Raw genomic sequence first — 144,179 nt, 5'->3', positions numbered from 1 at the left:
TATGGTTAGCATGGTCCTCTCTCTCCTGTAGAGTGTAAGCTCTTATGGTCAGCGGGGTCCTCTCTCTCCTGTAGAGTGTAAGCTCTTATGGTCAGTGGAGTCCTCTCTCTCCTGTAGAGTATAAGCTCTTATGGTCAGCATGGTCCTTTCTCTCTCCTGTAGATTGTAAGCTCTTATGGTCAGCGGGATCCTCTCTCTCCTCTGTAGAGTGTAAGCTCTTATGGTCAGCGGGGTCCTCTCTCTCCTGTAGAGTGTAAGCTCTTATGGTCAGCGGAGTCCTCTCTTTCCTGTAGAGTGTAAGCTCTTATGGTCAACGGGGTCCTATCACTCCTGTAGAGTGTAAGCTCTTATGGTCAGCTGGGTCCTCTCTCCTCTGTAGAGTGTAAGCTCTTATGGTCAGCGGGGTCCTCTCTCTCCTGTAGAGTGTAAGCTCTTATGGTCAGCGGGGTCCTCTCTCTCTCCTGTAGAGTATAAGCTCTTATGGTCAGCGGGGTCCTCTCTCTCCTGTAGAGTGTAAGCTCTTATGGTCAGCGGGGTCCTCTCTTTCCTGTAGAGTGTAAGCTCTTATGGTCAATGGGGTCCTATCACTCCTGTAGAGTGTAAGCTCTTATGGTTAGCGTGGTCCACTCTCTCTCCCTCTCCTGTAGAGTGTAAGCTCCTATCGTCAGCTTGGTTCTTTCTCTCTCCCCCACCTGTATTTTCCAAGCAATTAGAAGCTTTCCAGCAATGAGATTCACACAAATTTATTTGGTGAGAAATTAATTTGCAGTAGAATTCAGCGAACCCAGCAAATTTGAATTTTAATGATCCACTCATATCTAGAAAGAACCTGTCACGATCCATTTTTGGATTCGTGGCAGCTCTTGTTCCACTATGATTTAAATGTAGCTTTTTTCCTTTCAGGCCAGCAGGGGATAATGTCAATTTCCCTTGCTGGAAGTGTTGCAATTGCAGAGTTGCTAGGTCAGCTGATGCGGTTGGTGACCACTCCCACCAACCTTTAAATAGTCCCCTGATGCATCAGCTGACTGTCGGTGATATAGCTATCTATGTTGAACAAGCCTGGAGTGAGGACCTCTCTGGTTGCAGTGGTGAATCTGCTGGTTTCTTGAAGTTCCTTGTCCTGGTGCCTTTCTTCTGCTGTGCTTTGCAGCAGAGAAAGTTGTTAAGCTAAGTGTGGTGTTTTTACCTTGTCCGTCTCGTGTTTGTCACTGTCCCCTGTGTTTGTACCATCTGCAGTGGTGAGGCTAGCACCCTTGCCGGCCTGTGCACTAGCCAGGGCAGTGTGAGGTGAAAGCGAGGGACGAAGTACGTGACGGCGGCGGGGGAAGGACTCACTTAGGGCATTAGGGAAGTGCAGGAACAGGCTCAGGTTGGAAGAGGAGGTGTCCATCCCTCATTCTCTATTGGCAGGGCCTTCCACTCCCCATTTCCATCCCGTTGAGTGTTGCGCCGTTCACTGACCGACCCACCGTTGGGTCATTACATTTCGTGACAGAACCCATTTCTATATAACTGAAGACCCAGCCAGATATTTATAATAATAATAATAATAATAATAAATTCATTTCTATAGCGCTGACATATTCTGCAGCACTTTACATTTTAGAGGGGACTTGCATAGACAATAAAAGACATTACAGTATAACAATAATCAAATCCACAGATACTAAGAGGAATGAGAGCCCTGCTCACAACCTTACAATCTATGATGAAATAGGGTATACAAGAAAGGTGGAAGATAACAATTGTTTTCATTGTTCTGACCAGCCATGATGTAAGAAATCGGGTGTTCATGTAATGCTGCATAAACTGGTTATCAGCCACAATATGTAAAAGTACAGACACAGAGGGCTATTAAATGCATAAAGCATGTGAGAACATGATAGGAGGAACCTGGTTATGGTGAAAATTTTTAATGGGCAACGCAGTGATAGTTAAATAAATGTGTTGAGGCGGTAGGCCAGTCTGAAGAAGTGCGTTTTTAGGGCACGCTTAAAACTGTTGGCATTGGGGGTTAATCGAATTATCCTGGGTAGTGCATTCCAAAGAATTGGCGCAGCATGTGAGAAGTCTTGGACATGGGAGTGGGAGGTTCTGATTATTGAGGATGTTAACTTTAGGTCATTAGCAGAACGGAGGGCATGGATAGGGTGGTAGACTGAGACGAGGGGTGAGAGTGATAAGTTTATATTGAATTCTGGAGTGGATAGGTAACCAGTGCAATGACTGGCACAACGTAGAGGCATCGGTGTATTGATGGTGGTTGATGGTGGTTGATGGTGGTTGATGAGGAATATGATCCTGGCTGCAGCATTCAGGACATATTGGAGTGGGGAGAGTTTGGTAAGAGGGAGGCCGATTAGTAGAGAATTACAATAGTCCAGACGAGAATGAGTAAGAGCAACAGTAAGAGTTTTTGCAGAGTCGAAAGTAAGAAAAGTTCGAATTCTAGAAATGTTTTTGAGGTGCAGATAACAAGAGCGAGCCAGCTCTGTATCAAGTATGACCCCAAGACTGCAGGAATGTTGCTGGCATATTGATAGAACCTCATCTGTTAGACATTTATGTTGTATCCTATTGTCTATGTGAATACTTCTTTAAGTTTCTAATATTAGATTTGTTGAATATCTCCACAAGCTCCAACCTTTCTACTGGTAGTATACCAATATATCCACAGCTTGCCCATGTTGTGCGGCCTATGTAACCTTTACCATCAGAGGTCCCATAATTAGCGCCATTTTACAAATAGCTAATGAAGATGATTAATATATGATCAGAATATGAATGATCACTTCTGAAGTCTCTTATACAGACATGAAGCCTGATGGATGGTTCCAACTAACGTTCTGAGGAAAGTTAGAGAGATATTTTAATGAGCCGCTCCGGTGATTACTCTTCCAATGTAAACAGTGCGAACAGACAAATTGTTTTTAGTATAGAGAAATAAATAGAAGCAGAAGATTATAAATGGAACACATTTATCAAAATGGAGCTTTACACAGGGAGTCCCACTGGGATCAGCTTTAGGACTGCGGCTGTTTAATTTATGCATAAATGACATTGAAAGGTGTCGAAAAGCACATTTAAATAGCAACAAATGTGCAAATCCTTTGTATTTCAGCACCAGCACCACTTAGAACAATGGCCCCGATTCAGCATTTGCAGATTTCTTAAAGTTACTTTTCCTTTTTGTTTAGTGGATTTTTGTTGCCAGTTTTCGCTCCATATTTCCAAGTGGCGCACGTGCTGCACAAAGTTCGAGCAAAAAAAAAATCTTGTTTTTTACATTTTGCAAAATGTTAAAAAAAAAATTGGGGCAAAAATAATGTGGCGTACATAAAATCACTCCAGTGGAGTACTGGACTACATTTGGGCCAAATTTTAGGAAGTTTTTAAAAAGTTGCATTTGATGAATCAGCCTAAGGACCTTTTCACATGTCAGCTTAAAAAACAAGAGCGTGAAACAGTCTGTTTTTACTATCTGTGCATTTTCTCTTGGCTAACCGTGTGTACATGTTGTCATGATATGTACTTTTGCCCTGTCCTGTATTTGAATAATATGCCATTTGATGTATGTAACTGTTCTCTGGTTTCTGTTAGCTGTAATTTATGTATTTTCTTGTGCTGGGAGTTCATCTGTAACAATATGTCTTCTTCCCCCAATACTTGCAGCCCTAAGCTATAATGTAATTAAGCTTTGTCAATATCACTAGTGAAGGAATAGCCATTCTTCCTCACAGCAGGTGGCTAGTCAAATCTACATACTAGATAGACTAAGCGGAGCCGACCAGTCTAGAATCTTCTGGTGGACCCAACCATTGAATAGAAGGTGTGACCCCTACCCACCTTCATGGGCGGATCCCAGGAGCTCAGACAATCCATTCTTATTTTTGAGATGAGATGTGAGTTGATCCTTAAAGGAGAAGGAGTGGGGATTCTTAGCTGAGGCAAGACCCCACGTCCATCTGTGACTGCGGAAGCGAACGGGGCAAGACTTGAGCTGAGGACATATCTCGTCATTTGTGAGATTGTTTTGGGATCCCTTGGACTCGTGTGGACTATTGCTTTGTTAGCTGGCACAAGGATTATCGGGAGGTGCCCCCGAATCTGTTCTGTTGGACTCGTGGAAGGACTATTGTTTTGTTTATCGGGTGCGGGATTACTGGAAAGCACCTCCAGATCTATTTCTTTACTTGGACTTATTGTGGACTTCTCGTGGACTTGAAGGACATTATGGATATTTGATGTTGTATGCTCCCTGCTTTATTAAATCTCGTTGGATCGTCACTCGGCCTGTTGTCCCTTCCTGCTCTGCCGTACACCCCGTCACACATGTGTCCCATTCATCTGCGGTACGTGTGCCATCCGTGTGACACATACTGGGACAGAATAGAATGCAAGATAGACATGACTGATTTTTATGTATTAAAGATGTGCAAAGATAATAGATAGATAGATAATAGATAGATGTCCGTCACTGATGAGCAGTAACGTTACTGATGTCACCGCTTTTTCGAGTCACTGAGTCTCATGCAGCGCAGGGTGGCCAGAAAGTGACTGTTTGCAAAGCCTCTAGAGCATCAGAATGAGGCTCCATAGACTTTGTACCGAGGAGTGACTGGACTTTGTTGGATTCGCTGGACTACATCAGGCCTGTGTGGTAACTTTTTTAAAATAAATGATAAACAAGGGAGTGTCTATGTTTTATTTCTCTGTGTTTTGTGTGTATGTTATTTTCAGGTTTTCATTCCCTGGACTACGTCGAAGGCGCTTGACTACGTCAGACCTGATTGGGATTTTTTTTTTATAAAGTGATGAACCAGGGAAAGTGTTGGAGAGTGCTTATTTAAATAAAGTATTTGTTTGAGTGTGTGAGGACACAGCATTGTATTTTAATTGACTAGACGTCTATTTTTAGCAAGCCAGAAAGAATAGACTGTTATCTATATGTTGACTTTTGCAGATTCTCACTGCCCTAACAGTAAAGAATCCTCTTCTATGTTGGTGGAAAAACCTTCTCTCCTCCAGACGCAAAGAATGCCCCCTTGTGCCCGTCATCTTCCTTGGTATAAACAGATCCTCAGCGAGATATTTGTATTGTCCCCTTATATACTTATACATGGTTATTAGATCGCCCCTCAGTCGTCTTTTTTCTAGACTAAATAATCCTAATTTCGCTAATCTATCTGGGTATTGTAGTTCTCCCATCCCCTTTATTAATTTTGTTGCCCTCCTTTGTACTCTCTCTAGTTCCATTATATCCTTCCTGAGCACCGGTGCCCAAAACTGGACACAGTACTCCATGTGCGGTCTAACTAGGGATTTGTACAGAGGCAGTATAATGCTCTCATCATGTGTATCCAGACCTCTTTTAATGCACCCCATGATCCTGTTTGCCTTGGCAGCACTGCCTGGCACTGGCTGCTCCAGGTAAGTTTATCATTAACTAGGATCCCCAAGTCCTTCTCCCTGTCAGATTTACCCAGTGGTTTCCCGTTCAGTGTGTAATGGTGATATTGATTCCTTCTTCCCATGTGTATAACCTTACATTTATCATTGTTAAACCTCATCTGCCACCTTTCAGCCCAAGTTTCCAACTTATCCAGATCCATCTGTAGCAGAATACTATCTTCTCTTGTATTAACTGCTTTACATAGTTTTGTATCATCTGCAAATATCAATATTTTACTGTGTAAACCTTCTACCAGATCATTAATGAATATGTTGAAGAGAACAGGTCCCAATACCGACCCCTGCGGTACCCCACTGGTCACAGCGACCCAGTTAGAGACTATACCATTTATAACCACCCTCTGCTTTCTATCACTAAGCCAGTTACTAACCCATTTACACACATTTTCCCCCAGACCAAGCATTCTCATTTTGTGTACCAACCTCTTGTGCGGCACGGTTTCAAACGCTTTGGAAAAATTGAGATATACCACGTCCAATGACTCACCGTGGTCCAGCCTATAGCTTACCTCTTCATAAAAACTGATTAGATTGGTTTGACAGGAGCGATTTCTCATAAACCCATGCTGATATGGCGTTAAACAGTTATTCTCATTGAGATAATCCAGAATAACATCCCTCAGAAACCCTTCAAATATTTTACCAACAGTAGAGGTTAGACTTACTGGCCTATAATTTCCAGGTTCACTTTTAGAGCTTTTTTTGAATATTGGCACCACATTTACTATGCGCCAGTCCTGCGGAACAGACCCCGTCGCTATAGAGTCCCTAAAAATAAGAAATAATGGCTTATCTATTACATTACTTAGTTCTCTTAGTACTCGTGGGTGTATGCCATCCGGACCCGGAGATTTATCTATTTTAATCTTATTTAGCTGGTTTCGCACCTCTTCTTGGGTTAGATTGGTGACCCTTAATATAGGGTTTTCATTGTTTCTTGGGATTTCACCTAGCATTTCATTTTCCACCGTGAATACCATGGAGAAGAAGGTGTTTAATATGTTAGCTTTTTCCTCATCATCTACAACCATTCTTTCCTCACTATTTTTTAAGGGGCCTACATTTTCAGTTTTTATTCTTTTACTATTGATATAGTTGAAGAACAGTTTGGGATTAGTTTTACTCTCCTTAGCAATGTGCTTCTCTGTTTCCTTTTTGGCAGCTTTAATTAGTTTTTTAGATAAAGTATTTTTCTCCCTATAGTTTTTTAGAGCTTCAATGGTGCCTATGTGGTTCTATGTTGTCTTAGTAGCATTAGGCCCATGTTAAAAGAAGAACGGGCGTTTGGTCGGACGATACCTGGTTCATGCAGTTTCAGATAGCGGACCAGGGTGCCTGCAGACCCCCATGTCTCGACAGGGTGTTATTCTGTTTTTTCTTGGGTTAATAATGTGGTGTCTTCATTACTAGCACCAGGGCTTGATGTCTGGTGTGTTTTTGGCACTTTTCAGCTGACATTAGCCCCAAGCCACATTACCTTGATTGCCAATGCACTAGACAAAGCACCGGAATTGGCACATCTAATGTGATGCTCCACTTTTGGTGTGGTTGTGGGCTGGTATTTTTAGGCTGGGAAGTTTCCAATAATCATGGACCTTCCCAGCCTGAATATATCAGCTCTCAGCTGTCTGCTTTACCTTTGCTGTTTACCAAAAATTGGGGGGACCCCAAGTTGTTTTTTTCCTTTATTTGATATTTATTAGGTTAATACATGTACAGTAATCACAAGCAAGGCACTAATTATATATGTGATGGGTAACTATTTATATAAGGTCTATCTATTTATCTACAGTATAATATTTCTATTTATATATCTATCTATTTGTCTGTTATCTTTGCACATCTTTAACACATAAAAATATATAATTTCTATTTTGCATTCTATACTGGTACGTGTCACACGAATGACACGCGGATGTTACATGGATGTCATCCATGTGCTTTATGTATCTACACCGGCCCATTGACTCATATTGGCCTTTTTCTTCCATCTGCCGGAAAAAATGGACATGTCTACATATTTGTCACAGGGACACAAGATTCGTGTGAAAACACGAACATGTGGGCAACCCCATAGGTTAAAATGGGTACAGGTCGATATGTGTCTCCGGTAGATGTAAAAACAGATGCTACACGTACCAGAGACAAGTACATGTTAAGGGGGCCTAAGGGTTTGTGAACATGGCCAGATTTTCGGTTCTAGTACGTTCTGATAGAACATCAGATCACACTTGGACCAATTTTATTTTATGGTGCTGTTCTCATGTCTGATTTTTTCGTCTGACAAAGCCGGCCTGGGAAAAAAATAACTGCATGCACGAGTTTGATCGGATCGCACTCAGCCATGCAAGTTAATGAGTCCGTGGAAATCATTGGACTGTACTTGGATGAGATCTCCTATGTACAGTCCGATTTTCATGGACTGATAGAATGGAGGAACATGGAGATGTGATTTGCATAATCGTCCCCATTCTCTCGTATGAAAAAATCTACGTCCGTCTGCACCTAGACTGAAGATTCTGGAAAAGCCACATTGACGTAAAAATCAGAAAACTAAACCACAAAAGACAACGTAAAAAAAAAGGATCAAATAATTTGAAAAATTTGCCTCAAATAAAAAATTCACTAATTATCACGTATTCATGCCCAAAAAAAAGGTGGAAATGCAATGATGAATGTGGCGCAAAATGTATACCGCTAATACACTCCTCTCTTAGGACTACAATGTTTGTTAAAGACCAGGGGCATGAAAAATGTTGTTCTTCTCCCAATCCTTCCAACTTTGCAATTTTTGCTAATGAGAGAGGGGCAGGTGTCCCGAAAACTAAAAACCCATTCATTAGCTGTCAAATAGTGTGGTCTCCAACTTATAGCTAAAACTCCCTGTGCAGCATACAGAAAAAGCCAACTGCAGATCTGTTTCCTTGTGAAAGAGATTAGAAAAGTCTGAGCGGAGGAGGAAGTGGGTTCAGCGGCTAGGAGGAATCCAAGGTAGCTCAGAAAGGAACGTGGACACCGCTTCTCGTTCCATGCTCGGTGTGTTGGAAGATGCCAGCAATGAGGGACTTGCTGCAGCACCTTCAAGCTGGCCATACTTTGCTTTTTTCCATTAAGAGAAAAGTCACTCATATCCTAAAGAGAATAAAACACCCTTTAACAGTTGAGCCATGTGGTCTTGAGAGATCACTGGGCGTCCCTTACTCAAACAAAAAAAAGTTTTGTATTGTGTCGCTCCATTGTAGAGCTTTTTTTTTTACACGTCTTGATTTTGGAGCGCAGTATGTGAAATCTCTGCTTTAGTGCAACACAGTGTTTTCTGGGGGCGCATGCTTTCACCCCTCCCTCCCAGGCACTGCCTTGAGTTGCTAACTTTATTTTTTACTTTTTTCTGGACTGCTTTTCAATAAATCCAGGATAGGCAACTTTTTTACAGACACATTAGGTGACCATAACAGATCAGTAAGCTTATAAGTGTCTGCAGACTATAAATCTTATATAAAGACATTAGCTGCATTCACTGTGGACTGGGAAAGAGTGATAAATTTAGTCATAATATTCTGTACAAGCTTTTCCAGCTTCAAGAAAATCACAAACACATTATATTTTTTTCATGGACAGAGGAAAAATAGAGCTCTATTTTTACGGACTATCCAGAAATTTTCTTGACTGGTAGACATCTGAGACTGGTAGACTGCTAGATCAGCTACCAAAGCTGTGATTGGCAGCATTTGGAAGGGGGGGATGCACACCCCTATAGAAGACTGTGAAGAAATGTTGCAGTACAAGCAGAGATTTCACATACTGCGGTCCAAAAGCAACAAACGGGAATATCTCTGCAATGGAGCGATGCAGCGCAAAACAGAAAACAGCAGCAGAATCAGGGGAACTCATGGAATTTTACAAGGTGTTTAACTTAATTTTTTTAAGCAAGTGACAAGTCCTCTTTAAAGAATGTGCTGTTCAAGTTTGTTGTGACATTTTGTTCAGGCAATGGTTCCAGATCTACTGAGTATCTGCCATATTTATACATATACAAGTATCTTTATATCTTCACATCTTTATTTGAGACCCAGTAGAGAAAGAGCTAACTTTTAACATATGTACAGCGTTAATGACCTACCACAGTTTAACGGAACTAAATGGAGCTAATCTGTTATTAGATGACTGGCAAAAGAAACTGGAAGTGGCAGCTGAAGTGGAAGAGCCACTTCTTTTTTTTTGTAAGAATGTATTCCTAAATGAAGGAACCTTGAAGATATGCTGAGATCCTTTGCTGGTTTTAAATAACAGATGTGACCTGTGTGGGCCGGCTGGTGCATTCTCTTAGTTGGGACTCACTATGCTGCTGACAACTCCTTTCAATTTTTTCCTTCAATGGGATCCATTGGGTCCTTGATGCTATGCACTTACATATATTCTCTGTGGGAATGCTGCCATCAGAAAGGGGATGAGAAGAAACCGGATGACATTGAAACATTAAGGGAAGTAGGAGGCCAGGGCTTTACACGATACAGTTGTTGCACTCCGAGACTTGATCATCCTAAGGCTCAGGAGCTTTCTAGTTTTTAACAATGATTTATCCAAGGATCCTAATTATTCAGCAGACTAAAGAGGCTATGACACTTACTGTAGTATTTAAAATATAGCAAAGTCTGGTACTGCAGTTCAGCCTCAGTCACTTAAAGAGAGCCTTTCAATAGCTCAAAAAAATTGAGTTATATTACTTGTAAAGATCCCCAATCTCCCCTCCACTGCATATTCTTGTTTGAATATGTCTGGAACACCATATGTGAAATCTTTTCTTCCTGTGCAACTATTTGTTTCTTCAGAGTCTTCTCTGGGGGCGTGAGCTCTCACCCCTCCCTCCTAAATGCTGCCAATCACAGCTCGGCAGTGTGTGAGACTGATAGATTGCTAGATCAGCTGCCGAGTTGTGATTGACTGTGTATGGGAGGGAGGGGTGAAAGTGCACGCCCCCAGAGAAGACTCTGATGAAACTCAAAGTTGGGCTTAAAGCAGAGATTAAACATACTGCACTCCAGAAGAAACTAATGTGAATAGCTTTGCCATGAAGCGATGTAGAGCGAAGCGGAAAAGTGCTGCAGAATCAGGGGAGGGCAGGGATTTTTACAAGATATTTAACTCACTTTTTGGGCAAGTGACAAATCCTCTTTAAATAATGTTGAGATACAGCTACTTGTAGATGCACATGCAATGGCATAACAATTTTGGATGTGAGGGTTGTAGTCGAACCTGGTCCCTGGAGCCTGTAGGAGCATAAAAAGTCCGAGAAAGACAATATTTTTTAAGAACCACGATAATATTGGAGATTTTGCGTTGGGGCCAACAAGTTTCAAGTTTTACCCCTGTGCACATGGATTGCACAATAATTGTTCATGCACCAAAAATGGCTTTCCATTATTTCCCTACTCTTGAGATTTCAATCTATTACATGAGACCCTTTCACTATTTCAAGACCCCATATATAAAGTACTAGTCTGTCAGGTTTAGAGGTTTAGTGTATAGATACCACCTGAGGACTGGTAATATTAGAAATACATTGCACTCGCTTCAAATCAATCCATTATTTGCTAACATTCATCTCTTTCTTAACCTAAGAAACATTATTCTGCGCGAGCGCTTGGAAGCGAGTATGTTATATTTTTGGAACATTGCTTTGCATTGCTGACATTATAAAAACCGCTGAATGGAAGAATAATACATTCATAACCGTCCCATTGATAAAGATTGGAAAACGTGTTCCAGGTTTGTTTGTTTGTTAAAAAGTCGATGGAGTAAGCTGGAATAATACAGAAAGAGTTTTTCATCTTTTTTATTCCAAAGGGCAAAGATTCTCCGTGTTTGTAAGTGCTTAGCAATTGTGTTTGGAAAGCAGGTGCCTGCGCTAGATAGTATGCTGTATAAGTGGCTCAATACAGGGAATGAATTCCAGATAAATGCAGCCAGTGAATAAACTATTCGACTGAGTCCTGAAGCAAGCGCAGGCATTAACCTTCATTTTTATCATGGCTGTTTAATAATCATAAGTGTTTACTTTAAGTCTGATTTTAAGACCTCGTATGTATAGGGTACTCCTGGCCCCTTCTCTATTCTGATCATTATTTCAAAGACAATCACCCAAGACACCAAAATCCTCATCATGAGATCCCATAAAATAACTAAAGTGAGAGACGATCTCTATTCTAACACAACTTAAAGAGGACATGTCACTTGCCGTAAACCTGTATTTTTTTACTTGGTGTAAATGTCGCTGTTCTCCAGAATCAGACTTTGTTTTTATTTTGTTCCTGCGCCTCTCCTTTCCAAGATTATGACCCCATGTTCTCTGCAAGTAAATTTATATTTTTAACCAACTGGGTGTGGCCATCAGTTTTTCCCTAAGTGCCTCATTGATGACCACGCCCACTTGGGTAAAGAGATTAGATTTATATACAGGGAAGAGGAGGCCATGTCTCAGGAATGGAGAGGAAAACTACATAATTATACTGAGCAACAAGTCTACTTTATAGACCTCCTTAAAGGGAACCTGTCATGTAAAAATTCTAGCAAACTGCAGATATGGAGTTAATCTGCAGGTTAATGGTGTCCTGAAACCATGTGACCACCGCACTGAAAGCCCCATTGCCAGGAGGAAATTAACTTCTTTTCTTCCAGCAGCCTCTGGCTTTAAGTCATAGGGGTGATGCCTTATATGGCTTCAGTCACCACTCAGTACATAGTGAGTGAGCTATAACCACGCCCCAGTACTGACTGACAGCCGACTCAACATTAGAGCTGGCTGTCAGTCAGTACCGGGGTAATTTTGGGAAAGGGTTGTCTGGATAAGTCTGCCTATTTGAGCCATAATACCTCTACTTATTTTACTTGCATGGGGAAAATTAAGCTTTGGTTAAAGTGGCACTACAGGAAACTGAAAATGCGGTTCTTTCCCAAAGCAGAGAAATCCAAAGTGATAGTTTGCCAGGTCCCAGACGGGAGTTGTCATGTTCAGTCACAGAACTTGGGCAACAAAATACCAAACAGGCAGATGCTGTGGCCATGTGCAAGAGGCTCTATTATAGGAAGGCTTACTACTAACATTTCACAATTTCAATTTATCAAAAATAAAATCTACAAAATCACATTGTATAAATTATATACATTGATTTGAATTTTGCAGTGAGAAATAAGTATTTGATCCTCTACCAACCATTAAGAATTCTGGCTCCTACAGACCAGTTAGACCTTCCTAATCAACTCGTTACCTGCATTAAAGACAGCTGTCTTACATAGTCACCTTTATAAGACTCCTGTCCACAGACTCAATTAGTCAGTCAGACTCTAACCTCTACAACATGGGCAAGAACAAAGAGCTTGTTAATGATCTCAAGGCAGCTGGGACCACATTCACCAAGAAAACCATTGGTTACACATTATGCCACAAAGGTTTAAAATCCTGCAGTACCCATCAGGTCCCCCTGCTCAAGAAGGCACATGTGCAGGCCCACCTGAAGTTTCCCAATGAACACCTGGATTATTCTGTGAGTGATTGGGAGAAGGTGCTGTGGTCAGTTGTGACAAAAATTGAGGTCTTTGGCATTAACTCAACTCGCTGTGTTTGGAGGAAGAGAAATGCTGCCTATGACCCAAAGAATACCGTCCCCACTGTCAAGCATGGAGGTGGAAACATTATGTTTTGGGGGTGTTTCTCTGCTAAGGGCACAGGACTACTTCATCACATCAATGGGAGAATGGATGGAGCCATGTACCGTCAAATCCTGAGTGACAACCTCCTTCCCTCCACCAGGACAGTAAAAGTGGGTCGTGGCTGGGTCTTCCAGCAAGACAATGACCCAAAACATACAGCCAAGGCAACAAAGGAGTGGCTGAAAAAGAAGCACATTGAGGTCATGGAGTGGTCTAGCCTGTCTCCAGACCTTAATCCCATAGAAAACTTATGGAGGGAGTTAAAGCTCCGAGTTGCCAAGTGACAGCCTCAAAATCTTAATGATTTAGAGATGATCTGCAAAGAGGAGTGGACCAAAATTCCTCCTGACATGTGAGCAAACCTCATCATCAACTACGAAAAAATTCTGACTGTTAAGCTTGCCAACAAGGGTTTTGCCATCAAGTATTAAGTCTTGTTTGCCAGAGGGATCAAATACTTACTTCTCACTGCAAAATGCAAATAAATTTCCATAATTTATACAATGGGATTATCTGGATTTTATTTTTGATATTCTATTTCTCAATGTTAAAATTAACCCACCCTAAAAATTACAAACTGTTCATGTCTTTGCCAGTGGGCAAACTTACAAAATCAGCAAGGGATCAAATACTTATTTCCCCCACTACACACATGCATGTACAATGTGGTCAAATATCTACACTATATATTCTCAAAGGCAGCTTGCCCCTGCTAGACAACTATTGGGGTGACTGGTGAGAACTAAAGGATCGGGCCGCTTGAAATCCAATATGCAAGACTTTTCTACTGATGGCTGATTTCCAGAAGAGCTGGCCATCACATACACATTAGACAGTTGTCTGTCGGAATTACTAACCAACATTCATCTTTTGCATGTGAGAATCTTTAGGGTAGGTCCACATTGGACTGCACTCTGCTCAGTTGGATCCTGTGGTAAAGCAGAAATGCTAAGGTCTGCTACTCTCCATCCTGCAGGACACATCACCGTCCCGGTGCAAATGGTGCTATAACGTCACTGCATTGCATCACCCTGTGTGCAGTGAAGAAGAGAACTTGTTTAATTGGATTAGGTAAGTATAAACTTCATTTTATTTCCCAGTTGGTGGCATAAAGTTGGTATTATTACTTCTCGAGAGGGTTATCCAGTGGCATCATTGCTTCTTCTCTACAATTGGGGCTGTAAGGGGGTGGCAGGTCCCCTCAGTTGCGCCCTCTCCTCTTTCCGTGTGACCCCCGTGCACTTTATATAAATATGTTATGTGGTAATTATTGTAATATAGGAGGTACACGGACATAGTACCTATGGGTTAATGTCCATGTGTTCTTAATGGGCTATGTTTGCAATGTTTGTATGTGTATTAACATGTTATGTCTAGTGTTGAGCATTCCGATACCGCAAGCATTTTAAAATGCGCGCTTGTCCTGCCTCCCGTGACGTCACGGCTTGTGATTGGTCGCGTCGCCCATGTGACCGCGACGCGACCAATCACAACGCCGGAACGTAATTTTAAAATCCTGAAGGACCTGAATTACGTCACGGCTTGCTGTGCCACATGGGCGGCACGCGACCAATCACAAGCCGGGACTTCACGTAAGGAAGGAAACGCGCAAATTTTAAGCAAACAAAGCTGCCGGTTCCCACGGAGAGGTGAGTATAGCAATATTTTTTATTTTAATTCTTTCTTTTACACATTAATATGGTTCCCAGGGCCTGAAGGAGAGTTTCCTCTCCTTCAGACCCTGGGAACCATCAGGGATACCGTCCGATACATGAGTCCCATTGACTTGTATTGGTATCGGGTATCGGTATCGGATTGGATCCGATACTTTGCCGGTATCGGCCGATACTTTCCGATACCGATACTTTCAAGTATCGGACGGTATCGCTCAACACTAGTTATGTCTTGTTATTCCTGTAATGTGGGGAGTTTCCTAAGTCTATGCTTATGTGTTAGAGTTAGGGAAAGAGCTAATTAATTTGGTGGGCTGAGCCAGCAGCAGAGAGGGAACAGGAAGCTGCTGTCCACAGTCAGAAGCTCAGGTACTTTAGCCCAGAGCAGACGTGCTGAAGAGACGGGGCACTGCCAGACTCCCGGATGGGAGAGATCTGTTGCCCCAGGGTCAAAAGGAGTTAAGGACTCAAGGATTCAAGGACTTAGGGACTGCAACACAGGTCTCCAGGACTTTGGAAGGGCCCCCTGCTGAAGGGGCTTTAAGCATCCAGATCCCAGCGAATGGACTTCTGTGAACTTCGGCTACTGCGGCCATTGTGGGTATGGCCGTAGAAAGTGTCAGAGAGAGCAGGAAGCCAGTGTTGAACTTGTCTTTTTCTTTCCTTTTCATCATCATTTAATAAAAAGTTATTCGCTGTTGGACTACAGCTGTGTTCGTGGACCTTTACTGCCTGGATTGCTGTGACCCAAAGGAAAGTAAGGCAACCTGTGGGAAGAAGCTGTGTCAGTCCTATCTATTTTGTGTACAAGGGGCCAGGGTGCTCACTGACCGTTTGCTCAGTGGACTCTGTCTGAGAACTGTACCTTTAAATAACTCTGCCATAACTACCCCCCCACCGGTCTGGGTGTGCATAAATGAGTGCATCATTTATGTTAGAGAGGCACTCAAGGAGTATTATTTCTGGATTAGATGGCACCCAATAGAGATGAGCGGATCTTTTGAAATGCAAATTTGATGACTTCATAGAATTTTCCCCAAAATTTTGATTCTTCTGTGAATTTGCGTGAATCTCAATATTGGAAAACATGTAATTGATCAGGAAATACACATGGGGAGAGGAGAGAGAAACATAGAGCACCCCAGTGGCCATAAGAGCTAACACTCTTCAGGAGAGAGAGAGAGGACTCCACTGATCATAAGAGCTTACACTCTACATGAGAGAGGACCCCACTGACCATAAGAGATTACACTCTACAGGAGAGAGAGGACCCCACTGATCATAAGAGCTTACACTCCACAGGAGAGAGGACCCCACTGACCATAAGAGATTACACTCTACAGGAGAGAGAGGACCCCACTGATCATAAGAGCTTACACTCTACAGGAGAGAGGACCCCGCTGACCATAAGAGCTTACACTCTACAGGAGAGAGGACCCCACTGACCATAAGAGCTTACACTCTACAGGAGAGAGAGAGGACCCTGCTGACCATAAGAGCTTACACTCTACATGAGAAAGAGAGGACCCTGCTGACCATAAGAGCTTACACTCTACAGGAGAGAGAGAGGACCCCACTGACCATAAGAGCTTACACTCTACAGGAGAGAGAAAGGACCCCGCTGACCATAAGAGGTAACACTCTACAGGAGAGAGAGGACCCCGCTGACCATAAGAGCTTACACTCTACAGGAGTGGACCCCGCTGACCATAAGAGCTTACACTCTACAGGAGAGAGAGAGGACCCCGCTGACCATAAGAGGTAACACTCTACAGGAGAGGACCCCGCTGACCATAAGAGCTTACACTCTACAGGAGAGAGAGAGGACCCCGCTGACCATAAGAGCTTACACTCTACAGGAGAGAGAGAGTACCCCGCTGACCATAAGAGCTTACACTCTACAGGAGAGAGAGAGGATCCCGCTGACCATAAGATCTTACACTCTACAGGAGAGAGAGGACCCCGCTGACCATAAGAGCTTACACTCTACAGGATAGAGGACCCCACTGACCATAAGAGATTACACTCTACAGGAGAGAGAGGACCCCACTGATCATAAGAGCTTACACTCTACAGGAGAGAGGACCCCGCTGACCATAAGAGCTTACACTCTACAGGAGAGAGGACCCCACTGACCATAAGAGCTTACACTCTACATGAGAAAGAGAGGACTGTTGTGAAATTGGATTTTGGGCTCCCCCGGTGGCCACTGGTGGAATTGAACTTGTGTGCATCATCCCCTCTGTTCACCTGTTCCCATCAGGATGTGGGAGTCGCTATTTAACCTTGCTCCTCTGTCACTTCCATGCCGGTCAACATTGTAATCAGAAGCCTTTCTGTGCATGTTCCTGCTACCAGACAACTTCCAGCTAAGTCGGACTTTTGTCCTTGTTTGTTTTTTGCATTTTGTTCCAGTTCACAGCTGCAGTTTCGTTTCTGTGTCTGGAAAGCTCTTGTGATCTGAAATTGCCACTCTGATGTTATGAGTTAATACTAGAGTCTTAAAGTAATTTCAGGATGGTGTATTTATAGGGTTTTCAGCTGACCATGAAAGTACCCTTTCTGTCTTCCTGCTATCTAGTAAGCGGACCTCGATTTTGCTAAACCTATTTTCATACTACGTTTGTCATTTTCATCTTAAATCACCGCCAATATATGTGGGGGCCTCTGTCTGCCTTTCGGGGAAATTTCTCTAGAGGTGAGCCAGGACTATATTTTCCTCTGCCAGGATTAGTTAGTCCTCCGGCCGGCGCTGGGCGTCTAGGGATAAAACGCAGGCTACGCTACCCGGCTACTGTTAGTTGTGCGGCAGGTTTAGTTCATGGTCAGTTTAAGTTTCCATCCTTCCAAGAGCTAGTTCCTATGTATGCTGGGCTATGTTCTCTTGCCATTGAGAACCATAACAGTTTGACCGGCCCACAAAGGGTTAAATTAATTGGCAGAGAAAGGAGAGAAAAAAGAAGTCTGCTGAAAAATTTTTTTTTTTTTTTTCCTTCAGTTCTGAGTGTGCTTTCAATTGAATCACTTGCAAGTCTGCCTATATTGCAGCCTTCCTCTCTCTCTCTCCTTCTAATCCTGGAATGGCTCTGTGTTCACCTGTTTAAAATGGATATTCAGAGTTTAGCTGCAGGTTTGAATAATCTCACCACGAAAGTTCAAAATTTACAAGATTTTGTTGTTCATGTTCCTATATCTGAACCTAGAATTCCTTTGCCTGAATTTTTCTCGGGGAATAGATCTTGCTTTCAAAATTTCAAAAATAATTGCAAGTTGTTTTTGTCCCTGAAATCTCGCTCTGCTGGAGATCCTGCTCAGCAGGTCAGGATTGTGATTTCCTTGCTCCGGGGCGACCCTCAAGAATGGGCTTTTGCATTGGCTCCAGGGGATCCTGCGTTGCTCAATGTGGATGCGTTTTTTCTGGCCTTGGGGTTGCTTTATGAGGAACCTCATTTAGAGCTTCAGGCGGAAAAAGCCTTGATGTCCCTATCTCAGGGGCAAGATGAAGTTGAAATATACTGCCAAAAATTCCGTAAATGGTCTGTGCTTACTCAGTGGAATGAGTGCGCCCTGGCGGCGAATTTCAGAGAGGGTCTCTCTGATGCCGTTAAGGATGTTATGGTGGGGTTCCCTGTGCCTGCGGGTCTGAATGAGTCCATGACAATGGCTATCCAGATCGATAGACGTCTGCGGGAGCGCAAACCTGTGCACCATTTGGCGGTGTCTACTGAGAAGACGCCAGAGAATATGCAATGTGATAGAATTCTGTCCAGAAGCGAACGGCAGAATTTTAGACGAAAAAATGGGTTGTGCTTTTATTGTGGTGATTCAACTCTTACCTTTGGTTTCCATTTCGTCATCTATTCCCTCTGAGATTCCTGAATTCTTGTCTGACTATCGTGACGTTTTTGAAGAACCTAAGCTTGGTTCATTACCTCCGCACCGGGAGTGCGATTGTGCCATAGATTTGATTCCGGGTAGTAAATACCCTAAGGGTCGTTTATTTAATCTGTCTGTGCCTGAACATGCTGCTATGCGAGAATATATAAAGGAGTCCTTGGAAAAGGGACATATTCGTCCTTCGTCATCTCCCTTAGGAGCCGGTTTTTTCTTTGTGTCTAAGAAAGATGGCTCTTTGAGGCCGTGTATTGATTATCGGCTTTTGAATAAAATCACGGTTAAATATCAATATCCGTTGCCACTGCTGACTGATTTGTTTGCTCGCATAAAGGGGGCCAAGTGGTTCACTAAGATAGATCTCCGTGGGGCGTATAATTTGGTGCGAATTAAGCAGGGGGATGAGTGGAAAACCGCATTTAATACGCCCGAGGGCCACTTTGAGTATTTGGTGATGCCTTTTGGCCTTTCAAATGCCCCTTCAGTCTTTCAGTCCTTTATGCATGACATTTTCCGTGATTATTTGGATAAATTTATGATCGTGTATCTGGATGATATTCTGATTTTTTCGGATGACTGGGACTCTCATGTCCAGCAGGTCAGGAGGGTTTTTCAGGTTTTGCGGTCTAATTCCTTGTGTGTGAAGGGTTCTAAGTGCGTTTTTGGGGTTCAAAAGATTTCCTTCTTGGGATACATTTTTTCCCCCTCTTCCATCGAGATGGATCCTGTCAAGGTTCGGGCTATTTGTGATTGGACGCAACCCTCTTCTCTTAAGAGTCTTCAGAAATTTTTGGGCTTTGCTAACTTTTATCGTCGATTTATTGCTGGTTTTTCTGATGTTGTTAAACCATTGACTGATTTGACTAAGAAGGGTGCTGATGTTGCTGATTGGTCCCCTGCTGCTGTGGAGGCCTTTCGGGAGCTTAAGCGCCGCTTTTCTTCCGCCCCTGTGTTGCGTCAGCCTGATGTTGCTCTTCCTTTTCAGGTTGAGGTCGACGCTTCTGAAATCGGAGCTGGGGCGGTTTTGTCGCAAAGAAGTTCCGACTGCTCCGTGATGAAACCTTGTGCTTTTTTTTCTCGTAAATTTTCGCCCGCCGAGCGGAATTATGATATTGGGAATCGGGAGCTTTTGGCCATGAAGTGGGCTTTTGAGGAGTGGCGTCATTGGCTTGAGGGGGCTAGACATCAGGTGGTGGTATTGACCGACCACAAAAATTTAATTTATCTTGAGTCCGCCAGACGCCTGAATCCTAGACAGGCGCGCTGGTCGTTGTTTTTCTCTCGGTTTAATTTTGTGGTGTCATACCTACCGGGTTCTAAGAATGTTAAGGCGGATGCCCTTTCTAGGAGTTTTGAGCCTGACTCCCCTGGTAATTCTGAACCTACAGGTATCCTTAAGGATGGAGTGATATTGTCTGCCGTTTCTCCAGACCTGCGGCGGGCCTTGCAGGATTTTCAGGCGGATAGACCTGATCGTTGCCCACCTGGTAGACTGTTTGTTCCTGATGATTGGACCAGTAAAGTCATTTCTGAGGTTCATTCTTCTGCGTTGGCAGGTCATCCTGGAATCTTTGGTACCAGGGATTTGGTGGCAAGGTCCTTCTGGTGGCCTTCCCTGTCACGAGATGTACGAGGCTTTGTGCAGTCTTGTGACGTTTGTGCTCGGGCCAAGCCTTGTTGTTCTCGGGCTAGTGGATTGTTGTTGCCCTTGCCTATCCCGAAGAGGCCTTGGACGCACATCTCGATGGATTTTATTTCGGATCTTCCTGTTTCTCAGAAGATGTCTGTCATCTGGGTGGTGTGTGACCGTTTCTCTAAGATGGTCCATTTGGTTCCCCTGCCTAAGTTGCCTTCTTCTTCCGAGTTGGTTCCTCGGTTTTTTCAAAATGTGGTTCGTTTGCATGGTATTCCGGAGAATATCGTTTCTGACAGAGGAACCCAATTCGTGTCTAGATTTTGGCGGGCATTCTGTGCTAGGATGGGCATAGATTTGTCTTTCTCGTCTGCTTTCCATCCTCAGACTAATGGCCAGACCGAGCGGACGCTACGCTACCCGGCTACTGTTAGTTGTGCGGCAGGTTTAGTTCATGGTCAGTTTAAGTTTCCATCCTTCCAAGAGCTAGTTCCTATGTATGCTGGGCTATGTTCTCTTGCCATTGAGAACCATAACAGAGGACCCTGCTGACCATAAGAGCTTACACTCTACAGGAGAGAGAGAGGACCCCACTGACCATAAGAGCTTACACTCTACAGGAGAGAGAAAGGACCCCGCTGACCATAAGAGGTAACACTCTACAGGAGAGAGAGGACCCCGCTGACCATAAGAGCTTACACTCTACAGGAGAGCACCCCGCTGACCATAAGAGCTTACACTCTACAGGAGAGAGAGAGGACCCCGCTGACCATAAGAGGTAACACTCTACAGGAGAGGACCCCGCTGACCATAAGAGCTTACACTCTACAGGAGAGAGAGAGGACCCCGCTGACCATAAGAGCTTACACTCTACAGGAGAGAGAGAGGATCCCGCTGACCATAAGATCTTACACTCTACAGGAGAGAGAGGACCCCGCTGACAATAAGAGCTTACACTCTACAGGAGAGAGAGAGGATCCCGCTGACCATAAGATCTTACACTCTACAGGAGAGAGAGGACCCCGCTGACCATAAGAGCTTACACTCCAGAGGACAGAGAGGACCCCACTGACCATAAGAGGTTACACTCTACAGGACAGAGAGGACCCCACTGACCATAAGAGCTTACACTCTACAGGAGAGAGGACCCCGCTGACCATAAGAGCTTACACTCTACAGGAGAGAGAGGACCCCGCTGACCATAAGAGCTTACACTCTACAGGAGAGAGAGAGGATCCCGCTGACCATAAGATCTTACACTCTACAGGAGAGAGAGGACCCCGCTGACCATAAGAGCTTACACTCCAGAGGACAGAGAGGACCCCACTGACCATAAGAGGTTACACTCTACAGGACAGAGAGGACCCCACTGACCATAAGAGCTTACACTCTACAGGAGAGAGAGAGGACCCCACTGACCATAAGAGCTTACACTCTACAGGAGAGAGAGGACCCCGCTGACCATAAGAGCTTACACTCTACAGGAGAGAGGACCCCGCTGACCATAAGAGCTTACACTCTACAGGAGAGAGAGGACCCCGCTGACCATAAGAGGTAACAATCTACAGGAGAGAGAGAACCCCACTGACCATAAAAGCTTACACTGTACTGGAGAGAGAGGACCCCGCTGACCATAAGATCTTACACTCTACAGGAGAGAGAGGACCCCACTGACCATAAGAGCTTACACTCTACAGGAGAGAGAGGACCCCAATGACCATAAGAGCTTACACTCTACAGGAGAGAGAGGACCCCACTGACCATAAGAGCTTACACTCTACAGGAGAGAGAGAGAGGACCCCGCTGACCATAAGATCTTACACTCTACAGGAGAGAGAGGACCGCACTGACCATAAGATCTTACACTCTACAGGATAGAGAGGACCCCACTGACCATAAGAGCTTACACTCTACATGAGAGAGAGAGGATCCCGCTGACCATAAGATCTTACACTCTACAGGAGAGAGAGGACCGCACTGACCATAAGATCTTACACTCTACAGGATAGAGAGAGGATCCCGCTGACCATAAGAGCTTACACTCTACAGGAGAGAGGACCCCGCTGACCATAAGAGCTTACACTCTACAGGAGAGAGAGGACCCCGCTGACCATAAGAGCTTACACTCTACAGGAGAGAGAGAGGATCCCGCTGACCATAAGATCTTACACTCTACAGGAGAGAGAGGACCCCGCTGACCATAAGAGCTTACACTCCAGAGGACAGAGAGGACCCCACTGACCATAAGAGGTTACACTCTACAGGACAGAGAGGACCCCACTGACCATAAGAGCTTACACTCTACAGGAGAGAGAGAGGACCCCACTGACCATAAGAGCTTACACTCTACAGGAGAGAGAGGACCCCGCTGACCATAAGAGCTTACACTCTACAGGAGAGAGGACCCCGCTGACCATAAGAGCTTACACTCTACAGGAGAGAGAGGACCCCGCTGACCATAAGAGGTAACAATCTACAGGAGAGAGAGGACCCCACTGACCATAAAAGCTTACACTGTACTGGAGAGAGAGGACCCCGCTGACCATAAGATCTTACACTCTACAGGAGAGAGAGGACCCCACTGACCATAAGAGCTTACACTCTACAGGAGAGAGAGGACCCCAATGACCATAAGAGCTTACACTCTACAGGAGAGAGAGGACCCCACTGACCATAAGAGCTTACACTCTACAGGAGAGAGAGAGAGGACCCCGCTGACCATAAGATCTTACACTCTACAGGAGAGAGAGGACCGCACTGACCATAAGATCTTACACTCTACAGGATAGAGAGGACCCCACTGACCATAAGAGCTTACACTCTACATGAGAGAGAGAGGATCCCGCTGACCATAAGATCTTACACTCTACAGGACAGAGAGGACCCCACTGACCATAAGAGCTTACACTCTACAGGAGAGAGAGGACCCCACTGACCATAAGAGCTTACACTCTACATGAGAGAGAGGACCCCACTGACCATAAGAGCTTACACTCTACATGAGAGAGAGAGGATCCCGCTGACCATAAGATCTTACACTCTACAGGACAGAGAGGACCCCACTGACCATAAGAGCTTACACTCTACATGAGAGAGAGAGGATCCCGCTGACCATAAGATCTTACACTCTACAGGACAGAGAGGACCCCACTGACCATAAGAGCTTACACTCTACAGGACAGAGAGGACCCCACTGACCATAAGAGCTTACACTTTACAGGAGAGAGAGGACCCCACTGACCATAAGAGCTTACACTTTACAGGAGAGAGAGGACCCCACTGACCATAAGAGCTTACACTTTACAGGAGAGAGAGGACCCCACTGACCATAAGAGCTTACACTTTACAGGAGAGAGAGACTAATCCAGTGACTCTGGAATGGAAAATGACTCTGCCATACAATCTGTGCTCCACTGGGAACCACTGATCTTTAATGGCCCAGGTACTGACCACCACTGTACAAGGTGTGATAATCCGCTAGATGCGATTACTGCAGGACATTATGGGGAGGTCACGCAGCAATACAAAAAGACATTAGCCGCTGTCTGATGCTTTAGCAGTGTGGTAAAGGGAGGTGGGAATGTTTTTTTTTGCGAACTACAAAATCAAATCTCAACATGTCAGAAAATTCAACTGAAACTTAATCCTTTGAGAATCGATCCGCTCATCTCTTGCGTGCTATTCTTCCCTTGATCTTAAGCATTTACAGCCCATTTTGAAGAACACCCTGCACCCATATAAGTATTGAAATGCATGAGCGTGGTCTTACGGATAGCACGAGGAGTACCGTACTTCTCATGCCCAACATAGGACCTCACAGCATCCAGACGTGCCCCATACCATTTCCTATATCTAGTGAACAGCATTGCACTTTGGAAAGTTTCAGAGCCGAGATTTATTTGGAAATAAAAGGGAAAGAGTTCCATCTTGTGGCTGCAAGCACGGAGCAAAACCCAGGAGACGCTGCTTTTATGATTCACATTGTCACCAAAGGCTCTCTAAGAAAATATTTCTGAGTTTTATTACAGTTCATCTATGGAGCTATTTGCTTTTTATGAAACTATCCAGAAAAAAAGTCCCAAATCTAGTTAGGCCTTACAAGGACACCTCAGTAAAGATGAGATTGAAGCCGGAAAAAAAATAAGACAGAAAAAAAAACTGTCTCCAGGGAACGGCTGTACAATGAAATTTTTATTTCACACACCACAACATGGCTTTTTCATCTCAGTTCTTGCAATTCCTCTAGATGTAATATATCAGTCGTGTGATTACTCGGATCTAGGCCCAAGCAGGTTAGAAAATATTTCTTATTGATCATCTGGTAAAAATTTCCTGACATCACAAATCTTTACTGACACGTTATTTACGTAGCTATTCTGTATCAGCGATATCATATAAAGAAAGGTCAAGGGTTGGAAGAGGAAATTTAAAGCCACTTGAATTTTGCACTTAAAGCTTTTGGGATCAAAATTCATTATTTTTATTTTGTCTGAGGTTTTTTTATGCCTCATACACACATTTTTTTTCTCAAAATCATTTTTTATAAAAAACAAACAAAAAAAAAACAAACCTAAGATTATACCATGGGCATTTTGCTATGAATTTGGATTTGATCCATATTTTATACTGATCCCAAACATCACTCTGCAGAGTTACAGTATCAGGTTCAATATAAAAACATTTATTATTATTATTATGACTGGTAATAATAATAATAGCAATGAAAATAACATCGACAATAATAATACAATAATACATTTCTTATTTCCTTATCAAATTTTATGTAGATGTCGCTTTTTTTGCAACACCAAAAAGGAATATTCATAGTCATGAAGCTCTGGAAGTCGCAGAATGAATAGACATGTTACTGATCTGCAAATGATGAAAAAATGGAAACAAAATTTGCAAAACACTTCAGTCTATTCAGTCTGGAGTATAAGTGTCACATGTAGAAATCTCTGCACTTACAGAGTCAGCTGCTATCAATAAGGTTATTAAGTAAAGAGGTTGTCCACTACTTTAGCATTGATGACCTATCCTTGGGATAGGTCATCAATGTCTGATCGGTTGGGGTCAGACACCCGGCACATCTGCCGATCAGCTGTTCTCGGTGTTGGCGGTGGCAGCCAATAATCACTTTCCGAGCTGGCCATCCTCTGACAGTGGCTGCCAGCTCTGCAAGTGAGCATTTCCGGCCAGCGGAAGCCAACACCTCTAACAGCTGTTCGGTGGGGGGTTCTGGGTTTTGGAGCACTACCGATCAGACTTAGATGTCCTATATTAAGGATAGGCCATCAGTGCTAAAGTAGTGGACAACCTCTGTAATGGTCGTTTGAGGAATGTTCTGCGTTGTTGAATGCAATTGAGCAAATCATCAAGATCTGCTGCTGGCAGCTCCTTTTGCATTGACGTCCGAGATGGGAGACAAGTCCGGAGATAGTGCAGGCCATGGTAGCATGTTTAGGCCACAAAGGTTGTTCACAGTAGCAGCAGCAAAATGAGGCATGGCCTTGTTGAAAAGAAAAACTCCTGGAAGTCAAATATGGAAGCAGTCACTGATCCTCAAATGTTTGCTGCAAAGAAACAATCTCCAAACAGAATGAAGCAAGTGTGAGTAGGTGCAAACTACTGTAACTGCAGTGTAAACAAAACCAAAGATTGCAGCAGCCACTGTCCGCACCAAGATATATGCAAAACTATGTGCACCAAGATATATGCAAATATATATATATATATTGAATGTCCGAAATGTAAACTGCATTACTGCCATATAGGGATCAGCTGATCCCACGACCTTGCAGCATTGAGCCGGACTCCCAGCACCAGGAGGATCCGCAGTTACACCACCTTACCGGCACTTAGTAAGTACACCAGTACAACTATTGCAAGCCATTTATCTGCCTATTGTCGCGCTCTAGCACAACCCTCAGTGAAACTGCAGCCCCCACACACCAGCGCAGGTGATATACTATTGTTTTCCTTTTTCCTAGCTTACAGGGTACGCACAGACCCTGTCTCCATCACCAGCAGCTATTTTCTTCCCCCCCGCCCTTCCCCCTCACTCTTCACTCTCCGAGCGCCAGTGTATTGTTTTTTCTTTATCCACTTTTATGAATTACCTATGAATTGTTTTTTAAACACAGTTTTAAGAATTGTTTCCATGCACCTCAGGACAAATAAGAGTTTCTATATACCGTAATTACAATGTATGTTTCATGGATTTTGTGGTTAATTTTGATATTTATTATGTTGATTGATTGTAATTATGAATTTGAAGCACTGTATATATAACTTGTAAATAGTTTTTTTCTAGACTCACCACATATAGTTCGATTTCTCCAAGGTTCAAGATACCACAGCAATTCTCAATAATATGGCTAAAATGGAGTGGCTTGCAGAATACAATTTTCTCACCTGTGACCTCATGCATACAACATATATTGGACATAAAAGCATTAGAATATCATCTAAATAAATAAATACAGTGACTTACAAAAGTATTCACCCCTAGTGATGGGCGAACCGGGTCCGGCGGGTTCTTCCAAACATCTATGAAAAGTTTGGTTTGGGTACCAGAATGGTACCTAAACTCAGACCCCTTTCAGATAAATGGGGGGCCTGAACATCCATTGTTTGCCATGCTGTTATCTGCATGACGTGCGGTAAACATGGGCTCTGATCAGCGGCAAGATCATTACCACCGGTCAGAGAGCTGCGGTTCCCACGCTGTCAGATGACAGCCTGACCCAGCAGCTGTGACCCTTGGTAAAAAGATTACCACCGGTCACAAGCGGCTAATGAGAGAGTACAACTCTCATAAGCATACGCCTGCTGTCACTTATAACAGTGAGAGCAGGCAGGGGCTGATGGGAGTAATCATCAGCCGGCGCCTGTGCTATAAATGAGTAAATAAATGTAAAAATAACATGGGACCTCTTCTATTTTTGATAATTAGACGCCTCTCCATTACTAAACTCTGGGCTTGATGTCAGCGGACATAAAACAACTGACATCAACCCCACAAGTATTACACCACTTGCCACCACACGAAGGCAAGTGGAAAGAGCCTGGCAAAGCACCAAAATTGGCACATCCAATAAATATGCCTTTTCTGGGGTGGCTGCGGGCTGCTATTTTTAGTCTGGGAGGACAATATCCATGCCCCCTTACAAAGTCTGTGAATACCACCCCCAGGTTTCTTCTTTAGCTTGACTGGTTGTCAAAAATGGGGGAAACCCCAAGCCATTTTTTAAAATGATTTAATAAATAATTTAACTAAATGGTGTGGGACCCCTCTATTCTTGATAACCAGCCAAGATAAAGCTGACGGTTGAGGGCTGTAGCCCGGAGCTGTCAGTTTTGCATGTGCTGATTATCAAAAACAGAAGAGGCCACAAGTTATTGTTTTTTATTTATTTATAGCACAGGCGCCGGCTGATGAACACTCCCATCAGCTGCCGCCTGCTCTCTCTGTTATCAGCGACAGCAGGCGTACACTGATGAGAGTAGTGCTCTGTCATCAGCCAATGCCTGTGATCAGTGGTAACCTTTTTACTACCGGTCGCAGCTGCTGGCTCAAACTGTCATCTGACAGCGTGGGAACTGCAGCGCTCTGACCAGAGGTAACTAACTTACCCAATCAGAGCCGACTGTGGTTCTCACGCTATCACACAGATTACAGCTTGAGAAATAGCTGATGTTTGGGGTGCCGACCCCAAACAGTAACATGGACTTAATGAAGAAGTCCGTGTTTGGGGTCCGTGCACGGACACTAGTTGTTCATTACAGACCACGGACTTTACTGTTTGAGTTTGCCCATCTCTATTCACCTCCTTTGACATTTTTCGTGTTTTGCTACTTCACAACCTGGAATTTACATTTTGTTTTAGGGTTTACATCAGTTCATGCAAATAACATGCTGTCAACTGTGAACATTTTTTTATTTTTATTGTGAAGCAAACTAGTATGACAAAATAGCTGAAAACTTAAGTGTGCATAACTGTTCATCCCCCAAATTTTGTTGAGCCTCCTTTTGCAGTGATTACAGCTGCAAGTTGCTTTGGATAAGTCTCTAAGAGCTTTCCATATCAAGGCAAAACTGGTCCAGCTCCTTCAAGTTAGATGGTTTCCTCTGGTGAACAGCAATCTTCAAGTCTGACCACAGATTCTTGATTGAATTAAGGTCTGGGGTTGGACTAGGCCACTCCAAAAAATTTACACGTTTCCCACTCCAGTGTTGCTTTAGAAAAATGCTTTAGGTCATTGTCTTGTTGGAAGGTGATCCTCTGTCCCAGTCTTAAATCACTGACAGAATAAAAACAGGTTTTGCTCAAGATTATCCCTGCATTTTGAACCATCCATCTTCCCTGTCCCTGCTTTCGAAAAACTGCAGTTCTTGGGGTGGTGTTCTTGGGATGATGAACTGTGTTGGTTTGGCACCAGAAATAGCATTTACCTTGGTGGCCTAAAAGTTCATTTTTGGTCTCACCTGACCACAGCACCTTCCTCTATACATTTGGGGAGCATCCCACATGTTTTTTTACAAACTCAAAACAAGCCTTACAATTTTTGTGTATAAGTATAGGCTTTTTTTCAGCCCACTCTTATGCACTGCTGAAAAAATAAAAGGAACACTTAAAGGGAATCTGTCACCCCAAAATTCGCCTATAACCTAAGGCCACCAGCATCAGGGGCTTATCTACAGCATTCTGTAATGCTGTAGATAAGCCCCGGTGTAACCTGAAAGATAAGGAAAACAAGTTAGATTATACTCACCCAGGGGCGGTCCCGCTGCGGTACGTTGCGATGGGTGTCGCAGTCCGGGTCCAGCGCCTCCCATCTTCATACGATGACGTCCTCTTCTTTGCTTCCTGTCGCGGCTTCTGCGCAGGTGTACTTTATCTGCCCTGTTGACGGCAGAGCAAAGTCCCGCGCTGCCGGGACTCTCTGACCTTTCCCGGTGCCTGTAGTGCAGCTCATCCAGGATGGCACATCATTGTGAGCTGTGGCAAGAAGGTTTTCTGTGTCTGTTAGCGTAGAGTCCAGAGGCTGGAGGCGCTACCGGGAGACAGGCCAGTATATCAGGAGACGTGGAGGGGGTCATAGGAGGGCAACAACCCAGCAGCACCGCTACCTCAGCCTTTGTGCAAGGAGGAACAGGAGGAGAACTACCAGAGCCCTGCAAAATGACCTCAAGCAGGCCACAAATGTGCAGGTATCTGCAGAAACCTACTCCATGAGGATGGTCTGAGTGCCCGACACCCACAGATTAGGGTTGTGCTCACAGCCCAACACTGTGCAGGATGCTTGGCATTTGCCACAGAACACCAGGATTGGCAAATTCGCTACTGGCGCCCTGTGCTCTTCACAGATGAAAGCAGGTTCACACTGAGCACATGTGGCAGACGTGACAGAGTCTGGAGATGCTATGGAGAGCGATCTACTGCCTGCAACATCCTTCAGCATGAGCGGTTTGTGTTGTGATTTTGCTTTTTGCTCCCTCTAGTGGTCATTAGTGATTTGACTCTGGAGCTTCTGTCTTTTCCTATATCCTCACCTGGGCCGTTAGTTCAGGGGCGTTGCTATATAAGCTCCCTGGACCTTCAGTTCAATGCCTGGCATCGTTGAAATCAGAGCTAATCTGTTGTGCTCTTGTCCTATGATCCTGGTTCCTGTATTTCAAGCTAAGTCTGCTTCCTTGCTTTTTGCTTTTGTTTTGTTTGGTATTTTTGTCCAGCTTGTTCCAATCTGTATCCTGACCTTTGCTGGAAGCTCTAGGGGGCTGGTGTTCTCCCCCCGGACCGTTAGACGGTTCGGGGGTTCTTGAATCTCCAGCGTGGATTTTTATAGGGTTTTTGTTGACCAGATAAGTTATCTTGCTATATTCTGCTATTAGTAAGCTGGCCTCTCTTTGCTGAACCTGGTTCATTTCTGTGTTTGTCATTTCCTCTTACCTCACCGTTATTATTTGTGGGGGGCTTGTATCTTGCTTTGGGGTCCCTTTCTCTGGAGGCAAGAGAGGTCTTTGTTTTCTTCTCCTAGGGGTAGTTAGATTCTCCGGCTGGCGCGAGTCATCTAGCGATCACCGTAGGCATGATCCCCGGCTACTTCTAGTGTTGGCGTTAGGAGTAGCTATTTGGTCAACCCAGTTACCACAGCCCTATGAGCTGGATTTTTGCATCTCGCAGACTTACACGTTCCTCTGAGACCCTGTCCACTGGGGTCATAACAGTATGCCAGGCCAGTATTAAATGTTTAATGCATTGCAGAAGTGGGATTATAAGAAAGAAAATTTTGAGTTTTTTTTTTCCCTCTCTCATTTTTTTTTTTTTCTTTTCCCCTTTACCTCAGAGTGGCTTAAGCTTGCTGCAGACATGAATGTCCAGACCTTGATTACAAGTGTGGACCAGCTTGCCGCTCGTGTGCAGGGTATACAAGATTATGTTACCAGAAATCCTAGGTCTGAACCCAAGATTCCGATTCCTGAACTGTTTTCAGGAGACCGATTTAAGTTTAGGAATTTCAGGAATAATTGTAAATTGTTTTTGTCCCTGAAACCTTGTTCGTCTGGAGACTCTGCTCAACAAGTAAAAATTGTTATTTCATTCTTACGGGGTGACCCTCAAGATTGGGCTTTTTCGTTGGCGCCAGGAGATCCGGCATTGGCTGATATTGATGCGTTTTTTCCGGCGCTCGGTTTACTTTATGAGGAACCCAATCTTGAGATTCAGGCAGAGAAAGCCTTGCTGGCTATGTCTCAGGGCCAGGACGAGGCTGAGGTGTATTGCCAAAAATTTCGGAAATGGTCCGTGCTGACACATTGGAACGAGTGTGCACTGGCCGCTAATTTTAGAAATGGCCTTTCTGAGGCCATTAAGAATGTTATGGTGGGTTTTCCCATTCCCACAGGTCTGAATGATACCATGTCCCTGGCTATTCAAATTGACCGGCGGTTGCGGGAGCGCAAAACCGCAAATTCCCTCATGTTGTTGTCTGAACAGACACCTGATGTGATGCAATGTGATAGAAAAACCGCAAATTCCCTCATGGTGTTGTCTGAACGGACACCTGATTTGATGCAATGTGATAGAATCCTGACTAGAAATGAGAGGAAAATTCATAGACGCCGGAATGGCTTGTGCTACTACTGTGGTGATTCTACACATGTTATCTCAGCATGCTCTAAACGTATATCTAAGGTTGTTAGTCCTGTCACCGTTGGTAATTTGCATCCTAAGTTTATTCTGTCTGTAACTTTGATTTGCTCACTGTCATCTTATCCTGTCATGGCGTTTGTAGATTCAGGTGCTGCCCTGAGTCTTATGGATCTCTCATTTGCTAAGCGCTGTGGTTTTATTCTTGAACCATTAGAAAATCCTATCCCTCTTAGGGGTATTGATGCTACGCCATTAGCAGAAAATAAACCGCAGTATTGGACACAGGTTACCATGTGCATGACTCCTGAACACCGCGAGGTGATACGTTTTCTCGTTCTACATAAAATGCATGATTTGGTTGTTTTGGGGCTGCCATGGTTACAGACCCATAATCCAGTCCTTGACTGGAAGGCTATGTCAGTGTCTAGTTGGGGCTGTCGTGGTATTCATGAGGATTCCCTGCCTGTGTCTATTGCTTCTTCTACGCCTTCGGAAGTTCCGGAGTATTTGTCTGATTATCAGGATGTCTTCAGTGAGTCTGAGTCCAGTGCACTGCCTCCTCATAGGGAATGTGACTGTGCAATAGATTTGATTCCAGGCAGTAAATTTCCTAAGGGAAGACTGTTTAATCTGTCGATACCTGAACATACCGCTATGCGTTCATATATCAAGGAGTCTCTGGAGAAAGGACACATCCGTCCGTCTTCTTCCCCTCTTGGTGCGGGATTCTTTTTTGTGGCTAAAAAGGACGGATCTTTGAGGCCTTGTATTGACTATCGGCTTTTAAATAAGATCACTGTCAAATTTCAGTATCCTTTGCCGCTGTTGTCTGACTTGTTTGCCCGGATTAAAGGTGCCAAGTGGTTTACCAAGATAGACCTTCGTGGTGCGTACAACCTTGTGCGCATTAAGCAAGGGGATGAATGGAAAACCGCATTCAATACGCCCGAAGGTCATTTTGAGTACTTGGTGATGCCTTTTGGGCTCTCTAATGCCCCTTCAGTTTTTCAGTCCTTTATGCATGACATTTTCCGGAACTATCTGGATAAATTTTTGATCGTTTATCTGGATGATATTCTGTTTTTTTCTGATAATTGGGACTCGCATGTGGAGCAGGTCAGGATGGTCTTTAAAATTTTGCGTGAAAATTCTTTGTTTGTCAAGGGCTCAAAGTGTCTTTTTGGTGTACAGGAGGTTCCCTTTTTGGGGTTCATTTTTTCCCCTTCTGCTGTGGAGATGGACCCAGTCAAGGTCCGAGCTATTCTTGATTGGACTCAGCCCTCGTCAGTTAAGAGTCTTCAGAAGTTCTTGGGTTTCGCTAACTTCTACCGTCGTTTTATCGCTAACTTTTCTAGCATTGTGAAACCTTTGACGGATATGACCAAGAAGGGCTCCGATGTGGTTAATTGGGCTCCTGCTGCCGTGGAGGCTTTCCAGGAGTTGAAACGTCGGTTTACTTCGGCGTCTGTTTTGTGCCAGCCTGATGTCTCGCTTCCCTTTCAGGTTGAGGTGGATGCTTCAGAGATTGGAGCAGGGGCCGTTTTGTCGCAGAGAGGCCCTGGTTGCTCTGTTATGAGACCTTGCGCCTTTTTCTCTAGGAAGTTTTCGCCTGCGGAGCGAAATTATGATGTGGGCAATCGGGAGTTGTTGGCCATGAAATGGGCATTTGAGGAGTGGCGTCATTGGCTCGAGGGTGCTAAGCATCGTGTGGTGGTCTTGACTGATCACAAAAATCTGATGTATCTCGAGTCTGCTAAACGCCTGAATCCTAGACAGGCCCGCTGGTCATTGTTTTTCTCCCGTTTTGACTTTGTTGTCTCGTATTTACCAGGTTCAAAAAATGTGAAGGCCGATGCTCTTTCCAGGAGCTTTGTGCCTGATGCTCCTGGAGTCGCTGAACCTGTTGGTATTCTTAAGGATGGTATTATCTTGTCAGCTATTTCTCCAGATCTGCGACGTGTGTTGCAGAGATTTCAGGCTGATAGGCCTGATTCTTGTCCACCTGACAGACTGTTTGTGCCTGATAAGTGGACCAGCAGAGTCATTTCCGAGGTTCATTCCTCGGTGTTGGCAGGTCACCCAGGAATTTTTGGCACCAGAGATCTGGTGGCCAGATCCTTTTGGTGGCCTTCCTTGTCTAGGGATGTGCGGTCATTTGTACAGTCCTGTGGGACTTGTGCTCGAGCTAAGCCTTGCTGTTCTCGTGCCAGCGGGTTGCTCTTGCCCTTGCCTGTCCCTAAGAGACCTTGGACACATATCTCCATGGATTTCATTTCTGATCTTCCGGTGTCTCAAGGCATGTCTGTTATCTGGGTGATATGTGATCGCTTCTCCAAGATGGTCCATTTGGTTCCTTTGCCTAAGCTGCCTTCCTCTTCCGATCTGGTTCCTGTGTTTTTCCAGAACGTGGTTCGTTTGCACGGCATCCCTGAGAATATTGTGTCAGACAGAGGATCCCAGTTCGTTTCCAGATTCTGGCGATCCTTTTGTAGTAGGATGGGCATTGACTTGTCGTTTTCGTCTGCTTTCCATCCTCAGACTAATGGACAGACGGAGCGAACTAATCAGACTTTGAAGGCTTATTTGAGGTGTTTTGTCTCTGCTGATCAGGACGATTGGGTGACCTTCTTGCCGTTGGCTGAGTTTGCCCTTAATAATCGGGCTAGTTCCGCCACCTTGGTTTCGCCGTTTTTCTGCAACTCTGGTTTCCACCCTCGTTTTTCTTCGGGTCATGTGGAACCTTCTGACTGCCCTGGGGTGGATTCTGTGGTGGTTGCAGCGGATCTGGAACCTTGTGGTGGACAACTTGAAGTTGTCACAGGAGAGGGCTCAGCGCTTTGCAAACCGCCGCCGCGGTGTGGGTCCCCGACTACGTGTTGGGGATTTGGTGTGGCTTTCTTCCCGCTTTGTTCCTATGAAGGTTTCCTCTCCCAAATTTAAACCTCGTTTTATTGGTCCTTACAAGATATTGGAAATCCTTAATCCTGTATCCTTTCGCCTGGATCTTCCTGTGTCGTTTGCTATCCACAACGTGTTTCATAGGTCCTTGTTGCGGCGGTACGTTGTGCCTGTGGTTCCTTCTGCTGAGCCTCCTGCTCCGGTGTTGGTCGAGGGCGAGTTGGAGTACGTGGTGGAGAAGATCTTGGATTCTCGTCTCTCCAGGCGGAGGCTTCAGTACCTGGTCAAGTGGAAGGGCTATGGTCAGGAAGATAATTCCTGGGTGGTCGCCTCTGATGTTCATGCGGCCGATTTAGTTCGTGCCTTTCACGCCGCTCGTCCTGATCACCCTGGTGGTCGTGGTGAGGGTTCGGTGACCCCTCACTAAGGGGGGGGTACTGTTGTGATTTTGCTTTTTGCTCCCTCTAGTGGTCATTAGTGATTTGACTCTGGAGCTTCTGTCTTTTCCTATATCCTCACCTGGGCCGTTAGTTCAGGGGCGTTGCTATATAAGCTCCCTGGACCTTCAGTTCAATGCCTGGCATCGTTGATATCAGAGCTAATCTGTTGTGCTCTTGTCCTATGATCCTGGTTCCTGTATTTCAAGCTAAGTCTGCTTCCTTGCTTTTTGCTTTTGTTTTGTTTGGTATTTTTGTCCAGCTTGTTCCAATCTGTATCCTGACCTTTGCTGGAAGCTCTAGGGGGCTGGTGTTCTCCCCCCGGACCGTTAGACGGTTCGGGGGTTCTTGAATCTCCAGCGTGGATTTTTATAGGGTTTTTGTTGACCAGATAAGTTATCTTGCTATATTCTGCTATTAGTAAGCTGGCCTCTTTGCTGAACCTGGTTCATTTCTGTGTTTGTCATTTCCTCTTACCTCACCGTTATTATTTGTGGGGGGCTTGTATCTTGCTTTGGGGTCCCTTTCTCTGGAGGCAAGAGAGGTCTTTGTTTTCTTCTCCTAGGGGTAGTTAGATTCTCCGGCTGGCGCGAGTCATCTAGCGATCACCGTAGGCATGATCCCCGGCTACTTCTAGTGTTGGCGTTAAGAGTAGCTATTTGGTCAACCCAGTTACCACAGCCCTATGAGCTGGATTTTTGCATCTCGCAGACTTACACGTTCCTCTGAGACCCTGTCCACTGGGGTCATAACAGGTTTGGCAGTGGGTCAGTCATGGTGTGGGGTGGCATTTCTTTGGAGGGCCGCACAGCCCTCCATGTGCTCACCAAAGGTAGCCTGACTGCCATTAGGTACTGAGATGAGATCCTCAGACCCCATGTGAGACCATATGCTGGTGCAGTTGGCCCTGGGTTCCTCCTAATGCAGGACAATGCCAGATCTCATGTGGCTGAAGTGTCATCAGTTCCTGCAAGATGAAGGCAGTGCAGCTATGGACTGGACTGCCCGTTACCCAGACCTGAATCCGATTGATCATATCTGGGACATCATGTCTCGCACCATTCACCAATGTCACGTTGCACCACAGACTGTCCAGGATTCGGTGGATGTTTAGTCCAGGTCTGGGAGGAGATTCCTCAGGAGACCATCCACCGCCTCATCAGGCGCATGCCCAGGCATTGTAGGGAGGTCATACAGGCACGTGGAGGCCACACACTACTGAGCATAATTTCCTTGTCTTGAGGCATTTCCACTGAAGTTGAATCAGCCTGTAACTTAATTTTCCACTTTGATTTTGAGCATCATTCCAACTCCAGACCTCCGTGGGATATTAGTTGTGTTTTACGTTGATCATTTTTAGGTTTTATTGTTCTCAACACATTCCACTATGTAATGAATAAAGATTTACAACTGGAATATTTCATTCAGTGATATCTAGGATGTGGGATTTTAGTGTTCCCTTTATTTTTTTGAGCAGTGTATAAAGGCCACCTCTATGGAGTGTATGGTTTTTGTGGCCGAATGGACAGATACTCCAGTCTGTGTTTGGGAACTCAGCAGCTCCTTCTGGGTTACCTTAGGTCTCTGTACTACCTCTCTGATTAATGCCCTCCTTGCACTGGCTGAAAGTTTTGATGGGCAGCCCTCTCTTGGCAGGTTTGTTGTGGTATCATGTTTTTTCCATTTGATGATAATTGATTTGATGGTGCTTCGGGGGATCATCAGAGATTCAAGCATATATTTCCTATGACTACCCACCCCAGTCTCTGAGCGTATGGGGTGTAGTCAGGACCATTACACTGTTGTGTACTCTTAAATTGTCTCTGCCAAGCAGGAGTAGAATCTCAGCATCCATATCCATAGGTGGGATAATGTTGGCTAGGTGCCTTAAGTGTATTTGGTGAAATACAGCTTCTGGAGACAGGTATTTGATCACATTCGATCAGCGTTGGTAAATGTAAATCCTTGCTTCCATTGATAGGAGAAGTGATGAATCCTTTTGCCCTTCTGCCACTGGTCTCTATGCGGCCTGAGCAAGTGTTCAGGGTGTGGGGTTTTGTTGGTCCCTTGATTCCAAAGGCTTCAAAGAACTTAGGTCCAGCTAGGGATCGATTGCTCTGATCATCAATGAGAGCATACATGTCCACTGCCTTTTCTGGTTGTACTTCTGGTTGTGTCTTTCGCCACAACACTCCTCACACTTAACGGCAAATTTACAGTCCTTCACCATATGCTCAAATAAGGCTCAGCATCTAAAACAGAACCCAAGTTCACTGAGGATATTCTTTCATACTTTGATGATGATGCTGCTGGACGCTGCTGTGTTAAACTTCAGGAAGTCAAGGGAGTTCTACTTTATTCTTAACACCTTGCAACCTAGCGTCTTTCTTATTGATTCTGCTTTGCTTATGAGTTGCCCTGCCAGGGCCGTGGGGCACTCGGTACCGGGTGCTGAGTTCACAGGGGGATGTCACGGTGGCGACCCGATCCGTGGCCCTGGGCGCCCATGTAAAAGGAGTCCTCTGGAGTGATGTTATGGCAGCTAGATGGTATACCTTCCCACAGGTGAAGTATGTCCCCAGGGCTCCCGGTGTGTAGATGAAAGATGGTGAGAGGTGCAGTGAAGAATGAGGACACAGGTTTGCAGTCTCTTTACCTTATTTACTGAAGACTTCAGGCAGCCACAGTCCAGGGCACCAGATCACAGGGCAGGCAGGGTCCGGCTGGCTTGGAGGCAAGTTAGGAGTCCCCTTACCCAGGTGGAAATCAAAGCCTTCCTCTAGCGTCATGGTGCTGTAGTCCCTTACTGCCTATGGTTTCACATAAGGTCCTCACAGATGTTCTCTCTGTCCCCCGTATAGGATAGGACACGACCCGTATGACTGGTGACTTGAGGTGGTTTATAGGGACTCTAGCACGCCCTAGCCTCTAAGGGTGTCACCGTGCCTCCTGGGTACTAAGGCGGACAGGGAACGTGGAATTCAGCTGTCCTGCCTGTCTCTGGTGTATGTCATTCCGGCTGATGTATGGTGTTCCGGCTACCGGTTTCTGCGCCTCAGAAGGAGGCAGCCTGCTCGGGGCTTGTCTCCCACTGGTATCCTCTCCTGTGCTTTGCTCTCCTGCACGTTCACTGCAATGTATTCGGCTTTCTGAATGTCTCTTTCTGGGAACTGCTGCACTGCGGCTACACAGCTCCGTAAACCCTCTGCTGCCTCAGACTGATCCAGTCTGTCTCCTGGCAAGAACTGACTGACTTTCCCTACAGACTACCAGATATATATATATATAGGGAGTCACCTAGTAAATAGGATCTAAAGCTCCCCCTGGTGGCCTGGAGTGTGAATGTGTTGCTTGTTTGTGGTGCCTGGTTACAGTTATCCCTTCTTGCCTTCAAGCGTAACATCACTCTCCCCGTGAGGAACGCAATGCTACTGTGATGACCTGGACCCTGGGGCGCCACATTTAGCTCCTACAGAGGTTCATCGATATTAGAGTCTTTTAGAAATGTCGCATGCCTTGAAGACAGTCTCTTGTATCTTTTGTGAGTTGTATTCAGCCGTCTAATAGCATCTCTTAAACTCCCTGCATCACTTTTGTAGTGCTGAAAACCTGACATGAGGGAGGCGACTCGTTCCCATTGACCTTCAAGGTTATTGCAGAGCTCATCTTTTGTAGTATGGTCATGCGATTTGATCTGCTGAAAGTGTGGATTCTGCTTCCTGCTCTTCATAATTTTCAGGATCAGGTTGCACTTGCTGTATTTCAGTGTTGGGAGACTGTATGGGACATTTTTCAGCCATTTTGATTTCTGGGTATGAAAATTACTGGACAGCTTTTTTGGGTCAGCTCAATTAGATTCCAAAAATATTTTGCGTGAATTGCAGAAGTCCCAGTATGGGTGACCGTTGCTACATGGAAAGTTGTTATAACAATCTGAGGTAAAATATGCAGAAAGTCTGTCTAAAGGTGTGATTTAAGGTGAAACTGCACATACAATAAATGGTTCTTTTATTTGTGACAGCAAAGGGTTAATTTAAACGTGAAAGCGTTTTGGTGACGTTTGTAGACGGCTTCTTGGCGACTGTAGACTGTTGCAGACGTGCTGCGCCTCTCTCTGACCTGCCTGTTGTTAGGGAGATTCCTGTGTGAGATGTAGCTGCGCTCTGATGTGCAGGCATAAGGCAGACACCATGACTGGACTCGAAGACAATTTCTGACTGTTCCGTCTCAAACATAAGGAGAATGGAGGTGCGGCTGACAGGTGAGGGGCTGTGAGATTTTTCCTACCTCCGCATCCAAGATGAGGACTAGACAGGACCAGCGCAGACTCAGCATCCATAGAATCAAATATCGAACCACAGTGTGGTTCAATTCAAGACTTAGCTTATTTAAAGAAATAATACTTTTCGGTACGATTCTGCAACGTTCTCTGAAGCCGCTGAGGTCGGTTGCGTCTGTTCAGAATTTGATAACTTCACAAACACAGGACAAGTGATCCCTGTGTCACTTACTGGGATGCTACAGGCGTAGCAGAGAAAACAGGGATTCTATCAGAGATGAGAATGCTGAGCTGTGTATAACTCCGCCCAGACCACTGATTGGTTGCTTTCCGTGTTCACTGTGAAATGTCAGCAAGCTGCCAATCAGTGATAGGGGTGGAGTTACACCAATTAGACTGACTGGTCTGCATGTGGGATGTAGTCCTCTAGTGATAATCTCCTGCTGATAAAACACTGATTGTATTACAACTACAACACACAGCCAAAGTGACACATCCCTATAATCAGGCTCACTTGCCCTACATTATCATGCTAGCAGATTAACTTTAAAATGAATTGAAGTGCTGCATCTTTACCTAGAAAGAAAGATAGATAGATATAGATAAATAGATGATAGATAATAGATATATAATAGATAGATAGATAGAGAGGGGCCCAACCAGGACTGCCCCTTCCCTGTCTAAGAGCCCCATAGCAGTTACATGTTTTTCCGCTATGAGAGAGCGGCGTCTCATGATGTTCCACAAAAGGCCGGTGACTTACTTATGCTCCATGGGTCAGTCATGTGTATGAGCAGCTGGTTGGCTGGCACAGTTCATTAGCCAAGCCAGCCCCCTTCTCTGTCTCCGCCTCAACCTTGACTAAGTAAAAAAAAAAAATTAACCTGAAAAAACAAAATCCATCTTGACAGAAAAGCTCAGATTCATAGCCTACAATATGGTTGACTATGACTGCAACTTCCTGTCCCCAGGTATAAGATAAAGTGCAGCTCTGGAGAACAAACTGGTGCTCTACCAAGTGAAATATTCTATAAATTGAGATAAGAATATTTATTTTAAATACTTTTCCTATTTAGTTACTTGCTAAAGAAATAAAAATTACTTTTGCTTATGAGAATAGATGGACATATTTTAGTATTCTAGGTCCGAATAATCAGACAATAAGTTAACGAAAAACACAAAACAGAACAACTATCAGCGGTAACTTCCAGATAACAGACTCAAACATGCTTTCCTTCTGCTTTGTTGGGCTGCTAATCTCAGTCATTTTTCTACGCGCAATGGGGATTTCAGTCCTGAAAGCACATTGTGTAATTTCCCTTCGGCAGTAGAGGTCTACAGGAGAGGAGTACTAAGTGCTACATGAAGAAGCATGTAAGTGCCGAACCTTTGGGCTATCGATAGGCTATCAGTAGCCCCCTACCCATAGGATGCTGGGATTTGTATTCTATGCATGATGCACATCTTTATGTTCAGAGGCAGGTACGTGCCTTGGCTTTTTTAAAGATAGCTTAATAATAGTTAACAAGATACAAAACTGGAAAATAGCGGGACTAAGGTCTCATACCAACCTCAGGCCAACATTCATAGAATCTATGAGAACTTAGTGATTATACAATTCCAAAAAATTGGGACGCTGTGTAAAATGTAAAAAAGCAAAATGTAATGATTTGGAAATATCTTACAGCCATATTTTATTCACAACAGATCATAGAACACGGATCAGAAGGGGAACGTTAGATGTGTTTCCATATCATTCGAAAAAAATAAGTCATTTAAAAATTGATGGGAGATAAACATACCAAAATATTTGGGACATGGCTAAAAAAGGGTATCAGCGAGACCAGGTCTTGGGACCCACCAAGATATTAGTAAAAGTTGGCTCAGTTTGGACTCCCTTCACTATCTTGGCTTCCCGATGGAAGGATGTTGCCAAGTTCTTGAATTTAAGCCCCTTCATTTTACTGATTGGCTAGGTACAGACCCATATTCTTGGCTTCCCTCTGGAAAGATGTTGCCGAGTTATTCAATATAAGACCCTTCTTTTTACTGATTGTTAGCTACACTGACCCATATTCTTGGCTTTCCCTCTCGAAGGATGTTGCTGGGTTATTGAGTTTAAGCCCCTTCGTTCTACTAATTGATAAGGTACAGACTCATTTTCTTGGTTTCCATCTAGAAAGTTGATGCTGAGTTTTTGAATTTAAACCCATTTGTTCTACTGTTTGTTAAGGTACAAATACAGACCCCAATAACACTTTTTAAAAACATAACTCTTCTTATTAACATAACTTCTTTTATTTACCATTATGTTGTGTTATTATTATTATTTTATTTTCATATTGTGACAATACTTTTAACTTCTCAGCCTTCAATCTTATATTATTCTACTGTCAATCTTCAAGGCTCTAGAAGAAAAGCTTTATTGTTCACATTGCTTTTTGCAGCTGTTTTATCCAATAGCCTGTCACTATCTCAGGTCACAAGTGACAATGACCTGGGGGAGATGAACATAATTTTTCTATTATGGAAATGAGTTATCAAGTAATCTGCTTGACATTATTTGGAAGTGTTGAAAATGAAGATGGATCGGTCCCAGGAAGTCAACACAAAATTATCATACTCAACAAATCAAGACATTTAAAGGGAACCTGTCACCCCCCCCCCCCCCAGGGCGTTTTTAAGTAAAAGAGCCACCTTCCGCAGCACTAAGGCTGCATTCTGTGAAGGTGGCTCTTATGCTTAGTATCCCTAGGAATGCTGAAATAGTCACTTTTATAAATTGTCCGCTATACCTCTATTGAGTCACGGAGGTATGTCTTCTCTCCCGGTGTCAACCGCCTCCGAGATGTCAGTCATCTCCCTCTTGCGTCTGTGCGCCGCCTCCTGTGTTCAAAATACACGCCCGGCGCCTGCACTCTGCCAACATTTCTAGGGCATGCGCCGTGTGAGCTGCCCGTGAACTTTTATCAGGAGAGAAATGTTGGCAGAGCGCAGGCGCCGGGCATGTATTTTGAACACAGGAGGCGGCGCACAGACGCAAGAGGGAGATGACTGACATCTCGGAGGCGGTTGACACCGGGAGAGAAGACATACCTCCGTGACTCAATAGAGGTATAGCGGACAATTTATAAAAGTGATTATTTCAGCATTCCTAGGGATACTAAGCATAAGAGCCACCTTCACAGAATGCAGCCTTAGTGCTGCTGAAGGTGGCTCCTTTACTTTAATAGGCCCTGGGGTGGTGACAGGTTCCCTTTAACATTTTATTTGAAATCTGTTATTTTTTTGTATTCAGAGTCCAAACTAATCGAAAAGAATTAATAGTGGAGAACTTACAACTGCCAAATAAGAATCACAGGTGGGAAATAAGGAAACAGGAAAAGTTTCTCATTTTGTATAAGATGAGTTAAGAATAAACGTTGATTTTTCCATCAAGTGATGGGAATGATGATAGCAGCATACAAAGTGTGTGTTGATCTTGTAGGCAGCAGTGACCCATACACTTAAAAGGATTATCTGGGATTTTTTTTTTTTTTTTTCTATGGGGTAAGAACTGTCAGGTAGTTGCTAATTGACTATCTGCTCCCTTCAGTTAGGAACTGGGGAGCGGGCTGTCAATCAGCATGACGCCCCTGCAGGGAAGCAGAGCAGAAAAGAAAGAGCTGCTCTGTTGTTGTGAAGTCAAAGGAACCAGGAGAATTGCAACCAGGGGCGGTCTGTGGCCTCTCTGGGCCGGAATAGATCGTAGTGGGGCAGAACAGGCAGGTAGTTAGCAACTACCTGTCCTATAGGAAAAAAAAACACAAAAGTCATAGATAAACCCTTTAATGTAGTGAGGACAGGGGCATAAGTGTCAGTGACTTGGCTTAAAAAAAGGGGTAAGAGCCCGTAGATCTTGTAGGTGTCAGTGACCTATACATTCATGATATGTTAAAGTGGAACTTTAAGATATGGAACATGCCATAAATAATGATTTTTTTTTAGCTGCTGTAAATGCCACTGTTCTCCTAAATCCAGTATTGTTTTTCTTTTCCACCAAGTGGGCGTGGCGTTCAACTATTTTCTATTGGCGTATTCTTGATGACCACGCCTTATTGGTTAAAATACTTGATTTTCATATAAGGTAGAGGGGTCATGTCTGAGGAATGAAGAGGACACTGGAACAAAAGTAAAAACATCGCCAGAATCAGAAGAGAGGATTTAGACCAGTTTAAAAAACGTTACGTCATGGCCAAAAGTGTTGGCACCCTTGAAAATGTTCTAGAAAATGAAGTATTTCTCCCCGAAAATGAATGCAATTACATACGTTTTGTTATTCACATGTTTATTTCCTTTGTGTGTATTGGAATAACAGGCAAATTGGAGGTAAAACAATATAAGAATGTGAGTGTCGGTTGAAACATCTTTATTACCCTGGCTGTATTATTATTACCTGGATATTATATTTTGATGGGAACAATAAAACGGCAACATTTCTTTTACAAAATAATTTTAATTATGTAAATTGTCACCCTACTCCCATGAAAGTATAGCCTGACCTCTGCAGACATCTCTCTGGCTCTACCTACGCAACTGCTGTAATGAGTCCTTTAAAAAAAAAATAGATACCGATATTTAAAAGATGCAATTATTTGTTCAGAATGTCTACTGTCTTCATAATTAGTGTTTTATGGTACGTGAGATAACTAAGCCTGTTCAGGTGACCAAGGCAATAACAGGCAGTAGTCAACATATGCTACATGTCAGATTTTGATGAGCGGTAATAAAAGCTCGATCAATTAACATACTAAATTGCTGGCAGGCACATCTGGCGATGTAGCTCTTGTAAAAGTAAAAATATCTTTACAATATCACAAGTGTTGTACATGAGTTGCTGTGACATTTTCTTCCGATTCTAAAGAATATAATTATAGAAGTGGAGAGGTCACTGCTTCCCGCAAAAGTAGCATACTTCTCCCCTGCTGCTGACAGCATTTCCATGATGTGGTTAGCCTGAAAGTGTCCTAGTCACACACACTTTATGACACTACCCCAATCAACTGCACCTTGTCCTTACAACATCACAGATATAGTCACCTGAGTTCAGATTAGAGATGAGCGGATCAGGCAAAATTAAAATGTGCCTGTCCACGCGGAAATTCGATTTGCAGAGAAGTTATTCTCCGCTAATTGAATATTATGTTCTTGAGTTTCTTCAGACGCCAGAGCATAATATAAGTAAGGCTACTTTCACACATCAGGCTTTTTGTTTCAGGCACAATCCGGCAATTTTTGGAAAAAACGGATCCGATTTTTCCCATAGAGTTGTATTAGCGCCGGATTGTGCCTGATGGCCAGACGTTTCATCTGTTTTTTTCCGGATCCGTCCAAATAGTCGGAGAAAACGTCCACTGCAACGTTTTTTTGTCCGAAGGAGACCCAAATTGGAGTCCAAACATTTCCAAAAATTATGTGCAGACAACAGGAAAAGTGGCCCTGATGCCTTATGCAACAACTGAAACTGCCCTTTTGCTCAGCCACACTCAGGTGGCATAGATATCAGCTTGGTAGACCTCAAATGTTATAAAAAATAAGGATTGTATGATAGTATAGTATGATAGTATGATAGACTGAATGTAAGTGCAGGCCTGACATTATGGGAGCCCTACTGCTACAAACAACACACATGGAGACCCACCTTGGAGTCCAAACATTTCCAAAAATTAGGGGCAGATGACAGGAAAAGTGGCATCAACAGACCCACAGTAGAAATTTGATAATGGCACAGCAGAAGTTAGCCATGTGCTATGCATGAGGTGTCAGGGTCTGGGCCATCATTTAGAGCTTTGAATTGAAGTTTCAATGAAGACGAGATGGGTGAGGGACGGTGTAAGCCTTCTTTGCTGGAAGCCGTAATAGCTCATGCAACAGCGGAAACTGGATTTTTGCTCAGCCACACTCAGGTGGCACAAATATGAGCTCGGTACACCAAAAATGTTATAAAAATGTAAGCATAGTAAAACGGGTAGTTGACTGAAAGTAAGTGCAAGCCTACCGATCTGGGAGCCATACTGCTACAGGCAACACACATGAAGGAGACCCAACTTGGAGTCCAAACATTTCAAAAAAATATTGCCACACACCTCTAAAGTGGCATTAATTTTCCTAGAGTAGAAATAGTATAATGGGCCTTTTGAAAAATCTGCGCTGCTGAAGAATCCATGATACCGATAGCTTCTTTCAAAGTTTTATTCAAAATAGGTATAAAAGTCAACATGTTTCAATTCTACCTTGTTTCCAGTTAAGACCCTATTGCGCTTGTTTGCTCCCCAGTTTCTATTGTATTATAATAGGTCTCTGACACCCCTACCACTACAGGTGACCCACCAGATGGAGACCCAAGTATGAGTCTCCACATTCCAAAAATGATTGTGACACACCACTAAAGTGGCATCAATTTCCCCCAGTAGAAACAGCATAATGATGCACTGAGACACCTACCAATGCAGGTAACCCACCAAATGGAGACCCAACTTTGAGTCTGCACATTTCAAAAACTTGTTTGTAACATCAGTAGTAGGCACAGAAGCCACGACAAAGGTGTCACAGACTGCAATAAAGCAAGATCAATGCATCACACTAAAAACTACACCATCGCCTAGTCTGCCCAGTCTGCGACTGGGATGCAAAAGTCATTGGAGATCCATGACTTGTTCATCTTGATGAAATTTAGAAGGTCTACATTTTCAGGGGACAGCCGGATGCACTTATCCGTCAGCACACCACCAGCAGTGCTGAATACGCATTCTGAGAGAATGTTGGCTGCCAGGCATACCAAAACCTATAAGGTGTGACAGGCGAGCTCAGGTCACTTTTCCATTTATGAAGACCAAAATGGAAAAGGGTCCAAATTCCCCCTATGGCATTTGATATTGAGCACGAGATACTCCTGCACCATCCTCACCAGTCGTTCACAACTTGTCAGACTTGTACTCTGTTCTGATGATGCACAGGCTAACTGGTCTAAAAAATGTGTGAAATGACTCAGAAATTGCTTATGTCACTTACACTGCTGCTGCTAATGTTTTTGTGTTGATGATTTGATGTTCCCAGGTTTGGAAATCTATAACTGCCATGTACACTGTGTTCCTCACTGCTGTGTTGGGGAACACCGCTCTTAAGATTGTCTACAAGTGTGTTTTGAGACTCCAGCATGCACGCGTCCCTTCCCAGGTTGGGAAGCATCTGTCAAAATTTAGTCTTGCACCGTGGATCTGTAGCGCCCCCACTGCCGCAGGGCCGAGGGGTACCCGGTACCGGGCCTCTGAGTCTCTGCTCTGGGGTTGTCACGGTGGCTAGGCCCGGTCCGTGACCCTGCTGAGGGGCGTACAGTGATAGATATAATGGATGATGGGGGTGGTGAGGCTGTGGTGCGATGCAGTAAATAACGAGGACACCAGGTTGCAGTTTCTTTACCTCTTTACTGAAGATCTCTGGGTCCTCAGTCCGGAATCTGGATAACCAGGCTACGCAAGTCCGGCCGGTCCAATGGCACCTCCAGAGTTCTCTTAGCAGGTGGAAATCTGTGCCTTCCTTCTAGCGCTATGTGTTGCGGTCCTTCCCTGCTGTGCTTACAGAAAGTCCCCACAACTGTTGTGTCTGTTTCTTAAGTTCCCTCACAACTCGATTAGATGATGTTCTGCTAATCCTCCGTCCCTCCCTGGTGTTCTGGTTGGGACGGCACCCGTTTGACGGGTAGGCTCGGAGCTCTTCCGGGACCCTAGAGTCGCCCCTCTCCACAAGTTGCCCCCCAAGACTGCATAGGTGATTTAAGTTAGACAGCCTGCCTTAGACTGACTGCCCTGCCGCTGTTTAGAGTATTGCTTGAAGCTGGATGTTGAAATACTCTCTCGGCGTTCCGGCCACCGGTAGTGCGCCTCAGTAGGGTGTTGCTTCGGTCTTACAGCACGACCCCTACTGGGATTCTCCTATTGCTTGATCTCGTTTCTCACTCAGCACAATCTATCTCGCTTCTCGTCCTTCCTTGGGCACCGCCGCTATCCTGAGCAGGCACGGTCCCGTTACGTTCGTTCAAGTTGCCCAGCCTCTGTCAGGATCCCACCCCTGACAGAGACCCTACTGTATCTTCCCCCACAACACCCTCTGCCACAAGGTGTTGCCTGGTTCCAACCCAGTCAGCTTTCTGATCTAACTTCCTGCCTGACCCCCAGTTTACCCACTATGGTGGGGAGTGGCCTAATGAATAGAACCCTTAGCTCCCCCCGGAGGCCCGGCTGTGAAATGTATTGGTGTCTGTGATACCTGATCAGATGAACTCCTTCAGTGCCATCAGACGCACCATAGCTCCCCATAGCGGCGGAGCCACAGTACTGCAACGACCAAGACTCTGGGGCGCTGCACTCCCCCCTGGTTAAACACAGTACTCCGGGACTGAGAAGAAAACAACAATACAAGTTAGCAAAAAGACATACAGTTTTGTTGAGTGCAATAACAATAAGTATACTTAAACAGAGCTTCCCTTTATGGGAGGTGAGGACACTTGAACGTTACAAACATAGTTAAATGTCATAGCAACATGCTACAAATAACTTGCTTTTACCCAACCGGGTATTCTACTAAGTGCAAAATTGTTGAACAATAATTTAACATTGCCTTTAAGGACGTACACTCTGAATCCGCTAAAGACCTTCTTATAATCACATTATAAGGCAATTTAACTTTTACATTCTCCTTCTTTAAATCTGCAGGACCGCCTGTCCTAACGGCACCAGACCTACTGCCTCTCCTTTCTTACAGGACCGCTCCTTTCAGCCCGAGCCTTCTGTCTTTTCAACTACTATACATACAAAGATAAATATGACATATAAACATGGCGATATCGTAATCAGAAATGTATCATTTAAGTACTAAATCATATACCATGCTAAAGTAAATAGGACATTAGAGCCTATCATCAATTACTACATAGCAACCCGAAAAAATGATGATCAAAAGGCCAAAGTATAAGAAAATTACAAACCTTTATTAAATATTACTCACATAAAAACATATATGACCTTGGTGTAAATACAGGGAGAGCACACCTACCCATAAGATACCAACATACATAGTACGCGCCTACACAGGATAACATATAGGAACATTGCAGGCATTAAAACTGCCACATAGCTGCAATATATGTCCAAAATGACAAAACGCCTAACACCAGTCCACTGAGGAACTTCGCTAAATACTATAGAGTGTATAATTACAGCCTCTATCTCATCCTAACAGTAGGCGTTCCCCACATCCCCCATGAAAATACCACACACGGCTTAACCAGCCCATATAACATAATTACCTACTCAGTATAACGGGGGAATGTTGTAAGTCCTGCGATAGCGCGTCACGCCCCGACGCGCGTTTCGGTCACCTTTCTCAAGGGGCCGCACATGCACACACCCCAGTCTTCTGTTTATATAGTCGCCGGCCGCCGCATGAATGCCGCACGGCCGGATGTGACCTACACACCCCCGGATGTGACGCGTACTGTTGCCCGGTCAACGCAACGCGAGCCGGCGTCGGCGTCACATAAGGGGCGGGACAAGTCCAGCTCCCATGTAGAGACGCCGAAAGCAGGCAGACGTAGCGGTGAACAGACACAGCACGCGTCAGGGGGAAAAAAACTGGAGATTCCACACTTGCCAATGCCCTGCCTAAACCACACATAACAAAAATAACCACCACAAAACATGCTATATACATCATAACTAGGGGAACAAAATACAAGCAATTGGAATATTGGATAACATCTCGAATCCTTCCATAGGAGCTTCGCACCACACAAATATACGAGATGACATAACATTGCTTCCATAATCTTGTCGGGTGCCATTCTTCTAATCTGCATATCCAACGCTTTATTGCTCCACATTTACACATAATCACCACAGTGTGCATGGACGATCAACACTAAAATAAAAATATTAAAAACACACTTTAAGATAAAATATGTAACAATGGTACCAAATGGAGATTAACGGCATCATGATTATAAGAAGGGGGCATAACTAATATTCTCATTGAGTCCAGATGGATGGACCGTGTCAAGGGTCCAAATCCACCTGGACTCAAGTTGGGCCAACCTCCTAGTCATATTGCCACCACGGATATTTATATCTAACATATCAATCCCCCTACACCTCAAAAGGTCCCCATTACAATCATGGTACCGTCTAAAATGACGCGGGATCGTTTTAAGTGCCGTGATGTCCTCGGCAGTTGCCGCCGCCGTAATCCCTAGAATGTGCTCACGAATCCTTATTTTCAATGATCTGGTGGTCATGCCCACATATATTTTCTGACAGGGACAAACTGCGTAGTAGATCACGTATCTACTATTGCACGTAATCCTTTTTCTAATTGAAAATCTACGCGAACCCGCCTGATTCTCAAAGTGATCGATGCGGTCGATATTAGTGCATGCCACACACCGGCCGCATGGGAAACACCCATTCGGTACACGGACCTGATCCAAAAATGTGCTCCCAGGCGGTCCGGTGTAGTGGCTGCGGACCAAGTGATCTCTCAAGTTCCTTGATCTCCTCGCCGCTATTGCTGCCCTTTCAGGTATGAACCTAGAGATCACTGGATCCGCTTTTAAAATATGCCAAGATTTATTTAGTATATCTCTCATACGATCAAATTGAGAATGGTAGTCAGTTACAAATCGCACTTGATCCTGACCCTCCCTACTTATCTGTTTGGGGCCATATAGTAATATATCCCTAGATGAATACTTGGCCCTATTATAGGCCCTCTTGATCATTCGATTACTAAACCCACGTTCCTGTAATCTTTGTTTCAGATCTTCAGCCTGTGTATAAAATTCTTCATTGTTTGAACAGAGTCTACGTAAGCGAAGAAACTGTCCGGTGGGAACGGATTGGATCATGTGACCCGGGTGGGAGGAGGTGGCATGCAACAGCATGTTCGTAGATGTAGGCTTACGATATATGCTGGTCTGTACCTCCCCCCTTACATCTTTTGAAAGCAGGACATCCAGGAATTCTATGGTTTTAGAGTCATATTTATAAGTAATAAATATGTTTAACTGATTATCATTTAATGATGTCATAAATTCCTTCAAGTCCTCACTGGACCCCTGCCAGATCAGTAATATGTCGTCGATGTACCGCGTCCATGAAAGGACACGGCACATCGGCGACGACCGATCCGGCAGGGAGAGGTCCCTCTCCCACAGCCCCAGGAACAGATTGGCGTAGGCCGGGGCAAAGGACGCCCCCATCGCTGTCCCCTGGAGCTGCAGGAAGAAGGACCCCTTGAACACAAAAAAATTATGTGTCAACGTAAACCTTAATAACTCAACCACCAATTTCTGGATGTCCATTGGTAAATTGGACATACTAAGGAAGACTTCCGTAGCATGAATCCCATCCACATGCCTGATACTTGTGTATAAGGATTCAACATCCCCAGTCACAAACATCACATCATCATCGAGCTGAAGGCCATCCACCCTCCTCAGCAGTTCGCCCGTATCTTTTAGAAATGATGGCAGCCCCTCCACAATGGGTTGTAACTTGGAATCTATCCAACGGTTTACGTGTTCAAGATAATTACCCCTACCAGAGATAATCGGTCGTCCAGGGGGAGTCCGCGCGTCCTTATGGATTTTAGGTAACAAGTATAGCGTCGGGATTGTTGGTTCGGGTACCGTTAATGCTATAGCCAATTCCTTGGTTATGGTACCCTGCTCCCTCGCTTGATTTATAATCAGATGTAGCTGTGTGGTAAAGGAGGACAATGGGTTGAATGTTAGTTTTTTATAACATGTGGTATTATTTAGTTGGCGAAAGGCCTCCTTCTCATAGAGTACCTTTGGCCAAATCACCACATTGCCCCCCTTATCAGCTGGTTTATATACCACATCCTCCAAATCCTGAAGGACGCGCAGACGCCCCCTTTCCACCTTGGTGAGGTTATCTCTGTACACGCACCGTGGGATATTCATAAATTCCTTAGAAACAATTTGAACAAACAGATCTACATTAGCGCACGATGATAGAGGAGGAAATTTTTTTGATTTTGTACGTATCGATGTTGGTACTTTACCTCCTTCCGGAGTATTATGCTCAATGGCTAATTCCTCCAATATGCGTAACGCTACTTGCTCTTCTTCTGTTGGAAAAAGTTGGGAGAGATTGCCATCAAAAAAATGCTTTTTAAAAAGTAGAGAGCGGGCGAATAATTGCAGATCTTTTACAGCAGAAAATGCATCAAAACTAGCTGCTGGGGAGAAGGATAAACCTTTTTCAAGAATACTCAAATCAACATCTGAGAAGCTATGCTTACTTAAATTAATTACCTTATTTTTATATCTAGTAGCCACCGGAGACCGATCACGACGTTTATACGGATGGAATATGTGATCCCTCTGATTATATCTATTGGATCCAGATCTGGTGGCTACAGATGACCCAGATGCTTCAGACATGTCGCTCGCTGATGATGCAGATGTCAGTGACGGGGTGCGGGCCACACGAGGGCCCTGTGTCTGGGATTTCCGCCATAGATAGACCGTCTGATTCTCATAGTCTTTACGATCTCTATTCAGTTTCTTAATTTGTGTGGTCTGAATATTTTTGACCACTGTCTCCAAGGTTTTATCCAACTGACTATGGAACATATTTATTTTCTCAGTTGTACCTAGTGTTTTTAATTCGTCTTCCAGCATCCCAATATTAGTATCCAATTGAGTAATTACATTATGATTATGCTCACTCAGGAGCTGCATAAAAGTCTGTGAACATGCGTTGCATGCCCCCTCCCACCGGGAAACAAAACCCACGTCCTCCACCGGAAACGTGGGAATTACCCTCACACGAAGACCTCTAGGGATCATTTTTTTGGTCAGGTACTTATCAAGGAAGGTACGGTTCCACCATAATTTAGTCCTTTTAACCACCATCCGTTGTAATACCGTAGTTTGTTCGTCCCATTTCATATCACTGTCAGCCAGACAATTAGATCCGTTACCCCCGAACACCTGGTCAATATGCGAAAGCCAATTCTTTTCTTTGGCTTGAAAATCCATGTCATATATATGACCTGTGCTGAACACAGTAAAATATATACAAAGATAAATATGACATATAAACATGGCGATATCGTAATCAGAAATGTATCATTTAAGTACTAAATCATATACCATGCTAAAGTAAATAGGACATTAGAGCCTATCATCAACCGATTATCTCTGGTAGGGGTAATTATCTTGAACACGTAAACCGTTGGATAGATTCCAAGTTACAACCCATTGTGGAGGGGCTGCCATCATTTCTAAAAGATACGGGCGAACTGCTGAGGAGGGTGGATGGCCTTCAGCTCGATGATGATGTGATGTTTGTGACTGGGGATGTTGAATCCTTATACACAAGTATCAGGCATGTGGATGGGATTCATGCTACGGAAGTCTTCCTTAGTATGTCCAATTTACCAATGGACATCCAGAAATTGGTGGTTGAGTTATTAAGGTTTACGTTGACACATAATTTTTTTGTGTTCAAGGGGTCCTTCTTCCTGCAGCTCCAGGGGACAGCGATGGGGGCGTCCTTTGCCCCGGCCTACGCCAATCTGTTCCTGGGGCTGTGGGAGAGGGACCTCTCCCTGCCGGATCGGTCGTCGCCGATGTGCCGTGTCCTTTCATGGACGCGGTACATCGACGACATATTACTGATCTGGCAGGGGTCCAGTGAGGACTTGAAGGAATTTATGACATCATTAAATGATAATCAGTTAAACATATTTATTACTTATAAATATGACTCTAAAACCATAGAATTCCTGGATGTCCTGCTTTCAAAAGATGTAAGGGGGGAGGTACAGACCAGCATATATCGTAAGCCTACATCTACGAACATGCTGTTGCATGCCACCTCCTCCCACCCGGGTCACATGATCCAATCCGTTCCCACCGGACAGTTTCTTCGCTTACGTAGACTCTGTTCAAACAATGAAGAATTTTATACACAGGCTGAAGATCTGAAACAAAGATTACAGGAACGTGGGTTTAGTAATCGAATGATCAAGAGGGCCTATAATAGGGCCAAGTATTCATCTAGGGATATATTACTATATGGCCCCAAACAGATAAGTAGGGAGGGTCAGGATCAAGTGCGATTTGTAACTGACTACCATTCTCAATTTGATCGTATGAGAGATATACTAAATAAATCTTGGCATATTTTAAAAGCGGATCCAGTGATCTCTAGGTTCATACCTGAAAGGGCAGCAATAGCGGCGAGGAGATCAAGGAACTTGAGAGATCACTTGGTCCGCAGCCACTACACCGGACCGCCTGGGAGCACATTTTTGGATCAGGTCCGTGTACCGAATGGGTGTTTCCCATGCGGCCGGTGTGTGGCATGCACTAATATCGACCGCATCGATCACTTTGAGAATCAGGCGGGTTCGCGTAGATTTTCAATTAGAAAAAGGATTACGTGCAATAGTAGATACGTGATCTACTACGCAGTTTGTCCCTGTCAGAAAATATATGTGGGCATGACCACCAGATCATTGAAAATAAGGATTCGTGAGCACATTCTAGGGATTACGGCGGCGGCAACTGCCGAGGACATCACGGCACTTAAAACGATCCCGCGTCATTTTAGACGGTACCATGATTGTAATGGGGACCTTTTGAGGTGTAGGGGGATTGATATGTTAGATATAAATATCCGTGGTGGCAATATGACTAGGAGGTTGGCCCAACTTGAGTCCAGGTGGATTTGGACCCTTGACACGGTCCATCCATCTGGACTCAATGAGAATATTAGTTATGCCCCCTTCTTATAATCATGATGCCGTTAATCTCCATTTGGTACCATTGTTACATATTTTATCTTAAAGTGTGTTTTTAATATTTTTATTTTAGTGTTGATCGTCCATGCACACTGTGGTGATTATGTGTAAATGTGGAGCAATAAAGCGTTGGATATGCAGATTAGAAGAATGGCACCCGACAAGATTATGGAAGCAATGTTATGTCATCTCGTATATTTGTGTGGTGCGAAGCTCCTATGGAAGGATTCGAGATGTTATCCAATATTCCAATTGCTTGTATTTTGTTCCCCTAGTTATGATGTATATAGCATGTTTTGTGGTGGTTATTTTTGTTATGTGTGGTTTAGGCAGGGCATTGGCAAGTGTGGAATCTCCAGTTTTTTTCCCCCTGACGCGTGCTGTGTCTGTTCACCGCTACGTCTGCCTGCTTTCGGCGTCTCTACATGGGAGCTGGACTTGTCCCGCCCCTTATGTGACGCCGACGCCGGCTCGCGTCGCGTTGACCGGGCAACAGTACGCGTCACATCCGGGGGTGTGTAGGTCACATCCGGCCGTGCGGCATTCATGCGGCGGCCGGCGACTATATAAACAGAAGACTGGGGTGTGTGCATGTGCGGCCCCTTGAGAAAGGTGACCGAAACGCGCGTCGGGGCGTGACGCGCTATCGCAGGACTTACAACATTCCCCCGTTATACTGAGTAGGTAATTATGTTATATGGGCTGGTTAAGCCGTGTGTGGTATTTTCATGGGGGATGTGGGGAACGCCTACTGTTAGGATGAGATAGAGGCTGTAATTATACACTCTATAGTATTTAGCGAAGTTCCTCAGTGGACTGGTGTTAGGCGTTTTGTCATTTTGGACATATATTGCAGCTATGTGGCAGTTTTAATGCCTGCAATGTTCCTATATGTTATCCTGTGTAGGCGCGTACTATGTATGTTGGTATCTTATGGGTAGGTGTGCTCTCCCTGTATTTACACCAAGGTCATATATGTTTTTATGTGAGTAATATTTAATAAAGGTTTGTAATTTTCTTATACTTTGGCCTTTTGATCATCATTTTTTCGGGTTGCTAACTACTATACATAGTATAGAACATAACATTACTTTCAGTTTAGGATCAATGAGCCATTTCTTCCAGGCTCCTAAGAGGACTCACTAACTAACCCCGTACGGGTTCACTCTCTGTCCTCATTTTTCTATCAGCATTATCAAACATTTTTCACAATTAACTTGTTAAATACACATAACTCTCTCATGCAATCATTATCATCACTTTCTTTTTGTCAAGACATTATCGCTATCTCTCAGTCTTAAAGCAATACCATTCTTTAAATGCAACAAGTGAACATCCCCTTTAAGAGGGGACCAAGTCTCTATGAGGTAGCATATCTTCTCAAGCTACCAGTCCATACTCAGCAAAGGCTCCGGTGCGGTATCTTCACAAAGAGTCCTTCTTTAAGTAAAACCAGTAAGAAGCCCCTTTAAGAAGGTGCAAACTATTTACAAGCAGTTTGTATCATGCACTGTTCATGATTCAGCAGTTCTTTTCAACAATGAGGAAACAGGAAACAAAAGCAAAAGCAGAGGAAGGGATCCCGGGTAAACAAAGGGATCCCTTTAAGAGTTAACCCTAGTCGGGTTTAAAGCAGCAAAAAGCAGGGAAACAAACAGTTAACTATGTACAGTTTCAGGTTTCCGAGGTTTAGTTGGACGGCTTCCAGGGCTGCACCTGGCACTTAACCCTTCTTGGCCTGGGCAAAGTGAGGTCCAGGGTTACACCCAGTGCTGGACAAACGCAGTTAATCCATCTTTCCTGTACAGTTAAATCATGCGCAGCGATGGAGGTCTGCGCAGCTTGAGTAGGGGCATTTGTTGCAGCAGAGGTAGCGGCTGCTGCAAGATCAGTCACTGGAATGGAGTCAGCAGCTGTGGCACTAGCAGTCGCGGGGAGTGGTGTCAGTCATCAGGGCAGGGTCGTCCTTCATACCTGCTTCAGATGCGGTCCCTCCGGCGCCGGTCTGCTCCGTCTCCGCTGGGGTCTGGAACGCTAGCTGCAGGGCCTTGCGCTGCGGCGTTGTCATCTCCGTTTGCAGCACCTCGCTTTCCGGCAGGGCCTTGCTTTCTGGCTTCGGAGCGCTGGAACTTCTTTCTTGCTCCGGACCAGACGAGGCTGCCGACAGATGTCTGGCGAGGCTCCCGATGATGGTCTTCTTCCACCCGGCCTCAGTGCTCAGCTGCGTCTGCAGGGGTTGGCGGATCAGCCCGTCCGCTCCGGTCTGCTGGAGGTCAGCGTCAGCTGTGGAGGTCTGGCTGCGATGCCTCTCCGGGTAGCTGGGGGAGTCCTCGGCTCCGACCCCACGCTCCCGCTCCGGGTGGCTCGCCATGGCGTCCTCCATGTCGCTGACTCCTTCTTCCTGATCCTTTTCCCGCTCTCTCCTTCGTGGGCGGTTTCGTTTTCGTTGTCTCCGCCCTCCATTGAGGATTAGTAGGCGGATCTCGGCTGCTGACGGACACATCCTCAAGGGGCAGAAATATTTAGACTGGGCGGCCATTGTCTTTCGCGCTCTTCAGCTTGTTTACGCCCACTCCACGCCCTTCTTCTTCTCCTGCGCTCTCCTTAGCGCTGTAATGGCGGTTTTGGCGGGAACTTCTGGTGGCAATTGGCAACACACAGTCTTTGCAATAAAGTACAGTCCAAGCACAATAAATCACAGTTCCAAGGCACACATGACTTGATCCTCCAGGCTTAAGTAGATCCTGTTCGTGACGCCAAGTTGTAGCGCCCCCACTGCCGCAGGGCCGAGGGGTACCCGGTACCGGGCCTCTGAGTCTCTGCTCTGGGGTTGTCACGGTGGCTAGGCCCGGTCCGTGACCCTGCTGAGGGGCGTACAGTGATAGATATAATGGATGATGGGGGTGGTGAGGCTGTGGTGCGATGCAGTAAATAACGAGGACACCAGGTTGCAGTCTCTTTACCTCTTTACTGAAGATCTCTGGGTCCTCAGTCCGGAATCCGGATAACCAGGCTACGCAAGTCCGGCCGGTCCAATGGCACCTCCAGAGTTCTCTTAGCAGGTGGAAATCTGTGCCTTCCTTCTAGCGCTATGTGTTGCGGTCCTTCCCTGCTGTGCTTACAGAAAGTCCCCACAACTGTTGTGTCTGTTTCTTAAGTTCCCTCACAACTCGATTAGATGATGTTCTGCTAATCCTCTGTCCCTCCCTGGTGTTCTGGTTGGGACGGCACCCGTTTGACGGGTAGGCTCGGAGCTCTTCCGGGACCCTAGAGTCGCCCCTCTCCACAAGTTGCCCCCCAAGACTGCATAGGTGATTTAAGTTAGACAGCCTGCCTTAGACTGACTGCCCTGCCACTGTTTAGAGTATTGCTTGAAGCTGGATGTTGAAATACTCTCTCGGCGTTCCGGCCACCGGTAGTGCGCCTCAGTAGGGTGTTGCTTCGGTCTTACAGCACGACCCCTACTGGGATTCTCCTATTGCTTGATCTCGTTTCTCACTCAGCACAATCTATCTCGCTTCTTGTCCTTCCTTGGGCACTGCCGCTATCCTGAGCAGGCACGGTCCCGTTACGTTCGTTCAAGTTGCCCAGCCTCTGTCAGGATCCCACCCCTGACAGAGACCCTACTGTATCTTCCCCCACAACACCCTCTGCCACAAGGTGTTGCCTGGTTCCAACCCAGTCAGCTTTCTGATCTAACTGCCTGCCTGACCCCCAGTTTACCCACTATGGTGGGGAGTGGCCTAATGAATAGAACCCTTAGCTCCCCCCGGAGGCCCGGCTATGAAATGTATTGGTGTCTGTGATACCTGATCAGATGAACTCCTTCAGTGCCATCAGACGCACCATAGCTCCCCATAGCGGCGGAGCCACAGTACTGCAACGACCAGGACTCTGGGGCGCTGCAGATCTAACAGAGTGACAACTCAGTAGTCAGCACTACTTTTAATCCTAACAATGCGGTATCATGTTGCAGACAAGAAGGCGCTCATGTGTTGGGCGCTTCCATGAGGTCCATCGTGTGCTGATGGTGGGGTAACACTCAAGCTTGCTTCCTCTATCCCATCAACTATGGACAACAGAGAGAGGATCATTATCCTCTTTATCTCCTGACTGTCAAGCGCCAATCGCATCTTCCTCAACATCCTCCTCCTCCATTTGTTCCTCGGTTCCTGCAACTTCACTAACAGTTTGTCTGGTACCATGAGCAGGGGGGCTCACTGTAATCCACCCTCCCATGGCACCAATCTGTGTGATGACAGTCCGTAATTTAGAGATATTGTAATCCCTTATGCATCCTCCTCTGCTTCCACCTCTTCCTCTGGGACCACCTCCTCCTCCTGCAGACTACTCTTAATGTGCTCCTGCATGTAGATGAGCAAAATAGTGTTGCAGATGATGGCATCATCAGCACTAACCATCTTAGTATCCATTTTGAATTTGTGCAGAAGGGTGCAGAGGTCTTTCATCTGTGCCCACTCCACAAGCATGATTTACACCATGTCCGTACTGCACTGGCCCTAGCAATGCAAAAGGACATACTGCACCAGGGCTCATTGCTGCTGCCACAGTTACTCCAACATGTGCAGAGTGGAATTCCACCATGTCGGCACATCGCATATCAAATGGTTAACCGGTAAGCCAAAAGACCTCTGTAGATGTTTTTTCTCCTTGTTATTACATTAAAACACACCTGAATGCTCCAGACCAGCACACCGCCAAAACTTCTGCTTTTTTGAAGGATTTCACAATTGCTGATAAACAATTAATCAAAAACATTTTGTTAGCAGCATATGCCTACTACTTATCCTCTTAATTGCAATGGAAGCAGTAAGGGTGTACTTAATTTTTCACACAATGCCTCTGTGCCTCTGTACTTGGCCTAGTTTTGGTAAAATAAATAATGGCACAGTATAATTTCTCATGTATATACCCTACAGAGAAATACTGCATAAACCAGGATACAGAAAATTCTAAATTTTATTGAATCATTAAAGAAACCATATAAACAAACATAAACCAGATTGATTGAAAGGTGAATGCTACAAAGAGGGGCCGCAGATCGGAGGCTAAACACATGCTATTATAATTACCATTGTCCACATATATATACATTGGTGTGAATAGCAAGTCCGTAAATAGGAACAATACGCTAGGCTGGTAGAAAAACATCCAGCACCAACACCCATTGCAAGCATGAACAACATTAAGAGTTAAAGTGGAGCATAGTTACCTCAGACCTGCGGCGCCACCACCCCAACGCGTGTTTCGGCGTGCGTGCCTTCTTCCGGGGGAGTTTTCTCATGTGTTGTTGTTCATCTAAGGTTTTATGTACTTAATTTTAAGAACTTCTAAGGACCAGATATTTTTTATATTTATGTCTTGAATCGTAAAACCATAGAATTCAAAGAAGATGGACTTATTGTTTCTTAGTTTCTGTCATGACGGTATATATAATACTCGGATTTCTGCTATTTTGTGTACTTGGAGCACTTTTTTAACACACAGATATTTTCCATGTGAATCCGTTGTAAGATATTCATAAAGCAATGGTAAATAAACAGATACCCCAAAAAACTTAGTAATTGCCAACTGTTTACTTGTTTGGAAACTTGGCCCGGTATCTTACCCAATTAATATTTAACGCACATCTCCATAGGCACGTCTCTCTTTAGACTAATCTACTGTATAAATATGTAATTAAGTCGTTCCCTGAGTTCACATGTAATTATAATGAAATTCAGCCCAAAATTGATCATTCAGGAAGAATATAAAACCCTTGTCCAAGTTTCCACAAAAAGTTAAAGCAACTTACCAAGACTGGCTAAAAATTACATAAAAAAAGCCATATTGTAAGTGATGTGATCGCCTGTATATGAACATGGGCATACAGAAGGGGATACAAGGAATGAAAAATGTCACTAGCTTTTTGGAGTTCTGCTCACACTTTCTTTAGCGAATTTTGTTTGTTCCATTTTTGAAATCTGATTTTTTCTTCTTTTTTTTTGGCCAGTATGGTTCAGTTGTATAAATGATATATAGGGATGTAGAAGGGCCCGTGGATTATTATGGGTATCATCCAGGTTTCGTTAAATGTCAGTTTTTAGAATGGAAAAAAGTGCATTTTGAAGAGCTTTTTTTCCATTATAAAAATGGACAGGTACCTGAGCTGAGCCGTAGTGGGCGGTAGTTGATCTAGAACATCTCTCTTTTTCTCAGATCTCTATGTACTTTGGATTCAAGAGGGTAATATTCCCTTTTGTTCCTCCTATGCAGATCATATTCCCTTTTGTCCCTCCTATGCAGAACATATTCCCTTTTGTCCCTCCTATGCAGATCATATTTCCTTTTGTCCCTCCTATACAGATCATATTCCCTTTTGTCCCTTCTATGCAGATCATATTTCCTTTTGCCCCTCCTATGCAGATCATATTCCCTTTTGTCCCTCCTATTCAGATCATATTCCATTTTGTCCCTCCTATACAGATCATATTCCCTTTTGTCCCTCCTATACAGATCATATTCCCTTTTGTCCCTCCTATTCAGATCATATTCCATTTTGTCCCTCCTATACAGATCATATTCCCTTTTGTCCCTCCTATGCAGATCATATTTCCTTTTGTCCCTCCTATACAGAACATATTCCATTTTGTCCCTTCTATGCAGATCATATTCCCTTTTGTCCCTTCTATGCAGATCATATTTCCTTTTGTCCCTCCTATGCAGATCATATTCCATTTTGACCCTCCTATACAGATCATATTCCCTTTTGTCCCTCCTATACAGATCATATTCCCTTTTGTCCCTCCTATACAGATCATATACCCTTTTGTCCCTCCTATGCAGATCATATTTCCTTTTGTCCCTCCCATACAGATCATATTCCCTTTTGTCCCTCCTATGCAGATCATATTCCCTTTTGTCCCTTCTATGCAGATCATATTTCCTTTTGCCCCTCCTATGCAGATCATATTCCCTTTTGTCCCTCCTATGCAGATCATATTCCATTTTGTCCCTCCTATACAGATCATATTCCCTTTTGTCCCTCCTATACAGATCATATTCCCTTTTGTCCCTCCTATGCAGATCATATTCCCTTTTGTCCCTCCTATATAGATCATATTCCCTTTTGTCCCTCCTATGCAGATCATATTCCCTTTTGTCCCTCCTATGCAGATCATATTCCATTTTGTCCCTCCTATACAGATCATATTCCCTTTTGTCCCTCCTATGCAGATCATATTCCCTTTTGTCCCTCCTGTACAGATCATATTTCCTTTTGTCCCTCCTATGCAGATCTTATTCCCTTTTGTCCCTGATATGCAGATCATATTTTCTTTTGTCCCTCCTATACAGATAATATTCCCTTTTGTCCCTCCTATGCAGATCATATTCCCTTTTGTCCCTCCTATGCAGATCATATTTCCTTTTGTCCCTCCTACGCAGATTATTTTCCTTTTGCCCCTCCTACGCAGATCAACCAAATCAAGGGACTGCAGTAAAAAGAGGAAAGTCTGTGTCATTGGCAATGAAACCGCTTGGAAGCCTTTCTTAAGAATCATACTTATCTCTTTGGCTTTTGTCTTCAGAGTTTCATCAATTTTTCTCAAATAAGAGAAAAAAATGTTTCTCTTCCTTCTCCAACTAGCAGTCTGTGAAAAACAGAAATGAAATCACGTGGATGGCATCCGAATACTGTCTGATTTTTTTAAGGACCTGTAGACTTGCATTGCCTATTTTGATCCGACACTCGGATCATTATCGGACAAGTCTCCATCAATCGGTCCACAAAACAAATCGGACATGTGAATTGCCCCAAAACTATATTAAGCATGAGGTCTATCCATTAAATGCATGGATAAAACTTTTCGCCCACGTTCACACATTCAGTATATGTAAGCAAAAACCAGAAGTGGAACAATCAGAGGAAAAGTATAATAGAAACACGTCACCACTTCTGTATTTATCACCCACTCCTGAGTTTGTCTTACAAATACTGATATGAAATACTGACCAAATACTGAACGTGTGCACATGGCCTTTGCAAAAAGATGGATATCTAAATGAGCACTTAACATTAAGCCTTCTCCGTTTTACCCCAGCCACATAAGGAAAGGTAACTGCCTCCTAAATGTTGTCTGAAGAAAGTGACTCGAGGAGAGGGAAAGAAAGGACCTAAACAGGACTTTACCGTGTAATTTTTTGGAGACGATGACTTATTCTTTCACTAGAGATATTAGAAGCTCATGATGGAAAGGGGCCATGTATTTCCTGGTAGATCAGCTAAAGGTACCGTCACACTAAACGATATCGCTAGCGATCCGTGACGTTGCAGCGTCCTGGATAGCGATATCGTTGTGTTTGACACGCAGCAGCGATCAGGATCCTGCTGTGATATCGCTGGTCGTTGAACAAAGTTCAGAACTTTATTTGGTCGTCAGACCGGCGTGTATCGTCGTGTTTGACACCAAAAGCAACGATACCAGCGATGTTTTACACTGGTAACCAGGGTAAATATTGGGTTACTAAGCGCAGGGCCGCGCTTAGTAACCCGATGTTTACCCTGGTTACCAGTGTAAAATGTAAAAAAACAAACAGTACATACTCACCCTCTGATGTCTGTCACACGTCCCTCGCCGTCCGCTTCCTGCACTGACTGTGAGCTCCGGCCGGCCGCAAAGTGAAAGTACAGCACAGCGGTGACGTCACCGCTCTGCTGTTAGGGCCGGCGCTCAGTCAGTGCAGGAAGCGGACGCCGGGGGACGTGAAGGTGAGTATGTAGTGTTTGTTTTTTTACATTTTACACTGGTAACCAGGGTAAACATCGGGTTACTAAGCGTGGCCCTGCGATTAGCAACCCGATGTTTACCCTGGTTACCCGGGGACCTCGGCATCGTTGGTCGCTGGAGAGCGGTCTGTGTGACAGCTCTCCAGCGACCACACAGTGACGCTGCAGCGATCGGCATCGTTGTCTGTATCGCTGCAGCGTCGCTTAGTGTGACGGTACCTTTAGTCTCAGTTTTTGAATTGGGCAATAATCCACATACTATATAGAGCACATACAAGTAACACCTACCGGAGCCTGAGCTCATTTTTGGCAAGAGGTAAAGATAAAGAGTATTGTATGTACTTTTTGCACTTATACTTTCACCTTGATCTATTTTCTTCATTCTCTATATACTTTTATTTACGTGTCATATATTCCTTTATGCAAATCATTTTTTATGAATATGTCAGGAAAGATACGCTGTTAAGATAATTATATTTGTATTTTGATTATTATGTACTGATGTCTGTTATTTTTGGCAAAGTCTTTAATATATCAGTAGAGAAGAGCGAATCTGGCGACATTCGAATTTGCCTGTTTGCACAAATTTTCCCAGAAAATTTGATTTGCAAGTTATTCTTCGCAACCTGAACATTCCTTATTATTTACATATTTGTTAACTTTTAGGAATTCCTGATTTTTTGTCCTTTTTTATCCAAAATGGCTCATATTATAATGGACGTATTATATTTGTATTTTGCATGTAACCCCTTCTCATGCACAGTACCACGGAATCAATGGTGCTCTAAAAATAAATAATAATAATACCGCAGAGCATAATAAATGCCTGTTGTAAAAAAAAAAAAAAAAAATTCTCACCTCACTTCTCATCTTTCTGACTGCCCCGCTGCTCATTGTAATGAATTATTTTGAATAATTATTGGAAGTTTTAGATTTTGGAATTCTGTATAATTTTCACTGTACTTCCATAATTTGCTGCATTTCTATATGGATTATGATGACCAATACTGAATTTTGATGATTATCTTTATACTTTTTATGAATAATTGGCTAATAATCTTAGTATTTTTGCATAATTATATGTGAAGCAGTAAAGATTATAGAAGGTTTATTCGCTGCAAGATTGTAACATTCAGGAGGTGGTAGTGAGACAGAAACAAACCATATAAAAATAGCAAGATGAAAAATCTTCAATAAAGAATGTAAACACCAAAAAACAAGAAGCAAAATGTTATTGGTTATACCAAAATTACATGACATTAGCAACTTGAAAAGTAAAGGCAGGCCTAAATTTGGAATGATGGGAAAGGCGTTGGTCTTTCCCTTGAAAAAAATGTAGATTGCATGTCAAAGGGGAGAATCCTTTTAACATTGCATAAAAACAAAAAACATAAGCAGTTTTCTCAAAAATTCTGGCAGAAAACTTTCTGTAAACTTTTCAAGAACGTGTAGAACTTTTTGGAAAGTGAGCAGAGCCTCGTGAAGATGGAGCAAGGTCAAGGGCGTTTGGATAATTTCCAAAATTTACAGAGATGTACTCCACTCCCCGTGGTGGCACACGGAAGCTTTGAGTCATTAAGATTAGCACCCAATGAATGCATTTAGCACATTTCACTCCATTAATTTCTTCAGAAAGTCTTGTGCACAATACGCCAGTTTTGGCCAATAACTTACACGTTATCTTTACCGTTAAAAAAATGGCATTTACAAGGTAAAACTTTCACAAAGTTGTGTAGACCGGAATGTTCTCCGTATACAAGAACCTCTAGAGACATCTGAATGTCTTCTTTAATTTAACATGAAATTCTGGAAAAAAGAACACTTTGTGCTCGGGGTCTGCAGAGGTAATGATAAGCGGCTCCCTGTGCCATGTCTTATATTCAGTCAGCTCTGGACTCCTGGTGCCCTGATAATTACGTCTTAACACTCAGGCTTCTTAAGGTTTATTCCCGAATCCCCTTCTGCTTAAATAAATCAATTCACATTTACCCTTGTGTAACTTCTGAACAGTTGAGCTACCGCGGTAAATTGGGTCTACTACTCAGTAATATATTTTCTTTTCTGTTAAATATACAGACGAAAATACCCTCTATAAGTCTGTACAACATCATTTTATTTAATCACTTTGGGAAAGAAACTTCACCAAAATGTATTACGTGTTCATGTTTAAAATACTTCAAACCATAAAAATAGTATTTGGAAGTACAGACGGAAATTGGAAGAAACCCAAATTGTGCACATAAATACACAAGAGTATATTATGTGAAGAAGCTTGTATGCTGCTTGCAGTGTGTGTAGATAATTATTTAGAGTTATGGAGGTGAAATCATCTAATTCACTCCCTGAACATTATTTTAATCAAAAACTATAAAAACCATCCCACCATAACAAGGCATACCAAATCGGGATGGTCCCTAACTCTTGTAGTTCACCTCATTATGTGTAAGCAGAAGTCAAAATAGATGGGGATAGACCAGGATCCAGACCAGACTGTTCATCCACCTGCCCATGGATAACTATATAGACAAAATGCCCAACCCAACAAGAGGAACCACACCCCTGTTTGTACAAAATGCACAAAAGTAAAGCAAAACCAAAGAAATGAGCCGGATTACATGTTGGTATAAGTGCAATGTGGAGGTGTACTTTCACACTGTGGCAATTTACCAGAAATAACCTAAGTTTAAAAGAAAATGAGCAAATACCCTCTAGTAAGTAAATAAGTAATTGCTCTGCCACCATCTACTCCTACATCTGCTGACACATAGTGAGGTGAACTACAAGAGTTAGGTACCATCCCGATTTGGTACAACGTGTCGAGCTGGGATGGCTTTTACGCTTTTTTGATCAAAGTATTGATAGCTAAGTACCCTAAATTATATACATATACTATTACAAAGCCATCCACAACCTGTCCCCTCCCTATATCTCTGAACTAATCTCCCAATATCTTCCCCAATCTCTGGTCCTCCCAAGACCTCCTACTCTCCTCCACACTTATTCGTTCCTCGCACAACCGCCTCCAAGATTTCTCACAAATATCCCCCATCCTCTGGAATTCCACGCCTCAACACGTCCGATTATCCACCACCCTTGGATCCTTCAGATGGAACCTGAAAACCCACCTCTTCAGGAAAGCTTACAGCCTGCAATAACCATTCAGCAGCCTCACCATCAACCGAGCTGCCGCCTTACCACCACCCGAGCTTCCGCCTCACCACCCCCCGAGCTGCCGCATCATCAAGACCCGAGCTGCCGCCTCACCACCACCAGAGCTGCCGCACCCCCGACCTTCTGTCTCTTCCCCATTATCCCATAGAATGTAAGTCCGCAAGGACAGGGTCCTCTCCCCACTGTACCAGTCTGTCATTGTAAATTTGTTTACTGTAAACGATATCTATAACTCTGTATGTAACTCTTTTCTCATGTACAGCACCATGGAATTAATGGTGCTATATAAATAAATAATAATAATAAATAATAATAACATTACTATTTACTTATTTACTTACTTCAGGGTATTTGCTCATTTTTTATCACTTCCTAAACACGTTTTTTCTGGCTTGATTGACATGAGGGCGTGATATATTGTCACAAGCTTGTTCTAAATTCTGCACCTGCGCCGTTGTCATCCCGTGCATGCGGGGCAATGGAAAAACATTACGAATGTGATTGATATTCAGACCAGAATTATTGTGTTTAACCCCTTCACCCCTGAGTCTGTTTTCACATTCATGACCAGGCCAAATTAAAAAATTCTGACCACTGTCATTTTGTAATAACTCTGGAATGCTTCAACGGATACCAGTCACTCTGAGACTGTTTTTTCGTGACATATTGTACTTCATGACAGTGGTAAAATTTGTTCGATATGACTTGCTTTATTTGAGAAAAAAAACTTGAACTTTGGTGAAAATTTTGAACATTTCGTAATTTTCAAACTTCTAGATTTTATGCCCTTAAATCAGAGAGAATAATATAGTTAATAAATAACATTTCTCACATGTCTACTTTATATCAGCACAATTTTTAAAACAAAACTAACAAAAATGCTATTTTAGCCCCAATTTTTTTTATTTTCAAAAGGGTAACAGGAGAAAATGGACACCAAAATTTGTGCAATTTCTCCTGAGTATGCAGATAAACCTGTATTTGGGGGGAAACTACTGCTTGTGTGCACTGCAGGGACTGACTTTTTGGAACTCAGACTTTGATGGAATGGTCTGCAGATGTCACGTTACATTTGGAAAGTCCCTGTTGTGTCTATACAGTGGAAAACATCCATAAGTGACTCATTTTTTAATACTAGACCTCTCAAGGAATTTATCTAGACATGTGGTGAGCACTTTATATCCACAAGTGCTTCACAGAATTTTACAACATTGATCTGTGGAAATGGTGTTTTAGCCCCAATTTTTCCATTTTCACAAGGATAGGAAAAAAAATGCACCCCAGAATTTGTTGTACACCAATACCCCATATGTGGTCAAAAACTACTTTTGAGGCACAGTGCAAAGCTCAGAAGGAAAGATGTGCCATATTGGAGTTCAGATTTTGCTGGACTACTTTGAGGGTGCCAAGTCACATTGGCAGAGCCCCTGAGGTGCCAGAACAGCAGAACCCCCCATAACAGACCCATTTTACAAACTATACTTCTCAGTGAATTCATCTAGAAGTGCAGTGAGCATATTAACACCACAACTGGGTCACAGAATATTATACCATTGGACAGTGAAGAAAAAAAAATGTTACCTCCAAAATTTTGTTTTAGCCCCAGATGTTAAATTTTAACACTGGGAAATGGGTAAAAATGGCACAAAAATTTGATCCACAATTTCTGCTGAATGTTGAAATACCCCATATGTGGATGTACAGTACTACTTATCCACATGGAAAGACTCAGGAGGGATAGCGTGCTATTTGCCTCCTGAAGCGCAAATTTTCATAGAAAAGTATTCAGACTCCATATACAGAGCCCCTAAGTGCTAGAAGAGCAGAATCCCCCTCAAGTGACCCCATTTGGAAATTACACCCCTTTGGGAATTTATCTATAAGTGTAATGATGATTTTGACTCCATGGGTGTTTTCAGGATACAAATGGTAGTGGATGGTGCTGAGTAAAAAATGCAAACTGCCATTGTAGTGACCAGTACATTGTAGTGACCAGTACATTGTAGTGACCAGTATGTTGTAATGACCAGTACGTTGTAGTGCCCGTACACTGTGCCAAGCTCATGCACCCATAAATTAGATGGACTCTCCTCACTACAGAAATGCCAAACATGTGGATGCTAACTGCGGTTTAGTCATACTATGGTGCTCAAAAGGGAGGGGGGAATTTGCATTTAGGAGCACTGAATTTGGTGAATTAGTTTTGGGAGGTGAGGACCTATTTAGCTTTTCCAGAGCCTTTGCACTACCAGTAATGTAGAAGCCCCCTATATTTCCATTAACAGATGACGGACCTGAGTGGAAGCTTGCTTTTTGTGGATTGAGTTGAAGCTTTTACTGAGAACAATTTACAAAATGTTTGGGATCACATTTATCTGGCACTCTACGTTGAGCACTTACTTTGGAGTTTCCATCTAAATCTCCAAATGACATGATTCAGATGAAACCCCCGAAGAATCCATTAACTATAATGAGGCAGCGGAGTTACTCTGGACTCTGAATAGCCGCTGTTCAGCGGTGTCTTTCTTTTCAGAAGTGAACAAAACTGTGGTCGACCTTGCTTTTATGCACGCCTAAGAAGATGGACAGCGGATCATAGCAGCCACAAAGCGTCCACAGTGCCTCTATCTGCCTCATTATAGGGAATCTTCTGCAAGGGGTTCCATCTGAATGACGTACTTCAGAGTATTACATGGAAACCCCAGGCTAAGCGCTCAGCATAGAGTGCAGGATAAATGTGAGCCAAGCCTTGCTGCGATCTTTGAGAGGCAGAATGAAAAAATCAACAGCAGGTGAAGAATAGGTTTTATTTATTTTTTATGCCCTTGCTCATGCGGTATAAGTGATTATACAACTTTATTTATCCGGTCAATGTGATTACAGCGATACCAGATTTATATTGGGTTTGTCTGCTGTCACACACTAAACGACGCTTTTTATTGCAAAAACAAGTTTTTGCATCACCATATTTTGGGAGCTCTAATTTTTCCATATTTCTGCCAACAGAGTCATGTAAGGGCTTTTTTTGTGGGACGAGCTGACAATTTTATTGTCACCATTTTTGGCCAGATGACATTTTTTAATCGCTTTCTATTACGAATTTTAAGAGTCAGAAAGAACAAAAACCAGCAATTCAGGAATTGTTTTTTTTTAATGTCATTCCTCATTTGGTAAAATTGATAAGGCAGCTTTATTCTTTGGGTCAGTACCATTACAGCAATACCACATTCATATTTTTTTATGTTTTGACGCTTTTACAGAATAAAAAATATTTTATAGAAAAAATAATTATTTTTGCATCGCTTTATTCTGAAAACTATAACTTTCTTATTTTTCCGCTGATGAAGCTGTATGGCGACTTGTTTTTTGCGGAACAGGATTATGCTTTCAGAGTTAGCATATGTATTTAAGTTTGTCTTTCTGATTGCGGTTTATTCCACTTTTTGTTTGGCGGTTTGATGGAAAAGAATAGTTTTTTGCCTATTTTTTTTTTATTTATTTTTACATTATTCACTAGAGGGTTTAACTAGTGGGACAGTTAAACCCTTTCTTTCTACTTTTTCTTACTTTGGGACTTTTTGCAGTCTGATCTCTTATAAAGCATAGCAATGTAGGAGCATTGCAATGCTTTATAAACTGCCAGCACTGCACTGACAGACAAACTGGCTGCACCACGATCGGGTTCGTGTGATAATGTCACGGGGGCACCGATCGGAGGGTAGAGGGATCGAAGCATTTAGCGGGTTAAAGTGCTAGGAGATGTGCGGCACCACTCCTGGTACTGAGTGCCGGGTGTCAGCTGTCAAAATCAGCAGACAGCCGGCGGCAATCAACCCCGCACAGGCTCCTAGTTACCTGAGACCACCATTGTAGAGAATTCACCTCAGCTGGCTTTATACTTCTGTTATAGATCTCCATCATAGTCACACATTCAGGATTTGCAGTGAGGATTCTTCACTGCAAATCTGCACCAATTTACAGTACAACACAAGAGAAGGAGGTTATTAAAATTCCGTTCACACATTGTGGGAAATATCTGCATGAAAATAAGGATTTTGATATCTGCAGCATGCTTGTTATTGTGAAGATTTTCACCCTATTTTATGCTTCTCAATGGAGTAGGGGGAAATCCGCAGCCATATCAGTGACCAAAAGTAATACATGTGGATTTTGTTGTGGATAGAGTTGAGCTAAAAGATTCGCGCTGACCTGGTCCACTATCCAGACAACCTCTAAGGCTGGTTTCACATTTGCGTTTAAAAATGCAGCGTTTTTAACGCAAACGCATTTGGTGCAAAAACGCATGTAAACGCGTTTAAACGCTGCGTTTTTTAGACGCATGCGTTTTTGCATGTGGTAAAAAAACGCGGCGTTTTGACGCGTTTACAAGCATTTTTTCCTGCGTTTGCGTTTTTGAAACGCATGATGAGAAGTGTGTGACAGCTGACAATCATCAAAATCAACTAGAAAACCCACTATAAACAGAAATAGCTAGGGTTAGGGTTAGGGTTAGGATCCCTAGTAACCCTAGGGATCCTAACCCTAACCCTAACCCTAGGGAACCTAACCCTAACCCTAACCCTAACCCTAGGGATCCTAACCCTAACCCTAACCCTAACCCTACGGATCCTAACCCTAACCCTAACTCTAACCCTAGGGATCCTAACCCTAACCCTAACCCTAGGGATCCTAACCCTAACCCTAACCCTAACCCTAGGGATCCTAACCCTAACCCTAACCCTAAGGGTTAGGATCCTAACCTTAACCCTAAGGGTTAGGGTTAGGATCCCTAAGGTTAGGGTTAGGGTTAGGGTTAGGATCCCTAGGGTTACTAGGGATCTTAACCTTAGGGTTAGGGTTAGGGTTAGGATCCCTAGTAACCCTAGGGTTAGGGTTAGGGTTTTCTTGTTTTTTCTTGTGTTTTCTTGTGTTTTTCTATAGAAACGCATGCGTTTAAAAATGCATGCAAACGCATGTGCTTAAAACCTCATGCGTTTACATAGACAGCAATACATGTTTTTGCCGCAAAAAAACGCATGCTTTTTTTGCGGCAAAAAAACGCCGCTAGAAATTACTACAGGTTGCATTTCTGCAACAAAACGCAGGCATAAAAAAACGCATGCGTTGCCAAAAACACGCCAAAACGCATGCAAAAAAACCGCATGCGTTTTTAATGTTAAGTATAGAAAAAAAACGCATGCGTTTTTTAGTGCTAAAACGCAGCGGCAAAAAACGCAAGTGTGAAACCAGCCTAAGATAAAAAAAAATTGTGCAAATACCCTGCAATAAATATAGAAATAGCAATAGTGCATGGAAATGACACAGGGTACTTGGTTAACATAATTTTGATTTACAAAAAACGTAAAAGGTATCCTACCCCATCACAGTGACCCTATTCGGGATGGTCCTTACCGCTAGTATTAAAACATTACCATATGTCAAACAACGTAAATGTGACATGACGTGGTGGGATGGCTCTTACGTTTTTTTCATCAAAATTAGTTTAACCAAGTACCCTTTGTTATTTTCAAGCACTATTGCTATTTATTTATTTACTGCAGGGTATTTTCTCACAATGTTTTATCTTAGGTTTTGTCTGTTTAGTGGCAAATGTGAACATGCACCTATACATTGCATATATATCAACTTATAATCCAGTTCATTTCTTTAGGTTTTTGTTTCAGATTTTGCAATCTGTGCAAACAAGGGTATGGCCTCTTTTTTACTTGAACTGAACATTACACTTATATAGCTCCCATTGCTGGGTGTCCATTAGTTGGGTCTTGGTCCTGCTTAGTCCTTATTCACATTTACATCATTTGACACATGGTAAGGTTTTAATACTACAGGTTGAACCGTCCCGAATAGGGTCACCGTGATGTGGTGGGATGCCTTTGACGTTTTTTTCATCAAAATTATGTTAACCAAGTACACTGTGTTATTTTCATGCACTATTGCCATTTGCTATTTATTTACTGCAGGGTATTTGCTCACTTTGTTTTTATCATAGGTTTTGTCTATCTAGTGGCCAGTGTGAACATGCGCCTACACATTGCATGGATACCAACGTATATTCCAGGTTATTTATTTAGATTCTTCCCTTCTGCCGCCAGGATTCTTGGCCTACCATCCTGGGCTCTTTTTGTGCTTACTAGGCCCCCCGTCATCTTGCCTACAAAGCACAATGTTACACACCTGTCCCAGGTATTCAGGTCTCTCCTTCCTTCACCTCAGTCTGCTGCCCTCTGTTGTGCTCCATGTTGCGTTTTACAGGTTGCCTCACAATGTGAGCCTTACACACGAGAAGCACTTGGGATGTCTGGCCCAGGACTGCTGATATCCAGCTGCCACGGAGCTTGAATCTTATTGTCTATCTTTAGTTGTGTATTTGTAATCAAATCTGTAAGCAGAAATTTGTCACAGTTGTGAACTTGGTCTTAGATATTCTTATTGGACCGTTAATGTGGTTCGGAATGTTGGCAAAGGTTAGGTCAAAAGTCAAATTGTGACAAGCTAGGAAACAAGGCAGAAGCATAGCCAGGAACATAGCCATGGGTCAGAGCTGGAAGTGCAACCACAAGTAGAAGGCAGATAAGGAAGACATGTGGTCAGGAAGAAAGCCAAGGTCTGGATCAGGATCAACACCAAAGACAAAATAATGCACAGAAATCAGGGCCAAGAAAGGATGAACCTCAAACACCAGGAAAAACATGGCTGGACTTTTCCTTCCAGAGCAGTTGAGTCGTGGTCCAAACTGGTAGAACCACAGAGGACAAGGCGAGGAAGAAACCATATTTGTCTGCTGGAATGTCATCCTGGAAGTGGGAAAAAAGAGAGTAACGTTATGGATCTACTACATGTCTTGTACTTTATCTGAAATTGCTACTTATGGTACTTGCTACTTATGGTATAGTCTCCGAAGCTTACACCTTTACTGCTATTAATTCACCCTAATTCTAAACACATTGAAAAGTGAAACTAGAGATTTACAATGCTGAGAGTTATAATCAGGAAGATTCAAAAGCTGCCCTGAGACTATGAATTGCCCAGAAAGATATGCTAAAATATCAGAGAAAAGAGGCGAAGAACTAATAACTCTGACAAAACACAATAAAACTTAGTATATTTTAATCTGTCTCAGGAGGGCCATGATGTCTACTTGATGAATAAAGGAGGAAAATCTTGTAGTTCACCTGTTTGTATATATCTCCCAGAGTGCAATCTGCACAGAGGCACTAAAACTGCATCCAAATCAATATCATAGCAAAGAAAATGCTCTGGAACGAACCCAGGCTGTAAAACGCGGCAGTATAAATCTCTGTCCAGTTAGGAAATGTTAGAATTGCGGCATATGGCGAGGGAGTCATAGCAGCGTCTATTCCATAGAGCAAAGAGGTAGAACAATGCAGCTTAGGTACGTGACAATTTTTTCAAAGAGCAATCACCTTCTGCATCTTGCTGAAATGTGACATATATGTATATATACTGTATGTATATATATATATATATATATATATACAGTATATATATATGTATATATATATATATATATATACACTCACCGGCCACTTTATTAGGTACACCATGCTAGTAACGGGTTGGACCCCCTTTTGCCTTCAGAACTGCCTCAATTCTTCGTGGCATAGATTCAACAAGGTGCTGGAAGCATTCCTCAGAGATTTTGGTCCATATTGACATGATGGCATCACACAGTTGCCGCAGATTTGTCGGCTGCACATCCCAAAGATGCTCCATACAAGGCAGGATGGATCCATGCTTTCATGTTGTTTACGCCAAATTCTGACCCTACCATCCGAATGTCGCAGCAGAAATCGAGACTCATCAGACCAAGCAACATTTTTCCAATCTTCTACTGTCCAATTTCGATGAGCTTGTACAAATTGTAGCCTCAGTTTCCTGTTCTTAGCTGAAAGGAGTGGTACCCGGTGTGGTCTTCTGCTGCTGTAGCCCATCTGCCTCAAAGTTCGACGCACTGTGCGTTCAGAGATGCTCTTAGGCCTACCTTGGTTGTAACGGGTGGCGATTTGAGTCACTGTTGCCTTTCTATCAGCTCGAACCAGTCTGCCCATTCTCCTCTGACCTCTGGCATCAACAAGGCATTTCCGCCCACAGAACTGCCGCTCACTGGATTTTTTTTCTTTTTCGGACCATTCTCTGTAAACCCTAGAGATGGTTGTGCGTGAAAATCCCAGTAGATCAGCAGTTTCTGAAATACTCAGACCAGCCCTTCTGGCCCCAACAACCATGCCACGTTCAAAGGCACTCAAATCACCTTTCTTCCCCATACTGATGCTCGGTTTGAACTGCAGGAGATTGTCTTGACCATGTCTACATGCCTAAATGCACTGAGTTGCCGCCATGTGATTGGCTGATTAGAAATTAAGTGTTAACAAGAAGTTGGACAGGTGTACCTAATAAAGTGGCCGGTGAGTGTATATATATACTGCTCAAAAAAATAAATAGAACACTAAAATCCCACATCCTAGATATCCCTGAATGAAATATTCCAGTTGTAAATCTTTATTCATTACGTCATATTGGAATGTGTTGAGAACAATAAAACCTAAAAATGATTAACGTAAATCACAACTAATATCCCACGGAGGTCTGGAGTTGGAATGATGCTCAAAATCAAAGTGGAAAATGAAGTTACAGGCTGATCCAACTTCAGTGGAAAAGCCTCAAGACAAGAAATGATGCTCAGTAGTGTGTGTGGCCTCCACATGCCTGTATGACCTCCCTACAACGCCTGGGCATGCTCCTGATGAGGTGTCAGATGGTCTCCTGAGGGATCTCCTCCCAGACCTGGACTAAAGCATCCGCCAACTCCTGGACCATCTGTGGTACAACTGTTATGGACCTGGTGGTTAGGAGCACCCGGAATGACCTGATGAGTAAACTAGTAATCGGAACAAGCTCTGGGAAAGTGGGAACTCTGACCGCAAACTCTACTCCTATCACACACACTAGAAATAGCCGTGGAGCGTACCTAACTCTCCCTAGACGCCTCTTCACAGCCTAAGAGCTAACTACCCCTAAAGATAGAAATAGAAGCCTAACCTTGCCTCAGAGAAATTCCCCAAAGGTAAAGGCAGCCCCCCACATATATTGACTGTGAGTTAAGAGGAAAGTCACAAACACAGGAATGAAACAGGTTTTAGCAAAAGAGGCCAGACTTCACTAAATAGTCAGAGGATAGAAAAGGGAACTATGCGGTCAGCACAAAAAGTCTACAAAAAACCACGCAGAGTAAGCAAAAAGACTCCCCACACCGACTCACGGTGTGGAGGTGCCACTCTGCACCCCAGAGCTTCCAGCTAGCAAGGGAATATCATGATAGCAAGCTGGACTAGAAATAATCAGTACTAAGAAATATATTCAGGAAGCAGTAACAACAAATGAACTAGCAAAGACTTAGCTTCTGCTGGAGTAGACAGGTCCTCAGAGAAGTCCAAGAGAGATCTGAACCAATACTGAAATATTGACAGCTGGCATGAAGTAACGATCTGAGTGGAGTTAAATAGGAAGCCAGCATAGCAATAAACGAGAGCAGCTGACAAAACCAACCTCAGTGACCAGCAGTTCCGCTCAAAGCCACCAGAGGGAGTCCAAGAGCAGAACTAACCAAAGTACCATTCATGACCACAGGAGGGAGTCCGAGAACGGAATTCACAACAGTACCCCCCCCTTGAGGAGGGGTCGCCGAACCCTCACCAGGGCCCCCAGGTCGATCAGGACGAGCCAAATGAAAAGCATGAACTAAATCGGCAGCGTGGACATCGGAGGCAACAACCCAGGAATTATCCTCCTGACCATAGCCCTTCCACTTAACCAAGTACTGAAGCTTCCATCTCGAAATACGAGAATCCAAAATTTTTTACACCACATACTCCAACTCCCCCTCAACCAACACCGGGGCAGGAGGATCAACGGAGGGAACCATAGGCACCACGTACCTCCGCAACAACTACCTATGGAACACATTATGGATGGCAAAAGAAGCTGGAAGGACCAAACGAAATGAGACAGGGTTGAGAATTTGCAGAAATCTTATAAGGACCAATGAAACGAGGCTTAAACTTAGGAGAAGAAACCTTCATAGGAACATAACGAGAAGACAACCAAACCAAATCCCCAACACGAAGTCGGGGACCAACACAGCGACGGCGGTTAGCGAAACGTTGAGCCTTCTCCTGGGACAACGTCAGTTGGCCACTACGTGAGCCCAAATTTGCTGCAACCTGTCCACCACAGAATCCACACCAGGACAGTCAGAAGGCTCAACCTGCCCCGAAGAAAAACGAGGATGAAAACCAGAATTGCAAAAAAAAGACGAAACCAAAGTAGCCGAACTAGCCCGATTATTAAGGGCGAACTCAGCCAATGGCAAGAAGGTCACCCAATCATCCTGATCAGCAGAAACAAGGCATCTCAGATAGGTTTCCAAAGTCTGGTTGGTTCGCTCGGTTTGGCCATTTGTCTGAGGATGGAAAGCCGAAGAAAAAGACAAATCAATGCCCATCTTAGCACAAAAGGACCGCCAAAACCTAGAGACAAACTGGGAACCTCTGTCCGACACAATGTTCTCCGGAATGCCATGCAAACGAACAACATGTCGAAAAAACAACGGCACCAACTCAGAGGAGGAAGGTAATTTAGGCAAGGGTACCAAATGGACCATCTTAGAAAAGCGATCACAAACCACCCAGATGACAGACATCCTTTGAGAGACAGGAAGATCTGAAATAAAATCCATGGAAACATGCGTCCAAGGCCTTTTCGGGACTGGCAAGGGCAAAAGCAACCCACTGGCATGAGAACAGCAGGGCTTAGCCCGAGCACAAGTCCCACAGGACAGCACAAAAGAACGCACATCCCGAGACAGGGAAGGCCACCAAAAGGACCTAGCCACCAAATCTCTGGTCCCAAAAATCCCAGGATGACCAGCCAACACTGAGCAATGAACCTCAGAAATAACTCTGCTAGTCCATCTATCAGGGACAAATAGTTTCTCCGCTGGACAACGGTCAGGTCTACCAGCCTGAAACTCCTGCAGCACCCGCCGCAAATCAGGGGAGATGGCAGACAGAATTACCCCCTCTTTGAGAATACCAACCGGCTCAGGGACTCCCGGAGAATCAGGCACAAAACTCCTAGAAAGGGCATCCGCCTTCACATTTTTAGAACCTGGAAGGTATGAGACCACAAAATCGAAATGGGAGAAAAACAGCGACCATCGAGCCTGTCTAGGATTCAACCGCTTGGCAGACTCGAGATAAGTCAGATTTTTGTGATCCGTCAAGACCACCACGCGGTGCTTGGCTCCCTCAAGCCAATGTCGCCACTCCTCGAATGCCCACTTCATAGCTAGCAGCTCCCGATTGCCAACATCATAATTACGCTCAGCAGGCAAAAACTTTCCTGAAAAGAAGGCACATGGCTTCATCACAGAGCCATCAGAACCTCTTTGAGACAAAACAGCTCCTGCTCCAATCTCAGAAGCATCAACCTCGACCTGAAAAGGGAGCGAAACATCTGGCTGACGCAACACAGGGGCCGAAGAAAAATGACGTTTCAGCTCCTGAAAAGCCTCAACGGCCGCAGAGGACCAATTCACCACATCAGCACCTTTCTTTGTCAAATCAGTCAAAGGTTTAACCACACTAGAAAAATTAGCGATGAAGCGACGGTAAAAATTAGCAAAGCCCAGGAATTTCTGGAGGCTCTTCACAGATGTAGGTTGAGTCCAATCATAAATGGCCTGAACTTTAACAGGGTCCATCTCGATAGTAGAAGGGGAAAAAATGAAGCCCAAAAAGGAAACCTTCTGAACTCCGAAGAGACATTTAGACCCCTTCACAAACAAGGAATTAGCACGAAGGACCTGGAATACCATTCTGACCTGTTTCACATGAGACTCCCAATCATCCGAAAAGACCAAAATATCCAAATATACAATCATGAATCTATCCAGATACTTTCGGAAGATGTCATGCATAAAGGACTGAAACACTGATGGAGCATTTGAAAGCCCGAATGGCATTACCAGGTACTCAAAATGGCCCTCGGGCGTATTAAATGCTGTTTTCCATTCATCGCCCTGTTTAATACGCACAAGGTTATACGCCCCTCGAAGATCTATCTTGGTGAACCAACTAGCCCCCTTAATCCGAGCAAACAAATCAGACAGCAGAGGCAAAGGGTACTGAAATTTGACCGTGATCTTATTGAGAAGGCGGTAATCTATACAGGGTCTCAGAGAACCATCCTTCTTGGCCACAAAAAAGAACCCTGCTCCCAACGGTGATGAAGACGGGCGAATATGCCCTTTCTCCAAGGACTCCTTTATATAACTCCGCATAGCGGCGTGCTCTGGCACAGATAAATTGAAAAGTCGGCCCTTAGGAAACTTACTACCAGGAATCAAATTTATAGCACAATCACAATCCCTATGAGGGGGTAGGACACTGGATTTGGGCTCATCAAATACATCCTGGTAATCTGACAGAAACTCAGGGACTTCAGAAGGAGTGGAAGCAGAAATTGACACCAACGGAACATCGCCATGTACCCCTTGACAACCCCAACTAGACACAGACATTGATTTCCAATCCAATACTGGATTATGAACCTGTAGCCAAGGCAAACCCAACACGAACACATCATGCAAATTATGCAAAACCAAAAAACGAATATCTTCCTGATGTGCAGGAGCCATGCACATGGTCAACTGAGTCCAGTACTGAGGTTTATTCTTGGCCAACGGCGTGGCATCAATTCCCCTTAATGGAATAGGATACTGCAAAGGCTCCAAGAAAAAACCACAGCGCCTGGCAAACTCCAAGTCCATCAAATTCAGGGCAGCGCCTGAATCCACAAATGCCATAACCGAGTAGGACGACAAAGAGCAAATCAGAGTAACAGACAAAAGAAATTTAGGCTGTACAGTACCAATGGTGACAGACCTAGCGAACCGCTTAGTGCGCTTAGGACAATCAGAGATAGCATGAGTGGGGTCACCACAGTAAAAACACAGCCTATTCTGATGTCTGTGTTCTTGCCGTTCAGTTCTGGTCAAAGTTATATCACATTGCATAAGCTCAGGTCTCTGCTCAGAGGACACCGCCAAATGGTGCACAATTTTGCGCTCACGCAAACGCCGATCAATTTGGATGGCCAAGGACATTGATTCATTCAGACCAGCAGGCGTGGGGAATCCCACCATAACATCCTTAAGGGCTTCAGAAAGACCCTTTCTAAAAATTGCTGCCAGGGCACACTCATTCCATTGAGTAAGCACAGACCATTTTCTAAACTTCTGACAATATATCTCTGCTTCATCCTGACCCTGACACAAAGCTAGCAAGATTTTCTCTGCCTGATCCACTGAATTCGGTTCGTCATAAAGCAATCCAAGCGCCAGAAAAAACGCATCTACATTCAGCAATGCAGGATCTCCTGGCGCAAGGGAGAATGCCCAGTCTTGAGGGTCGCCACGCAACAAAGAAATAATAATTTTTACTTGCTGAATGGGGACACCAGAGGAGCGGGGTTTCAAAGCAAGAAACAGTTTACAATTATTTTTGAAATTCAGAAACTTAGATCTATCCCCAGAAAACAAATCAGGAATTGGAATTCTAGGCTCTAACATCGGATTCTGAACTACATAATCTTGAATGCTTTGTACTCTTGCAGTGAGATGATCCACACAAGAGGACAGACCTTGAATACCCATATCTACACCTGAGTCCTGAACAACCCAGAGATTAAGGGGAAAAGAGAGACAAAACACACTGCAAAGAAAAAAAAATGGGTTCAGAACTTCTCTTATCCCTCTTTTGAGATGCATTAACACTTTGTTGGCCAGCTGTACTGTTATGGACCTGGTGGTTAGGAGCACCCGGAATGACCTGATGAGTAAACTAGTAATCGGAACAAGCTCTGGGAAAGTAGGAACTCTGCTGACCGCAAACTCTACTCCTATCACACACACTAGAAATAGCCGTGGAGCGTACCTAACTCTCCCTAGACGCCTCTTCACAGCCTAAGAGCTAACTACCCCTAAAGATAGAAATAGAAGCCTAACCTTGCCTCAGAGAAATTCCCCAAAGGTAAAGGCAGCCCCCCACATATATTGACTGTGAGTTAAGAGGAAAGTCACAAACACAGGAATGAAACAGGTTTTAGCAAAAGAGGCCAGACTTCACTAAATAGTCAGAGGATAGAAAAGGGAACTATGCGGTCAGCACAAAAAGACTACAAAAAACCACGCAGAGTAAGCAAAAAGACTCCCCACACCGACTCACGGTGTGGAGGTGCCACTCTGCACCCCAGAGCTTCCAGCTAGCAAGGGAATATCATGATAGCAAGCTGGACTAGAAATAATCAGTACTAAGAAATATATTCAGGAAGCAGTAACAACAAATGAACTAGCAAAGACTTAGCTTCTGCTGGAGTAGACAGGTCCTCAGAGAAGTCCAAGAGAGATCTGAACCAATACTGAAACATTGACAGCTGGCATGAAGTAACGATCTGAGTGGAGTTAAATAGGAAGCCAGCATAGCAATAAATGAGAGCAGCTGACAAAACCAACCTCAGTGACCAGCAGTTCCGCTCAAAGCCACCAGAGGGAGTCCAAGAGCAGAACTAACCAAAGTACCATTCATGACCACAGGAGGGAGTCCGAGAACGGAATTCACAACATACAACGTGACGTTGGTGAATGGTGCGAGAAATGATGTCCCAGATGTGTTCAGTTGGATTCAGGTCTGGGGAACGGGCAGGCCAGTCCATAGCGTTAATGCCTTCATCTTGCAGGAACTGCTGACACACTCCAGCCACATGAGGTCTGGCATTGTCCTGCATTAGGAGGAATCCAGGGCCAACCGCACAAGCATATGGTCTCACAAGGGGTCTGAGGATCTCATCTCGGTACCTAATGGCAGTCAGGCTATCTCTTGCCAGCACATGGGGGGCCGTGACTCTGTCACGTCTGTCACATGTGCTCAGTGTGAACCTGCTTTCATCTGTGAAGAGCACACAGTGCCAGTGACAAATTTGCCAATCCTGGTGTTCTGTGGCAAATGCCAAGCATCCTTCACGGTGTTGGGCTGTGAGCACAACCCCCATCTATGGAACTTGGGCACTCAGATCATCCTCATGGAGTCGGTTTCTAATCGTTTGTGCAGACACATGTACATTTGTGGCCTGCTGGAGGTCATTTTCCAGGGCTCTGGCAGTGCTCCTCCTGTTCCTTCTTGCACAAAGGTTGAGGTAGCGGCCTAACTGCTGGGTTGTTGTTCTACTATGGCCCCTTCCATGTTTCCTGGTATATTGGCCTGTCTCCTGGAAGTGCCTCCAGCCTCTGGACACCACGCTGACAAGCAAATAAGGTAGCACACTGCAGCGCTAAAACATGCAAACATGAAATATGAAAACTAAACCGCATTACTGCACTAGAAATATGAAAAATGAGAGCGTTTAGCGCATGAAAATGGCCAATTTTATGTGTACCTGGTAGCCACTTTATGTCATCTCTCTTATACCAGGTCCTACGCTTGCCTTCCTCTCTGAGAATAAATGTCTCCATGTGAATGGGTACCTGTGAAACCTCTTCCTAGACTCATATTCTCTATCTCTGTGGAGGGGTACTGGACCTGCTGCAATTAAAATACCTACTACCCTGACAGACACAGCAAACCTTCTTGCCACAGCTCGCATTGATGTGCCATCCTGGAGGAGCTGCACTACCTGAGCCACTTGTGTGGATTGTAGAATCTGTCTCATGCTACCACGTGTGAAAGCACAACCAACATTCAAAATGACCAAAACATCAGCCAGAAAGCATTGGTACTGAGATGTGGTCTGTGGTCCCCACCTGCAGAACCACTCCTTTATTGAGGGTGTCTTGATAATTGCCAATGATTTCCATCTGTTGTCTATTCCATTTGCACAACAGCATGTGAAATTGATCGTCAAACAGTATTGCTTCCAAAGTGGACAGTTTGATTTCACAGAAGTTTGATTCACTTGGAGTTATATTCTGTTGTTTAAGTGTTCCCTTTATTTTTTGAGCAGTGTATATATATATATATATATATATATATATATATATATATATATATATATATATATATATATATATATATATATATATTGACATGCACAGTAATTGACACAAATGGGTTCGACTGGCTACTAAAGGTAACTTCATCACTCACCTGTGACCTGTTTGCTTGTAATCAGTGTGTTCATAAAAGCTGAGTGGGTTTCTGCAATGCAGACAGACTCTTGCATGTTTCATCCAGCCACTGATGTTTCTAGATTGTGAGTCATGGGGAAAGTGAGTCGCCCGCAGGCAGGGGTACTCGGTATGGGGTCCGGTGTTCACAGGGGGATGTCACGGTGGCTGCGACCTGCTCCATGGCCCTGGGCACCCATGTAAAAGGGAAAGGTCTTTAAAGGGATAAAGTTTATGTTTGTGACACCACCTGTGGTATTTGGTCAGGGTGACCGACGCTGCTTTAAGGGGTCCGCTGGGGTGATGTTATGGCAGCTAGATGGTATACCTTCCCACAGGTGAAGTATATCCCCAGGGCTTCCAGGTGTGTAGATGGTAAGTGGTGAATGGCGCAGTGAAGAATGAGGACACAAGGTTGCAGTCTCTTTACCTATACTGAAGACTTCAGCATCCACAGTCCAGGGCACCAGACCACAGGGTAGGCAGAGTCCAGTCGGTTTGGAGGGAAGTCCAGAGTCCCCTTGTCCAGGTGGAAATCAGTAGCCTTCCCTTGCGCTGCAGTGGTGTAGTCCCTTACTGCCTATGGCTTCACATAAGGGTCTCACAGATGCGATGTTTCGCTCTCTCTCTGTCCCCCGTATAGGATAGGACAAAACCCATATGACTGGTGACTTGAGCCTGTTTATAGGGTCTCTTAGATAACCCGGCTCTATGAGTGTCCTGTGCCTCCTGGGTGTAGGTGCGGACAGGTAACCTGCAATTAGCTTTACTGCCAGTCTCTGAAATAAGGCGTAGAGGTCCTTACTCCCTCAGTGTTCCAGCTACAGGGATTCTGTGCCTCAGAAGGAGGCAGCCTGTCCGGGGCTGGTCCCCTTCTGGTATCCTCTCCTTTGACTTCCTTCACGCTCGCTGCAATACAGTTCTGCCTTCAAAATGTCTCTTTCTGGGAGCTGCAGCTCTGAGTACATGCACAGCTCCACTGACCCTCTGTCCTCCTCAGACTACTGTCTGGAACTGACTGAGCTGAGCTCAGCCAGCAACTAACTTCTGTCTGGAACTGACTGACTTTGCCTACAGATTACCAATTATCTATATATATGGGTAGTGACCTAATAAATAGGAGCAGAAGCTCCCCCTGGTGGCCTGGAGTGTGAATGTGTTACATGTTTGTGATACCTGGATGCAGTTATCCTTCTTTGCCTCCAAACGCAGTATCACTCACCCCTGGAGGAAAGCAATACCACTGCGACGACCAGGACCCTGGTGCGCCGCAAGAGCAAAAGAATTGTCAACGGATCTATGGGAAAAGGTAATTAAACTGTATAACACAGTAGAGGGATACAAAAAGATATCCAAGGAATTGATAATGCCAGTCAGCAGCGTTCAAACTGTGATTAAAAAATAGAAAATCAGGGTCAGGTAGACCAACAGAATTTGTCGGCCACAACTGCCAGGAAAATTGTTCGGGGTGCAAAGAAAAACCCACAAATAACGTGAGCTGAAATACAGGACTCTCTGAAAACTAGTGATGAGGCTGTTTCAAGATGCACAATAAGTTGGCACTCGAAGAAAAATGGGCTGCATGGTCGAGTCGCCAGAAGAAATCCATTACTGCACAAATGCCTCAAAGTATCTCGCCTACAATACACAGAACAGCACAGAGACAAGCCTCAAAACTTTTGGAACACTGAGGTTTTGAGATGTGCGAGCTACAAAGGCACAGGAAACTTGGTCAAAGTTGAAGGTAAGATGAATGCAGCACGTTATCAGCAAATACTGGAGGCAAATTTGCACTCATCAGCCCAGAAGCTGCGCATGGGACGTACTTGTACGTTTCAACATGACAACGATCCAAAACACAAGGACAAGTCGACCTGTCATTGGATACATCAGAATAAAGTGAAGGTTCTGGAGTGGCCTTCTCAGTTTCCTGACCTCAATATCATTGAGCCACTCTAGGGAGATCTCAAGCACACAGTACATGCTGGACAACCCAGGAATAGTGTTGAGCGATACCGTCCGATACTTGAAAGTATCGGTATCGGAAAGTATCGGCCGATACCGGCAAAGTATCGGATCTCGCCGATACCGATACCCGATACCAATACAAGTCAATGGGACTCAAGTATCGGAAGGTATCCCTGATGGTTCCCAGGGTCTGAAGGAGAGGAAACTCTCCTTCAGGCCCTGGGATCCATATGAATGTGTAAAATAAATAATTAAAATAAAAAATATTGATATACTCACCTCTCCGACGCAGCCTGGACCTTACCGCTGTGAACCGGCAGCCTTCTTTGCTTAAAATGAGCGTGTTCAGCACCTTCCATGACGTCACGGCTTCTGATTGGTTGCGTGCCGCTCATGTGACCGCCACGCAACCAATCAGAAGCCGTGACGTCATCCCTCAGGTCCTAAATTCCTAGAAGAGAATTTAGGACCTGAGGGATGACGTCGCGGCTTGTGATTGGTCGCGTGGCGGTCACATGAGCGGCACGCGACCAATCAGAAGCCGTGACGTCATGGAAGGTGCTGAACGCGCTCATTTTAAGCAAAGCAGGCTGCCGGTTACTACCAGGGCGCGTCAGAGGGTGAGTATATCCCTATTTTTTATTTTAATTCTTTATTTTTTACATGGATATGGATCCCAGGGCCTGAAGGAGAGTTTCCTCTCCTTCAGACCCTGGGAACCATACACTGGGAACTTCCAATTCCGATTCCCGATACCACAAAAGTATCGGATCTCGGTATCGGAATTCCGATACCGCAAGTATCGGCCGATACCCGATACTTGCGGTATCGGAATGCTCAACACTACCCAGGAATTTACAGAAACTGGAGGCTTCTTGCCAAGAAGAGTGGGCAGCTTTACCATCTGAGAAAATAAAGAACCTCATCCACAACTTCCACAAAAGACTTCAAGCTGTCATTGATGTTAGATGGGGCAATACACGGTAAAAAGAAATGGGGTATGTGAACTTTTCATCAAGGTCATTTGGATGTTTTGGATTGTCATTATAATTTAAAAAAAGAAAACACAGTAGTTTGACCATAAATGGCTTCACCCAACCACTAACCATGAGTGGAGAAAAAGTTTTAGTGTTATCATTCATATTCCCAGAAAAAAGGCCAAGAAAGCAAAAATTCTGCCGGGTATGTAAACTTTTGAGCACAACTGTATATATATTTGGGTGATAGTCAAAAAATGTTTGTTTTTTGTGCTAATTTTTAGGTCTCACTTCTGGGAATAATCTGGTGACTTTTGAGGAAGCATCAATGTAACTTGCTTTAGTGTGCCACAGACAAGGGTCTTGATGCACAGAAAAAAATGTAAGCAAAAAAATAATGCATATATACAACCTATACAGTACATGGATTTTAAATCACTAGGTACATGCCCCTTGAGGAAGCGTAATTTGAACGCTAAACACGCTTCGGGGTATGTGGCCGAGGCAAAGGCAGGATTAATCATCAATATGGGTAACTAATAATTTTTTTACTTAACATAACAATGCATTAATGATGGGTGAAGCAGTGTGACGCGGGGATTATTACATTACATATTATGGTGGTCTGCTATGACACAGTTATTTATATGTGACGTACTAGAGTCCATTATAATAGATTATATGCCCTGCTGCTGCATCCCACGCTTATACATATCCTGACCTTTCTTCGGCCCTAGTTCTACACCTCTGGATTTAATCACCTAGTGATTTAAAATCCATGTACTGTATAGGTTCTATATAATTATTATATTTTTGCTTACTTTTTTTCTGTGCATTATTATTTTCTGTTAAAATAAAATTTTGGTGTTTTTATTGGCTATTTGGACTCTATTTTTTCCTTGAGTAGATATATATAGGGAGTGGCTTTGTACATGGGTAAACAGCATTACATTTCTGCTAAATATATGTGAAACAGTTTTTTGTGTTGCACAACATGAAGTGATGATGTTTCTTGCGTGACACAAGGTTTTCGGCAATCTGCACGTGAGTTGAGCAGACATCATTACCTTCCTTCTGCAGAGCCAATAATATCTCAACCTTTTCTGCGGTTGGAACCTCACTGTCAAAAAAAAGCCAGACCCACCATAATCTCACTGCGGTACCACCTGTGTCTGTTGCCAATTTTAATTGCTGCGTCAGCAACAGTTGTGTTGATTCCTTTGCATGCTACGAGTTCATGCAGTAATGTTAAGCCATTTTGTAGCAATGCGGCTGGGATCTGACAGAGGTACCAAGCCTTCAAGTATAAGCTAATAGTAAAATTGTTGTCGATTTTTTAACTGTCAATGTTAAAATAAAATTGGTGACGAAACATGAAGCTTTTCAGAGCGTACATCACTTTGGGAATCCTTCAGGTCTGATGGTAGGCGCCTGGAATGTTGACGCGTACGCCCGGGTTAGCCAGTGAACCAAGGAACAGGAGTGCCAGTGTTAACAATTCCTTGTAATCATCTCTTGGCTGACATTGTGCAAGATGGTTGGTGCATGATTCAGTTGAAACTATATCATCTTCCATTCCAGCTGAAAACTTGGTTTTATCAAGTTGATTCCAGGCATCCGAAAATATCTCAAACAACTTTATATTTGGACCTATTGATGCCGGCCACAATTTATCAAACATGCTTGCAATAATTAGATTTTGAATGTGGGGCCTACACGGCAAACTCAGTAGTGCTTCCTGGAGTTTCTGTTGGAAGAGGAAGCACGCACCAGACTTTGTACCAGTATTACTGCTAGTCATGTTGAATGACATAAACTTTGCTTTATCAAAGTGCTGCCAATCCTGCAAAACCTCGAATACAGCCTTAGCTTGTGCTGCCCCTGTGCTATTAGGTATCTCTGGGACCAACAACTTGTCCGCTCCTCCTCCTCGCACTAGTACTGCCAGTCACTCAGCAGTAAAGGCACGGATGATTGACCTCGGGGAGACCAAAACACCCAACACCGCGGAGACACCATCATGTGTTTCTCAACGCAGTGATCCAGAACACTGCCCCCATCCCTTATGGGAAATATGCAAATGCCTGTAGAGTAGCTGCGGAGACACCATCACGTGTTTCTCAACGCAAGCAGTGAATAGCCAGGCCTTTCCCCGGGAAGGAACAACCACGGGAAGGGCAGCATCCAATAAAGGAAAACATCCAATAAAGGAAAACCACCTATGCCAAGCATGGTATCCATCCACAGACAGCTGTTTCGGGGTTTTTGCCCCTCATCAGTGTGGAGTAGGAAACTGGCTATTAGGAGCTTCCCCCTGAGGAAGGTCTAATCACCGAAACGTGCGTCGGGGAGGGCGCACGGACCCCGGATACATTTACCCATCTGTCTCGCTCTCTCTCTGAGGTAATATATATTTGCCACATTTTTTGTACTTTGGCCTGCTGTCCATCTGTGTAGTTGTCTGGACTTCCAGTAATATGTCATCAGGACATTTAAAACAATACAATATGCAGTCCACTACCATTATTATTATTATCTTCTGATGGGTATATGTTTTTATCCCGGCTCCGTGTTCCCTTAGTATGCTCCTTTAGTGGTGTCTGTGCACACCCTGCGGTACTGTGCCTCACCTGTTTCTTACATGTTATGTTCTTACTACTATTATGTATTAATAAAGCTGATATTTTTATATATATATTGGGATTCTTTGGTCGTTTCTGGGCCCTTGTGACCCATAGCTCTTTCTATTAGGAGCAGTGCCTAGTAAAAAGGCTGTAAAGGCACGGATGATTGACCTCGGGGAGACCAAAACACCTAACACCGCGGAGACACCATCACGTGTTTCTCAACGCAGTGATCCAGAACACTGCCCCCATCCCTTATGGGAAATATGCAAATGCCTGTAGAGTAGCTGCGGAGACACCATCACGTGTTTCTCAACGCAAGCAGTGAATAGCCAGGCCTTTCCCCGGGAAGGAACAACCACAACAATCCCTTACTCCACACTGATGAGGGGCAAAAACCCCGAAACAGCTGTCTGTGGATGGATACCATGCTTGGCATAGGTGGTTTTCCTTTATTGGATGTTTTCCTTTATTGTATGCTGCCCTTCCCGTGGTTGTTCCTTCCCGGGGAAAGGCCTGGCTATTCACTGCTTGCATTGAGAAACACGTGATGGTGTCTCCGCAGCTACTCTACAGGCATTTGCATATTTCCCATAAGGGATGTGGGCAGTGTTCTGGATCACTGCATTGAGAAACACGTGATGGTGTCTCCGCGGTGTTGGGTGTTTTGGTCTCCCCGAGGTCAATCATCCGTGCCTTTACAGCCTTTTTACTAGGCACTGCTCCTAATAGCCAGTTTCCTACTCCACACTGATGAGGGGCAAAAACCCCGAAACAGCTGTCTGTGGATGGATACCATGCTTGGCATAGGTGGTTTTCCTTTATTGGATGTTTTCCTTTATTGGATGCTGCCCTTCCCGTGGTTGTTCCTTCCCGGGGAAAGGCCTGGCTATTCACTGCTTGCGTTGAGAAACACATGATGGTGTCTCCGCAGCTACTCTACAGGCAGTCACTCAGCAGTGTCATTGCAGGTCTGCCTGGCTTGCAAACCTTTTCCCATCCCAGTGTAAAGTCAGTAGACCACTATTGAAGGAAGTTTTGATAGCTGCAATCTCTCGATGCCAGCAAAGAGCCTGACTGATGGACTATTCAGCCTGTTCAGCGTGAGACTGTCTACATCATGGCCAAGAGCCTGAGAGCAGCAGCAGCAACCATGTAGGTCGCTTTTCTATCACTGGTATTAGTTCCGTCTAGAGCTGCAGCAACTTCCGGAGTCACAATGTAGACAGATCTTACCGACTTATGCCCTTCGCCCTCATCATTATCGTTGTTGGAAGCACTGTTATCGCTTCAACTGCTACTACTACTGCACAGTTCAGCCGATGCTGTTGACTGCTGAACTCACTCAGTTTTCTTTTTTTTGTTTCTCTGCCTGTAATTCTCTCATTGCTATTATTATTATTTATTATTATAGTGCCATTTATTCCATGGCGCTTTGCTTGAGAGGAGGGGTATACATAATAAAAAACAAGCACAATAATCTTAATCAATACAAGTCACGACTGGTACATGAGGAGAGAGGACCCTGCCCACAAGGGCTCACAATCTACAAGGGATGGGTAAGGATACAGTAGGTGAGGGTAGAGCTGGTTGTGCAGCGGTTTGGTCTATCGGTGGTTACTGTAGGTTGTAGGCTTGTCGGAAGAGGTAGGTGAACCATGGGTGAACGTGGGTGAACAATCAATCGACCAAACCACTGCACGAACAGCTCTATCCTCACCTACTGTATCTTCACCCATCCCTTTAGATTGTGAGCCCTGGCGGGCAGGGTCCTCTCTCCTCCTGTACCAGTTGCGACTTGTATTGTTCAAGATTATTGTACCTGTTTTTATTATGTATACCCCTCCTCACATGTAAAGCGTCATGGAATAAATGGCGCTATAATAATAAATAATAATAATAATAATAGGAGAGGGTCTGATATGTTGGGGTAGAGAGTTCCAGAGTATGGGGGATGCTTGGGAGAAATCTTGTATGCGATTGAGGGAACAGGAGATTAGAGGGCAATATAGAAGAAGATCATGTGAGGATCGGAGGTTGCGAGCAGGTAAGTACCAGGAGACAAGGTCACAAAGGTGTGGAAGAGACAGGTTGTGGATGCTTTGTATGTCATAGTTAGGGTTTTGAACTGGAGTCTTTGGGTAATGGGGAGCCAGTGCAGGGATTGACAGAGGGGAGAGGCTGGGGAATAGCGGGGGGACAGATGGATTAGTCGGGCAGCGGAGTTTAGAATAGATTGGAGGGGTGCGAGAGTGTTCGAGGGGAGGCCACAGAGCAGGAGGTTGCAGTAGTCAAGGCGGGAGATGATGAGGGCATGGACTAGAGTTTTTGCAGATTCTTGGTGGAGGAATGTAAGGATTTGGGAAATATTTTTGAGTTGAAGTCGGCAGGAAGTGGAAAGGGCTTGGATATGTGGTTTGAAGGAGAGATCAGTGTCAAGGATTACACAGAAGCAGCGAGCTTGTGGGACTGGAGAGATTGGGCAGCCATTTACTTTAATGGATAGGTTTGTTGGGGGGTCGAGTGAGATGGGGGAAAGATGATGGACTCTGTTTTGTCCATGATAAGTTTTAGAAATCTAGTGGAGGTGGAGAAGAAGGATGAAATAGCAGACAGACATTGTGGGATTCTGGTTAGTAGGAAGGTGATATCTGGTCCAGAGATGTAGATCTGTGTGTCATCAGCATAGAGATGATACTGAGAGCCATGGGATTCTATGAGCTGTCCCAGGCCGAAGATGTAAATGGAGAAGAGCAGGGGCCCAAGGACTGGACCTTGTGGGACTCCGACAGATAGGGGACGAGGTGAGGAGGTGGTGTTTGAGTGGGAGACGCTGAATGTCCGGTCTGTTAGGTAATGCAAGATCCAGGATAGGGCCAAGTATGTGATGCCAAGCGATGAGAGGGTCTGTAATAATAGAGAATGGTCCACTGTGTCAAAGGCAGAGGACAGGTCAATGAGGAGGAGGACAGAGTAGCGTCACTTCACCGTGGCAGTAAATAAGTCATTTGTGACCTAAGTTAGAGCAGTTTAAGTGGAGTGGTGTGACTGGAAGCCAGATTGTAAGCGGTCGAAGAGGGAGCAAGAAGAGAAGTGGGAGGGCAGTTCAAGATGGACGTGTTGTTCCAGTAGTTTTGAGGCATAGGGGAGAAGTGATATAGGGCGATAGCTAGATACAGAGGATGGGTCAAGAGAGGGCTGTTTGAGGATAGGTGTGATTATTATTATTATTATTATTATTATTGTTATTATTATATAGCACCATTAATTCCATGGTGCTGTACATGAGAAGGGGTTACATCAAAATACAAATATCACTTACAGTAAACAAAACTAACAATGACAGACTGATACAGAGGGAAGAGGACCCTGCCCTTGCGGGCTTACATTCTACAGGATTGTAGGGAAGGAGACAGTAGGTCGAGTGTTGCAGTAGCTCCGATGGTGTTGAGGTGGCCGTGTGGTCATTACAGGATGTAAGCTTCTATGAAGAGGTGGGTTTTCAGGTTTCTTTTGAAGGATCCAAATGTGGTGGATAACCGGATGTGTTGGGGCACAGAATTTCAGAGGATGGGGGATATTCGGGAGAAGTCTTGGAGGCGATTGGGTGAGGAGCGAATAAGCGTGGAGGAGAGAAAGAGGTCTTGGGAGGACCGGAGATTACGCGAGGGAAGATAGTTAGATATTAGTTTGGAAATATTTTGAGGAGAAAGGTTATGGATGGCTTTGTAGGTCAGTATTAGTAGTTTAAACTGGATACGCTGGGAAATTGGGAGGAAGTGAAGGGATTTGCAAAGAGAGGAAGCAGGAGTGTAGCGAGGAGAGAGATTAATTAGTCGGGCAGCACAGTTAAGGACGGACTGGAGGGGTGCGAGAGTGTTAGAAGGTAGGCCACAGAGGAGGATGTTGCAGTAGTCTGGAAATATTTTTGAGCTGGAGGCGACAGGAGGTGGCGAGATCTTGGATGTGTGGTTTGAAGGACAGGGCAGAGTCCAGGGATACTCCGAGGCAGCGGATTTTGGGGACAGGGGAAAGTGTGATTTCATTTATTTTGATAGATAGATCAGGTAGGGAAGATATGCGAGATGGAGGAAAGATAATTAATTCAGATTTGTCCACATTGAGCTTGAGGAAGTGTGAGGAGAAGAAGGAGGATATGGCTGATAGACACTCTGGGATTCTGGAGAGCAGAGAGGTGACATCTGGGCCAGAGAGGTAGATCTGAGTGTCATCAGCATATAGATGGTACTGGAAGCCATAGGACCTTATGAGTTTCCCAGGCCGAGTGTATAGATTAGGAAGAGTAAGGGCCCAAGGACTGAGCCTTGAGGGACACCAACAGAGGTGGGCGAGATGAAGAGGTAGTATGGGAGTAGGAAACGCTAAATGTGCGGTTGGTAAGGTATGAGGAGATCCAAGATAGGGCAAGGTCTTTGACCCCAAAGGGAAAGAGGACCTGTAGTAGGAGGCAGTGGTCAACTGTGTCAAAGGCAGAGGACAGGTCTAGAAGGGGGAGTATAGAGAATTGTCTGTTAGCTTTGGCTGTAAGTAAGTCGTTAGTAATTTTGGTCAGGGCAGTCTCAGTGGAATGGTAGGGACGGAAGCCAGATTATAGGTTGTCGAAGAGAGAGTTAGATGCAAAGTGAGAGGAAAGTTCAGCATGGACGTGCTGCTCAAGGGGTTTGGATGCAAATGGGAGCAAAGATATGGGGCGATAGCTGGACATAGCGCTTGGGTCAAGAGATGGCTTTTTGAGGATAGGTGTGATAGTGGCATGTTTGAAAGCAGTGGGGAAGGTATCAGAAGTTAGTGTTAGGTTGAAGAGATGGGTTAGGGATGGGATTAGTGTGGTGGTGAGGTTGGGGAGGAGGTGGGATGGGATGGGGTCAAGTGCACAAGTAGTGAGGTATGATTTGGAGAGAAGATGAGCAAGCTCCCTTTCAGTGATTTTGGAGAGGGAAGTTATGGGGTTTGGGCATTGGTCTGGTATACAAAGGTGTTGTGGTGATTTGACGACAAAGATTTGCCTTGTTTGGTCGATCTTATTTTTGAAGTGCGTGGCGTGCATTGTGAAGTAGGCCTGTTTAGCAGAGGTGAGAGCTGATTTGAATGCGAGTGTTGCTTGTTTGAATGCAGTGAAATCATCTTGCGAATGTGTTTTCTTCCAACGCCTTTCTGCAATTCTGGATACTCGCTGAAGCTTTTTAGTGATGTTATTCTGCCAGGGTTGTCTATTGGTTTGTCGCACTCTGCTATGCATGACAGGGGTGACCATGCCAATAGCTGATGCAAGAGTGGCATTGTAGAAAGCAGTGGCAGTGTCTGTGTCATGGAGTGAGGATATGGATGCTAGTGGTAGGATAGAGTCAGAAAGTGTGTGGGTGTCTAGGTGTGCGAGGTTTCTGCATGGGTGCACATGTTGCTGGACATGGGTGACAGGTGAGGAGGACAGGGATGAGAAAGTGAGTAGATGGTGGTCAGATAGAGGGAGAGGGGAGGTTGTGAAGTTAGATAGGGAGCAGAAACAGCTGAAGACAACGTCTAATGTGTGTCCGTCTGTGTGGGTGGCTGAGGAGGACCACTGAGTAAGTCCAAAGGATGAAGTAAGGGACAGGAGTTTGGAGGCTGCTGACTGGTGGGTGTCAATGGGGATGTTGAAATCACCCATGATGATGGTGGGAATGTTAGCAGAGAGAAAGTGAAGGAGCCAGGTAGAGAATTGGTCAATAAAGGCAGTGGTCGAGCCCAGAGGTCGGTATATGATGGCCATTTGGAGGTTGTAGGGGAAGTAGATGCGGATAGTGTGGACTTCAAAAGAAGGGAGGATAAGGGAGGGTAGAGGTGGGATTAGGTTAATGGAACAGTTGGAAGAAAGTAGAAGGCCCACTCCTCCACCATGTTTATTGCCAGGGCGAGGAGTGTAGGTGAAGTGGAGGCCACCGTAACATAGTGCAGCGTGGAAGGCTGTGTCAGAGGATGTCAGCCATGTTTCGGTGATGCCCAGAAAGAAAAAATTACGAGAAATAAGTGCAGTGCCCCAGAGTCCTGGTCGTTGCAGTACTGATGCTCCGCCACTAAGGGGAGTGATGGTACGTCTGATGGCACTTCAGGAGTTCACCTGACCAGGTATCACAGTCACACATTACACTTCACACTCTGGCCACCAGGGGGAGCAAAGGGTTCTATGTATTAAGCCACTCCTCACAATCTGGTAAAACTGGGGGCTGGATAGGAAGTTAGTGAGAAGCTGACTGGGTTGGATCCAGGCAACATCCTGTGGCAGAGGGTGTTGCAGGGGGAAGATTCAGGGGGGTCTCTGTCAGGGGTGGGATCCTGACAGTGACCTAGCGAACAGAACAGAACGTTACGGAGCCGCGCCTGCACCCGTTGCGGTGGCATCCTATGAAAGGAAACGAAGCGAGGTTTATTATGGAGAAGTGAGAAACAAGATCGCAGCAAAAAGGAGACAAAGCCAGTAGGAGTCGTGCCTTAAGATTGTGGCAACATCCTACTGAGGCGCGTAGCCGGTGGCCGGAATGCCGAGGAAGTATTGGGCTCCAAACATTACTTCAAACAGCGGCAGGACAGTTGATTATAGGTTGGCTGTCTCACCTAAATCACCTAAGCAGACATAGGGGGCAATTGTGGGAGAAGGGCGATGCTAGGGTACCGGAAGAACTCCAGTCCTACCCGTCATATGGGTGCGTCCTAGCCATATCATCTGGGGGACGGAGAAGAACATCAGAACAGATACAAGTTGTGAGTAAGAACATCAGAAACAGACACAACAGTTATGAGGACTATCCCGTGGTGCTCAGCAGGGAGGTACTACAACACACAGGCGCTAGAAGGTAGGCACTGATTTCCACCTGCAAAGGAAACTCTGGATGTGCCTTCGGACCGGCCGGTCTCAGCCAGCCCTGTTAGCAGTGCTCTGGATTGCGGATCCTGAAGCCTTCAGTAAAGAGGTAAAGAGACTGCAACCCTGTGTCCTCGTTATTCATCGCGACCTGCACCACGCACCCTCATCACACCTTTCATTGGATGCCCCTTAGCAGGGTCACGGACTGGGTCTAGCCACCGTGACAACCCTAGGACCGAGACTGAGAGGCTCGGTACTGAGTACCCCGCGGCCCTGCATCTGGGGGCGCTCCATAAAGAGGTCATGAATCACATGGAGTTTTTTGCAGATGGAGCAGGCATTCCATAGTGAACCAGAGAGAGGGTGCAGGGGGGTGGGCATCATGGGCACGGATTTGAGGTGGGCAAGATTTTGGGTGTTTATATTGGGTTCGGAGCGATAAAAGGAGGTATGAGCTGTGGGGGTCCAGGATTGGGAGATATGTCTCCAGCAGTGAGGAGAAGCAGAGAGAGACAGAGCAGGTGGGAGAAGGAGAGTGGGCGGCTTGTTTTGTGTTTTATTAGGAGAGACCTGAGGTTGTGGAGCAGGTCAGCAGAGGAGGTCAGGTGGGGAGGCAGGAGGGAAGGAGAGATTATTACTTGGTTAGAGGGTGCTGGGGTTTGGGGATAGCAAAGGAGGCTGAGGAGTAATGGAGCCAAAACTGTTAGAGCGTATGGCGTATGTCAGCATGATGAGAGTAAGTGTGATTGAGACATGTTTAAAGCTGGAGGGGAAGACACCTTCTAAATCTTCTAACCTGAACTTTGGCCAGTTTTCTGCTTGCACGATGACCATTTTCCCTTTGAGTAAGCAAGAAGTTACAGTCTTCATGAAGTTTTATAAGTTTCATGACATCACCATGAGCGACATCAAACAAATTATCAAGTTTATTAACAAATTCCTTCTCCTTGGATTCTTGTAGTTTGGTTCGCCATTTGGCATTCTCCTTGAGACTCTTCCATTGACCAAACAGACTCTTCATCTTACTGATCACGTGATGTTGCCTCGTCGCCGTTGGGATTCTTGCTTTTTCCCAGAACCGAAGTACTTTGTTGGCTGCGACGATAGCACTGGTACATGTTGGTTGCAATACTGTACAGTGCATTAAATAAAACCTGGCCAACACCTGCCAGTTGAACGGCAGCTTTCTACCGGTAATACTGCCCCCAATTAACCACATTCCTCTAACACTGCAATTTGAAGACGCCATTGTTTATGACAACAGTGACTAAACCTGTGGGAGGCCTAAATAGCAAACATAAAAGCACATTTCATTAAAGTTTGATTCGCTGCCGTTAGGGGTGAACAAATCTCTGTGTATTCGGCTTTGCGCCATCTCCTTCATCATTAGCAACCTATGCTAATAACTAAGGGAGGGGCTACTGCTGCAAAGTTTGTTGATTGGCTACTCTGCACTCAACCTTTCAACAAACTTTATTGTCCATGACAGAAGCCAGGATAGTATATGGACAGCGTGTGCGAGCTACAGCGCATGCGCGCCCCCTTGCTCCATTCACTTTCTGTGGGGGCTGGACAGCGGTCTAAGCCAAATACACGAGGATTCGCTCATCCCTAGTTGCTGAAAATTACTCTAATATCGCTCATCAACACTTGCAAATTACTATTACAAATTAATATCTATCTATCTATCTATCCATCCATTGTCATCCAGAGACAGAGCTTGCCAAATCATGTTTTATTTCTATCCATTTATCTATCTCTGTGCTATTATACTAAATGAGCCCAATTACTCTTATACAACATAGATAATTAGAGAAAAACTATCAGAACAATTCTTGAAATATTCCAGTTTTCTCACATACACACACACACACACGCACACACACACACACACACACACACACACACACACACACACACACACACACACACACACAATAAATAATCTGGAATTTTCAGTTTTATTTAGCTCACTCATCAGCTTTGTTGTGTAGACTTGAACAGATCAGCAGAGACATTTAATTATCATAAAACATTGTTCCACTTTGTCTTTATTCTAAAAAAAATGTGTTAGAGACATAATTTTCCGGAACTTACTTGTAATTCACCTATTCCGACTTCCTTTCTCAATGATCGATTTCCTCTCTACAAGTTGAACTACAACTGGCTGAAGTAATCTTCTGAGGAATGTTCTGTTTTCGTATGGAGATGAGTAAATAACTTTGTGTGGTATTGAATTCTACTTGATATTTTTCAAACATTTTTACAAAAATTGTACAAAAAAGCTGTTAAAAAGGATTGATCAACATTAAATACCAGATTAGTTTGAAATCAGACTTTAAAAAAAAGTGACTATCTAAAAAATTATGATATATTCCAGTTTTCACAGTGGCCACTGAAACATACACATTCCTGTTTTTTGTAGCTCACTTGCCAGATTTGCAGTACAGATTGGGTCGTGTTGAGCAGAGTCATCTCACTAATATTAGAAGATTGACAAGCTTGTGACGGCTCTGTTGTATTGCTGAATGCTTAGATATAGTAGGATACTAAAAATGATCTTAAACTATCAAGACTTTTATTTAGTGTTTTCTGTGCATTCAGATATATAAGATAAGGGAGTGAATAAGATCTGTAAGGTGACAGCTGTGTGTCGTGTGTATGAGGAAAATACCAACAGGCCTCAACCCATTGATAAATATAAATAGGCAGCTGTCTACTTTTATTCGCAGTGCCATGAAATGCAAAGAAAGGTTGTTAATCTTTTCTGAAAGAAAAAACAACAACTTCTTGCTCTGCTTTTAAATAACTTTTTTATGGCTGCATGCTCTGGCGTCTTTCCATTCACTAACAACCTTTCCTCACTCAGCTTGAGACGATTTTCCTTTAATTGAGACCTAATATTCCACCAGTCTTTCCGTACAGCTAAAAAGGTCAGTGCTCAGGTAATTATATCATAAGATCTGCAGAGCTGGAATTTCATCAACGAGCTATGTTGGGTTTAATTTACAGAATCTATAGCATTAAAGGAGAATTAAACCACGACTAATGACGTTCTACCGATAATAGCTTATCATTTCCAAAGAATTGACAATTGATGTTTAATTTTTCCAGCAAGGTAATAAGGAGGGTGTAAGGTGGTATCAGGCATATACACAATGAATTCAATCTAACAACCCCAAGTTGCATGGAGTCATAATAGGTGATCCATAGAAGTGTAAATGGCCATGCTATACTATACCAATAGACTTCACATACAGCCATGGCCAAAAGTGTTGGAATAGTGATGAGCGAATAGTGACACATATGAATTCGGGAAAATCGGCACAAATAATTTCTAATATCTGTGCATCCATACCAAATAACGAATCCAATGGGAAAGCCGAATATTTTTCTGCTGAACCCAACAAACAGGTCTGGGGCATGGGAAAAAAGCTGTAATGGATGAGAAAATGCTAAAACTAAATGGGAACAGCATAGAGAAGATGCCTGCATGCCTTTCTGACTCACCTATGGTTTCTGGGAATAATGTGGTCAGACTATTGCGCCGGTTGTACGTATTTATAAGAAGACCTACCAAACCAAACCTAAATTTTTTTCAAATGGAAAAATGCTAAGAAACAATTTTTCCCTCATAATTACTTGTATATAAAGCAAAATCAAAATAATAATAAAAAAATTATTCCTCCCCTTTAGCATATGTTCACAAGGAGCGTGCTGGCTTTATTTTTTACTTTAACATTTGTGAGGGCTCTCTCTTCTATATTTGGAAAGTGCCTCCCTCATGCCAAAAAGTTAGCTAGATAGTGTAATACATATTCCCCATCCCTTTACAATGCATGCTAAAACATGCCCATTTGAATTTTGGGCTTCACCCGCCACCCCCATCACGTCCACTACCATGTCATTATGCGGCCCTTGCTTCACATTTTCAGAGGCCGGTGCTGTGAAACCTGCGTTTTGTAAGCTCCACAGTTCATTTTTGCAACCGAATCCAAAGTCACTGTCATAGCGGGTGAAGGTCAATATAATATAGGAGTTGGGTGAGCTGTACGACCAATGTCAGAATATTGGATTCTACCAGACACCAAAAGCATTAGAATTAAATTCGGAATACAGTGTATGCAAGCAAGGGCCTGTATTGTGGTCAGTCTGTCAGGCCTGAAACCCATGTCAGGAACATGTCCAAGCCTCATTTTACTTGGAAGCAGCCTCCTCAAGGGAAATAGACAGGAGTGCCATTGACCTATCTGCACAAGCCTACGCACTTCTGGAAACTACACAACCAGGGAGAATGTATATTTAGCATGGTTTTGAGCAACAATGGAGTAATTACAGGATATGTCTCAGAGAGTGTTGAGATCTATGGAGTGTATTTGTAGGTCTGTGGAGCATAGTAACCCAGTCTCTTAGACCTGCTTAAAATGCACAGAAACTAGGTATCCACCACCATCTTTTTTTTTACCCAAATTCAGAAAATTTAAGGGAAGCGACAGTTTAATAAAGAGACAAAAGTCTCATTTAGGTGTCTGGAAAAGTCAGCAGTGGTCTTTGTCCAGCATCGAACAATGTAAAGTGCTAATGAATATGTATGCCCTATCTAACTAAAAAATTTTGAACAGACATATATGCTGACAAGGGACAACCGAACACTGCACTGGTTCAACAAACTGGACTTGGTTGCTGTGTTTGTGCAACTGCAGGTTGTGGGCAGGAGGCATCGGTGCCTCCATCCTGGACAGCAGGTTGGGAAGGATGTAACACAGGGTAAGGACCAGTGGTTTCACAGTCAGACACAGATTTTGTACCCAGGGGTTCCGCCCACATACTGGGGTGCTGCGTATAGGAGCAGTATATTGCGTTTGCTAACAGAGGAAATATGTCCAATTTCCCTATATAAAGAAATGTATGGGTAAGATTTTCGAACTAGCATATAGAGAATATTTTATTACTCATATTATTATTCTGTCTAAGATTGAAACTTGAAGAATTGAGTGGAGCATATTAGTGCATTGATATCCAAAATGTCAAAGTGCAGACCGAAAAATCAACATCAGGTTATCAGATACACGCTTAAAGAGACCGTGAGAAGGGCAACACAATAAAAAAATATATAATAATAGAATATATAGAGATTGAGAGTACAAGTTTCACCATTGCGCAATGTGCAAAGTTGTCCAAAAATTACCCAAGGGCTTTGTATCATGCACGCTGAAAGAGGCCATGAAGGAGACCTAACAATACATTTTGCAGTTATTTCAATAGGTAGCAATAGGCAGTACAAGTTTCACTATTGCACAATGTGCAAAGTTTTCAAAATTTTTTAAAACATTACCCTTGTAGGGTATACATATATGACCACTGAGTGCTTGTTGCAGAAGCAGGAGGAGCAGGATGTGATTTCCAGAACAAAATGGGCTTGGATGGTAAGGCATGGACGTTAAGACAACTTCCAAAAAAGAACATTTGGGCTGAATTTACGTTAGGTTGCTGTCATCTGTAGGGCTTACAAAGTCAGAGGAAATCCAGCCCTTGTTCAATTTTAGAAGAGTCAACATGTCTGCATTTTCCGTTGACAGACATGTGCGCCTATCTGTTATGATTGCACCGGCTGAACGAAAAACCCGCTCAGACAACACAGTTGCGGCAGGGCATGGGAGCACCTCCAAGGCGTAGGAGAGGTCGGCCAAGTGTGCAGCTTGGACAACCAATAGGTAAAGGGCACTGAAGAATCAGGAAGGATGCTGGTATGGTCACTTGAGTATTCCTTCAGCATCTTGGTCAACTTCTCCCTCCTCATCATAGTTACATCCACAGAAAGGCCTTGCTGATTTGCTGATTTCATGAAAATGGCCCAGTTGGTGTAAATATCCCCCCCTCTGAGTTGAACTAGGTGTGTGTGGTCCTCTCATGTAATCCTAATATGTGAAAAGAGCCGGTACCTGTGCCATCAATGTTTTCAGCAAATCTTCCACAAAGGCCCTCTGGCATGCATGGACTAAAAATGGCATGTCTACCTCCGACATGAGAGAAGGAAATTTCTCCTTGTAGTGTGGGTCAAGAAAGGTGCTCAGCCAGTATTTCATGGTGAACAAAATGTCTTTCACACAAGGGTCTTGAGAAAGGCATCTGGATATGAACTGTGCCATGTGTGGCAGACTACAAAGAGTCAAACATTATTTTTTTTATATCGCCTTTCTGACACACGGCAACAGCAGAGTAAGGAAAATTATTGACACTGGTAAATTGTGATGTTTGTGTATCTTTGCAGGCTTTGCGCCAGTCGCACAACCGCTGGATAAAGATACGCTATTTATTTAACTAATATAATTTTTTTTATATCGCCTTTATGACACATGCCAACAGCAGACTCAGGAAATTACTGGTAAATAGTGACATTTGCGTAGCTCAGCATGTTTTGCGCCATTCGCACAACTGCTAGATAAATATTAGCAATTTCAGCAATAGGGAAGGAATATTATTTAGCAATTAGCTTAAAAAAAGATGTTTACTATGTGCTGGCACTGACAAATATTATTTAGCAGTAAAAAAAAAGGGTTTCTTTATATGCTGGTAAGCAGGAATATTAAGTAGCTAAAAAAAAATTTGTTTAGTATATGCTGGTACTAAGTAATATTATTTGCCTCTAAAAAGAGCTGTTTTGTATATTATGGTACTGGATGAAACCCTGCCTGCCTCTCCCTAATCTCACAGTCTGTTCCTACACTAAACAACACAATGCAAACTAACAGAGATCTGCCGCATGTACTTGCAATGATAACACCCAGGTGCCTGCCTTTCCCTCAGATTAAATCTCTCCAGGGCCGGACTGGGACTAAAATTCAGCCCTGGCATTTGAAGTTACACAGGCCCACTTGTCACATGGTGACTGTATAATATCTTTGTACACTTGTAGGCAGGGCCGGTTTTAGGCAAAGTGGGGCCCTAGGCAAAGTTTAAAATGGGTCCCCAAATGCTAATATATTGCACATCACACAGAAGCCTTTCTGTTGTATTTACGTGCGCTGAGTTCAGGCCGCTAAACGAGTTTGATCGACAATACTGAAGTTGTTCAACGCTTGTTTCCCGGCCTCTTTCCACCAGCTGAGGAATAATGATGAGACAGAACGATCACTAATAGATCACCATACAGTATCATGTTTTCAGCAGCACATCTACAGTTTACACTGGCAATGTGCTGCTGACAACAAGGCTTTTTGTTCCAGCAAAAACAATCCGAATATGCAGCATTTTACTTGTTTAGTAAAATACACCCCATAGTCCTCCATATATTATAATGTGCTCCATAGTCCTCCATATAGTATAATACACTCCCTATAGTCCTCCATATATTAAAATACACTGCTCAGTCCTCCACATAGTATAATACACTCCTCATAGTCCTCCATATAGCATAATACAATCCTCATAGTCCTCCATATAGCATAATACAATCCTCATAGTGCTCCATATAGTATAATGCACCGCCACAGTCATCCATGTAGTACAATTCACTTCCCATAGTATAATGCACCCCATAGTTCTTCATATAGTATAACGTATTCCCCATAGTCCTCGATACAGTATAATGCAGCCCACATATAGTATAATGCAGCCACCCCAGAGTATAATGCAGCCACCCCAGAGTATAATGCAGCCACCCCAGAGTATAATGCAGCCACCCCAGAGTATAATGCAGCCACCCCACAGAGTATAATGCAGCCACCCCAGAGTATGTAACCCCCATAGAATATAATACAGCCCACCTCCCCATAATATATAATGTAGCCCCCCATAGAATATAATGCAGCCCCCCATAGTATATAACGCAGCCTCCCCCATAGAATATAATATACCCCCACAATAGTATATAACACAGCCACATAGTACATAACATGGCCTCCCCCATAGAATATAATATACTCCCCATAGTATATAGCAAAGCCCGCATATTATATAGCACAAACCGCATAGTATACAGCACAGCCTGCATACTATAGCACAGCTCGCGTAGTAGATAACACAGCCCACACAGCAGTATTCAGCACAGACCACACAGTAGTATACAGCACAGACCACACAGTAGTATACAGCACAGCCCACGTAGAAGTATACAGCACAGTCCACACAGTAGTATACAGCACAGCCCACAGAGTAATATATACAGCACAGCCCACAAAGTAATATATACAGCACAGCCCACAAAGTAATATATACAGCACAGCCCACAGAGAACTATATACAGCACAGCCCACAGAGAACTATATACAGCACAGCCCACAGAGAACTATATAAAGCACAGCCCAGAGTACTATATACAGCACAGCCCAGAGTACTATATAAAGCACAGCCCAGAGAGTACTATATACAGCACAGCCCAGAGAGTACTATATACAGCACAGCCCAGAGAGTACTATATACAGCACAGCCCACAGAGTACTATATACAGCACAGCCCACAGAGTACTATATACAGCACAGCCCACAGAGTACTATACACAGCACAGCCCACAGAGTACTATATACAGCACAACCCACAGAGTACTATATACAGCACAGCCCACAGAGTACTATATACAGCACAGCCCACAGAGAACTATATACAGCACACAGTAGTATACAGCACAGAGCACAGCCCACAGATAAATATATACAGCCCACAGCAGTATACAGCACAGAGCACAGCCCACAGAGAACTATATACAGCCCACAGCAGTATACAGCACAGAGCACAGCCCACAGAGAACTATATATAGCACAGAGCACACAGTAGTATACAGCACAGAGCACAGCCCACAGAGAGCTATATACAGCCCACAGCAGTATACAGCACAGAGCACAGCCCACAGAGAACTATATACAGCCCACAGTAGTATACAGCACAGAGCACAGCCCACAGAGAACTATATACAGCCCACAGCAGTATACAGCACAGAGCACAGCCCACAGAGAACTATATACAGCCCACAGCAGTATACAGCACAGAGCACAGCCCACAGAGAACTATATATAGCACAGAGCACACAGTAGTATACAGCACAGAGCACAGCCCACAGAGAGCTATATACAGCCCACAGCAGTATACAGCACAGAGCACAGCCCAGAGAACTATATACAGCCCACAGTAGTATACAGCACAGAGCACAGCCCATAGAGAGCTATATACAGCCCACAGCAGTATACAGCACAGAGCACAGCCCACAGAGAACTATATACAGCCCACAGTAGTATACAGCACAGAGCACAGCCCACAGAGAACTATATACAGCCCACAGCAGTATACAGCACAGAGCACAGCCCACAGAGAACTATATACAGCCCACAGCAGTATACAGCAGAGCACAACCCACAGAGAACTATATACAGCCCACAGCAGTATACAGCACAGAGCACAGCCCACAGAGAACTATATACAGCCCACAGCAGTATACAGCACAGAGCACAGCCCACAGAGAGCTATATACAGCCCACAGTAGTATACAGCACAGAGCACAGCCCACAGAGAACTATATACAGCCCACAGCAGTATACAGCACAGAGCACAGCCCACAGAGAACTATATACATCCCACAGCAGTATACAGCACAGAGCACAGCCCACAGAGAACTATATATAGCACAGAGCACACAGTAGTATACAGCACAGAGCACAGCCCACAGAGAGCTATATACAGCCCACAGCAGTATACAGCACAGAGCACAGCCCACAGAGAGCTATATACAGCCCACAGCAGTATACAGCACAGAGCACAGCCCACAGAGAACTATATACAGCCCACAGTAGTATACAGCACAGAGCACAGCCCACAGAGAACTATATACAGCCCACAGCAGTATACAGCACAGAGCACAGCCCACAGAGAACTATATACAGCCCACAGCAGTATACAGCACAGAGCACAGCCCACAGAGAACTATATATAGCACAGAGCACACAGCAGTATACAGCACAGAGCACAGCCCACAGAGAGCTATATACAGCCCACAGCAGTATACAGCACAGAGCACAGCCCACAGAGAACTATATACAGCCCACAGCAGTATACAGCACAGAGCACAGCCCACAGAGAGCTATATACAGCCCACAGCAGTATACAGCACAGAGCACAGCCCACAGAGAACTATATACAGCCCACAGCAGTATACAGCACAGAGCACAGCCCACAGAGAACTATATACAGCCCACAGTAGTATACAGCACAGAGCACAGCCCACAGAGAACTATATACAGCCCACAGCAGTATACAGCACAGAGCACAGCCCACAGAGAACTATATACAGCCCACAGCAGTATACAGCACAGAGCACAGCCCACAGAGAACTATATACAGCCCACAGCAGTATACAGCACAGAGCACAGCCCACAGAGAACTATATACAGCCCACAGCAGTATACAGCACAGAGCACAGCCCACAGAGAACTATATACAGCCCACAGCAGTATACAGCACAGAGCACAGCCCACAGAGAACTATATACAGCCCACATCTCTTCTCTTCCTCCCCTCACCTCCTCCGAGAATGGCCCCACAGTCCAGAAAAAAAAAAAACTCTCCTCACCTCTCCTCGTGCCCAGCGTTGCTTCCTGGTTCCTGCTCCTGTCTCAGCAGCTGCAGTCTGCCCGGGACACAGCAGGTGCGCGATGATATGACATCATCGCGCACCCGCAGTGTCAGAGGCAGAGCGGGGAATGATGGGAGAGGAGCGTCTGTAGACGCTCTCTCCTCCATCATTGCATTCAACTGTACCGGCGTCTATACGCCGGTATAGTTGAATGCGGCGGCGGGGGCGGCGGATTGAGCGGCCCACCACTGGCACCGGCCCTTCTGGCATTTGCCAGAAGTGCCCTATGGCCAGTCCGGCCCTGAATCTCTCCCTACTCTATGTCCACCTAACAGTGAGCTAATCTTCACACTCAGTAGCTCTTAAAAGAGCTCTTTGTAATCACAAACTCTCCCTATATGCTGCTTTCAAACTCCCTACACTCACACTATGCTGTTTCCGGCTGTAATGTGCGCAAGATGGCGCCGACAGTGATTAAATATCCCCTATGCACAAAAATTAAAAGTTTAAACGTTGACATCCCTGAAGACCTACCTCTTCCGGCAAGCCTACAACCTGCAGTAACCACCGATCGACCAAACCACTGCACGACCAGCTCTATCCTCACCTACTGTATCCTCACTCATCCCTTGTAGATTGTGAGCCCTCGCGGGCAGGGTCCTCTCTCCTCCTGTACCAGTTGTGACTTGTATTGTTCAAGATTATTGTACCTGTTTTTATTATGTACACCCCTCCTCATATGTAAAGCGCCATGGAATAAATGGCGCTATAACAATAAATAATAATAATAATCCCATTATTAACATCAAGTTTCATTCTATTCAATCTGGATCCTTCAAATTTACACTTTAAAAAAGGCTCACTGATACCTCACCTGCCCAACGCAGCTAAAATAACTATCTCAAGACACTGGAAAGATGTAGAAACCCCTACTTGCAAAGAATGGATAAAAGAATCCAACCAAATCAGTACATACGAGAAAATTAGACTTTCAGGACCTAAAAACCTAAAGACTTTAAACGCATGGATAGCCTGGTTGAACGCCTCAGAGGATCACCAAATAAGCACAACCGGTAATCCTTAATTTCTGTTTCCCTACAAATTTCTTTTGTTATTCCCTTTTTCTCTTTTCTTACATATAGCCTGTTCTGTAATGTTCGTGCTTTGATTAAAGTTTGATCTCCCAAATCGCTTAGCTAATCTCTATATTTTAAGCAGGACTTTCTGACTCCCTATCCTTCCCTTTCCTTCCCATGTCCCTCCCCACCACTGCCCCTTGTTTTCTAAACTCTTCTTACAACCCTTTTGGTTCGCAAATCCGCAGCCTTGTAATGTTATCATTGTGGCTTATTACGATTGTGCTTTTTTTCTTTTTCTTTTACTATTTCTGGAAAATATTTACCCTTATTTTCCCTTTTTCCCTTTCCAGTTATATCATTGAAATTTTCTAAATAAAGAATATATATATATATATATATATATATATATATATATATATATATATATATATATATATATATAAAAAATCCCCTATGATGCTGTAATGCCAGATCAAAGATGATTCCGGCATTACTGTGATTGGCAAGCAATCCCAGCATGTTCATTGGCTGCAAATAAAGCGCCCAACATGCTTGGTGGGTCACTCGAATATACCAAGGCGAATAGCAAATTACTCGCTGAGTAATGAATATGCAGAATAGCGTACTATTCGTGCTTGTAACAAATAATACTGGATGTACTCGCTCATCACTAGTTGGCACCCTTGAAATTGTTCCAGAAAATAAAGTATTTCTCCAAGAAAAATATTGAAATTACACGTTTTGTTATACTCAAGTTTATTTCCTTGACATGTATTGGGACCACACAAAAAAGGAGGAAAAAAAGGCAAATTGGACATAATTTCACACAAAACCAGTCAAAACTGTTGGCAAACAACTTTGTTTCAAGCATGTGATGCTTGTTCAAACTCACCTGTGGCAAGTAACAACATGAAAATCACACCAGAAACCAGATCAAAAGGGGAAAAGTTAGCTCATTCTTTCCACTGTGTCTGTGTGCCACACTAAGCGTAGAGAACAGAAAGAGGAGAAGAAAACTGTCTGAGGACTTGGGAACCCAAAATATTGAACAATATCATTAATCTGAAGGTTACATGTTCATCTCCAGAGATCTTGATGTTCGTTTGTCCACAGTGCGCGATATAATCAAGAAGTTTACAATCAATGGCACTGTAGCTAATCTTCCTGGACGTGGACAGTGGCAAAAAATTGATGAAAGATTGCAATACAGGAGAGTCCAGATGTTGGATAAGCAGCCCCAATGAAGTCCTGAAAAAATTCAAGCAGGCTCAGGGTTCATCAGTGTCAGTGTGACTTATCCATCGACATTTGAATGAAGAGAAATGCTATGCTAATCTAACTTCTGACACAGAGATATAAAAAAGCTAAACTGCAGTTTGCCAAAATGTACGTGAGTAAGCCAAAATCCATCTGCGAAAACATCTTGTAGACAGATGAGGCAAGATAGAGCTTTTTGATAAAGCACATCATTCTACTGTTTACTGAAAGCAAGAGTCCTACAAACAAAAGAACACAGTACCTACAATCAAATATGGTGGAGGTTCAAAGATGTTTTGGGGTTGTTTTGCTGCCTCTGGCACTGGGTGCCTTGACTGTGTACAAGGCATCGTGAAATTTAAATATTACCAAAGGATTTTGTCTCCCAATATAGTGCCCAGTGTCAGAAAGCTGGGTCCTAAGTCATGGGTATTCCAGCAGGACAATGATCCCAAACATACTACAAGAAGCAACTAGAAACGGATGGAAACAAAGTACTGGAGATTTCTGAAGTTGTCAGCAATGAGGCTGGATCTAAATCCATTGAACACCTCTGGAGAGATCCTAAAATTGCTGTTGGGAGAAGGCGCCTTCAAATATGACAGACCTGGAGCAGTTTGCAGAAGAAGGGTGGTCCAAAATTCCAGTTGAGAGGTGTAAGAAGCTTGTTGATGGTTGTATGTAGTGACTGATTGCAGTTGTTTATTACAAAGGTGTGCAACCAAATATTAAGTTGAGGGTGCCAACAATTTTGTATGGTCTATTTTGGGGTTTTTGTGTGAAATTGCGACCAATTTGTTTTTTTTTCTGTTTTTTTGTGTTGTTCCAATACATACAAAGGTATAACGAAACATGTGTAACTGTAATAACTTTCCTGGAGAAATATTTCATTTTCTGGAACAATTTCAAGAGTGACAACACTTTGGGCCATGTACCGTATTTTGGGGATTATAATACACATCGGACCATAAGACGTATCCCAAATTTTTGGGAGGAAAATAATAAAAAAAAGTGATGCTGCACCTTATATTCTGCTTTTAAATTAACCTAAAGGGGTGGGGGAGGCCGGCTGCGGTGGAGCGGGATCCCAGAAGGCAGGGGCGCTGCTGCAAGAAGCTGGCGGTGGCAGAAGTGGAGGGGCTGAGAAGGATGGTAATTCCGGGGACTCCTGATATTTTTGAAAGTCCACAACGCCCCTCCTCCCAGCATGGGGCCTGCATCATGGTCCCTCTCCTGCCACTGCCAGCGTCCTGCAGCAGCGCCCTTGACTCCTAGGACCTGCTCCATCACAGCCATGCCCCCTGGTAAGCTGCATTCAGATTATAAAATGTACTCACATTTTCCCCAAAAAATTTTTTGGGAAAAAAGTGCATCTCATATTTCAAAGCATACTTTATATACAGTACAGTACATAATCAACCAGATAACAAATTAGCCCCACTATCCACTTAATGGTCAGAATTTTTGGTTCCCAATGGGGATCTGTCACCAAGTTTATCAATACAAATTGCATATTTAATCAAATAGATCTCTTAGACCTTGTGAGGCTGGTGTCCCAACAATTTCAGCATCGGTGTATATTCCATTTTGAAAGCCTTCCTCTGATACTAAATGAGCATTACAAGAGCCTAGCTACAGTATAAAAAGAAAATCAATGCTGATTTTTAAAATATTGTTGAAATTTCTAAGTAAGTGTGCCAGCCTCATCAGGTCTAAGTTGTATATTTAATAGAATAAAAAAATAAAGAATAAAAATTCTTGGCGTCTTGGTTTGTAGGCCCTGGGTCATTTGGGGTGCTGATTCAAAAAATTGCATTAAATAGACTGCATTAGCTTTAGTTTCTTAGATACAGTTGAATGCCACCACTTCATAAAGGGCTTTTTATCTATATAGCTTTTCACGGGCTGGTGTCTGAACAGTCGGGCCTTGGTCCTGCTCTGCCCCCATCTATTATGAGGTCTGCTGACAGATTGTGAGGTGAGCTACAAGAATTAGTGACTGTTCCTATGGGTACGCCTTGTCACGGCTTTTACTTTTTTTTTAATCAAAATAGTGATAACTAAGTACACTATGTTATTTACATGCACTATTACTATTTATTTACTTACTACTGAAACAAATTTTAAAGGTTTTGAAAAAAGGCAGTCTATGCATTAAATACAGACGTTTCTGGGATTTACCATGAAAAACATGAAGGCAGGAATTTTCGATGGTCCACAGATCAGACAACTCATAAAAGATGCACATTTCATTGCATCAGTGAATAAAATACGGTCAAGCACCTGGTCTTCGCCCAAACAACCCGGAAGTCCAGGACGCAGCGCCACGTGACCGGACGCACATGATGAGTACATGGCGTTACCAAGGACACCGAGACGCCACGGTGTTTGGGCGACGCATGCGCCGCTTACACTGTGGGCACTGACATCGGCGTTTTCATTTATTTGGACTCATATAAAAACCTCTCGGTCATGTATTATACACACCCCCTGACGAAGGAACTGTGCTTCCAAAACGCGCGTCGGGGTGCACATTATCAAGAATCTGGCGGTCGTGGAATACTTCCCCCATTTTTATAAGTAAGTGGCATCTTGATTGCATCTGCATACAGCACTTTTTCTTATGCACTTTTTTGCACTACATGCACTTTTAAGCAAGTAACATCTGAATAACTTTGAACACAGCACTTTTTATATTATGAATTTTTGGGATATTATATGATTGATTGATTAATTATCTATTATTTTTTATACACATGTGTGTTTTACATAATTATTTTTCTAATCCCTGTATAGCATACGCAATACATTGTCCTTCCTTTTATTTGCCTACTCGGGGTATATAGTACATAATAGAAATTTGACCTGCCTTATGGATATTGCATCTTGATCTGTGCACATATAGAATATATATACATATACTTACATGATTGTATTGTAATATTTTATTGGTTTTTCTCTTTTGCTATTAAATAAAATTGATATAATTTTAAATTATTCCCTGTCACTTTTTCATTGATCCGGTTTATGCTTAGAGCATGCTCTTTTGTTCTTTGCATCCTAAAGAGAAACTTTTCCATTTTTTTTGTTGAACGCCTCAGAGAGGAATAAAATATATTTCTTTTTTATTTTGCCTCTCCACTCCGGAAATATTAGCAATCAAAGTATTTGAACCCCAATAAGTTCACTTCTGGTAAGTTCAGGTGGGTGTTGTTAGATGGTTTTCACTTAGGGCGTGTACTTCTCCCTGTATGAGTTGCCCAATCATAAGCAGACAGCAGAACAGCGGTAAAAGAACACGCCCCCCTCATAGCTTAGGTTTACCAGTACGTGAGATGTAATGATACATCTCTGATCTCCAGGTCTAACCTCCTGCATGATGTGCCAGAGAGTTTAGCTGTGTCACATTACAAACCTTTCTATCAGCTCTTCTCCTCACATAGCACTGTCAGTGCTGCTGTGCTACATCTCCTGACACACTGCCCATCCAGAGATGTGTGACACTTATGCCTCTTTGTCGTAATTCTGCCTATGGTGTGTCAGGAAGCAGTGAGTGACAGTTCAGCCGTTCAACCTGCTTAGACATGTTTCGTGTCAGCTCTTCCCACTTAGCCACCAACGTCGGCTCCAATCGCGAGGATCCCGGCTACCAACGGATCTTTATCCCTCCATATCCTCCTTCTGGTCATTAAAGTAATACAGCGATATCACGGTCTGGACCTGGCTGGTTTTATATATTGGCAGCTATATCCTTGTATATCCTTCAGCCCCATAAAGCGATGGCATTCTAGCCGCTATGTACCCTACTTTAACTACATTAACACTATGCTGGATTACACACCTCTAACCCTAGCTGATTACCTCAGCAACACCGCGTATTTATTCTAGAAAGAACCTCCAATAAGGCTATATTGTGATCAAGGCCACGGGTTGGCCGAAACGTTTGTTTGCCTATCGCTCCACTACTTCAATATTGTTCAAATAAACTTTTCACTTGAAATAAGCATTCTCCATGCTATGAGTGCAGTGATTATATAGTTCTACAACCTAGGATAGAGGCATGACAGTTCAGCCATTTAATCGGAGGCATGGCCGTGCTAAGATGTCAGTGTGTTGAATGACAGTGCAGCCATCCAGTCAGGCTCGGGGCATGCCAGGGTTTCCTCCATGTGTCTCCTATTCAAGTGCTTACCTGGCTATTTAGCTGGCTCTCTACCTCCAATTAGTGTCAGTTGTAGCTTAACTCAAATGGTGTGCGTTTGCTCTGTACTCTGTTCCTGTATTTGATCTTTGTTGCCCGACCTTGCCTTTGATCATCCGTTTGCCTTAACCTTTTACCTTCATCCATTACCTTGCTCGTTTTCTGACTTTGGCCTGTGACCTGACTACACCTTTGCCTTACCCCTTTGATTATGATGAGTCCTCTTGACATCTGACCCCAGAGCTATTGATTGCCCAGCCTCACAGCTTATCCATGAGTAGGGACTAGACTACAGCTCACACAGGAGTAGCTTTCACTGCAGAGTGATTACAAGCTACTCTTAGCACAACAAACATAAGTATGACTCCTCTCAGAACAGTCAATGTGGGGCAATGGGCTGTTCAGCTGTTCTGCCACTTCTCCACAGGTATTTTATCTGAAAGGTGTCACACCTGTGCTTTAATCTCCTAGCATTTTCTATTCATGCAGGAGGTTAGACCTGGAAATCAGAGCCAGGGTTGCTAAGTTTACTGTTTATTTTTTATGGACAGCTTATTAAAAAATCAAGGAGGGACAATATTTTTTATGGACACATTGGTAAATGATAGCAAATCATTAAGATTAAGTGATTAAGTGCAATACATGTCTACAATTCATAATTTTGATATGAAGACTTTAGCTGCATTGACTGTAAACTGTAAAATCATGATAACTACAATCACAATTACCTCTATATATTTTTCCAACTTGAAAAAAATCACTGAAGCCTTACATATTTTTTTATGGACAAGTCAAAAAAGTTTTTACGGACTGTACTGGAATTTCTGGGTGGCTGTCAACTCTGATTAGAGTTGTATCATTACATCTCACACTCTGAGAAACATAATCCGTTGTGGGGGCGTGGTCATTTTTTGCTGTATTGCAGCCTTCTTATGATTGGTCAGCATCATACAAGGAGAAGAAGTACACACCCCCAGTGAAAACTGTCTACTTGCCTACTTGGACTTAACAAGGGTTAACTCACATGGTGCCAAATTATGTGATTGCAAAAATTTTTGCTTTGCAGCCACAATTACATCATGAGTCCAGTTCAACGTGAAAAATTTGGTGACAACTCCTCTCTAAAAGACATCAATTTCAGCACAACATTAAAACATGAATATTTTATGTGGTTGAGGAGAAGAAAGAGTGGTATATGGCATATGTTCTGTATCTCAAAAACTATAGCTTATATGGGAAAACTGCTGCCATTTTTGGGATCAGCAGGTCATGTATACCCAGAAACAGGCCTAATATTTGAGGAATCAAAATGTGTATTGGCCAGTGTAATGTTTGAAGTTTGTATTGGGAATTCTGGTAAAGATGAATATAAAGTGAATTTTAACTTTTTTTTTCAGATATGGAAGACTACCTTCAGCAATCACATTACACATTCAGTCATACAGCTATCTTATATGACCTTGCTCTGACCTCTAATGGAGAACTGAGATGCGCTGAAGAACGTCACGGTCTGGAAGATACAGTTACCGCAACTAAACTATTTTTGCACAATATCTTCAGTTTAGAGAATCCTGTGAAAAGGTTTTATCGTTGAATTCTTTTAGCACTTCCTGATGTGCATCCATTAGCTGACCACTATTGATTTTCTAAGACGTTAATATTTCTGTTACTGTGACATTTGTAAACTGTGAATTTGATAGTTTTTTAATTTAACAGTTACATTTAACTGTTATTTAAAGGAATTGTCCATGGTTTAAAAAAGTAAAAATGTTTGGGGTTTTTTTCTCCCATTTTTTTCATCGACCGTGTCTGGAACTGCACCGTGAGCTTTTTTTTTACATAATGACACAAAAGTAATTAAGTTTTTAATTTAATAATTTGACAAAAGCTATGTTGAAAAGGCACGTGAACATTTAAAAATTTTCAGTAGCTCCCACTGAATTGTGAAATCTGCAATTAGATGTCTTATTCCAGAGAAATCTATATTTTAACAGTGTGAGACAAGTAGATCACGAGAGCAGACTGTCAGTCATTACATGTCTCACACTGGTAACGCCCCTTTTAATTTAAAATAAAATCTGCAGGCAGATTTTCATTGAGATCTATGTCGGGCCCATAGATCTTAACATCTCATTTACATATTTAAAAAAATATAGATTTCTCTGGAATAAGATATCGAATCGCAGAGATCAAGGTATTATCTTAATCAATTCTCTATGACCTGTGTGTCCATATAAATGAATTTTAAGGGTTAATCCTACTGATAAATTCCCTTCAAGTTACTTTTATCATGCAAGACTTCTTGTTTTATTTGCACCACTTCATTCTCTTCTCACTCTAGTTTGGCAGTATTAGCCCCTGCTTGGATCTATAGCAAGCTCTTTGCATTTAGATAGACCCTCGCCTTCCCCTTTCCATTATTTTAAGAGTAAGGTTCATGGTCAAGCTAGTTCTGCAAAGAAAGTTCATCTAAGAAATTAAAAAAATGCAGAAAGCACAATATCATGAAGTTTGTAAAACCTAATGTGCAAATAGCCTTTTTTAAAAAAAAAAAAAAAAAAAAAGAGGATTGGAACTCTGTTACCATCTATTAGAAGTAGAAATCATAAAAGTCAATATCGACCCTTTGACCCCCAGTCATAGGCTTCTCACCCACCCAAATCAGTTCTCCTGTTCTGCACTGAGGAGGGGCAAACACCCCAAACCATGTGTATGTAAATTAAATTTATATCTTGCCTACATGCATATTTAAATTCCCAAGGGAGCATCGGATGGCCTATATGTCTTCCTATGCCAAATTTGAGCTCTCCACAAGGAGAAACTTTACCCCTTAAAAGGACTCTGTCACCCCCTCCAGCCGTTAGAAACTAAAAGAGCCACCCTGTGCAGCAGTAATGCTGCATTCTGCAAAGGTGGCTCTTTTAGTTATTGGTGCAGTCAAAGCAGAAATAAAGCGTTTTATAATTTCACAAAAATATCTGTCTTTAGTCCTGGAGGCAGGTCTTAACCCCCCTGCTGCACACGCCACACTGCCGTCACTCAAGGCTTCTTCGGCGCCGGGCGCCACCCCCTCCGCGCTGTTTTCAAATCAAATCCGGCGCCTGCTCTGTTTTGTTCTGCCTGGGGCAGGCGCAGTGAACGCTGCCCGTCTGACCTCAGATGCAGTCTCGCAGACTGCGTCTGTGCGAGGTTGCAAGGTTCGTTCTCGGCGATTGCAAGGATGATCGATCAGCTGAAGATACACACGCTGTAAGGCGGGGGACCTGGGTGAGTGGCTGACACACGCAGAGTGCATGCCCAGGAATCCCAGCCCCGCACTGTGCATAATGCCTAACACACTGCGGGGCTGGGATTCACAAGCTGGGCGGCCGCACAGGCGCAGTCTGCGAGACTGCATCTGAGGTCAGACGGGCAGCGCTCACTGCGCCTGCCCCAGGCAGAACAAAACAGCGCAGGCGCCGGATTTGATTTGAAAACGGCGCGGAGGGGGCGGTGCCCGGCGCCGAAGAAGCCTTGAATGACGGCAGTGTGGCGTGTGCAGCAGGGGGATTAAGACCTGCCTGCAGGGCTAAAGACAGGTATTTTTGCGAAATTATAAAACACTTTATTTCTGCTTTGACTGCACCAATAACTAAAAGAGCCACCTTGTCAGAATGCAGCATTACTGCTGCACAAGGTGGCTCTTTTAGTTTCTAATGGTTGGAGGGGGTGACAGAGTCCCTTTAACTCCTATTTCCCATTATCCATCTTGGCATTTTTGCTACAAGAGATGGATTACACTATACAGAGGCAGTGGGCAGCAAGTTGGACAAAAGGAAAACATTTATAAGCTAGCTTTTTGGAGTGATTTTGTGGGGTGAGGACAACATAATTTTTCAAGGGATTGTCCACTACTGTAATATTGATGGCCTCTTTTTATGGTTGGGTTTTGAAGGATTATATTTGGAGGCTCAATTGTCCTAGGAGTTCTTACACTGTAAGCACAACTGAGTCACCATCACAGCCACCAGAAGTTCCTCGATGATGAAAATGCATGGACTGTACTACACAATTAGACAGCTCCTTTCACATAGTTATTATGAAGAACACACTTCAGTGTAAGTCAATAGGAGGATAGCTATAGGCAAGTCAACAGTGAAGTCACTGGACAAGGTCTTCAAATTGAGGAACATTTCACTGGAGATGAAGACAGGGCTCATACATAGTTTGGTCTTTTCTGTGGTAACATATGGATGCAAAACCTGGACGATAAACAAGATAGAAGAAGAATGGATGCCTTTAAAATGTGGCGTTGGAGAAGGATGTTATCAATACCATGGATGGCAAAAGCAAAAAAACAAATAAATTTTGGAACAAATCAAGCCAGACTTGTCACTCAAAGCAAGAATCACCAAGCTACAACTTGCCTACTTTAGGCACAGCATAGGAGGAGAGCAATCACTGGAGAAGGACATCATGGTGGGAAGACTAGAAGGAACAAAGTGAAGAGTAAGACCAGCAACCTAATGGCTTGATACTATCAATATAATGGCGGAGAAGAACATGGTGGACCAATCTAGGCTTGATCAATATTCCTACAGAGCATTCACCCATCAAGTCACCATGGTTCGATCTGAAGGCAGTTAAAAAAAGGATAAATAAATAAAATCGTGACATGTCAGCAAAACCTTTGAGAGACTGAAACTCACCATACTTCATGACCAGTGGATGGCCACATAGAGGATATACATCTCCCGACAGAGTATCATTAAAAGAAGTTATTTTTAAAATTGATGTGTTGACTTTGGAGCAAAAGTACTGAAATGAACATTGTACTTTTGGGGGCTGCAGACTGAGAATCCAACCATTAAAGGTAGTACTGCACCTTTGTGAGAGCCCTGGGAAAATCACCACTCCATATTTACTCCAAAATGGCAATAATTTTAGGAAAAGTTTTGCATTTGGCTTCTTGGTAAATCTGATTGGAGAATGGACAATTCCAATAGTCCACTTTTCAAAGAAGTTTAGGAGCCTAAGGTAGTTTTTATTTATTGGCTAATCATAGGTTGTGTCATTTTTGGAGCCCTCAAAGAGCTGACAATTTTGGAAGAATTTTGTAGCAAGGTCAATTTCTCATCAGCACCACCACAGGAGCAAAGAAGCATTACAGTTTCCAATGTAATGTTCCTCCAAATCTGTTTTCTACAACTATACACTGTATAGAATTCCTCCATTAAAAGGATGTGACTTCTTTCTACGGAATACCAAACATACGGAGACATTCATGACTGTCATTCCTCATGGGAGTAAACATGACCTTAAAGTGTTTTCTTTAATGGAGTAGGGTGCTAAGATCATTCATGTGGAGATTAATTGAAATCCTATGGCACATATATGGCTTAAATACTTTTATTCTATTTACACTGAAAATGTCTCAAGGGTACGAAACCAAGGAGTCAACATCAGGTCAGAGCCAAACACATAGACAAATGAGAGCGCTGCTACAGCTTCCTCTAAATGATGCGGATCCTCTAGAGACGAAGCAAAATAATCTTCTGCTCAGCTTTCGTGAAGAAGAAGGCGACAAATGCCGGAGCAAAGACTGAACTAAAAGGACAGAAAAAAATGAATTCCATCCTGTAAGAATCCATATGTTGAAGTAAGATGCTACATTACATTAACAATTATTTATGGAATTTGGCTATCGTTATGAAAAAAATTCACTAAGGAACATTGCGCTATATTTATCGCTTTGTGACACTGTGCCATATTTATCAATTTCATCGCACCAGTTTTCTTCAAGAGCAAGAAATATAATATACCCTATAGGCCAAGGAAGGTGGAGAGCAGCACAATTGTTTTTTTTTTACATTTTCTATGCGGTGTAAAAGACATGTTACCTTGATTCTGTGGGTCCACATTTATTATGAAAATACAGAATTAATATACTGTAGTTTATTCTGAAAGCCATAACTTTTCTATTCCTTTGTCAATAACGTGGGTCGCAAAGTAGTAGTTTTGGGCGAGGTACTCGTCTCTCACGTCCCCGACAGGTTACATGAAACATGGTTCTGGCGGTGTGTGTGGACTTTGTCTATGGGAGCACCACGCCTTTGCAGGCTGCATGTAACCGATGACTTGGGTTGGCCAGGAGCACCAGTCAGTACTACAGCCCAGTTAGTGAGATTCCTATTCTCAACCCACGGCTCCACGTCCTCTTACCGCTCAAGGGAACTAGTTTGTCAATTTGGCTGATATTTAGCTTCTCATCTGGCTAATGCCTTGGAAATGGCGCCAGGGCAACTCTCCTCTTCTCACAATCTTTTTCCGCCCTGGCCTATTCTCTGAGTTAAAAACTCGGGGCCATGCTGCTAGGCGTCCTGTCCCAGCATCTACCTCCAGTTGATCACTCTGTCCTTCAGTCACTCCTCTCTCTTGCTACTCAGGATCCTCTGATTCAATCTCCATTTACGTAAGGGACACCCATGTCACCCGCCTCTGATGACGAGTCAGACCTTAGGTCTGCTTCTGTGGCATGATGAGGCCTGTCTGACATCCTGACAGGAAAGTGTCTCTGTCCCTTCACTTTATTGCTTCCCACTCTGGGCTTGTCCCAATCATTAACCCTAACTCTCCCTAATGTCAGGCAAAATACAACACCAACGCTAATAACGCATATCACAATTCACATTACACATTAAAATGCACTGCAACAATGCAAATGTCTTCAAGGTGAAATGTGGGCAGTAAGTCCATCTCCTTACACTTCAAAGGAACTGTGTGGGGGATTGTATATGTGTTGTGGAGATGAGTTAGCAATTTCATTGTTACTGTTTTGGGGCACATTTGACTTTATATCCGTGGTATAGTCCTCAGTGCCTGTCACTGGTACAGTGCTAAATATATACTTTGTCTCCGGACTCTACCTAAGGGCTAATGCAGAAGAACCTACAAATCGGACGTGTGCTACACGATTTTTAATTCACACGGTTGTTCCATTCTCTATGTAAACTGTGGACAAGCCTTTTAAGGGGTTAATACTAAATTTTACCAGTCGATAATTGGAGGCGACAAGGTGATTGTTAATATATCACATATAATATGACAGCTAAGCTGAGGCATTACAAGTACTATTTTTTATTAAGCCTTTGTAAAGAGACTATAAATAATTCCCAAATCTGACACTGTGCACCTATCAATATCTGTGCCAGATGCTTTGAAAATCCAGAGTCAATCCAGTTCTTGGCACCGGGTACAGCCGCCTCTGGCGCCCCAGAATCTCTCACATTTGTTGGAAACATTTTAAATTTGAGCGGCTGCCATCTTTACCATTTGTTATAGACTGAAATGTCAAGAGAGCAGCGGCGGTTTACGCTGACTGTCATGCGCCGCAGTTCAGCCAGCTGGAGTCACATCTGGTAGGAAAAACAATCCAAATCAATGAAAATGAATAATGATAGGACGGAAACAGGCTTCCTGTGGTGCGGGGATGCGGGGAATATTGCCATTTAGCTTAATTATACTCCTGTATGTATCCACCTCACTGTACCGCTACAGGTTCCAGGCAATCAATACACTTTTGTTTTGTTTTTTTGTTTTTTTCCATCAGGGTCTTTACTGCTTTGCTGTACAATTTTTTTCCAATTCTATTCATATTTTTAAAAAATGTTTTTTAAATAGCAAATATTTAAATTGTGCGAAAAATGTGAAATTAAATCAAACAGAGGCATTTTCATCTCCTGCCACCCCCATAGGACCAGCGCTACCAACTCTAGTTTTCGTTGCCGGTTCCCGAAGCAGTGACTGCACCATCTGGTGTCACACAAGTCTGTAATTGATCGGATTCTGGGGTGGTGGGGTGACTCCGTGTTTGTTATAACAACCCATGCAAACCCCCCAAATATATGTTAACGATAAACAATTTAAAGGGGTGGTCCGAAGTCCAAAGTAATTTTCATCCTAAATCCCTATTTATTTAGTGCTATAATCTAAACTATTTTCTAATATACATGCATTAAAAATGTCCTTTCCTTCCCTAACTGCACTATCTAACTGCTTTTCTATTTTTTTTTTCACTTCCTTTTTTATCTCGCTTCAATTGAGAATCTGCAGTGCATGCTGGGATACTCAAAAGAAGCGTCATCAGGGGGTAGAGGCTGCAGTCACTGCTGCAGCCCCTGTCCCCTCCATACCATAAAGCATCATCAGTGACCTTTGTTTCAGGGGCTGGGCTAGTCCCTGTGCAATGTGCACAATGACAGTGCGCTCTCTCGGCGGCTCAGATCACCAGTAACAAGTCGACACCATGGAGCATAGTCAGACAACCCAAGTCCAGAGACAAGCACCGCTCCCGCAAGTGATGTCACTGGTCTCTGCACACCAGCAAATCTGACAACGTGCTCTGTTTCCGACTAGTAACTGCTTATTTGAGCCAACAACAGAGAGTGCACTGTCATTGTGCTCATCGCTCAGTACACATCGTGCAGGGATTAGCCCAGCTCCTGAAATGAGTGTCACTGATGACACTTCATTACAGAGATGGGGTAGGGGCTGCACAGTGACAGCAGCCTCTGCCCCCTGATGACGCTTTCTATGCATATCTCAGTCTGTACTGGGGATTCTCAAATGAAGGGTCATCAAAAAGTAAGTGAAAAAAAATATATAAAAACAGTTGAGTCTCTGTTTCCCAACCTCCAGTCCTCACGGCCCCCAACAAGTTATGTTTTCAGGATTTCCTTAGTATTGCATCAGTGATGGAATTATTATTAAGGTGTCAATAACTGCCACAGGTTCCTGAAAACATAGTGTGTTGGTGGGCCATTAGGGGGGGGGGGTCGGAAAACAATTAATTAGATAGTGTACATAGGGATGGTAGGGAATTTTTAATGCAAGTATATTAGAAAATTGTTTTGATTATGGCACTAAATAGATAGAGATTTATGAGGATAATTACTTTGGATTTCGGAACACCGCCAAGATCATACACAAAAGTATGTCTAAGCTAATATTTAGTACTTACAAGTACTTATAAGTTGTAAAGCGCTGCGGAATATGTTGGCGCTATATAAATAAAAATTATTATTATTATTATTATTATATCTGATCTTTTAATCCATTTTGGAACCGCCATTCTCATGATCGATGGGGGTCTCAGTTGTCAGACCCCAAGCGATTATAAATTTCTCACCTATTATGTGGATAGGTGATATATACAGTACAGACCAAAAGTTTGTACACCCCTTCTCATTTAAAGATTTTTCTATATTTTCATGACTATGAAAATTGTACATTCACATTGAAGGCATCAAAACTATGAATTAACACATGTGGAATTATATACTTAACAAAAAAGTGTGAAACAACTGAAAATATGTCTTATATTCTAGGTTCTTCAAAGTAGCCACCTTTTGCTTTGATGACTGCTTTGCACACTCTTGGCATTCTCTTGATGAGCTTCAAGAGGTAGTCACCGGGAATGGTCTGCCAACAATCTTGAAGGAGTTCCCAGAGATGCTTAGCACTTGTTGGCCCTTTTGCCTTCACTCTGCGGTCCAGCTCACCACAAACCATCTCGATTGGGTTCTTGTGTGGTGACTGTGGAGGCCAGGTCATCTGGCGTAGCACCCCATCACTCTGCTTCTTGGTCAAATAACCCTTACACAGCTTGGAGGTGTGTTTGGGGTCATTGTCCTGTTGAAAAATAAATGATGGTTCAACTAAACGCAAACCGGATGGAATAGCATGTCGCTGCAAGATGTTGTGGTAGCCATGCTGGTTCAGTATGCCTTCAATTTTGAATAAATCCCCAACAGTGTCACCAGCAAAGCACCCCCACACCATCACACCTCCTCCTCCATGCTTCACGGTGGGAACCAGGCATGTAGAGTCCATCCGTTCACCTTTTCTGCATCGCACAAAGACACGGTGGTTGAAACCAAAGATCTCAAATTTGGACTCATCTGACCAAAGCACAGATTTCCACTGGTCTAATGTCCATTCCTTGTGTTCTTTAGCCCAAACAAGTCTCTTCTGCTTGTTGCCTGTCCTTAGCAGTGGTTTCCTAGCAGCTATTTTACCATGAAGGCCTGCTGCAAAGTTTCCTCTTAACAGTTGTTGTAGAGATATGTCTGCTGCTAGAACTCTGTGTGGCATTGACCTGGTCTCTAATCTGAGCTGCTGTTAACCTGTGATTTCTGAGGCTGGTGACTCGGATAAACTTATCCTCAGATGCAGAGGTGACTCTTGGTCTTCCTTTCCTGGGGCGGTCCTCATGTGAGCCAGTTTCTTTGTAGCGCTTGATGGTTTTTGCCACTGCACTTGGTGACACTTACAAAGTTTTGCCAATTTTTCAGACTGACTGACCTTCATTTCTTAAAGTAATGATGGCCACTCGTTTTTCTTTACTTATCTGCTTTTTTCTTGCCATAATACAAATTCTAACAGTCTATTCAGTAGGACTATCAGCTGTGTATCCACCAGACTTCTGCACAACACAACTGATGGTCCCAACCCCATCTATAAGGCAAGAAATCCCACTTATTAAACCTGACAGGGCACACCTGTGAAGTGAAAACCATTCCCGGTGACTACCTCTTGAAGCTCATCAAGAGAATGCCAAGAGTGTGCAAAGCAGTCATCAAAGCAAAAGGTGGCTACTTTGAAGAACCTAGAATATAAGACATAATTTCAGTTGTTTCACACTTTTTTGTTAAGTGTATAATTCCACATGTGTTAATTCATAGTTTTGATGCCTTCAGTGTGAATTTACAATTTTCATAGTCATGAAAATACAGAAAAATCTTTAAATGAGAAGGGGTGTCCAAACTTTTGGTCTGTACTGTATATTGTTTATGGGACAAGCCCTGTAATGACAGAAAGTGCAGCTGTAAGCAGTTGTGCATGGGCCCTGGTGCCTAAAGGGCCAGTGGGTTTGTCTGCTACATAAGAAGGAAACAGTATTGTAAATGGCATCAGAATGGTTTTGTTCTTTTCTTGAGGAGCGCACTGCTCTTGTACCTTCTGGATTTCTGTGTGTTGGGTGGACGGTGCGCTCCTGAAGATTAATAGTTAGGACCCAGGACATGGACATCTTCCATGGTGCAAGTGGCGGTACCTATTTCTCTGCAGTATGGGAGAAGTGCAGGGACACTGACCTGGCCAGCTGTGGATACACCTGGGTGGGCCATGTATATGGATAAACCTAAATAAAATGGGAATGGTTGCTGAGATCAACTTCCTGTTTGTGGCACATTAGTATAAGGGAATGGGGGAAACTTTTCAAGATGGGTGGTGACCATGGCGGCCATTTTGAAGTCGGCCATTTTCGATTGCATCTTTATTAATGGCCCACCCAGGTGTATCTATATAAATGGCCCACCCTGTAGAAAGAAAAGCAATCCAAGGGGGATTATTGCTGTGTACCTAGAAGTAGAAGTTGCAGTACATTGGCTTTGCGAATATATTAGCAAACCTGTTAAAGGAGTTGTCCAGGTCTGTGATATCAGATGGGTAGGGGTCTGACCTTGCAACCCCACCAATCAGCATTTTTGCAGGTCCAGTAGTGGCCGGTATGGAACTGAAACATTAGTCGTAGAGTTGAGCAAAACAATTTGTAGGACTCAGGTCCAGTGGTCACATTGGTAGTCTGCGGTACCCAGATAAAAACCTCCTACCAGCTGGCATCATGGGTGTCGCTTATAATCAGTAGGCTCCTGTGACGTCATGACCTGCATCACACCAACCAAGATCCTCTAAATCATTTTGTTCAACTCTAAGTGGCAGGTGCCGACAGGCGTATATTCTCTCAGACTAACTTTGCCAAAGTTTGATCAGAGTGTGATCTAATTCTCTCGGATGAGAAGAAGATGGAAAATAAAATGTCTCCATCTCCTCTAGATGTCATCCGGGTGGAGTCCGATGTTTTCCATGGATTCATTGACTTGCATGGCCAAGTGCAAGCTGAATATGGAATCAAACTCAGGCATGCTGAGATATATTAATCAGACAAATTCTATCCACTAAAAAAATCAGACTTGCACAGCCCCGTAACATAACATTGGTCCAAGTGCGATCTGATGTTTGATGGATCACACTTGCACTGACAATACGCTCTACTGCACCAGCCCTTAGTGGTAGCTATTTCCAAGAACTGAAGCTCAGTGCCTATTGTAGAATAGTTGCCTGAGGATAAGCCATCAATATCGCAGTCCTCAACAACCCCTTTAATTATTGACTCATCTTACAAACAGCATTTGTAGCACTCCCCTATGAAATGCTTAGTAGACAAATCACTCCCTTTATTGAGTAGTAATATGTACACAGTAGACGATAGTAAATCACTGGTGCAAGGAAATCTCATTCCCCACAGCTGCTGTCTCCAGCGCAGTCAACGGAATATGGGTGCCAATATGTTTCGTTGAGAAAGGAGAAGGCTGTCAGGATGAGCTCCGCAGTGTTTTGCTGCCTCTCCTGCAGTCAGTGGCGCTTCCATCCTGTTGATGGCTCTGGAGAAGGCATCCATGGGGAATCTGATGTCTCTGCACCTGCTCTCCTCTCAGTCATATGTGCCTCTTGCATATAAAGTGAAGTGAAGTGATGTTTGTAATATATTGGTATATATACGCAACAATTGAATCTTTCATGACGCCCTGTTTTCCAAAAAGAAAGAACCAGCGTTGAGTACCCATGTAAATAATGACTGCCGAGGGCAAACATTTCAAACTGCCTAGGAGACCAGCCAAGGCATGCACAGTGGAGGAAATAATTATTTGATCCCTTGCTGATTTTGCAAGTTTGCCCACTGACAGAGACATGAACAGTCTATAATTTTAAGGGTAGGTTAATTTTAACATCGAGAGATAGAATATTAAAAATAAAATCCAGAAAATCATATTACATAAATTATATACATTTATTACCACATTTTGTAGTGAGAAATAAGTATTTGACTCCTCTGGCAAAAGAAACTTAATACTTGGTGTCAAAACCCTTGTTGGCAAGCACAGCATTCAGACTTTTTTGTCGTTGATGATGAGGTTTGCACACATGTCAGGAGGAATTTTGGTCCTCTTTGCAGATCATCTCTAAATCATTAAGATTTTGAGGCTGTCCCTTGGCATCTCAGAGCTTCAACTCCCTCCATTAGTTTTCTAGGGGATTAACATCTGGAGACTGGCTAGGCCACTCCATGACCTTAATGTGCTTCTTTTTGAGCCACTCCATTTTTGCCTTGGCTGTATGTTTTGGGTCATTGTCTTGCTGTAAGACCCAGCCACGACCCATTTTTAATGCCCTGGCAGAGGGAAGGAGGTTGTCACTCAGGATTTTATGGTACATGGCTCCATCCATTCTCCCATTGATGTGGTGAAGTAGCCCTGTGCCCTTAGCAGAGAATCACCCCCAAAACATATTTTTCCACCTCCATGCTTGACAGTGGGGATGATGCTCTTTGGGTCATAGGCAGCATTTCTCTTCCTCCCAACATGACGAGTTGAGTTAATGCCAAAGAGCTCAATTTTTGTCTCATCTGACCACAGCACCTTCTCACAATCACTCACAGAATCATCCAGGTGTTCATTGGCAAACTTCAGATCGGCCTGCACATGTGCCTTCTTGAGCAGGGGGACCTTGCGGGCACTGCAGGATGTTAAACCATTACGGCGTAATGTGTTAGCAATGGTTTTCTTGGTGACTGTGGTCCCAGCTTCCTTGAGATCATTAACAAGTTCCCCCCGTGTAGTTTTAGGCTGATCTCTCGCCTTCTTCATGATCAAGGATACCCCATGAGGTGAGATTTTGCATGGTGCCCCAGATCGATGTTGATTGACAGTCATTTTGTATTTCTTCCATTTTCTTATTATTGCACCAACAGTTGTCTCCTTCTCACCCAGCGTCTCACTTATGGTTTTGTAGACCATTCCAGCTCTGTGCAGGTCTATGATCTTGTCCTTGACATCAATATAAAGTTCTTTGGTCTTGTCCATGTTGTAGAGGTTAGAATCTGACTGATTAATTGAGTCAGTGGACAGGAGTCTTTTATAAAGGTGACTATGTAAGACAGCTGTCTATAATGCAGGTAACGACTTGATTAGGAACCTCTAACTGTTCTGTAGGAGCCAGAACTCTTAATGGTTGGTAGGGGATCAAATACTTATCTCTCACTGCAAAATGCACATAAATTTATATAATTTATACAATGTGATTTTCTGGATTTTATTTTTGATATTCTATCTCTCAATGTTAATATTAACCTACCCTTAAAATTATAGACTGCTCATGTGTTTGCCGGTGGGCAAACTTACAAAATCAGCAAGGGATCAAATACTTATTTACCCCACTGTATAGGACGTGCTATAGGCTATAGCCAGTCCTCCAAGGTCATTAAGGTGGGCACATGCAACATTTGACCTAATTTTAATATTTTTTTTTTATATTAGCCCTATAAGAATACTTTTTGCAGGATTAGTTCTACATTTTAATAATTATAGCACCATTCATTGTATCAAATACTATATGAAAAAAATTCCAATGACATGGTAACATGATTCTTCGGGTCGGAATGAGAGCGGCAATACAAAGCTTATATTTTTTTTTATTTTTACTATTTTAGTGGCTTTAAAAAAGGGTAGTTCTTTGCTTGGTGAACTGGGTTAAATATTGTTTAGTATTTTGATGAAACAGTGAAACCAAATTTTTTTTTTTTTTAGTTGGAAAAGGAGGGAGTAACTCAAAATGTTTTATTTTTTATAATAGTTTTAAAAACATTTTCTCAATTTCCATTTAATGCTTTAGTCCCCCTTGGGGACTTGTGCCTGTGATAGCTTGCACTACATCCTGCAATAACTTCTTCTATGACACTGAACTGGGTAGATTGGTAAATGAATAAGATGTCGCATTTGTCTGTACATAGTGATCCAATTATATTGTGCCAAGTACTGCTCTTGGTGGTATTCCATTCGTGCACAGGGGCCCACCAGAGGATTCTCCTATTCTCCTGTGGCCCAGTCCAAGCCTGGTTGGACTTCCTAGGTGCACCAAGATGACAGTGACAGGGACTTTCATCAAGTCCATGCTGCAATGGCCACCCATCGGCACCCTGTGATCGAGTTGCAAACGTTGGTCTCCAGAATAGATGCTCCAACAGAATCACATCACTTAAAGATCACTGTCTGAGACTGACAGCAGCATTCACGTGGGCAAACCAGTGATCAGAGCAAGCTCCTGTTGTTGCTTTTAGAGACAGGTGCCCGCTATGTAATACCACGCAGTGCGTGGAGCGGGTTCAGCTCCTGTGGCCATTCATAAACCCAGGGCAGGAAGGGGTTGGCATAATTTTAATAATGATCATGGTTTCTCCCACAGGCTTTATACAGCTTGCACTTTTCCAGACTGGGAGCATTGCAGGGAAAGCTCATCAACCTTTTATTGACCTACTTCATGTCCTAATTTATGCCCTTCTGTTCCTGTCTTTATGTACCTGTTTGTCACAAAGATGTGCTGTATACCACCTGTGACCACTGCAGTTGCTCAATGGCTTTTGTTATATATGATGGTACAAAACCACTGTGGCCAGTGATTGGCAGCAGCAGTATACATGCATACCTGCATCCAAGTACACAAAGATTGGTGGAGTGCATTGGAGATACATCACCAGAATGGTGGAGGATTAAACAGGTAAGGGTACCGTCTCACAGTGGCACTTTTGTCGCTACGACGGTACGATCCGTGACGTTCCAGCGATATCCATACGATATCGCTGTGTCTGACACGCAGCAGCGATCAGGGACCCTGCTGAGAATCGTACGTCGTAGCAGATCGTTTGGAACTTTATTTCGTCGCTGGATCTCCCGCTGTCATCGCCGGATCGGTGTGTGTGACACCGATCCAGCGATGCGTTTGCTTGTAACCAGGGTAAACATCGGGTTACTAAGCGCAGGGCTGCGCTTAGTAACCCGATGTTTACCCTGGTTACCATCGTAAATGTAAAAAAAAAAAACGTACATACTCACATTCCGGTGTCCGTCAGGTCCCTCGCCGTCTGCTTCCCGCACTGACTGACTGCCGGCCGGAAAGCAGGGCACAGCGGTGACATCACCGCTGTGCTCTGCTTTAACTTTACGGCCGGCACTCAGTCAGTGCGGGAAGCAGACGGCGAGGGACCTGACGGACACCGGAATGTGAGTATGTACGGTTTTTTTTTTTTTACATTTACGATGGTAACCAGGGTAAACATCGGGTTACTAAGCGCGGCCCTGCGCTTAGTAACCCGATGTTTACCCTGGTTACCCGGGACCTCGGCATCGTTGGTCGCTGGAGAGCTGTCTGTGTGACAGCTCCCCAGCGACCACACAACGACTTACCAATGATCACGGCCAGGTCGTATCGCTGGTCGTGATCGTTGGTAAATCGTTTTGTGTATCGGTACCCTAAGTTATTTTTTTTTATCTTTTATTCTTTTATCACCTTCCATTGACAACTTTTTCAAAATTTGGAAAAGCCATTTTTATAAGTCAGCTCCCAACAATGATGAGAGCTGTGGGAGCCCACTCATAGAATCATAGAATGTTAGAGTTGGAGTGGACCTCCAGGATCATCGTGTCCGACCCCCTGCTCAATGCAGGACTCACTAAACCATCTCAGACAGATGTCTGTCCAGCCTCTGAAGACTTCCATTGTAGGAGAACTCACCTCCTCTCGTGGCAGCCTGTTCCACTCATTGATCATCCACACTTTTAAAAAGTTTTCTTTCTAATATCTAATCTGTATCTTCTCCCTTTCAGTTTCACACTCTGCTCTATCCCAATTCCAATAAATAGGGGGGTAAATTTTAATACCCATTGTACAATGAAAATGAGCATTCTGTGCTGTTATCAGCTCATTCATCTGCAGGTACAGTTCTGTTACTGAGACCCTTTACTTCCTCCCTGCTGAGGTTAGCCGCAGGAGCAAATAGATGGCAGAATAGCAAGATGATGAGGCACAAGTATAGCTAAAGTAGGTTTTACCTACAAAGGGCACAGCAGTTTTTGTGTTTGTAAAGGTAGCGTGATATAAGTGAAGTCCTGGGATTACAGCAGCCTCTGCAATCTGAGGAGCGAGCAGAGGAACATCTAATTTTAGATAGTAAAGTTGAGGGAATTTTTTAAAATTTGGTTCCGATTATGATCGGCGGCGAATATTGTTTTTGCTGAATGTCATCGGAGTCAATGGGAATAGAAATGACCCAACATGTTCGGAACCAATCATCAAACATAAATTTGCACGAATAGAGTTCAAATATGGCACGAATATGGCAAATTCGGATTCGGGGACCGATTCTAAACATATTCGCTCTATTAGCTAGTAGGCTGGTAAAACCAAGAATCGGGACCAGCTGTCTCTGCAGCAAGGCAAATAATGATAAAACATCCTAAAGACCTATAAAGGCTTTTATTTTTTACTTGAAGTACACTTTAGTACTAAAAAATGTCCTCATGTTACATCATCTCCAACCTTAGTACAAATTAGGGGAATGAATCTTTCCACTTCTTTGACAGAATGTGACAGACTTGATCAGACATATTTAGCGTGTTGTAACCTTTCCAGAAAATCGCTCGTATTTTTCACTTTAATTAATTTCTTAGATGAAGTTTTGTTTTCCCCAAATGACATTGATTTTTCGTGGGATGATGATTCTGTATTAAACCTCGGAGACTTCAGCAGCGTGTAATCCTTATTATTCATTGTAATTTATTTACTGACCTTTGTCAAGTGACTTAGTGCACGGGACCAAGGTCATCTTCTAAGAATTAATAAAGGAGCTGTGCATCCCCAGCACTCCCTGTTTACTCACAATGCAGAATATTGCTGGGTGTAATATACAATTCCACACACAAAGTAATTCCAGGGACTTTATTCCAGGAGCTTTGTATCCTGCTGTGATCTGCTGAATTATAAAATGGCTTTGTAGTTTATCAAAGAGGCTGTCCAGGTTCAGAAAAACATAGCTGCTTTCTTTCAGAAACTGCGCCAGCCCTGACCATGGGTTGTGTGCGGTATTGGAGTACAGTTTCATACAATTCATTGGTGCTGAGTTGCAATACCGGGCCATCACAGGTCACTGGGTAAGTCTCTCTCTCCTGTAGAGTGTAAGCTCTTATGGTCAGTGGGGTCCTCTCCCTCCTGTAGAGTGTAAGCTCTTATGGTCAGTGGGGTCCTCTCTCTTCTGTAGAGTGTAAGCTCTTATGGTCAGCGGGATCCTCTCTCCTGTAGAGTGTAAGCTCTTATGGTCAGCAGGTCCTCTCTCTTCTTTAGAGTGTAAGTTCTTATGGTCAGCGGGGTCCTCTCTCTCTCTCCTGTAGAGTGTAAGTTCTTAGGGTCAGCGGGGTCCTCTCTCTCCTGTAGAGTGTAAGCTCTTATGGTCAGCAGGGTCCTCTCTCCTGTAGAGTGTAAGCTCTTATGGTCAGCGGGGTCCTCTCTCTCCTGTAGAGTGTAAGCTGTTATGGTCAGCGGGGTCCTCTCTATTCTGTAGAGTGTAAGCTCTTATGGTCAGCAGGGTCCTTTCTCTCCTGTAGAGTGTAAGCTCTTATGGTCAGCAGGGTCCTCTCTCTATTCTGTAGAGTGTAAGCTCTTATGGTCAGCAGGGTCCTCTCACTCCTGTAGAGTATTAGTTCTTATGGTCAGCGGGGTCCTCTCTCTCTCCTGTAGAGTGTAAGCTCTTATGGTCAGCGGGGTCCTTTCTCTCCTGTAGAGTGTAAGCTCTTATGGTCAGTGAGGTCCTCTCTCTCCTGTAGAGTGTAAGCTCTTATGGTCAGTGGGGTTCTCTCTCTCTCCTGTAGAGTGTAAGCTCTTATGGTCAGTGGGGTCCTCTCTCTCTCCTGTAGAGTATTAGTTCTTATGGTCAGCGCAGTCCTCTCTCCTGTAGAGTGTAAGCTCTTATGGTCAGTGGGGTCCTCTCTCTCTCCTGTAGAGTGTAAGCTCTTATGGTCAGCAGGGTCCTCTCTCTCCTGTAGAGTGTAAGCTCTTATGGTCAGCAGGGTCCTCTCTCTCCTGTAGAGTGTAAGCTCTTATGGTCAGCGGGGTCCTCTCTCTCCTGTAGAGTGTAAGCTCTTATGGTCAGCGGGGTCCTCTCTCTCTCCTGTAGAGTATTAGCTCTTATGGTCAGCGGAGTCCTCTCTCTTCTGTAGAGTGTAAGCTCTTATGGTCAGTGGGGTCCTCTCTCTCCTGTAGAGTGTAAGCTCTTATGATCAGCGGGGTCCTCTCTCTCCTGTAGAGTATTAGTTCTTATGGTCAGTGGGGTCCTCTCTCTCTCTCCTGTAGAGTATTAGTTCTTATGGTCAGCGGGGTCCTCTCTCTCTCCTGGAGAGTGTAAGATCTTATGGTCAGCGGGGTCCTCTCTCTCTCCTGGAGAGTGTAAGATCTTATGGTCAGCGGGGTCCTCTCTCTATCTCTTGCTTCTATAGAGTGTAAGCTCTTACTGTCCTCGTTGTTCTCTTTTCCCCTTTCTCCTCTCTTCCCCATGTATTTTCCGAGTAATTATAAGCTTTCCAGTATTGTTCACGTATTGTTTTTTCCCACCAATCTATCTACTCATCTCTTCTGCAAACATTACATGCAGAACTTGACAAGGATCATAAGCTCAATGATAAGACTGAGTTTACCATGGCTGACTGCATGTAGAGGTAATGCTAGGTATAAGTATAAACATGACCCAAATCAGGACTTGGTCCCAGAAAAGTTCCATAATTATCCTATTGACATAGAAAAAGCCAATTTGCTGGCAGGTAACATAACATTAAGCGGAGTCTGCTCATTACAATACTACCTTTCATACATAAAGTGATATTTTTGACATAAAAAGCCTTCTGTGTACAATCCTGACTCGATTTGACTTTGGTAACTTCGTTGTGAGTCGTTACACAGCGATGACAGAAATGTTAATTACAATTCCTTCTCACCAGGACATAAAACAGATTGACCCCACTGCTCGTCTCATTTTGACCATGAACTCTCCGACTTATTATTTCTGCACAGGACTGCAATTATACGTAGTAAATACAAGCCGACGCCATAAAAGCAATGTTAAACATACAAGAGCCTTCTCCTTCATTGTAGGTTTTGATCTATATATCTGTGAAAGACAATTACCTGGAGAAGCCATGCTTGCAGCATCATAAATTATCTCATGATAATATCTCATTAAAAACTGACCTTTCCGCTATTTTCTCCTACTCTCATACTTCAGATGTCATTGTTTCCACTGGATACCCTACTTTAGGTGGCACAGTAGTACTAACCAAGATAGCTTGTTAGCACGTACTAATCATTACTAATAGCTCTTATAAAAGTTGGGAAAAGTTGGGGTGCTGCAGGTCTGAAGCTCCTGTAGATTGATAGAGATCACCTTGAAACACTGGTCGCATACCTATATCTTCCATAGGATGAAATCCAAGATCTGATGGGCAGCACGGTGGCGCAGTGGATAGCACAGCAGCCTTGCGGTGCTGGTAGTCCTGGGTTCAAGCCCCACTAAGGACAACATCTGCAAAGAGTTTGTATGTTCTCTCCATGTTTGTGTGGGTTTCCTCTGGGCACTCTGGTTTCCTCCCACATTCCAAAGACATACTGATAGGGAATTTAGATTGTGAGCCCCAACGGGGACAGTGACGATAATGTGTGCAACTTGTAAAGTGCTGCGGAATATGTTAGCGCTATATAAAAATAAAGATTATTATTATCTGCAACAATCTAGATTACTTCTTCATATACCATGGTCATATGCAGAAGTTGTAGGAACCCATAGTGGTGGCGAAGTCTACCATAATATTAGGTACACCATACATCATTGCTTGGCTGTTTCATGACTTGGATATGTCCATGGTAATCAGTGTTCATATTTATGTACTAGAGCTCTGTTCGTGGTAGCCTGTCAGCTCTTAATAGGGCACAAGCCATTCCATTCACCAGATTCTAGGAAAACCATGGCTTTCACCCCTTTACAGAGTTTTGGACTTACTAAGAGCTCCTTGGGTTATGTCAATAGAATGGCTGCTGACCTGTGGAGCAAGCTGGCAGAGAGAAAGGTCGTAGAGCCCAGTTGTTACCAGAGACATTCTGGTAAAATAATTGGATTATCAAAATAAAAGCCGAGGTCAGAAACTAAACACGAGAAACTGCCGGATACTAAGACTAGACAAGCAACAGAACAGAGTAGTTGCAAACTATAGCTGGCAGCTGGAAGTAGTCCCTGGGGGTTTAAATAGAGAGTGGCTCCACTGACATCAGAGAGCTGATTACAACAAATAACCAGTGATAGCAAGAAGCTGACAGCAGAGAGCTGATTACAACAGATAACCAGTACCCTACAGCAAGACATAAGACACCTTGTCTGGGAGGGACCCCAAATCGTAGGAGGATTAGTCAAAAACAGTACTGGAATTGCATGCCCCAGTGTCATCAGCAGTGCAAAAGCAGTGGCGCCTGGCGGCAGAGGCAAAGGTCATAGAAGAGGATTCAAACACGGACATACAGTTGTATCTAAAGGAAGTGTAGTGATTACAGTACCACCTGGACCCTAGGACTTTGAGAGCCAAGCGGGCCATATGTCAACTACAAAAATGAGAGTGTTTATTATCTCTGTACTATGATGTTGTAGGGGGTGTGATATTGATATGTTTTATGCCTTTGATATGTTTGTTTAATATGATTTTGCTACACTATTTGGTGTATTAGCACTACTGTATTTTTGGTACCGCTACACTAATAACATGCATTACCATTAATGTTCTGATGTATAATATGTTTTGCACATTTACTACATGTTAGTGAAAGTTAACACCCCGATCCGGTCACTAGTTGAAGGTATAGTGCTAAGGGGAGTAGAACCTCAAATTGGCCACTAGATGGGGCATTGCAGGGTTAGTCTTATAGCTTAGAGGTAGTTAGGGTAGGAAAAAGTTAACATAGCAGGGGCACTGTGGGATAAGATAGAGAGGTCTTTCCGATTTGAGTCAGTTGAGCCCGGGGTGCCCGTGTAGCTCACTAGGGCTGGCTAGCCTGGGAGTGACACCGTGCTACGTAACTGGATCACCCCCCATAGGGCAGTGGGGTACTCGGTACCGGGTCCTTCGGTTCTCAAGGGGGATGTCACGGTGGCTGTCCCGGTCCGTGGCCCTAGGGACGTCCGTTGTAGAAGGGGGAAAAGTCTTTAAAGGGATAATGTTCGTGGTCCACCTGTGGTATTTGGTCAGGGTGACCGACGCTGCTTAGGGGTCCGCTGGGGTGATGTTATGGCAGCTAGATGGTATACCTTCCCACAGGTGAAGTGTATCCCCAGGGCTTCCCAGAGTGTAGATGGTGGATTGTGTGAGGCGCAGTGAAGAACGAGGACACAAGGTTGCAGTCTCTTTACCTTTACTGAAAGCTTCAGTGTCTACAGTCCATGGTACAGACCACAGGGTAGGCAGAGTCCGGCCGGTTTGAAGGCAAATCCAGAGTCCCCTTATCCAGATGGAAATCAGTAGCCTTCCTCTAGTGTCTGGGTGTTGTAGTACCTTACTGCTGAGCCTCTCATAAGGTCCTCACAACTTTTGTAGATGTTCTAGCACTAGAAGTCCCAGAGACAGGTCATTTGACATTTCTACCTTTGAAACCCAGAGAAGGGTCAATTGACCTAAAGGATTTTATCAATAGCTTATCTTATCTCTATTCACTGTCTTTTGTTCTGTAATTAAGGCCATTACTGTTGCACCACAGGAGGTTGTTTGCTGTTTTCCATGGAGTTTACCCATGTAGTTTCAAGTTTCAAGTTAGGGTACCGTCACACAGTACCATTTTGATCGCTACGACGGTACGATTCGTGACGTTCTAGCGATATCGTTACGATATCGCAGTGTCTGACACGCAGCAGCGATCAGGGACCCTGCTGAGAATCGTACGTCGTAGCAGATCGTATGGAACTTTCTTTCGTCGCTTGATCACCCGCTGACATCGCTGGATCGTTGTGTGTGACAGCGATCCAGCGATGTGTTCGCTTGTAACCAGGGTAAACATCGGGTAACTAAGTGCAGGGCCGCGCTTAGTAACCCGATGTTTACCGTGGTTACCAGCGTAAACGTAAAAAAAACAAACAGTACATACTCACATTCCGGTGTCTGTCCCCGGCGTCTCAGCTTCTCTGCACTGTGAGCGCCTGCCGGCCGGAAAGCGAGCACAGCGGTGACGTCTGACGTCACCGCTGTGATTTCCGGCTATGGCGCTTACACAGTGGAGAGAAGCAGAACGCCGGGGACAGACACCGGAATGTAAGTATGTACTGTTTGTTTTTTTTACGTTTACGCTGGTAACCACGGTAAACATCGGGTTACTAAGCGCGGCCCTGCGCTTAGTTACCCGATGTTTACCCTGGTTACCGGGGACTTCGGCATCGCTCCAGCGCCGTGATTGCAACGTGTGACCGCAGTCTACGACGCTGGAGCGATAATCATACGATCGCTGCGACGTCACGGATCGTGCCGTCGTAGCGATCAAAATGGTACTGTGTGACGGTACCCTTAGTTCTGTTCAGTTTATTGTATTTGATAATATAAAGACTATGCATATTGTATTTAGTTTAGTTTTATTTTAGCAAAAAAGCGCTGAAACAATGAATTATTTTTTATATATTTTAAATAGAGAATTAGAAATTTTAGAGCAAGGTACAGCTGTGAGTAATGACCAGAAGCATTTGTGTCTAAGGCTATGTGCACACTTTGCGGATTCCACTGCGGATTTTTCCGCAGCGGAATTCCAAAATCCGCAGTGAAAACCCGTTGGGGTTTTTACTGCGGATTTATCGCGTTTTTTACTGCGGTTTCTTCTGCGGATTTTCATCTGCAGTTTCCTATTGGAGCAGGTGAAAATACGCAAAAAAGAAGTGACATGCTGCGGAATGTAATCCGCAGCATTTCCGCTCGGATTTTTCCGCAGCATGTGCACAGCGTTTTTTGTTTCCCATAAGTTTACATTGTACTGTAAACTCAGGGGAAACTGCTGCGGATCCGCAGCAGTCAAAGGTACCGTTACATGTTACAATCTCGTCGACGATATAGTTAGAAATGTCACTTGATCACATCGTTCGTGCAATCAGTTTCACATCGTCCAAGAGGCGTCACAAGCAACTATCTTGTTAACGATGTAAATTTTGGCTCCGCGTTAGCCTCATTGCAAACGTTTGCAGAACGATTTTTCACAATGGCAGGAATAGGAGAATTTAGACTGACATCGTTCATCTCAGCGTTACACTGAATGATGCTGCACATCTTCTGACACATAATTGGACGAGGATCGTCAGATTTGAGATCCTGACCTCAAATCTGCGATCAGCGATCCAACGATGTGTTCGTCCGATATCTTCACGTTACACGCAACGATGTGAAAACGACATCGCATGAACGACGTGATCACGTGACTTTTCAAACGATATCGTCAACGAGATCGTAACGTGTAACTGTACCTTTAGGCCTCAATCACACTAGCGGAAAAAAAAACGCAGCATGTTCATTCTTGTGCAAATTTGGCCGCGAAAAAAATTCGCACAAGAGGACTGAAATTTTAGTGTGAAAAATATACAAAAGAACAACTGTTATTTGTTTTGATGCTTTTTATTTTTTTTTTAAAACCAATAAGATTTTTTTTTCACTAAAGGGTTATTTCACACCAACATCAAACAAATAGTCACATTTTCAAGATGAGCAGTGTATAAGCGGCATGGCCAAACAAATGTGATAAAACAGTGAACAAGAATAATCAAATTATACAACAGGGAGGGATGTTGGTGGAGGAGTGGGAAGAGGGGAGGGGGGAAAGGGTAAAGACAAATACATGGGGGTAGGGGAGTAAAGGAGCACACATCAAAGGATGCTTTTTATTTTTGTTATAAAAATGTACAAAAAATACAAGGAATAAAACAATTCCACACATATTTTCAATAGGCTGCAGTGGGGGGCTGTGTGTGTGTGAGTGGCATGTCCTTGTGTGACTAGCATTTCAGCACTCACTCAGCAGTCTGTCTGAACATGTCGGAGCATACCTGGCACTGCCTGGGTATGTCCCTGGTACATTTGCCACACGTGTATTTGTAGCAGTCAACACATCTCTCAGTTGCACAATTGTTCGTGCATCGATGTTTGACCTGACACTTCACCCTTTTGCCAGGGCTGGGTGTGGAAGGAAGTTGCCAAAGGAGTTTCTCCTTGCGTGCCTTCTTTTCAGTCACATGATGGCCACCTAACTCTTTTGCAAGCTCAACCAGGAAGTCCACCCGTCTCTCCCGCACCCCAGTGCATGCCTGATAAAGAACATGAGCATTGAGTGCTGCCATGTCAATCATGTTGTAGAACACGGCGACTGGCCATCTCCGTGTTCCTGCACGCACGCTGTACTCCCGCACCATTTGGTCCATTACATCCACACCGCACTTTGTGTGGTTGTATTGTGTGACCGTGTTTGGCTTCCTTTTGTTGGTATCCTCAGTCTCAACCACGCTGTGCATGCTGCTGAGAATGTAGACGGCCTTCTTTCGTTTGGGTGCATACACTGTCAGTGTGGCACCAGTGGTTGAAAACACCTGAGTGGTGAATTCAGTGCGGTCCATCTGTCTAGCGGATTGAGGAATTTCCCGGCGACTCTTGTTTACTGTGCCAAGGATAGTGGTTTCCCGGCTAAGCAGTCGTTGTGCAAGTGACAATGATGTAAAGAAATTGTCCGTGGTTACAGTTCTGCCCTTGTCCATGAATGGTTCCATCAGTCTCATCACTACAGTTTCGGACAGTCTCACCCCGCTGGGACGACTGGGGTCCTTGCCAAGATATGGGTGGACATTACAGATGTACTTTGATTTCAAGTCGCAAGCCACCCAAAACTTGATGCCAAACTTGTCTGGTTTTGTTGCAATGTATTGCAGAAAACAGCAGCGAGTCTTTGACGGGAAAAGCTGTTCATCAATAGTGATGTGTCGACCAGGGTTGTAGGATGCGATGCAGTTGGTGACAAACGATCTCCACACATCGGAGATTGCAGCAAACTTATCGGTCTCCACTCGCTCACTGCGCATGAACATGTCATCAAAGCGTAGGTGTTGCATGATGTCTTGAAAGCGGTTTCGGGTCATAGTGGCAATGATCCTTGGGTTTCCCAGGTTTGCTGACCAGCTGTCACGTAGTGATGGAACCTTGGTCACCCCCCGCAAGATAATGACTGAAATAAATGCCATTAGTTCCGGGAGACCCATGAACCAATCCACCTGCTCCGTGTGACGTGCATGTTGAGTAGTCCATTCTTCAATGCTACGAAGCATGTCAAGACTGATAAAACAGAGGAAGCTCTGAAGGCGACTCTGGACACTTCGTCTGGCCTTAGCACTTGGCTCTCCATCTGTAGGGTACGGTTCTATTGGGGTCAAATGGAGATGTTCCCCACTTGTACTTCATGCCACACTGTGCCATCTTTTGCGGTCTCTGTCGGCTCACTCGCCAACCGAGCTCTCTTTTTTGGTAGAGGCGGAGTCTCCTCATCTGCAAGATAAATAATTTCAAATAAGCATTTTGTTTTGGTTCAAAATAAAAAAGATAGTCAGGAAATAAAATAGGTAACACACTGCCTTTTTTGGCATCCTGTTCTGTCCGTTTTTGAAACAAGCAGAACAGGATCCCTTTTGGCCCACATGAACCGTGGGGGATGTCCGTGTGCTATCCGTGAATCCACAGATAGCGCTGTCTGCTGTCACCACATACTCACCTCCCTCCAGCGCCTCTTCTCCTCTCACTTCCGGTTCACTCTTGGGCTCAGTGAAGTGAATATTCATAAGCCTAATGAGCGGCACCGGAAGTGAGAGGAACTGTCAGCGCTGGACTGAGGTGAATATGAAATTCTTTATTTTTAGGCTTTTCACTTTCCTCCGTGGTCCGTGCACACGGAAGTCACCGACCCTTATCTGCACCAACCCCTGCAAAACATAGGAGCCAAATGAACAGGCAAAAAAGGGAGTGTGAAGCCAGCCTAACCTGAAGACAGCTCAGAGTCCGAATCCGGTTGAAGGACTATGTCTTCTCCATCTGAGTCAGAAGGGTTTATGTTGCTCAGAATCAGTTCCAATGCCTCTTCAATGGTGTGCCTTCTCTCCATTTTCTTTCCTGTGAACAAAATAGGTTTCTCCCCCACAGCACATAAAGCTGCATGCAAATTTGCTAATGCAATGCAGCTGGGGGGGGCAGACACTCAGGAGAAGCTCACATTCTCACAAGCAACCCCCACACTCAGGAATAGCTTGCATTCTTCTGTTTACACACTCTTATCTTAGATAATCCCCCCTGCAGATTCCTCAGGCAAGAGCACATTTACAAACAAAAGGATGCTAATTAAGGTGTCAATATGGACTGAGGGTCATTTGACCCTCTCTCATGACTTCAGGGGGGATCTTGAAATTCCAGGGACTTCTAGTGCTAGATGTTATGTCTTTTTCTCTGTCCCCCAGATGGATAGGAACAAACCTGTATGACTGGTGGCCTGAGGCTTTTTACAGGGACTCTAGCATGCCCCGGCCCCCACAAGTTGCCACCGTGCCTCCTGGGAGTAGGGCGGATCAGTAACTTGAAATTAGCTGTCCTGCTGGTCTTTGGAACAAGGCATAGAGAATATTGCTCCCTCGGTGTTCCGGCTACCGGATCCTGCACCTCAGAAGGAGGCAGCCTTTGCAGGGCAGAACTCCTTCTGGTTTCCACTCCTTTTGCTATGACTTAGTTTCTCACCCTTTAAAATACAATTCGCTGTTCGTGTCTCTTTCTTAGGATGCTGCCGCACGTGGCGCAGGCGCAGCTCCGTGGCCTTCTCTCTAGGCCTCTGACAGGATCCCACCCCTGTCAGGGACCAGTCTGTCAGCAGCTACTGGATGTTCCTCCTTCCTCTCTGTCTGCCTTACAGGAAGTGCCTGACTTCCTATCCAGGCCACCAGTTTTACCTAATTGTGAAGAGTGCCCTAATAAATAGGAGCATAGCTCCCCCTGGTGGACTAGAGTGTGAAGTGTGTTACATGGTTTGTGATACCTGGTAAAGAGATCTCCTTTATTGCCTTCAAATGTAACACCACTCCCCCTGGTGAAAGAATGGTATTACTGCAACGACCAGGACCCTGCGGCGCTGCATAACATTCTAGAAGAGTGGGCCCAGCATCTAGTACCCAGGGGACCAGAGCACAGAAGAGAGTACAGCAGCAGCAAAGCTAGTCCACGCAGAGTGACTGGGCCTGTAGCACTGAGGAAGAAGGCTAAGCAGAATGGGAGCAAGTAATCCAAGATGTGGCAGATTTTTGCGTGGGCCGCTATTCTTAGGACCGGGGTGAAAAGGCAGAGAATATCCCCACGAGAAGCAGAAATTTTGGGCATTGAGGACACTGGGGGACTGGAAGATACGGTCCATCCTGGAGATAGGCTTAGTGGTAGAGAGGAGGCAAGGGAAAGCGTTGCCAACTGCTGTAATTGATTGTGCCCTGGAAGATGTCGTGCTGACTAAAAGAGTTGAAGTTAAAGTGAAGCCGGACTGTCATTCTTTATTTGTGGAACCGTCTGCAGAGGAAATAACCCCGTACCAAGAGAACCCAGATGGCGTAGAGGAGCAGTACTGATGTATTCGGAAGGGAAGGGGCCAGCAGGTTATACAGGGATTACTATCAGCCACGACTACAGCCCTGGCCCCATCCTACACTGTCCCTATGTTTATTATCTATTTACCTAAAATGATCCTCTCTAGTGCTACCTTCTGGAGGACACCACACTATAAATCAATAACAATCCTATAATGTATCATGATCCATGGCTCAGCATATTCAGCCAAATCAAAGTCTTCTCTTAAAACTAAAGATTTCCTTCTATAGACAACTGTTTCATGGCTCTTGCCTCTAAACAGTGCACAATAGAATACTGGTTGGCTAAGTGAGTGGCCTGAGTCATGTGTAAAGACTACAGATGAGCAATTTGATTCGTGCTACCCTGGTCCAGTGTACACTTTGGTCTTCCTTGGCAACCGATCTTCACTTCTGCACCTGGCATCTTCTTCCCAGCATTCTGATCCTTTTTCAAGCCCTGCAATGCCATGATCTTATGGCACAATGCAAATCACATCAGGTATAGTGACTAGACTGGGTTGAAGATGCCAAGTGCAGAAGTGAAGAGTAAGACCAGTCCAGATGAAGGACTGAATGCCGCACTAGGATAGCGCAAATCAAATTGCTGTTCTCTTCTGCCAGTTGCTATCATTCTGGACGTCTTAGTAGCATTGGAAAAAAATGATGGGTTGCCAAACAAGGCTGATTAGTTTCTTTCCTGCCAATCTGGAAGCCCAGTCAATGGACCAATTATAGGGCTGGATCGATAGACATTAGAAGGATCCCAAACCCTACTAAAGCTTGCTGCCTCATTTACCCAATGCGAGTTACTGCATTGAGAACAATACCTGGAGTAGAAATATTGAATTGCTATTTGGTATCTGGTCTGTTCTATTGTTGACCACTTTTCTGAATTAACCTTTTTACTGCTGAAGCTTTCATAGGGGCCTATTTGTCCTTTTGTTTGGTTTGGCTGTCTCAATTGTTTACTGACTAGTCTTTCCCCAATTTTTGTTCTAGACCCTGATTTTGACATGGACTCCTGTTTTTCTGGTTGCATTCTTGGCTAGCTATATCCAGCTCACTCCACCAGTCCACTTCACTCCTCTCGAGAGGCTACTTGGGAGCTCATGTAGCCTCATCTAAAGATCCTGTGGAGGGATAAAAGGGTGAAAACCAAGGAGTGCTTTAGATTGTCCCAAACAGACTAGCTGGGGCGATTTCTGAATGTGGAAGCTCATTTTGATCTGACTGTACCAGAACATCTGCTCCCATCACAAATATACCATGTTACCGGTATATTTTTTGGCTCCTATTAGATGAACAGCACACCATTTTTTTGTGCCTCATTGGCTACTGGGATTACAGACCTGTAGCAGTAATATGTCACCCTTATAAAGGACAGCCTATTAAGCTGACAGATCCCGCTCTAATGACAGTGGGAAGAGGAATGGCTAGCCACTACAGTACCATTAAATATTGTTCTACAAATAGTAGCAGCACAAATGAACCTCCACCGTAGCGCGTGATAATAGTGACACTAATAACCATTGATCATGGTAGTAATAGAGAGCAACACGGTGTAAGCTAGTAATAAAAATGTAATTGGCCGAAACAACATCAATTAATCAGTGAAAAAGTGCCAACATCATTAAAACCGGGCAGTTAAGAGAAAAGGAGTGTGTTGAATAATCCGAGATCAAGCGAGAGACCTTAGACCTTAGAAATATATGAGCATGGAAAGAAGCATACAGCAAATAATGCAAATATGTACAATCAGATATGTCCTACCTTCCTGGCAACATTATCAGCAAACATCATTGTTTACAGGTACATTCTCTATGTTGCACCATTTTTGGGAGAAAAACAGTAGTAATGGTAACATTATTTCTAAAGTACAGTCATTGTGGGCACTGTGCAACTCGACAGGTGCAGTAATACGGAAATGGGGATAGCAGAAGGATGGGGAGTTTATGTACATTGTGAAAAGTTAGGGAAAGTGCTTGAAACTTGAAGAACCAAGACATCTGAATAACAAACCCTGCAGACACATTTCAAGCCTGAAAAAAGTTGCTATGATGGTCTGGACTGGGACGAAAAGATGGAACAATCAAAGAAGTTCTGGATCATGAGACATTTGGTCACCTATCAGGTAACATGCCCAACCACACATCATGCACGTTCTCAGGTGTTCACTGTGGAGGTTGAGTGTATTAGTTATAGCTTTCTTCGAAACAATTGTACCTGCTGATTCCAGGTGTTTCTGTAGCTCTCCACAGGTGGTCCTTGGTTTTTAGACAACTCGTTTGATAAATCTTTTCACTCCTCTTCTGAAATCTTGCAAGGAGCACCTGGTCGTGGACAGTTTAATGATGTTCTTTCCACTTCCGGATTATGGCCCCAACAGTCCTGACTGGAACCTTAAGTAGGTTAGAATTTTTTCTGTAACCAATGCCATGAGTATGTTTTGTGACAATAAGGTTGTGAACGTCTTGAGACAGCTCACTGGTTTTACTCATCATGAGATGTTTCTTCTTTGGCATCTTGAACCAGCTGATATTATTTCCATAGGCCATCAGTTGATCCAGCTGATATTATTTTTCATTAAGTGGCAGGATTGCTTTCTACTTACTGATAGATTTCCGCTGGTGTCATGAATTTCCATGGCTTTTTGCATCTCTCTTTCTTCATATGCACAATACTTTTTCCCTGTGTCATTTCTCATTATTACACATAACTTAATTTATGGACATCTATGATTTGATTTCTTTGCCTGTGTTGATTGGATGGCTTGTTTCTGATATCTAGTGAGAATTTCATGTCAATAGCACCTTTAAAACATATATTTCCTTACAAAATTAGCGACATGCTTAGTACTTATTTCACCTGTTGTATAAAACAGACTAAAAAAGGGCGCAATTTAAAGAAGAGCAAAGTGCAAAGTGCAAATGAAATACAGGCATAAAGAGGCGCAAATGCAATAATGAACGGGACCTATGTTTTACAGATTCATCGTCATTTTAATCTTATTTCATAAATAAATAATGCTTATGAAGATAAGAAACTTTGTAATATGATTTATTAGAAAAATAATACTGATAATTCACTATCACAATTCTCAATTCAGGGGTAAAAAATCAGTGAATTCAAAGTTTTCCATGGCTGAAATAGGAGATGACAGTTGGTGCTCGTAAAATTCTATGGAGAACGATAACAAAACGAAAATCAGTCCTGGAGGAGAAAGAAGCAGATTTTTCTAATAAGATATGTTATAAAGTTTCTTATTTTCACGCGTACTATTGATTTATGAAATAAAAATTAATATGATGATCAAATTCTATGGCTTTTCCTTTCTCCATTGCCGAAGACTAAAAATTCTGCCGAGAGATTCTAAAATGCCGTTTGACGTCGTGTAATGTCCAAACTTTATGACCCTCTTATTAGACCCTAGGAAGGATATTTTAGTTTGATGACAAACTACAAAGCTGGAAAGTCAAAGAGAAATCTTTAACCGTTCAAAGGCGAACACGACAGGCGGCCGCCCCTGCCCTCGCCACCTAGAAAATGAACACGATGCAATGAAAATTCCAGATACTGTTGATCTTGCTTGTTGTATCCCTCTTGTGGTTTGTTTCGGCCATTCTGAATGTGACTGCGCTGTCAATATGATGTATCTGACAGAAATGCAAACAAAATGCCGGCTTTCAGTCTACGTCCCAAGTGCGGCTTTTTCAAATAAAAACAAATGACATGAAGCTGGAATTATTGTAGCTGTGATAATCCACCGACCAAAAGGGAATAGGAGCTTCAAAGCCGAAGC

Source organism: Ranitomeya variabilis, chromosome 6 (assembly GCF_051348905.1).
Source record: "Ranitomeya variabilis isolate aRanVar5 chromosome 6, aRanVar5.hap1, whole genome shotgun sequence".
In the NCBI taxonomy this organism is placed as follows: domain Eukaryota; kingdom Metazoa; phylum Chordata; class Amphibia; order Anura; family Dendrobatidae; genus Ranitomeya; species Ranitomeya variabilis.
This window is presented reverse-complemented; position numbering follows the sequence as displayed.